A 144179-nucleotide genomic window follows, 5' to 3' on the forward strand; every position below is an offset into this window, starting at 1 on the left:
TACTTTTCCGTCACTCCAGACTTCCTCATGCAATGCCACAGCTCTTCTCTGGGCACCCTGTCATACGCTTTCTCCAGATCTACAAAGACACAATGCAATTCCTTCTGACCTTCTCTGTACTTCTCTATCAGCATTCTTAAAGCAAACACTGCATCTGTTGTACTCTTTTTTGGCATGAAACTGTACTGCTGCTCACAAATGTTCACTTCTGCTCTTAGTCTTGCTTCAACTATTCTTTCCCAAAGTTTCATTGTATGGCTCATCAACTTTATTCCTCTGCAGTTAGTACAACTCTGCACATCTCCTTTGTTCTTAAAAATGATGATAATAATAATAGTAATAATAATATTAATCATCATCATCATCATCATCATCATCATCATCATCATCATCATCATAACAATAAAACTAATAATCATAATAATAATAGTGGTAATGATAATGATGGTAATGGTAATAATAATGCTAATAATATTAATAATGGTAATGGTAATGGTAATGGTAATGGTAATGGTAATGATGATGATAATAATAATAATAATAATAATAATAATAATAATAATAATAATAATAATAATAATAATAATAATAATAATAATAATAATAATATATTTCACTTATAAGCGCCTTTCAAAACTCTCAAGGACACTTTACAATCACAGGATATTCTTTCTGCGGGTGAGCAGCGGCAGCCACACGCGCCAGCTTTCACTCAACCCGGAATCCAATTTTTTAATGGACACACTGCCATTTTCAATTTTTTTTTTGTACTTAACCCATTGACTGCCAGACGATGTGCAAAAATGTGTCCACTCCAGTGCCAGGGTTTTTGTCATTTTCACTCAAATTCCAGGACCAAAAGAACATGGAGTTTTAGGAATATATAAACATTCAACGCAGCGCTAGAAACCTTAGACTCTCTTCTTTCATCAGAAAAAAAAGTTAATTCCTTAATTATATGGGTCTGGAGTGATATGAGGTTGAAATGAGGGCGTCTGTCAAAAATACAATGCGATACATACATATTGATTTATACAGCACTTTAACAACAGCTAAAACTGGAACAAAGCGCTAACACGGACAAAAGGCAAATGCTGCCCCCTGTGGAAGGGAAAACATTGCCAGAGGTTTGGCCAGCGCTTTATTGGCACCAAAACAAGAAAAAACAAAAACAACCGAACAAATTGCGAATTTGTTCGGTTTTCAATTCCCGAATAAATTCGTAAATGGCAGTGAATGAGTTAAAACCACTACAAGTCAGTGTGAGAATTTCAGAGGTCTGACCAGCACTTTACCGGCACCACCTGCAAGAAAAAAAACACAACCTGAACAAATTTGCAAATGGCGCTCTTTCATATTTTCAATTCTCGAATAAATTTGTGAATAGCAGTGAATGAGTTAAAACCACTTCAAGTCAGTGTGAGAATTTCAGAGGTCTGGCCAGTGCTTTATCGACACCCCGTGCATGGAAAAAAAACAAAACCCGAACAAATTTGGGAATGCCGCTCCACGTCACTCACGTTTTATAATTCCCGAATTACTCGGGAATGGCAGCGAATGAGTTAATGCATATGAATGAATGTAGGTGAAAGCGTGTTTTTGACTCTTCTGTTGTTGTTTTTTTATGCATGCGTCTTTCTCAAACTACTAAAGAAACTACCGTTTGCATTCACGTGCCAAAAGAAAATGGAGCCACCACACTTGCATTGCTTGACGTAACGTAGCCCGGAGCATTCAGGTAATTTTCATAAATGCTGTCGCGATTTGTAAGGTGGCGGTGGACCCCAAAAAGGCAGGCATGAGCGACAAGCAGGGTGTATTTGAGAAATAATATTAAAGGAAAACCGACACCTCTGGACAAGTTGTGTCCATAATTTGTAAAATGACTTCAAATGACTTCTACTGAGCGCATTTTACAAAGATTCCACCGTATAGCTATATTTTACGTTTTAAGACTAGTGCTGAATATTCATGACGATGCCCGAAGTGACGTCAGGAAAACTACATAAAGAACGCGATGGTGAATCATTGTGTGTTGTAGCGAATTGCGGTAAGACACATAAAGAATGTGTAAGTTGACACATATTCCCGGCGGACAAATCAGCCCAATTCCAACGGAGCTTGTGCGCCATCTTGTGCATTTTCTGAGCACTACATTGGAGTCCAGACGGCTCGAATTGATACGGAAGGATTGGATTGGATTGGATTGGATTGGATATGCCTTTATTAGTCTCACAGGGGAGAAATTTACATTTCACAGCAGCAAAGTGATGAAAGGAATGAAAGTAGAAAGGACTTCTTTAATCGTTTGCAAACATTTATGCTTTCCTCTTCAGAACTATTTCAATCATAATCATAACTGGATGAGTAACAAGAAAGCATCTTCTCCGAATCTGAACTCTCTGAAGCCATTGTTTTGATTCTGGAGAAAGGCAGTTCGTGAAGGAGTATCCTGGCGTGACGTCAAGAACAAGGGGGCGGGACTTTCTGAATCTCCCCAGCGCCGAACTCATTTTGTGGCAGTTTTGGGACATTTGAGTCACTACTGCATTCAGAGCTGGGCTTGAAACCTGTACAGATCACTGACAGTCTTCATCTTCAATGGATTTTTCTATTTGTTTGTCTTCATCTATTTTTAAAAAACATTCACACCGGTTCTATTAGCGCACCGCCAATCCATTTTTCGAGCAGGTCAACTATCGTTACCCGTGAGTACTTGGCGCCCTCCGTTTGAACCGCCTGCTCGCTTCTAATTGAAGCTCGCGTGTGACGGCACATGAAAGAGCCTTCAGCCGCCAACGCTAATGACTGAATGTGTTCACAAAGGGATATATCGAACTCACTAATCAATTATTCACTCAGCTGCTCATCCATGAATGAGGCTGTTGCATTAAAGACGAAGTACCCATGTTGTTGGAACAAACGATGGCTTTCCATGATGCTTCAAAGCAGGTCGCAGTTTGTCATAGGAAAGCTATATGTAGGGATGTGACAAAAAATGTTCAATAATAATTAATCATACATTTTCTAATACCATATTAAAGTGCATTTAAATAGGTTTCAAATTATGTATAGATTATTTTTCGATGAAAAATAAGAAAATACAGTGGGGCCTTGGCTTACGAACTTAATTGGTTCCCAGACAGAGTGTGTAAGGCGAAAAGTGTGTATCATAGGAACCATAGGAAACCATTAAAATGAGAATAATCCGTTCCCAGGTCTCCATAAAATATAATTTTCAACTAAATAAGCTTTAAAACTACACACAACATATCTTATTCTATGTATAATAAATGTGCTATTGTATTGTAATGAAAGAAATACAATGCATTGTATCATAAAGTCACTTTATTTACATTTGTGATGGTCGTTGATGGCTCTTAATTGACACCTGTTGCTTTCTGACTTGTAAGGTCTTACGAAACTGAGGCATCACATTATCATTCATCATGTTTAGGATTCTCATAGCCACAGTCCTTTCTGTATGGAACTGTTCAATAAAAGCCTGCACATCACAAATTCTTCCATGCTGCTTTCAAGGATCGAAGGGTAACATCATGACAAGCCTTTTCTATCAGCTAATCAGGCGGCAGAGACGTAGGTGTTGGCAGATGATTCCACGGACCCAACAAAAGAAGGCGGGCGGGGGCGATCCGTCCAGCCTATCAAGCTAGGCAAAATAAAATGGCACACGGGAGGGGAAGCATGCGATCCCGGAAAGCAACAAATTTACGCGATTGCGGCTAACAATCACCTCAGGCGAAGCAAACTCTTGTGATGGCAAGTCCAAGACACTGGCGAGGGGGCGTAATCATGTCACTGGTGAGGTGACAGCGACTCGTTGAAACGTCCCAGTATCGGTGATCAGGGAATTGACATCAGCTGGTGGAGGTCGGGAGCGGCGGCCCCGCTCCAGCTGTCAACTCGCACGTGACAATTTCAGTGTCATTGGTCACGTGAAAGCATCAACTAAATAACGGCTTTGTGTAAAGCTTTTAGGCGAAGGATGGTAGCAATGGTGGACTTAGCATAAACCTCTGTATTTGTACAATGGTAGTAGAAAGTTACACTCAGGGAAGTGACACACAACGTGGGAAATTTGTCAGGTTGATATTCACATGTAAGCCGCGGTGTGCACCTTTGACGCCGCAAACGCGCACCTCGTTCGTGTTTCTCAATGATTTCTTTCTTCTCCTCGACTGTAATTTTGTTTTGTGTCTTCTTCGGCTGAACACGAGCCTGCGGTGGGGTCTTTTTCGGTCCCATAACGGCAAAAGTATCGTTGAAGAAGATCGACGTGTGCACTCATAGAAAGGGGGTGTGAAAAGGTAGGCCGGCAGTCGTGTGCTTTGGTGTTCTTCCACCGAAGATTACTCCGCCAGCCGTGGTGGGGGGTGTGTATCGCGAAAATAGTGCTTAATCTAAGGTTTAATTTTCATAAATGTAACGTTCGTAAACCGAAAAGTTCGTACGGCAAGGTGTTCGTAAACCGAGGCCCCACTCTAGTGGAATTTTGAATTTTCGAAACATGATGGGATTTTCTGCCTGTAATTACAGTTAAAATAATGAAAATCTGTGACCGAGTTCTTTATTTATTACAGTTTAAACTATCATAACGTTCCTAATCATTGGCAGATCTTAACGAGTAAGGTACCATTGGAAAGCTTTTGAAATTCTAAACAAGAACAGAAAACACAAGAAAAGATTCAAAATATAAATGAGCAAATATCAACGATCAAATGCAGGCAGATTTTCGTTAGAAATCAAAAATGGCTGTTACTGAATACTAGGAAAGAAAATTGTGAGCTCTAGAAATATATAAGCTGCTGCTTCTTTTTGCTTGAAACTTGGCATTTATGGAGATAGATATATATCCTACCACTTCTATGAGTTCTGAAACTACAACTTACTCACCTTTATCAACTGTAGTGTTAGCAAGAACTTCATTTTTTTTCCTGTTTCTCGTTGTTGTATTCAGAAATTTCAAGAACCAGCATGGAGAGAAACGTGTAATACGTCATCATAAGCTGCATAACTTGGAAAATCCCACAGAAAACGATTACGTACTTCACAAAATGCAATGATATACGACTGCGAGTACGGTGCGCACTCGGTTCACTGGACAGAAACAATCGCGGTGGAATATAAGTCACTGTAGTGTACCTACATAGTGCTTTTTCATGGGTACCATTGATGAAAAAAATGGGTAAAATTTTCTCCACTTTGGAGACACTGATGTCAAAAATGCCCTTTATTGTTTTTTTTTTCATAATCACAGCGACCAACACAAAGTCACTTCCTCATTACATGGACTTTATTGTCCTTTTACTCTGGTTGTCGTCCGCAGCCATTGCAGCCTGGCTGAAATAGCAACGCTTCCAATGAACATTGCAAAGACGTGGGCATTTGACTTGAAATCGAACCAAATTGTGAGGCATCAGATGCGTCAAAATGCGCCTGTCACTCGCTGAGTGAGTTTCTCGGTGTCCCGAAGCAAATCTTGCACACAGCAATACTGCCCTCTCGCGGTAAAATATGGTAGTGATGTAAAATAATAATCATTTTTATAATAATAATAATAATAATAATAATAATAATAATAATAATAATAATAATACATTTCATTTCTAAGCGCCTTTCAAAACTCTCAAGGTCACTTTAGAGTCACTGGATGAGTTTTTCTGTGAGTGAGCAGCAGCAGCCACACGCGCCAGCGTTCACTCACTCGGGAAGTAACCATCAGACGACAATCAAAATGTATGCATCTTTTGTTTTATTTCCTTTCCATGAACACAAAAAAATGAGTAAAAGAAGCATTTTTGTAAAACAGCAAAACCATTCACTAAATGGTCAATCGTGGTTTAAAGGACAACCGACGTCTCCGGACAAGTTGTGTCCATAATTTGTAAAATGGCTTCAAGTGACTTCTACTGAGCGTATTTTACAAAGATTCCACCGCATATAGCTATATTTTACGTTTTAAGACTTAAGAGGGTTATTTAGTTATTATTTATTTCATTAATAGTGTTATTTGTTTCCTGACTTTTTTCTGTAAAGAACCTGGAAAGGGTTATTTGGTTGTGTGGCTTTCTGGAAAACAATTTTTTTTAAGCTCCCCTACGATCGTCACACTTTTTCTGTTACAAACTGATACCAGCCCCCCATCACAGAAGGGAAAAGTTATGTGGCCCTCACAGGAAAGTTTTGGGGACCCCTGCTCTAGAATCAAAACAATGGCTTAAGATTGAGAAGAGATGCTTTCTTGTTACTCATCCAGTTATGAATATCATTCAAATAGTTCTGAACAGGGAAGCATAAATGTTTGCAATTGATTAAAGAAGTCCTTCCCGTATCATTTTGAGGCGTCTGGACTCCAATGTAGCTCACCGAAAATGCACAAGATGGCGCCTAAGCTCCGTTGGAAATGGGCTGATTTGTCTGCTGGGAATTTATGTCAACTAGTATCAAATAGTAGTCTTGGTGCAACACAACAATTCACCATGGCGTTATCTATGTGTTTTCCTTCTAATTTCGCCATCAACACGGATCAACACAAAGTCTTCAGACCAAACAAAGTACCCAAAATGCATTGTGTGTCGCTTTCTCGCTCAGGGGTGTTACAGACGTGACGTCACGTCAGGCATCATCATCAACTCGAAAACAAGACTTTCTGAATATTCAGCGTGAGTCTTAAAACGTAAAATATAGCTATATGCCGTGGAATCTTTGTAAAATACGCTCAGTAGAAGTCATTTGAAGTGATTTTACAAATTATGGAAACAACTTGTCCGGAGCGTCGGTTGTCCTTTAAGGTTTAAATTAGACCGTGCTTCTTAGGCCGATACCACATAGGCTTCGTCATGCTAATCATATTTTTAACTCATTCACTGCCAGAACAGTGACTGTCTTGAGCTCCACGTTGCTGCCGTCTTAATAATACCAGACGCGTGGATGTGTCTTTTTTTTTTTATTGCTGCAACACAGTATGGCAGAGGGATAGGTGAAGTCACATGGGTTTCGTCTGGGAAATGACGTGACTTCCCAGGTAGCTCTGCATCAAAGCATTGTACATGACAAAACGTGGGATAGTATAGTGGGTATATACAGAAAAGGAAAATACAATAAATTGGGCAGTCTGGTAGTCGAGTGGTTAGCACGGCGGCTTAACAGTACAGAGATCATATCGCTGGTTTGCGTGCTGCTCCTGCCTCTCTGTGACCATTTATTGTGTAGGCATTGAGCCACATTGTTTTCCATGAGAAAAAAAAACACCAATAGCCCCATTGATGCAAATTCCAAATGGTCGCAGTTTGTCATAGGAATCTATATGTAGGGATGTGACAAAATGTTTCAATAATAATTCATCACACATTTAATACCATATTAAAGTGCATTTAAATAGCTTTAAAATGATGTATACATTATTGTTCTATGACAAATAATGGAATATTTAATTTTCGAAATGTGGGGGGATTTTCTGCCTGTAATTATACAGTTAAAACAATGAAAATCTGTGACCAAGTTCTTTATTACAGTTTAAACTATCATAACTTTCTTAATTTTTGGCAGATCTTAACGAGTAAGGTACCATTTAAAAGCTTTTGAAAGTCTAAACAAGAACGGAAAACACAATAAAATTTTCAAAATATAAAATAACAAATATCAACGAATATGAGGAAAGAAAATTGCGAGCTCTATAAATATATATGCTAATGCTTCTTTTTGCTTGAAACTAGGCAGTAATGGGGAGACATTCTACCACTTCTATGAGTTATAAAAATACAACTTGCTCACCTTTTTAAACTGAGCGTTAGCAAAAAGAGCGTAACTTCAATTATTGTTTTCCCCATTTCTCGTTGTCGTATTCGGAAATTTCAAGAACCAGCATGGACGGAAACATGTGTAATACGTCATCATAATCTGCATACCTTGGAAAATCCCACGAAAAACGATTATGTACTTCACAAAAATGCAATGGTATACGACTGCGAGTACAGAGAGCGCTCGGTTCACTGGACAGAAACAATCGCGATGGAATATACGTAGCTCATTGTAGCGTACCTACTATATGCCATGTAAAATTTGGTTCTTTAGAGATGTAGTTTCGTCGTCTCAGACGTCTCGCTTGCCTTAACGACACCCCACTCTGATCCAACTATTTCAGGAACAGACAAACATCCCAAAGAAGCCCGTGTTCTCTGCACTTCTTGGGCATCCACCTGTAACCGGGATGCTGCGGAGTCATGGCAGCAAGAAATTATGGCATGAGGCAATGTTGCAAATAAAGTCAACCAGGACGCCCAAGACATCGAACGTTTTTTGAGGAAATAGTACTATTTTGTTCATCATTCGCTTCAAATGTCTTTCACTAATCCGGAAAACCGTGTGTAATCTCAATAACGGATTTCACGTCTTTGTATTTCAAGTACATTTTAAAGTAAAATTCGCTTAAATTCACCAGCGGGTGAAAAGGCTCCATGTCTCTTTTCGGTTACCCAGACGACGAACCGGAAGTACATAAACGCGGATTTGAAAAAAAAGCCTGCGAGATCTCGCATTCTTTGCAAGGGAACGCAAATCTTTTCAAGAAAACGCAGTTTTTTCTTCGATGTCCCCTTAGGGCAGGGGTCGGGAACCTTTTTGATTAAGAGAACCATAAAAGTAAAATATTTATAAATGTTTTTCAGTGAGAACGACACACATGCCTTTTCAACAAAATGTCAGAATATATTATGCAAAATAACTTTGTGGTAATATTCACCATTAATATAAATAGTTTTTCGTTCCTCTTGATAGGTTAAAAGCCAGACAAACGATCGGAATGAACGTCAACTTGGCATTCCATAGTTTTTCACACTGCTTTCGGCTGTCTCCCACAGGCGTATATTTATGCTAACGTTGGCATGGGGCTTGTCAAAGTGCTACTGTTATTCAACTGTTTCATTCATGGTATTGTTTTATTGCAAATTAGAATCACAGCAGATTTTTTTCTTCCCAAAGGTGTATCCTTCCGTCCATTGAACCGGAAGTGTAGTCTTTTTTTAACTCGTCAGGCTTACTTTAAAAGGGGCGTTTACCTGTTTCGACATCAATGCCCATTGGTCAGTATCATCCAATCAAAATTGTGCTTTCCACCAACTGCCGCCCAAACAGGAAATGAAAAGCGAAAAGACGAGAATATGTATGTACAGTAAAGTCTCGTTATATCGATAGTACCGCTTATTACGATACTATTTCTATGAACGCAAGGAGAGAATTACATGCACGCAGGATCGGATATATCGATAGTCCGGTTATATCGATATTTTTTTGGACTCCCGAGAACATCGATATAACGAGACTTTACTGTATTTAGTTTTATCAGCGAGCCAGATGCAATCATCAAAAGAGCCCTAGGTTCCCGCCACCTGTCTTCGGGGCTCCGGACTATGAACTTTAAAGGACAACCGACACCATTTTTTATTTCCTAACTGACATCAGAAAAACGTTTTATATCATCTAAAATAACCAAAACACGCATGTTGATATTTTTAGTGAAATGCAAAACACCAATGAAAATGACTTAAAGTGTCCCAAAACTGCCACAAAAAGAGCTCGGAACTGGGCAGATTCAGAAAGTCCCGCCCCCTTGTTCGTGACGGCACTATGGGTCACACATTGCCTTGCTCCAGAATCAAAACAATTATAATAATACATTCCATTTATAAGAATCAGTTTTTTTTGTGGGTGAGCAGCGGCAGCCACACGCACCAGCGTTCACTCAACCCGGAAGTAACTCAAATAAATACAATGGCTTCAGAGTTCAGATTCGGAGAAGATGCTTTCTTGTTACTCATCCAGTTATGAATATGATTCAAATGGTCGTGAAGAGGAAAGCATGTTTGCAATCGATTAAAGAAGTCCTTCCGTATCAATTCGAGCTGTTTGGACTCCAATGTAGCACCCAGAAAATGCACAAGATGGCACACAAGCTCCATTGGAAATGGGCTGATTTTTCCGCTGGGAATTTGTGTAAACTTACATCTTCTTTATGCGTGTTACCGCAATTGGCTGAGACACACAATCATTCACCATCACGTTATTCATGTAGTTTTCCTTCTAATTTCGCAATCAACACGGTGTTTTCAGATGAAAAAAAGTACCCAAAATGCATTGTGTCGTTTTCTCGGTCAGGGGTGTTCCCTCCGTGACGTCAGGGCATCGTCATCAACTCGAATACAAGACTTCCTGAATATTCAGCGCGAGTCTTAAAACGTAAAATATAGCTATATGCGGTGTAATCTTTGTAAAATGCGCTCAGTAGAAGTCATTTGAAGTGATTTTACAAATTATGGACCTAACTTGTCCGAAGGTGTCGGTTATCCTTTAAAAATCATCGCATGTCACGTATCCGGCAAGAGTGTGTTGAAAATGGCCAAGAGAGATGCAGGTGTGATCCAAAATGTTTAATTGACTTGAAACAAATACTTGATTAGGTACTGTGCTGCGGATAAATGAAAGCTTTTCACGTGGGGCTCAAGAGTCGGCGGGGGGTTGTAGCCATTTTGTTTCAGACGATTCATCCATCCAGAGGATATGGCTTTCCTTTTGCCTACTTAGAAAAGTATTAAAAACATCATTATGTACACGCAAACAATCATATTTACATTTGTTGTGAGATCTGACGCTGAATTCTTGATTCAACTAGGTTTGCTATGTCCGACGTGCCTCAAAGACAAGAAACGTGAATGTCCTTTGACCGTAGTTTGGCGAGAGTCTGAAGCCGGGGCCGGAAATACAAACGGCGGAAGGGGATAGCGCCGTTGTCGTTCTCGATAGGGATTTTCAGTGGCGACGAATGGTCACTTGCGCTTGGAAGGGAAGCACACTAGGATGAGCTTTTATCATTGACTGCGCTCTTTTCTTTCTCCTTGGACATCTCATCACGTTTGTTATTTTTATCTTCTCGCTTTTCCCTGGTTCTGCTGGTCTCTTGGCGGTCTCTGCCGCGGTCTCTTTCACGGTCTTTGTCTCGGTCTCTGTCTTTTTCCTTTTCTCGGCCGCGGTCTTTGTCCTTCTCCCGATCTCGGGGTCTGTCTTTATCTCGGCCTCGATCTTTGTCTTTTTCTCTGTCTTTGTCTCGGCTTCTGTCTTTCTCTCCGTCCCTATCTTTTTCTCTATCTGTGTCTTTGTCTCTCTCCTTTTCTCCATCTCTGTCTCTATCTTTGTCTCTGCCTCTGTCTTTATCCCGATCTTTTTCTCTGTCCTTGTCTCTATCCCTGTCGCGGTCTTTGTCCCTTTCCTTGTCTCTGTCAGTGTCCTTTTCTCTTTCTCTCTCTCGAGCTCTGTCTTTCCCCCGGTCACGGTCTCGGTCACGGTCTCGGTCTCTGCTCCTGTCTCGTCTTTTGTCTCGCTCCCGTTCTCGGTCTTTATCGCGGATCCTCCCTCTTTCGCGATCGTAGTCCCTTCTCTCGGACTCCCTGTCCTTGACTCTGTCCTTTTCTCTTTCTCTGTCACGGTCCCTCCTCTTGTCTGCGTCTTCGTCCCTGTGTCGCTCCGCCTCTGGTTCCTTGTGTTTCTCGGGCTCTTTCCCTTTGCTGCGTTCCCGCTCTCGGCTGGATTCGCCGTCGGTGTCGCGATCTCGGCTTCGGTCGCGATCTCGGCTTCGGTCGCGATCTCGGCTTCGGTCGCGATCTCGGTTTCGGTCCCAGTCCCGCTCCCTGCTCCAGCGATTGCCCTGAGCGCGCTCCCACATGGATCTTGCAGCCAGTAGAGGGAGGTCCCGGTCTCTTCTGCTCTCGCCGGAGAGCTCCTTCAGTCTCTCTTCCAACGACTGTGAGGGAGTGGAAACTTTTTCTCGGAGGCCAACGTCAAAGTGAGCAAAGAGCTCAGAAGAGCTTTGCGGTTCCGAGCCTTCCCGGTTGGTGGTGGTTCTTCTGGCGGCTTCAGGGGAATGCCGGCGCCAGTAGTCCTCTCGCCATTGATCCGGACTGGCACCCCCCAGGCGACCAGGTGGAGCGACGGGGGCCTCGGGGGCTTTCGGTAGCAGCGGGGCAGCGTGACGGAGGGGTCTCGCCTCCTCAGAAAATAGATCAAAGCGGTAGCGCTCAGCACCACCAAAGGGCTGAGTCTGATCTCGGATGGCCCTGGTTTCCTGCTGAGTGGCGAGCGCCAGGTGATCGTTCAAAGCCCCTCGGTGTGGCGGCGAGTGCTGCCTGGGAAGGCCGAAATTGTTTCGATTCTCCAGAAGAGGCATGCGGTCCTCCAAAGCTCCTCGATGGGGCGTCGGCGAGCGAGGCCTGGCCCCCCCAAAATTTGGCATGCGGATTCACGAGTTGGCTGCTCACGTCCTTGCTCAAAGGCGGTCCCCTCGATTCATCAAAGCGGCTCGGCGGAGGAACCCGGAAAGGTGGCGCTGGCCCGTCTTTGAAAAGATTGGGGGGGTGACTTGAATGTTGCTCCGCACGTGCAAATGGACGGCCGTCATTGGCAAATTGGTCCCTGGGGTCTGACATTTGGGCCTGGACTGGCATCGGACTTGGACGGTCCCCGTACTGAGGGGGAAGGGGGCCCCTTGGCCCTGAAAAGTGGGGGAGTGCGGGGGGCCTGGTCTCAAAATGTCCCAGTGATGGGTTCGGCGGGGGTGCGGTGAAGGCCGGGGGAGGACCTCTGTTTCCTGGGAAGCTAAATGGTGGAGGTGGCCCGGCAAATCGCGGTGGAGGCAGCTGATTCTGTCCTTCGAACGTGGGAGGGAGGGGGAAGCCCGGATGGGGGCCTTGCTGTCCGCCGTGTTGGGGGGGAATGATGGGCGGCGGACCTCTCTGGCCAATCGGTGGGTATGGCGGCGGAATGAGGTTCTGAGGAGGTGGTCGCGATAGCGGCGGCAGCTGTGGGGGAGGCGGGGCGCGCGTCCATTGGTTTTGGTACGGGGGGAATGGAGACGGGGACAGGCCATACGGACGCCCGCTCTCCGCTTGAATGGGGGGACAGAGGACCGAGGGGGGGCCGTGCATCGCCGGCGGGGGTCCTGGCATGGACTGCGGCGCAGAAATACTTTGCATGGGAGGCGGGAGCGACATTGGTGGGGGGGGCCTCATCATGGTATTCTGGCCATGCCTCGGTTGAGGGGCGAGGAAACTCGACGGCGGGGGGATATCGCCCGTCGCCCGATAATCCTCGTCAAAGTCGGGCGTTGTCCTGTGATGTCGCAAATGATGAGAATGGGTGTCGCCGAGGACCGGGATGGCCGAAGTAACCGCGGAGGAGCGCGGCGGCTCGTTATAGGAGCCGCCTGTGTTTGCGTCACGGCTATCGTGGTTGTATTCTGACTGCTCACTGCTTTTTAAAATACTCGCCGCGTTTGGCCAAACGCTGTACTTGTCCATCTCGATTTCGGTCTGGACCCTCTCAGGAGTTTGCGCTTCTTCTTCTTTTTCTCCCACGTAGTCGTAATCCGGATCGGGTTCCAAAGTCTCCCCCAATAAAGGAATCGAGACCTCTTCCATTGCGGGCTCCAGGAAGGGCAGCGCGTCCGATTTAGCTTCCTCCGCTAGCAACGGCTTCTCAGGGTCTCGTGAGGAGCCTGCACACAACTGTGGTGGAGAAGACCTATCGGATGACGACTCTTCTGTAGCATCAGGCGGTGCGTCCAATGTTTTTGTTGCGCAATCGGCCGGCTGGCGAGCTTCGCGGCTCTGGCGGGGATCCCTCCGCTGGTTGATGATGGGAGGGGCCGCCGAAGCTTTCACAAGCTCTTCCACTTTTTTACCGAGTTGCATTAGCTGACAACTGGCCAGGAGGGTAGGCGGGGCCTGCAAAGCCTCGGTGGGGGGAGGGGACTCGTCGTCTTCCTTTTGCTGATTTGCTTTCTGGTCGAGGGTCTTTTCTGAATCTGTTATACCCTCACACGTGGATGCTACGGTTTCATCCGAAACGGTCGTTTTCACCTCTTCAAAGATGGAGTCGTCTTCGGGATCGTACGCCACGTCATCACCTTCACTGGGTTCCGCTTCAGGTTTCTGGACGACATCCACGGGTTTATTTAGCACTCCGTAACCCATGGCGGGGTCATACTCTTCCTCTGGGTCGTAAGGTCGGTCATCTTCATCCTCTTCCAAGTGTTTCTCTTTGGAAATCTGCGCAAACTGCTGCACAATTGGGTCGAGCATTGTCGACTGGGCCATGGAAGTTTCTGCAGCCTGCTCGGACGGAGAGCTGGAAGCTTCCGAGTCGTGCTTCTTCTTCCCAAAAAGAGTGTTGAGGATGGTCTGGAGAGGAGTGGCGGCAGGGGCGGAGGCGGGGGGAGCGGCGGACGGCGATGGAGATTCCAAACCTGTGACGACGACGGAGGACGGGACGGGCGCTTTAACGGACGACAAAATGGAAAAGACAGAGGAGGGAGGCGCGGCAACATTCGGGGGCTTGGAGGAGCTGGCGGGAGGGGACCCCGGAGGAGTCGTACTGATGGGAATTTCCAAACTTTGGCGCGCACCGCGCTCCGCTTTGACTGGAAGTGGCAACTTCGAGAGGGCGGCGTCATCCGTTTCTTTAAGTTGCAGCTTGGATCGTTTGTCATCGCTTTCCAAGGCAACGCCGGGGCGCTTTCTGTCCTTCTGGCAGATCAGGAGCCCAAGGAGAAGATTGGGGCGGGCCGGCTCAAGACCTGAAAGAGAACAAACGCATCTGACTCCAAACTCCAGTAAGGATGAACCTCGATGTTTGCATTTCTTTGCGCAAAGTGGTAGCTGTGTTTCCCGTAGGTGGCTGATACAGGGTGAGGGGGTTTGGAGGGGGGTGGGCGTCTTTTTATAATTATAATTATAATTATAACAATAATAACAATAACAATAATAATAATAAAAAATACTACTAATAAAAACACGACGAATGATTTTATTAAAAATACAAAAAATAAAAATAATAATAATAAAATAATTATACTAATACAAATAATTACAAAATAATGAAAAATAATAAATATAATAATAAAAAATAAATAATAATAATACATTAAAATAAATAATATTAATAATAGTAATAATAATAATAAAGAGAATACATATTTAGATTTATAATTATAATAATAACAACAATAACAATAATAATAAAAATACTACTAATAAAAAATACTACTAATAAAAATAATAATAAAAATATGACAAATGATAATACTAAAAATACAAAAAAATAAAAATAAAAATAATAACAATAATAATAATACAATAATTATACTAATACAAATAATTAGAAAATAATGAAATATAATAAATATAATAATAATAATTTAAAAAAAATAATAATAGAGAATACATATTTAGATTTATCTGGTCATTTTGGTCTGAAAAAGTCGGAAATCTGCCAATCGCCGGAAAATTCTCATCCCTGTACATAACGTTGCTTCAAAAACAACTTGAAAATGGGATCTTCATAATAATAATAATAATAAATTTCATTTATCAGCGCCTTTCAAAACTCTCAAGGTCACTTTACAGTCACAGGATCAGTTTTTCTGTGAGTGAGCAGCGGAAGCCACACGTTCACTCAACCGGGAATAACTGGATAGATAACCGGGAAAAGATAGCTAGCTAGGTAGCCAGCAACGGTGACCCTGTTCAACCGGGAATAACTCAAATAGATCAAGTTAGCTAATTAGCTAATAGATAATTAATCGCTAGCTACCTAGCTAGTTAGACAGCTAATAGATAGCAAATAGATAGCTAGCCAGGGAGCCAGCAACGGTGACCCCGTTCAACTGGGAATAACTCAAATAGATCAAGTTAGCTAACTAGCTAATAGATAATTAATCGCTAGCTACCTAGCTAGTTAGACAGCTAATAGATAGCAAGCTAGGTAGCCAGCAACGGTGACCCCGTTCAACCGGGAATAACTCAAATAGATTAAGTTAGATAGCTAGCTAATAGATAGCATGCTAGCCAGCTAATAGATAGCAAATAGATATCTAGCAAAATAGCTAGCTAGGTAGCCAGCAACGGTGACGCCGTTCAACCGTGAATAACTTCAGATGATTCTGATTCTGAATAGATCAAGTTAGCTAACTAGCTAATAGATAACTAATAGCTAACTAGCTAGCTAGTTAGACAGCTAATAGATAGCTAGCTAGGTAGCCAGCAACGGTGACCCCGTCCAACTGGGAATAACTCAAATAGATCAAGTTAGCTAGCTAGCTAATAGATGACTAATAGATAGCGAGCTAGCTAGTTAGACAGCTAATAGATAGCTAGCTAGGTAGCCAGCAACAGTGACCCCGTTCAACTGGGAATAACTCAAATAGATCAAGTTAGCTAGCTCGCTAATAGATAACTAATAGATAGCTACCTAGGTAGTTAGACAGCTAATAGATAGTAAATAGATAGCTAGCTAGGTAGCCAGCAACGGTGACCCCGTTCAACCGGGAATAACTCAAATAGATCTAGTGAGCTAGCTCGCTAGCTAATAGATGACTAATAGATAGCTTGCTAGCCAGCTAATAGATAGCAAATAGATATCTAGCTAAATAGCCAGCAACAGTGACCCCGTTCAACAGGGAATGACTCAAATAGATCAAGTTAGCTAACAGAAAACTAATAGCCAGCCAGACAGCCAACAGATAGCAAAGCCCTTGCATTTTTAATATTTGTATGAATCCTGTCAAGAAGCCGAGGCATAAACAAGCTGTCGGTGGAGCAACCCTTGAGTAGTATACCTGGTCCATCAAACGGTAAAAGTTTGGCCGGCAGTGGGTCCTTTGAACTCAAAGGGATTAGGTAGAGGTCTTTAATCCGCCGGTTGCTGTTCGCGACCACCCCAAATCTTTTCCTGCTGCTGAAGTAACAGAAGAGAGAGACATAAGCCACTTCCTCTTCCTCTGTGGCCGGCTGGAATCGGATCAGGCACAGCTCCTGTGAGCAGCAAGAGTGAAAACATCAATTCGGGGGTAGAAAAAATAAATGAATAAAAACATTTGTGACAATTCGTCTGTGTAAGCTCTCAGTCGCACAGGAGTGGTCCATCGATGAGAGTTTCTTCAGCCGTCATCTGTACTTCTTTGAAGGTGTCGGATGTTTCGCTTTTTAGCCAAGAGGCTTCGTCAGCGAACTAAAATTTGCTGGTATTTTGGCCCTATATATATATAAACAGTGAGACTTCAATTTACGAACACCTTATCTTAGAAACATTTCGTCTAACGAACGTCAAATTTATGAAAATTAAACCTTATAATAAGCACTATTTTCATAATACAATCCCACCACGGCTGGTGGAGTAATCTTCGGCGGAAGAACACCAAAGCACACGACCTTCGGATCTGGCGGAGTGATCTTCGGCGGAGGCACACGACGGAACAGCGCTCCAGCCGCCGCTACTTTCCACACCCCCTCTCATTGAATGCACACGTCGATCGCCTACTTGGAGCTTTTTGCTGATAATTTTACTATGATGGGACCTAAAAAACCCACCACAGGCTCGTGTTCAGCCCAAGAAGACACACAATAAAATCACCGTCGCTGAGAAGAAGGAGATAATTAAAAAACACGAACGAGGTGTGTGTTTGTGTGATTTAGTGGCCGAGCACGACTATGCTAAGTCAACCATTGCTACCATTCTCCGAAACAGAGAAGCCATCAAAGGTGCGTCTGTTGCAAAAGGTTTTTCCGTGCTCTCAAAGCGACGGTCACGGGCAATCGAAGAAGTTGAAAAACTTCTGTTAATTTGGATTCCCGAAAAGCAGCTATCCGGCGACAGCGTGAGTAAAGCTATTTTATGCGAGAAAGCACGGCTAATGCACGCCGATATCGGCATGCGCCAACCTGGAAGTTCGGCGCTTATTGAGGAGCCAGCAACTTATTTAAAGCCAGCAACGGATGGTTCGAGAAGATCTGAGGGCGAGGAGGAGGTGGGTGCAGTATCAAGTGAGCTCATAAAGGCAATGTTGGCAAAGTGGAATGATGTGCAGGCTTTTAGCGAACAGTTCCATCCAGAAAAGGCTGTGGCGATGACAATCGTCAACATGATGAACGATAATGTGATGCCTCAGCTTCGTAAGACCTTACAAATCAGAAAGCAACAGGTGTCAACTAAGAGGTTTTTAATCAGCAAAAATGATGAGGAGTCTCCAAAGAAGCAAAGAAGAGAAGCCACACCAGAGGTTAAGTTACCAACAGTCCTTACGGAAGGTGACTCTCCTTCCATAAGCCATCAACGACCATCAAAAAGGTAAATAAAACGTTATTTTACAGCACAGTTTACTTCTTTAATTACAGTCCTCATGTAATGTGCCTCTCTTTCCAAGCACCAATTCCATATACAGTAAAGTCTCGTTATATCGATATCGGATATATCGATAGTCCCGGTTATATCAATACTATTTGTATGCACGCACGGAGAAAGTTACATGCAAATAGGGTCGGATATATCGATAGTCCCGGTTATATCGATATTTTTTCGGACTCCCTTGAATATCGATATAACGAGACTTTACTGTATATATATATATAACTACTGTCCAGACGTGGCGGTGACAAACTCTCCTATGATGGGTCCCTGCTCTCAAGTTGAGGGAGCAGAGGATTATTCCCTGAGACTACACTGATTACTTCTATTGTCCTGCCTGATTATGGGGTCTATGACTGGCCTGATTGCCCCATAGCATAATTGAGCCTATGTGGTCTCAGAAGTCTGTTGTAAGAACAATGTAGTTTTTATGAAAATAGCTTCTTTTACTCCCCTTCTTAAACCATCTATTTTCTTTCACGAAGATTTTAACCTCACTGTCGTCAAATATGTGGTTGCTACCTCTTAGGTGCATATGTACTGCAGGTTGAGGCCCTCTGCAGTACATATGGTGATACCAGAGCAAATGGGGAAATCAGGCCAGTCGTAGACCATATAATCAGGCAGGACAATAAAAGTAATCAGTGTAGTCTCAGGGAATAGTCCTCTGCTCCCCCCAACCTGAGAGAAGGGACCTATCATAGCAGAGTCTGGCACTGCCACGTCTGGACAGTAGGGATATATATATATATATATATACACAGGGCCAAAACTACCAGCAAATTTTACTTCGCTGATGAAGCCTCTTGGATAAGAAGCGAAACGTCCGACACCTTCAAAGAAGTACAGATGACGGCTGAAGAAATCTTCTCATCGATTTGTGACAATTCGCCGTTTGCACAAACCTTGGACAAAGAGGTTTTTAACTTGCCAACGTAGTCCCACACCGTGTTTGGAGAGATGCGTCCTCCAACGTGAATGGTGTCAGGCAAATCCTGCGGAGACAAGAGGAAATGTCATTTTACCCCCCCACCCGACACACGCAGCAAACAAGGCGAGCCGATTCAGAATTTGACTGACCTCTTTTAGATACTCAAACGAGCCTGAGACCAGGTAAGCTTTGGTGACAAACTTTGCCACGGACTGCATGTTAATGAAGCCTTTCCAAACCCTTTCTTGACCGTGGAGGAAGATTGCAGTCTCCCCCTCCGGAGGAGGCTCAGAAGTACTGTGGGGGGCGGGGGGGAGAGACAGCATCTTATTAAACTATTCCGGGTTGAGTGAACGCTGGCGCGTGTGGCTGCCGCTGCTCACCCACAGAAAAACTGAACCTGTGATTGTAAAGTGACCTTGAGAGCTTTGAAAGGCGCTTAAAAATGAAATGTATTATTATTATTATTATTATTTCCGCGTTTGTTCAAAAGAAGGTAGCCTCAGTTTCTGAGATGAGACACTCAATTACGGATAAGGTTGCAAATACCACCTCCCTTCGAACGATTTCATTTCAACTCAACATGGCAGGCTACATGACATCACATTACCGAAACCGGTGCAGCGACGGCGAACCAAATTCCCTCACCTGCAATGTTGTGTTCGTACATCGCTCGATGCGATTAAAAACGGAATGGACCATATTTTCGGGGCGATACGGTGCATTGAAAAGCCTTTAATTTTTTTCAAAAGTTCCTGATTTATTTATCTAGCTATCCAGCTATCTCACTCACTAGCTATCTATTTGCTATCTAGCTCCCTGGCAAGCTATGTATTGGCTATATAGCTATGTGGCTGGCTTGCTATCCATCTATCTTGTGAGTTTTGAGAGACGCTTATAAATGAAAAGTATTATTATTATTATTATTATTATTATTATTATTATTATAATAAAGACGCCCACACCCCTCACAACCTCCTCACATGAACTTGATCTATATCAATTATTCCCGGTTGAACGGGGTCACCGTTGCTGGCTACCTAGCTAGCTATCTATTTGCTATCTACTAGCTGTCTAACTATCTAGCTAGCTAGCTATTAGTCATCTATTAGCTAGCTAGCAAGCTAGCATTAATTTGATCTATTTGACGTCTGAGTAAGCTCTCAGTCGTACAAGAGTGGTCTATCGATGAAAAGGTTTCTTCAGCCGTCATCTGTACTTCTTTGAAGGTGTTGGACGTTTCGCTTCTTATCCAAGAAACTTCATCAGCAAACAACAAACTGGGTCAAAGTGGGGCAATCAGGCCAGTCGTTAGTCAGAACGACAGGAACTATCAGTGGAGCTGCTTCAGGGAGTAGTCCTCTGCTCCCCCCAACCTGAGAGCAGGGACCTATCATAGCAGAGTCCGGCACCGCCATGTCTGGACAGTAGGTGTGTATATATATATATATATATATATATATATATATATATATATATATATATATATATATATATATATCGTTATATCGATAGTCCCGGTTATATCGATATATTTATATACGCACGGAGAAAATTACAGATAGATAGATATATAGATAGATAGATAGATAGATAGATAGATAGATAGATATATAGATATATATATATATATATATATATATATATATATATATATATATATATATATATATATATATATATATAGGGCCTAAACTACCAGTAAGACTAGAGTTTGCTGACGAAGTTTCTTGGATAAGAAGTGAAACGTCCGACACCTTCAAAGAAGTACAGATGACGGCTGAAGAAACCTTTTCATCGATTGATCTATTTGAGTTATTCCCGGTTGAACAGGGTCACCGTTGTTGCCTAAATAGCTAGCTATCTATTTGCTATGTATTAGCTGTGTAACTAGCTAGCTAGCTATGTATTAGTTATCTATTATCTAGCTAGCTAACTTCATCAATTTGAGTTATTCACGGTTGAGTGAACGCTGGAATATTTGGCTGACGCTACTCACCCACAGAAAGACGGATGCTGTGACTGTAAAGTGACCTTGAGAGTTTTGAAAGGTGCTTAGAATTGAAATGTATTATTATTATTATTATTATTATAAAAAGACGCCCACACCACTACCAACCTCCTCACCCTAACTTGATCTATATGAGTTATTACCAGTTGAACGGGGTCACTGTTGCTGGCTACCTAGCTAGCTATCTATTAGCTGTGTAACTAGCTAGCTAGCTATCTATTAGTCATCTATTAGCTCGCTAGCTAACGTGATCTATTTGAGTTATACCCGGTTGAACGGGGTCAGCGTTGGTGGCTACCTAGCTAGCTATCTATTTGCTATCTATTAACTGTCTAACTAGCTAGTTAGCTATTAGTTATCTATTAGCTAGCTAGCTAACTTTTGAGTCATTCTCGGTTGAGTGAACGCTGGTGCATTTTGAATGGCACTTATAAATGAAATGTATTATTATTGTTATTCATTTTTTCTCAAAAGAGCGCAGAAAGTCGATACACATGACAGCGAATACGTTTTTGAAACAAGCTCTTGCCACGAGCTGAGGTGAATAAAACATCCCGTTATAAGCCCAGGTACCTTATTTGCGCTGGTTTGGACAAAGCCAGTGAGGGCGGAGGAGCAGGCGGCATGGGAAGGGAAGCCTTGGCTCCAGCGTCCAAAGGAGCCACGACCGGAAGCGGGAGCACCTCCGCTGCGGGTTTTTCCGGAGATGCGTGCGCAACGCCGACGCCGTGCCTGGCCATGCGTGGATCTCTGCGTGTGATGCTGACGGAGGACACGGCGGGCGCCACAGCCGGCAAGGATTGCATGGGTGGAGTCTTCTTTGGGTCTTCTTGGTAAAGTTGCGCCTGCGACTCCAGGATAGCTGGCTCGGTGACAAACTGGTACGGCAGAGGCATGAGCTGCTGCTGCTGGTATGCCGCCGCGGCCATTTGCGGTTGGCCGATAACGCCGCCGGCAGCCAGCTCGGGTGTCTTCGGAAGTTTATTTTTTTTCGATGCCAGCTCCTCTTCCGTCTTCTGACCTAAATCAGGGATGAGAATGACAAATGAGAAAGACGTCAGAAAAAAAAGGGGGGGGGGGGGCACACACACACACACACACACACACACACACACACACACACACACACACACACACACACACACACACACACACACACACACACGCGTATACATATATCCTGTGACTGCAAAGTGACCTTGAGTTTTGAAAGGTGCTTATAAATGAATTGTATTATTGTTATTATTATTATTATTATTATTAGCTATCTATTAGCTAGCTAGCGAGCTTTCTATCTATTTGAGTTACTTCCGGGTTGAGTGAACGCTGGCGCGTGTGGCGAACGCTGCTCACCCACAGAAAAACATATCCTGTAAAGTGACCTCGAGAGTTTTGAAAGGCGCTTAGAAATCTAATGTATTATTGTTCTTAATTACCATTAGCTATCTATTAGCTAGCTAGATAGCTATCTATTAGCAATCTAGCTAGCTATTTGGTTATCTAGCTAGCTATCTAACGTATCCTGTGAATTTAAACAGCTTCTTCCCCCAAGCCATTAACTCTTTGAACTCTTTCAACAGTAGCCCAAATGGAACTGTATAGTGCCACTTAGCAATTCTTTGATGATGATACTAGTGCAGCGTGTTCTACCCTAAACAAATTCCTTGTGTGTTCTACATACTTGGCAATAAAGATAAAGATGAAGATGATGATTCTGTAAAGTCACTTTGACAGTTTAAAGAATCAGAATCAGAATCAGAATCATCTTTATTGCCAAGTATGTAGAACACACAAGGAAACACACAAGGCGCTTATAAATCAAATGTATTATTATTATGAATACAATTTCTTCTTATTATTATTATTATTATTGGTTGATGAAAGAGCACATGCATTTTCAAGTGAAAATGTCCAACTTTTGGACTCCAACCCTGGTCATTCAATTATAGTCAAACCTGGGTCTTCGAGTGTCTTGGTTCTCAATCAATTTGGTTTTTGACCAAAAATTTCGAGTTTTTTATGCAACTGAAAATGGGTTATCAACCAAACTGAGCACACATGAATGAACTTGACTCCCTCCACTTCACTTCCTGGTGTCATGTCTCATAGTGACCGCTGCATTAGAATAATAATAATAATAATAATAATAATAATCATCATCAATTTCATTTATAAGCGCCTTTCAAAACTCTCAAGGTCACTTTACAGTCACAGGATACGTTTTTCTGTGGGTGAGCAGCGGCAGCCACACGCGCCAGCGTTCACTCTATCCGGAATAACTCAAATACAGTGAGACCTCAACTTACGAACTTAATTGGTTCCCAGACAGAGTGTGCAAGGAGAAAAGTGTGTATCAAAAAAAAATTCCATAGGAAACCATTAAAATGGGAATAATCCGTGGGAACACCGTTTGCAACAGACGCACCTTTGATGGCTTCTGTGTTCCGGAGAATGGGAGCAATGGTTGACTTAGCATAGCCGTGGTCGGCCACTAAATCACACAAAAGCACACGTCGTTCGTGTTTTTCAATTATCTCCTTCTTCTCAGCGACGGTGATTTTATTTTGTGTCTTCCTGCGCTGAATACGAGCCTGTGGTGGGTTTTTTTTTTCGGTCCCATAATAGTAAAATTATCAGCAAAAAGCTCCAAGTAGGCGATCGACGTGTGCATTCAATGAGAGGGGGTGTGCAAAGTAGCGCCGGCTGGAGCGCTGTTCGGTCGTGTGCTTCCGCCGAAGATCACTCCGCCAGCCGTGGTGGGTGTGTATTATGAAAATAGTGCTTATTATAAGGTTTAATTTTGTTGAAAAGTTTGTAAGATAAGGTGTTTGTAAGTTGAGGTCTCAATGTAGATAGAAAGCTACCTAGCTAATAGATAGTTAATAGCTGGCTAGCAACAGCTGAAGCTGTTACAAAGTGCTAACATGGACAAAAGGCAAATGCTGCCCCCTCGTGGAAAGGAAAAAACATTGCCAGAGGTCTGACCAGCACTTTACTGGCACCCAAGCATGAAAACACAAAACTCGAACAAATTCGGGAATGGCGCTCTACGTCATATTTTCAATTCTCAAAAATTTTTGAATGGCAGTGAGTGGCTAATTGGTGTGGTTTTTGTGGAATCATATGTGAATTGTGGTAATTTCGATTTGTATGACATTTTTATTTAATCACTTAACTCATTCACTGCCACGTAGTGTTCCATTGTGAGCAAGCGTGTATGTATTGTTCAATATCGATAAAAAAAAAGCAGACATGGATGACATTGATTATAATGGGCAATGTTTCAGTTTTCAAACAAATTGGTTTCCCAACAGGTTTCTAGAACGGATTATGGTAGAAAACCCACCTTTGACTGTATGTCAAAAATTGTGACGCATGGCAACACAAGTAGTCGCTAATTCTCAACAGCAAACGTGGTGCAACGGGGCGACCTAAGCGCCCCCCCCCCCCCACCCTCCCCGCCCGACCCCGTTTGGTTACCTGTGCAGATTTTACAGTTGAGGTCAAAGAGATGAGTCTTGTGTTCTGATGTGGTGTCTTTGAGCATGCTACTGAAAACATCCGGCATGCTGCCGCTGCCCTCAAAAGCAGATGGCTGTGGCGGCCCAGCTGAAGCGGTGAGGTTGGGCTCATCTTGGTCCTGAGGAAATCACAACAGATCCAGGTCAAAACCCACAAAAAAAACTTCAAGTCCCTGGACACCCGCCACTCAATGCAAAGTAGTTTCAGGAGGAAGAGTACAGATTTCAAGAGCTGCATTGCCGAGGCAACCGTTGCACAAAGTGTTGAAAGGAGCTTAGAGAGGCAGTGCGCCAGCACTTACGACAGAAGAAGCCACGCGAGAAGATGACGCTGTGGCAGGGATACATACATCTGCATCTGATGGGGGCGGGGCATCGTCTGCATCCGCGCTATGAGAGTCGCGCCGGTTGCTAATTTTGGAATGAGACGAATGGGCCCTGGCACCTGAGGACTGGGCCTGCGAATGAATAATAATAATAATAATAATAATAATAATACATTTCATTTTAAGCGCCTTTCAACGCTCTCAAGGACACATTACAGTCACAGACAAGCATAGGTACAATAATAAATAAAATCTAATCACAAATAGAATACAATAAATAAATTCCAGTTATAAATAGAAACAAGAGAAAGAGCTGCACAGAAAATGCGATTTTAAATAGGGGGGTTTTGAGATGGGGTTTGAAGGTGGGAAGAGAATAAATGTGACGAATGTTGGGAGGAAGTGAGTTCCAGAGTTTGGGGGCAGAGCAGCTGAAAGCCCTGTCCCCCATCATGCTGAGACGGGGGGGGGGGGGGGGGGGGCATACAGAGGTGGAGGGAGGAAGAGAATATGAGGGAACGAGAGGGAATAGAAATTTGAAGAAGGTCAGATAGGTAAGGGGATTGGACGTGTCATGTTCAAGAATGGCTGTCACCAAAACCCTTTTCCTTGAAGGAGAAGAAAGAATCACCTTGGGTGGATCGGGCTTCTTCCACTCCGACATCTCCTTGGAAATCATGTCTTCGGCGCTCAGTCGGACCAGTCGGAAAGGGCTCACCTCGCCGCCAATCACCCTGTAGAACAGGCCCTAAAGCAGGGGTGGGAGAACATTTTCACTCACAGGCCACAATGGGTTCTAAAATTTGACAGAGGGCATTTGGAGGGAAGTGTTAGGGCCAGATGTACTAAACCTAAAGCATCAAAGGACTGACACCATTTTCTTGTTTCCTGACATCAGAAAAACGTTTTATAGCATCTAAAATACCCAAAACACAGGCAACTATGGATGGGCAGGCAATTTTTTGTCATGAGTTTCAGACACTGTTTTTACTATCATTTTCATGTTTGGCGGGCCGCATTAAAAGCCGAACGGGCCCGTATGTGGCCCATAGTTTGCCCATGTTCCCTCAACACACACATCATTTCGTCTCTCCTCAAAATGGCAACGGTTTTCTGAGCACAGCCTCTCACCTTGTTTTTAGGGTCCTTGAGGTTGAACATGAGCAAGCGGTACTTGTTTTTGTACTTGCTGTCGGTGCTAAGGCAAAGGTTGAACATCTCTTTCTCGATGGCAGCCGCCAGCCTGGCAACTTCGCTCTCCGTCATTTTCAAATCGTCGCTGTCGCTCACCCTGGCAGGAAGGAGAGAGAAGCAACGGCGTTGACCTCCAACAAACGTGCTTTGAGAAGAAAGCTTTTTGGCGAGTCTCACCTCTTGAAGAGGATGTCAGTCAGAGAGCGACGGATGTTCTGTCTCATCTGGTGGTTGGGGGCCGACGGTCCGGTGGAAGCGGAGGCCGCCGCTGAGGACGCCGCCGCTGAGGACGCCGCCGCATGGTGCGAGCGGTGGGAGGACGAGTGACTAGCCGAAGACGCCGGAGACGCCGGGACTCTGGAGGACGACGACGACTGACGATGGGACGGAGAGTCCTTTTGCTGAGGCTGCTTCTTTGGAATGGTAAAGTTGGTCTTGGTGACCCTCAGTGCTCCCGTGACGTGGATTGGCCCTGGAGGATAAGAGGACGCCGATGGGGTTGTCGACAGGGTCGTCGATGAGGTCGTTGATGAGGTCGTTGACGAGGTCGTCGTCCGCGCCTTCTTGGCCTTCGCTGCAGATTTACTTGGAGGAGTGGCAGACCGCTTAGATGCTTTGGAGCTGCTGGACTGAGAGGATGACTTCTTGCTCTTCGGAGACACCCTGGATGACCTGGTGGTCATGGTCTTCTTCCTCTTGGTAGGTGTCTTGGAGTCAGAGGAAGGTTTCACGCGAGCAGGAATCTGCTTCTTTGTCTTCTTCTCTTGTTTGGGCGGGGCTGCGAGACAAAAGAAAAAACGCCAAACAAATTGACAATTTGCCACCAAAATCCAGCAGACATTTAAACAGCTTCTTCCCCCGATAAATTAAACTCTTTAAACAGTAATCCAAATAGAACTGTATAGTGCCTCTTTGCAATTTTTTTATGATACTAGTGCAGCGTGTTCTACCAGAAACAAATTCCTTGTGTGTTCTACATACTTGGCAATAAAGATGATTCTGAACACAACATGAGTCAATGAAGACTGCAGACTCGTTCACTTTGTGGACTCAAAACACCTTGTGTAGTTGGATACAGCAGCGAACAACCCTCATCATTTTAATGAGGCGAGATTTGCAGCGACAGCATCCATCCTGGACATAGACGAGCTTCAATCTGAGACGGAGCAATGTTGTTGCATCTTGTCATCCAAACTGACTTTTTTAAGTAAGTTTGCGATGAGTCATCAATTAGGTATTAGCACTGTGATTGGCTGGCTAACGGTTCAGGGTGCCCCTCACCAACTGTCCGAAGACGGGTAACATAGGCTCCGGCAAACCCATCCCCACCCCCTAGCAAATGGCAGGACAGACGCAGCAGATCGGAAACTGGTTGAATAGCTAGCTATAGCATTCACCACTTTGACTGTGTTGACATTTTTTCCGCGAGCTGGCGTTCCAATTCCCAAACTCTGCAAAATGACATAAAAATTAAGAAATCCAAATTCTCACAACCTTCCCATTATGTCGGCAATCAATCCTCGGAGAGTTTGACATGTTAACAGGGACAAGCTATACATGCAGACTCACTCACTGCAATGATACCAAATGCCAAGTCAAGCAGTGGTCACATTTTACAAACACGTACGCGACATCCGCACTGACTTGTCTGTCTCCTGCGAAAGACAAACGAGGAACCACGCTGACTTTTCAAAGGGCCCCAAATGGTCATGTGGTCAATCGAAATTGGCCCCTGGGCACCATCAAACAGAACATGTAAGCATCCACATGGAAGGTGTGAAGGGACGCTGGTCGCATGGCATGTCTGCTTCATTCACTCTTGTGCAGGTACATCGCCGCTTCCTTCTTTCAGCGTGACCTTTGACCTCTTCCTCCTTTTCTCCAGTCAGGATAGGATTTGCTTCACCCGCTTGCCATCCGGGACACGGTCTGGACCATCTCGGCGTACGCCGCCTTTTTTGTCGCACCTGACGTAATCGTTTATGTCGTCGACTTCCAAAGAGATCCAAATCACAAGCCAACACTGCTCAGAATAATCAATCAATGAAGGCATCCAAAAATCTGTCTGGTCACATCATTTTTTATTTTAAGGCAGTTTTTCCCACTAGAAAGGTTGCATTGGAACGAATGACCTCGCGACGACTTCAAACATAGCGGCTCCCCACTCTCTCTCCCGGCAAATTGGCATTTGTGTTTGTTTGTTATTCATTATAAGTGCCTTTTTCATCTGTGCTGTATGTCATGCATATTAGTATATTTGACAATAAAGCTGACTTTGATAACAAACAAAAGTCACCACATGAGCTCAGGGGTCACTTTTGTGGCGTTACCAGTGGGGTTCGTTCGTCCCACGATAAGCTCGCAGGGCGGGTTTACAAAGCAGTACAAAGGCATACCTGCCGGTGAAATTATCTGCTGTGATGGACCCATGGAGAGGAGCGGTAAACAGACCACACACACACAGCCATTTTTTCCAAAACAACCTGGCCGTGACCTAAATACTAAAATTGAAATCTGGCCATCTGATTGGACACTAAAATTGAAATCTGGCATTTGAAATTTCAGGTAGAAAGTGACGACGCAGAGGCCAGGTGGTTTATCTAAGGACCAGATTGAGAGATCCGTCAAAGCCCAAAGGGCAATTTGGCAAGGCACTTTAGTGTCACCGCCCCAGGCCATCAAAGGACTCCCCCTATTCATACTAGCCGGGGACACATTTTGCAAAGTTGGCAATTTCTTAGAAGCTTCTGACATGCCTCAGCAAGTCAATTGGTTGTTGAGAATGCCTCCCCAAGTGCTGTTTTATATTCACCCAAAAGTCAGACCACAGGCTTACCTTTTCAGCAGCTGCCACTCTCCTATCCAGAGCCCCCCGTCATATCAAAATCACACAAATCATGATTACGTCTAACACAGAAAAGGTGACAAAGTTTCCCGTTTCAGGTTACGCTAGCGTGAAAAAAACGGCTACGGGGAAAACAAACATTGATTTGAACAAAAAGACCCTCAAAGAGATACATACACTTTTTGTTTAACACTGTGGTTGATATGGGTGGAGTCTTTTCTTGTGGTAGGGCCATAATGTAATTATGGTCGCTGCACCAGGACGCCGTGGTAGGGGGCGGCGGCTGCTCCACGGCATGCGCGTCTTCGTCATCCTCATCAGGGTCGTAGTCGTGATCTCCAATGTCGCTCTCCGGGTCCTCCCCGCTGTCCCTCCGGGACCTCGTCCGACTGCCGGCTGACGTCTGAACGGATCAAACAGGTGCGCATAATGTCACTTTCTTTGCCATTTTGAAATTTGCCAAACTTCGCCGGACCGGATGGATTGCATCCGACGGTTGTTGCCCGTTTGCACAGCAGTGTGCCAAAACATTTTCAGGTACGGCGGATACGGGACAAATGTCCATCCATTATACAGACGGACAGCTTCTTCTCATAAGGACGGCGGGCGTGCCGTAGCCTAGCCACTTTTCATAACTAATTGTTGTGTTACAAAAGAAACTTGCTTGTAGTATTATTTCAATATGGACAAACTGTCCACAACCATAATAAAAGTTTATGTGACTTCCGGGCGCGTGTGGATGCCGTTGCTCACCCACAGAAAAAATATCATGTAAAGTCACCTTGAGAGTTTCTAAAGGCGCTGATAAAGGAAATGTATTATTATTATTATTATTATTATTAAAAGACGCCCACACCCCTCCCAACCTCCTGACCCTAACTTTATCTATTTGAGTTATTCCCGGTTGAACGGGGTCACCGTTGCTGGCTACCTAGCCAGCTATCTATTTGCTATATATTAGCTGTCTAACTAACTAGCGATCTAGCTATCTTTTAGTCATCCATTAGCTAGCCTGCTAACTTGATCTATTTGAGTTATTCCCAGTTGAACAGGGTCACCGTTGCTGGCTACCTAGCTAGCTAGCTATTTGCTATTTATAAGCTGTCTAACTAACTAGCTAGTTAGCTATCTATTAGTTATCTATTAGCTAGCTAACTTGATCTATTCGAGTTATTCTCGGTTGAGTGAACGCTGGCGCATGTGGCTGCCGCTGCTCACCCACAGAAAAATGGATCCTGTGACTGTAAAGTGACCTTAAGAACTTTGAAAAGCGCTTATAAATGAAATGTATTATTATTATTATCATCAACTGGTGGCTAGCCAATCGCAGGACAGACACAGGCAAAGAACCGTTCATGCTCACAGTCACACCTTTAAAAGGACAATTTCTAGCCATTCACCAACCAACCATGCAGGTTTTTTGGAATGTAGGAAGAAACTCGAATACCCGGAGAAAATGCGTGCGAGTATGGGGAGAACACACAAAAACAACGCAGGAAGTCCTGAATTGTAACCACGACCGTTGCACTGCGACGGCCATACTAATCAATCGACTGACGTGCGTGTTGCATATGCAAATGGTGTTCATTAGCCTTTAGCCATTGAATCAACAAATAGAAAGCTACATTTGTAACATCAATTTCTCTTCCAACCTTCAAATCCCATCTCAAAACCCACCTATTTAGAATAGCAATTTCTGTGTAGCTCTTTCTGTCGTTTATATTTATAACTGTATTTTATTTATTGTATTCCATTTGTGATTGTATTTTTATATATGAGGAAATTATTTTTATTATAGTACCGATGCTTGTCTGTGACTGTAAAGTGTCATTGAGAGATTTGAAAGGCGCTTAAAATGAAATGTATTATTATTAATAATACATTGTATTTATAAGCGCCTTTCAAAACTCTCAAGGTCACTTTATAGTCCAGGAATATTTTTTTTCTGTGGGTGAGCAGCGGCAGCCACACGCGCCAGCGTTCACTCAACCCGTGAGTAACTCAAATGGATAGAAAGCTAGCTAGCTAATATACAGCTCATAGATAGCGAATAGATGGCTAATAGCTAGCTAGCTAGTTGTGTTAAGTTCATTCTGTCTCCTTGTTATCTGTTACAAATCAGTTCGAGAGCTACATAGCTAATAGATAGCGGGCTAGACGGATAGATTGCAAATAGCTAGCTGGATATGTTACAATTCCACAGACTCAAGGGCACTTTACAGGCACAGGATAATAGGCACTTCAAGGCTGAATACTTTCCATTGTCATTTAATTTGACATTTTATAAAGAAAATCAATGTTATTGCATATGTAAGAAGACTAAAATATTCAAGTAGCGACATTTCATTTTTTATTATTATTATTTTGTTATTATTGATTTAAATGCTGACCCGCCGACCCTCCCCTACATTAACCCGTACAGTGCACACAAAGCTCAAATCCACTTCAAACATTTAGATGACAGATTACCATTCCGTTTGAACAAAACAAAACGCGCATTTGCGGTGTGAACGGTGATGATGAAAGCGCATTAATCATCATAAAGTGTTCATGCTCAAAGCTTTCTTTGTCATACACGGACAATTTGAAACAATACCAAAACAGGACAACAATGACTGGATAGAGAGAAAAGTGCACCCGGATGAGTCAAGCTTGTAAAAAAAAAAAAATAATTTGTCGTTCACGTACACCATTAAATGTAAATGTGTCAGTCGAATTGGGCACGGGATAAAAAGCTGCCATCGCTTTGAACACTTGTTGGGCAACACGAAGGCGCACGACAATTGTAACACTTTTACTTGCACGGTTTCACAACTTCAAGTTGTCCAAATTACCTTTGATGCCGAAGTGGGTGTCTGAGCTTTGCTCTTAGGGTCTTTGACATCGGCGAACGACTTCATAGTCGCGGCAGCGTGGCGCAGGATGCAGTCGTTGCCGCAGTAGACCGAATCCGGTTGGGCGCTGCTCTCGCAGCCGGGACCAATGCATTTGGGAAGTGACGCGGCCGCCGCCGCCGCGGACTTTCCGGCCTCCGCCGTCTCGGTTGTGTTCACCTCCACGTTTGAAGCCACCTTCTCCTGCTCCATCTCCGCTGTGGAACACGCTGGCTTTTGCGACACAGGCGCCCCCTTCTGTTTTGTGTTGGGTGGTGCAGCGTGCTGGATCGTCTGCTCCAAACCAGTACAGAGCGGTTAACCATGAGCAAGGACGGCCATTTACGGGCCGCAACTGGACAGTATTATCATTCTCATTATGATACATCCCATCAGCATTTCATCTTTGGAGAGCAGTGAATATGAACAACAAGACAGAATGCGGGTACTTTTCGAATTTAGCCATTTTAATTAGTTGTCTTCCCCTGAAACGATAGATTTGTAACGACCTCTCAATGTGAAGAAGTTTCCCAAGTACTAACTTATGTCATGTGAAGGAGTTTCCCCAAGTCTTAACTTTTGTCCAAGGCCAGATCTCCTACATGAAGATGACAGGTTAACACGCTGTATCTGTTTACCTCAGATTGATCCCAAGTTTCTCTGTGCTTCAATTGTGTATTCTAGTCACACATGTTCACTCAGCATATAACAACATGAAACTTTTAAATATGATAACTTCTAATCTCTATCAGGCTGTGTCCACCTCAGATTGACCCCAGGTTTTCTGTGCTTTCATTGTGGGCTTTGTGTTGAAACATCTAACATGGATAGCAAGACGTGTTGTGCTCGCCCTCCCACGCATGTCACGTTGACATTATCTGTCGAAATGTCAGAAAAGGAAATTCAGCTTGTTTACAAGGACCTACCGGCTGAAAGATCTTGATCTTCTTTTTTCCTGTGGGATTTGTGGCTTTTTCAATCCTGCCTTTGATCCCGATGTCCTCCCCTTTCTCCTCAGGGTTAGCAGATACCGGGGAGTGTTGTGCCGGTGCAGCCAAGCACACCGCGGGACCCGTGTCGGCAATAGCGCCCCCAATAGACGGTGGAGGCTGAGCGCCTGCGATGCTTTTGCCCTTCGCGATGTCCGTGCTCAGAGACAGCGTGGAGGTGGCAGCAGGCCTGATCACCTGGCTTTTTTTAGCGGTACAGTTGGGGCAGACGTAATCCTCGCCGTTTCTCTCCATCAAACGTCCACGGGCCTCCGTTATGCCCACGCAGTCCCCGTGGAACCACTCCTCGCAGCGATCACAGCAGATCATGAACCTAGCGGGCAACAACATTTGTCATGGCAATCTAGTGGGATTCCATCCTGCTTCATATACACAGATTGTGTAACTTGGACTTTCGCATGTAGCAGGTAGATAGCTATCTAGATAGTTGGGTAGAAAGATGGTTATATAGCTAATGGATAACTAGCTGGATGGCTGTCGAGATATCTAGCTAGAAGGATGGCTATATAGCTAGGTGTACTTGCTGGTTCTTAGCGTTAGCACCCTCAGTTTACTGCGAGCGCCAATCCTGTGGAGAGCGACGACACACGCGTGGGTATCACGAAGAACGACCGCGATCACATGACCGGATTCGTTTTTTCCCTGGGAAAAAACATTTGTTTGGCTGGCTGGCTAACTATCTAGCTAACTTTCTATTGGCGATCTACTAGCTAGCTAGCTTTCTATCTATTTCCGTTACTTCCGGGTTGAGTGAACGCTGGTGCGTGCGACTGCCGCTGCTCACGCGCAGAAAAAATATCCTGTGACTGTAAAGTGTCCTTGAGAGATTTAAAAGGCGTTTATAAATGAAATATATTATTACTGTATCTATTAGCTAGCTAGCTCGCTTTCTATCTGAGTTACGTCCGGGTTGAGTGAACGACGGCGCGCGTGGCTGCCGCTGCTCACCCGCTGAATTTTTTTTTTCCTGTGACGGTAAAGTGAACTTAAGAGTTTTGAAAGGCGCTTATAAATGAAATCTATAATTATATTATAATAAATTGCATGCATACCTCCTCCCAAAGGATAAAACCATCATACTGTACTTCTTGTAGGATTAGATTTTGTTACCCAGTTCATGTTTGGAAATGCTCACGGGCTAGGCGTAGAAACATTGGCATTCATTAAAGTGCTTCAGACCCCCTGCCCTTTTTTTGGTTGACCTGCAGGGTGGGAGCTTGTTATCAAAACAGTCTGGCAGAATTCCCGTGCCCCCTCCCAAAAAAAGTTTGTTGATCAACCAATATGGCATCGTCAAGTCGAGTAAAACATTAACATTGACATCAACACTTGGAATTGATCAATAACTTGTAAAACGCTGCTTGGCTGGAGTTCTATTTGCTATCTATTAGCTAGCTACCTAGCCGGCTACCTGGCTGGCTATCTATTAGCACATGTAGCTGGCTATTTATTAGCTATATGGCTATGGCTAGTTGGCTACTGTCTATTGGCTATCTGTCTGGCTAGCTAGCTATGTAGCTGGCTATTTAATAATAATACATTTCATTTCTAACCGCCTTTCAAAACTCTCCAGGTCACTTTACAGTCACAGGATCGTTTTTTCTGCAGGTGAGAAGCGGCAGCAACATGCACCAGCGCTCACTCTACCCGGAAGTAACTCAAATAGATAGAAAGCTAGCTAACATTTATTAGCTATATGGCTAACTAGTTAGTTAGCTAACTGTCTTGTTGGCTATCTATTAGCTATCTGTTAGCTAGCTGGCTTGCTTTCTATGTATTTGAGTTACTTCCGGGTTGAGTGAACGCTGGCGCATGTGGCTGCCAATTCTCACCCGCAGAAAAACCGATCCTGTGACTGTGAAGTGACCACGAGTTTTGAAAGGCGCTTTAATTGAAATGTATTATGATTATTATTATAAAAGGAGATACCACAGGGAACAAATAAAAAAAAAAGCCCCATAGAAATGAGCAAGGCTTTCAGCAATAAATTAAAAAACAAGACAATTGCAAATTATGAAAGATTGGCCTGGCTGGGACGTGTACCCGAGGAAGGATTGCGTAGAGGAAACAAGCTCACAAACTCCCTCCATGTCATCACGGGATTAAATTCCTTTCTGACCAACTTGGCCTGCCATTTGTGGCCCTTTCACAGGTGGATTTATTTGGCGTGTCCACCATCTTAATTCTATTCCTTTAGCCAGCGACCCCGTTGTTGATTTAAAGGACAACTGACACCTTAGGACAAGTTGCGTCCATAATTTGGGAAATCACTTCAAATTATTTCTACTAAGCGCATTTGACAAATATTCCACCGCATATAGCTATATTTTGCGTTTTAAGACTCGTGCTGAATATTCAGGAAGTCTTGTTTTCGAGTTGATGACAATGCCCTCAGACATCACGGAGGGAACGCCCCTGACCGAGAAAGCGACACCCAATGCATTTTGGGTACTTTTTTCGCCTGAAAACACAGTGTTAATCGCTAATTTAGAAGGAAAATTATATAAATAACGTGATGGTGAATCGTTCTGTGTCGCAAGCCAATTGCGGTAACACGCATAAAGAAGGTGTAAGTTTACACAAATTCCCAGCGCACAAATCAGCCCATTTTCAACGGAGCTTGTGCGCCATCTTGTGCATTTTCTGGGCGCTACATTGGAGTCCAGACGGCTCGAATTGATATGGAAGGACTTCTTTAATCGATTGCAAACATTTATGCTTTCCTCTTCAGAACTATTTGAATCATATTCATAACTGGATGAGTAACAAGAAAGCGTCTTCTTCGAATCTGAACTCTCTGAAGCCATTGTTTTGATTCTGGAGAAAGACAGTTTGTGAAGGAGTATTCTGGCGTGACATCACGAACAAGGGGGCGGGACTTTCTGAATATCCCCAGTTCCAAGCTTATTTTGTGGCAGTTTTGGGAAGTCATTTTTATTGGTGATTTGCATTTGACTAAAAATATCAGCCTGCGTGTTTTGAGTATTTTAGATGTTTTAAAACGTTTTTCTGATGTCAGTTAGGAAACAAAAAAATGATGTCGGTTGTCTTTTAATGTCGAAAAGCGCGTTCAAATCATCGCCCAGCTAAGCATTCCAAAACAAACCTTTTGTTGTGTTTCTGCCGACAGATGCAATAAAGTGCATTGGGGTCGTATCCTTCGTCGGACTCGCTGCTTGACGAAGACGAGGAAGTGCCATCGTCCTCGTCGTCGTCGTCGCTGTCGTCCTCGTGCAGAGGCTCGCCGATGACCTGCGCGGGAACGGACGCCTTGCCGGACCCGCTGTTCGCATTTGCCGCCCGTTTTTTATTAATGTACGTTCGGATGGGGCCGCGCTTAACCACCAATGTGGGATCTGGTGTGGAATGCTCGTCGTTGCTGTTGTCCTCCTCAGCTGCCGCTTTCACGTTGGGCTTCTTTGGCTCCTGCTGCGAGTCCCTTTGTTCCTTGGCGGTGCGCCCCTCGTCTCCTTTCGAGGCGACGCTGCCTTTTCCCAATTTCTCTTGGCCTTTGTCTTGCATCTCGGCGCCATCGCCGCTGTCCTCGTTCTCGGAGCTTCCTTCGTCTTTGGCGGCGGGCGTTTTGCGTTGCCACCTCCCGCGCTGAGTTGCCCTCCGGGTCTGCTCCCTGGTGCTGCTTCGAGTTCTCCTTTCGGACGGCTCGGGCTTGTCCTCCGCTGCCTTGGTGTCAGCGTTGCCATCAAAGCTCGCCTCAGAGGCGGTTTCGGCATCGGTGGGCGTTTGCGAAGGGGGATCGCCGCTTTCCAGGGTTGGAGGGGCGCTCTTTCTGAGGACCCTTTTGGTCGTGGAGAGGAATTCCTCCAGCTTGTCGGTGCGCTTCGACTGTCTGCTACTACGGCGCACAGGATAGCGGCTCTCTGGGTTGTCGGGCGCGGCTTCCACCGGCATCTCTCGTTGAACAACGGCGGAGCGACGGAATGCCCACGTTTTCTTTGATTCGCAGTCGGCTTTGGAAGCTTTGTCTGCTTTATCGCATCCTCGGCCACCTTTTCACTTTGTGCTGGGAACGTTGGCTTTTGCCCGCCGGGCTGCTCTTCTCCATCACCTGGAGAAACACCACACAAGGTAAAATTAATGACGCAGCTAACGACCGAATTCGACACAACAAGTTGAGAGAAACAAATCTACTTTTCATAAATTTTCATCAAGTCTACTTTTCATCGATTCTCTTCCCACCTTCAAGTCCCATCTCAAAACCCACCTATTTAAAATTGCATTTTCTGTGTAGCTCTCTCTCGTTTCTCTCGACGCATTAACTTGATAATGTGCTTGATGCTCATACAACTAATGACAATTTGGAATTGCCCAGGGTCAAATGAGCAGATATGGAGAGAAAGTGAAAAAATAGGGCTTCCAAAATCACCAAACAGCGTAAACCTACCTAAAAATAAGAATTTCAAGGACTTTTAAATTGAACTTGATCAACTTCCCAATGCTTCCAAAGTCTCATTTTATCCAAAAGTTGCTCGAGGCCATCAATTACATGCATCTGCTCTTAATTTTATCCCAAGTAAAGTATACCTATGGTTTTTGTCAGTATGTTATTTTTTAATCCAAATATATACATTTGACACCATTTCCAGAAATATCACATCAGTGATCGTGCGTTACCAGTTTGACGAGAGAGACGTTTTTTTTATGAGACAGACATAAATAAGACATTTTAATTACTGCAGAGGCCTTGTTTTTAAATACGGCGATCAACACTTAAAGTTATGCAGAAACGCTGACAATTTAAAAATAAGTGGCTAAATACAGTAAAGTCTCGTTATATCGATATTCAAGGGAGTCCGAAAAAATATCGATATAACCGGGACTATCGATATATCCGACCCTGTTTGCATGTAATTTTCTCCGTGCGTGCATAGAAATAGTATCGATAAAACCAGGACTATCGATATATCCGATATCGATATAACGAGACTTTACTGTAATTACTATCAGGTTAAAATGAGAAATGTGTAAATAAGGGGAGTTAAGACTGACTGGACCTCCATGTCTGGGAAATGGGTTTGTCACCCGGGTTGGATGCAAGGCCAGGTTTTTGTTCAGCACATCTTTTATGTGCACTGCCTGATGCAATAATTTCAAGTAGTACCAAGAATGGGAACAAGTAAAATCTTTAAAAGAGAATGTAACAGTGTGTTTCATTTGCTTTTGGAATAAACAGCGCCCCTAAACAGAATACTACACCATTATGCTTTCACAGCCGTCCAAGTCTGAAGAAAGACTGACATTACAAAAATGGTAAATTCTTCAACAAAAGATGTCAAAACTGATATACACAGCCCCACACACACACACACAATGTGCTATGTGTCAAACACCGTGAGAGTCAAATATCAAACATTTTCCAAGTGCGGGACTTGATTACATGTTATTCGAGTCCTGTGAATTCAATGGTGTTCCGTCGTCCAGCAGCAATCCATGAAATAACTAGCACAAAGGTTCTTATGCAGGCACAGTGTATTCTCGTGCAGCGGTTTCCCCCACTCTACAGTAATCCCTCGTTTTTCGCGGTTAATAGGGACCAACACCACCCATGATAGACTAAAATCCGCAAAGTAGAGTTATATAATAATAACCCATGTGGTAAAACAGGGGGCTGAGAAGATGCACAGCCAATCCATATGGCTGTAAATCATGAGATATCGTGCTGTCATTGGGTGACTTAAGCGCTGGGAAACAAGCTACATGCATATAGAAAATATGAGTCATTGTTTAAAATTCTGAAGGTCTTTTCCTCCTGAAAAAAAAAATCCGCGATGCACTGAAACCGCGATAAGTGAACCGCTTAGTAGCACAAAACCGCGCGAGGTTGATCAAACTGCACCGAAATTGCGCCTGAAGCGTGCGCTCCCACGTGACTGGGTGTGATCGGCACAAAATGGGAGGACGGGCAGGAATGGAATCCGGTTCTGCACAACGGATGCATCATCCCAACGGGCAGGCGGACGGAGGAAGCGTGCCAGTGACAACCTTTCATCGTGTAAACATGTCGAGAAAGCGGCGAAGAGCGGTGCCATGCTCGCTGATGACGTTACGCGATACAGGCGAGAACGGGGCTAACTACGCGCGGCCTTAAACAAACACGACCCGGGGCCTGTAAATGTCTCACCACAGCAAGGAGGGCCACATAAACCTTGACTCTCGAATGCAATGCAGCCCTTGCTCATATCGGCCCAACAGGGTCACGCGAAATGCTTTCGATCCACTTGTAATGGCCGCCAAGCCTCCTTTGCTAATCGTGTTAGCTAGAACGACGTTTTGACGCAAACACGAACCGGATCGCCGTGAATTAACCGTGAGACTCTATTTTTAAGTCCATCCGATCGCCGTTACAAAGCTAGTATTGTAAGGAAATGATCAATTTCAACAAATCTTTGTGAAAGCGACCGCCCACCACGAGCCTTAGCTACCTCGCTAGCGAGTTCAACATTTTTCGTCTTTTGCATGGGCACCAAATATTTTATGGCAATATGGCGCTCGTTTTCGATCAACGCGGATGCCAATAAAGTTGTTTAATGCGAATTATTGATAATAAAGAAGCACGTATAACCTTGCGTGGCGTGTTCCAGCACCTTGGGGCGACTTGGAAAAAAATATAATCCCGCGACAAGTGAGTTAGCGCAGGAAGCGAACGCCTCTCATAAAAACTCTCAAACAGCAAGTCGGATAAAAGCCACAATCTTCTACCCACCTACACGGCAGAGTTACGGATGTGCCTTCGCTCGTTCTTCGGTCGTGCCTCCATTTTCCCAAATCCTGCAGAAGCTAGCTGACTGCGCCAGATGGCTGACCTCACCGCCCGCAGGACACGCGTCCCGGGACTCGCTATCGCCCCTGCTGGTCTGGAGTGGGAGGAAGGGCTGAGGAAATGTTTTGCAACAAGCATCCCGTGTGTTTATTTTTAGTTTGACAGTACGTATTTAATGACACGACTGCTGCAAGAATACAATACATACAATGATCAAACCTCTAAAGATGGAGGACACTGATTTGCTGTGGCGACCCCTTAAAGGGAAAAGCCGAAAGGAAAAGAAGAGGAGAAGATCAATATAACGCGAAAAATATTGCACCAAGTTTCCTTTTGAAAACCAACTCATGGGTTTTAATTATTATTATTCATTCAAAAGTAGAAAAACAGTAGAAAAAGTCGTTTAAAGGACAACCAACACCTTGCGACAAGTTGTGTCCATAATTTGTAAAATCACTTCAAATGACTTCTACTGAGCACATTTTACAAAGATTCCACCGCATATAGCTATGAATATTTTGCTATAGCTGAATATTCAGGAAGTCTTGTTTTCGAGTTGATGACGATCCCCTAAGTGATGTCGCCCGTGACCGAGAAAGCGACACACAATGCATTTTGGGTACTTTGTTTGGTCTGAAAACATTGTGTTGATGGCAAAATTAGAAGGAAAACTACATAAATAACGCAATGTTGATCGTTGTGTGTCGCAGCCAATTGCAGTAACACGCATAAACAAGGTGTTACACAAATTCTCAGCGGACAAATCAGCCCATTTCCAACAGAGCTTGTGCGCCATCTTGTGCATTTTCTGTGCCCTACATTGGAGTCCACATGGCTCGAATTGATACGGACGGACTTCTTTAATCGATTGCAAACATTTACGCTTTCCTCTTCAGAACTATTTGAATCATATTCATAACTGGATGAGTAACAAGAAAGCATCTTCTCCGAATCTGAACTCTCTGAAGCCATTGTTTTGATTCTGGAGCAAGGCAGTGTGTGACCAATAGTGACGTCACGAACAAGGGAGCGGGGCTTTCTGAATATTCCCAATTCCGAGCTCATTTTGTGGCAGTTTTGGGGGACTTTAAGTCATTTTTATTGGTGTTTTGCATTTGACAAAAAATATTAGCCTGCGTGTTTTGGATATTTTAGATTCTATAAAATGTTTTTCTGATGTCAGTTACGAAACTAAAAAAATGGTGTCGGTTGTCCTTTAAGCAAAAGTGTGTCCACCTTTTCTCCCGCTTCAGCACAATTAATGAGAATAATGGATCTATAACATGGTTATCTATAAGGGGAGCTGGACTGGACAGTGGTCAATATTTGGTGGGGCAGAATTTCTTGGGGCAGATGCTGTACTATTTATTTTTTTTCCAACATTGTGTCTCAAGGGATATTCTTTCCATCATTTCTTTACAAGACACCCCTAACCCTAACCTAACACTGACGCACCCAACTCGCATATTCAATCAGATTTTTTCTGCATTGGACGCACCATTCATAACAAAAAAGAAGAGAACATCCCCTGTCAGATCTCTCCAAAAAAGGTACAAATTACAATAACCAGTGCGAATATACAGGTAATATCAGACTTACGACCGGGTTCCATTCCGACAAAATGGTCGCAAGTCAAACGGTCGTAAGTCAACCGACGTGAGGTTTATATGACAGGATAGTACAGGAATGGGCAAACTTCGGCCCGCGGGCCACATACGGCCCGTTAGGCTTTTTAATCCGGCCCGCCGAACTTGCACAAATTATAGTACAAACAGTGTCTAAAACTCACAAAAAGTTAGCGAACAACAGGGCAGATAACTGAAAAGTTGCCTGCCCCATTTTTCACAACTTGAAGCACAATGAAACAACTAATCACATTAAAAAAAACATTGTAACAAAGTATAATGTTTTTTTTAATCAAGAATGGACCTACTACAAATGCTACCTTGCTTAATTTACGGTAAATGTGCATGGCTGTAGATTTTGCTGCAGTAGTCGATTGTCATTGTGGTGCACAATGCAACGTTTGCATTGCTTCCTACGAGCCACTAAGCCCCTTTCATAAGTCTCACGTACACTTTACAGTCACGGTTTAATGTAAATTTACGTTTTGTAGCGTCACATATGTTGTTAGCTTCTTTTGAATCTTTCTTCTGGGCTGAGGTTCTGTGCATCTATTTTGGAAAATGACATGCAATTGCACGACTTTATAACGCTTGCGAAAGTCCGGAAGAAAGAAGCAGGCTTCTGATTGGCTGCCGTGAGGAGTATGCAAAATTCAACTGCAGGTAGTCTATGTTTGTGTGCTCGGAGACGGTACACGTGTATTGTTTGCGCGTGAAGGCGAGGGTGTCAGTGAGGAGTTTGTTGAGCGCGCGTTCAGGACAAACCATCTATGATTTGGCGGAATTTAACACAAGTAGGTATTATTGCGCTTGAATATTTCGTTGTGTAATAATATGTTTTGAATTTTGAAAGTGATTCCATTTTTCAATAAATGTTGATTTCTTTAACTTTGCCCCTTCGATGGAAATTAAAAACACGCAATCTTGATAAATCACAGTGCATGTTATTTTAATCTATTTCCATTTCCTCCTCCAAGTATCTGCGAAATAGTATGTAAACGCCATATTCCTTGAGACAAATTTATTAACTCAGGGATATTTTTCACATTTGAAAGACAGTTAATAAATTGGGTTGTAGTGTTCTTACTGTGCTATGAGGTTTGTACATACTACATTTAAAGGACAACCGGCACCATTTTTTGTTTTTGTTATCCCACTGACATCAGAAAAACGTTTTATAGCATCTAAAATACCCAAAACAGGCAGGCTGATATTTTTAATTAAATGAAAAACACCAATAAAAATGACTTCAAAATGAATCCGGAAATGGTCAGTTTTAGAAGGTCCCACCCCACTGTTCGTGACGTCACGCCAAGACGTCTTGCCTTTGATCGAGAATCAAAACAATGGCTTCAGATTGGAGAAGATGTTTTCTTGTTACTCATCCAGTTATGAATATGATTCAAATAGTTCTAAAGAGGAAAGCATAAATGTTTGCAATTGATTCAAGGAGTCCTCCCATATCAATTCCAGCCGTCAATGACAGCAATGTAGCACCCAGAAAATGCAGAAGATTGCGCCCAAGCTCCGTTGCAAATGGGCTGATTTGTCAGCTGGAAATTTGTGTCAGTGAATATCAAATAGTTTTGGTGCAACACACAACGATTCACCATGGCGTTATTTATGTGTTTTCCTTCTAATTTCGCCATCAACACGGATCAACACGAAGTTTTCAGACCAAACAAAGTACCCAAAATGCATTGTATGTCGCTTTCTCGGTCAGGGGCGGTCCAAACGTGACGTCACATGGGGCTCGTCATCAACTCGAAAACAAGACTTCATGAATATTCAGCGCAAGTCTTAAAACGTAAACTATAGCTATATGCTGTGGAATCTTTGTAAAATACGCTCAGTCGAAGTCATTTGAAGTGATTTTATAAATTATGGACATAACTTGTTCAGAGTATTTCCGGCCCAAACACTCCCTCCAAATGCTCCTGGCCCGGCAAATGCAAATTTTAGAACCCAATGCGGCCCGCGAGTCAAAAAGTTTGCCCATCCCTGGGATAGTATATGATGTGAATTTGTTGTTTTTAAGCAACATTTTCAATTGAATAATATTATATACCAAAATGTTGACAGTTCATTTATAAATCTTATAACTTTGTGTCATTTTTATCATTTATATTTCGTATTATCGATTTTTATTACTGTGTCGTGGACACGCTTCCTGCTGACCCAAATACGCACGGCTTCCCATGCATGCGAGCTGTTGAAAAATCACTCTCCCTGCTAACGGAGAAGCCAGAAGAGATCACCCAACACACACGTTCGGACTCAGGCGGACGCCAAAGGAAAAAAGTTCTACCAGTTACCCCGCACCGACGTGTGGTCCGACCCAAGTGCCGTCTGCAACACCGACTTGCCCAACCCGCCACCTCGCCGCAAAGCAGAATGAACTGTCTCAAAGAGCCGGTGGCGCCGACCGTGAGTCCGACGCGGCATTTGCGACGCGGCATTTGCGACGCGGCATTTGCGACGCGGCATTTGCAACGCGGCAATCTCACCCGCTCGAGCGAGAAGTGAGAATTCTGCCATCTCTATTTTATTTTCTTCATTGGCCCTAATCCTCTTCCATGCATTATGACCCCATATAATCCATGGCAGAATTTTAATCACGCTCTCTGTCATGACATTTATTATCCACATGATGCCGCAGTAGAGCAATTGAGGCCGCATGATGCATTGCCCAAAATGAACCATTTGGGTAGAAAGCCTCATTGCTTCATGATGCCTCACTTTCCCATCATCAAATGGTGAGTATAGTTTTTGCTTTTTTGAATGTTGCTGTGATGATGACCATTTTGTGTTTGGGAGCCTTTTACTGAGTGAGTTGCTTATTCTGTAGCCACAAAGGGACACAAGTCTTCTTGTGCCGGTCCCAAGCCCGGATAAATACAGAGGGTTGTGTCAGGAAGGGCATCCGATGTAAAAGCTTGGCGAAAACAAACATGCGGATCAAACCTCTAAAGATGGAGGACACTTATTTGCTGTGGCGAACCATTGAAGTTTTGGCTGGCGTGATGGCGGCACCAAAGTTTTGTGGCACAAGTTTTTCAGGGCAGCTTGCCAGTTTGTCAATTCAAGGAATTTATAATGGATTTTCTTTTATTCTCATCTTTCCTTTGTCCGGAGACGTCGGTTGTCCTTTAAAGGAAAACCGACACCCCCGATCCCACCCGCTGAAGAGTTTTTGGGTGAGAGATTTTCCCCCAATGTTGCCTCAAAGTGGCAGAAATAAATTATTTAATCGATTGCAAACATGTATGCTTTCCTCTTCAGAACTATTTGAATCATATTCATCACTGGATGTGGAACAAGAAAGCATATTCTACGAATCTGAAGCCATTGTTTTGATTCACTAGCAATGCAAGACGTCTTGGCGTGACGTCACGAACTGGGGGCGGGACTTTCTGAAAATGCCCAATTCGCAGCTCAATTTTTTTGCAGATTTTGAACTAAAAATATCATACTGCATGTTTTGGGTATTTTAGATGCTATAAAACGTTTTTCTGATGTCAGTTAAAAAACAAAAAAGTGACGTTGGTTGTCCTTTAAATTGCATCTCTGGCCGCTCCTTCAACCTCAATCTCAACCTCAGAGTATAGAACCCTCCCCCAAGTGTCACTCCTCAGTGTTCCTCCTCATCCAAAGCCATCATCTTATCCCTACCCAGTCATCTATTCGCTCCCCTTCATCACAACATCTCTCCTCCAATTGTATTTGCCTGTATTGTTGATTTTCCCCAGTAAATGTATGTAAACACCCCCTTGAACCCCCGTCTCTTCATACCTATGCTGTGACGGGCACACCATCTGGTCTACAGTTAGCCCCCTAACGAATCAGCTCCTATCGCGTCCCCTACAACAACTTTTGGAGTATGTTTGCTTGGGTTTCTCCCCATGTTGTGACTAAATCCTCCACACTTCAGTTTTTCAGACAGCCTGTGGAATGGAATTGGGCTTTGCTGACTTGTGGTTGACAGTGAATCATTTCCCCTCTCCTTCACTTCTTTTTATCTCTGAGATCAAATTCTGACTGGGTCGAGATCAATGGTGGTACCTGCAAATTCGCGCAGACTGTGGGTGCTTTTTAATAACCTTACAAAGGGGAAACGGAACACGCCTTTGGGGCGTGCAGCGGGCAGCCCTCGTATTACATTTCGGACCTCCAGCTGCAAGAAAAAGGGTGTGAATCCTTTTGAATGACCCTGACTTTACGGATGAATTGTGCATACGGTGAGATTCGATCTCAACACCCCAACAAACAACTAACCGCACAAAAACAAAGTGATACGCTCCTTTGTTATTGTTGGAAAGAGGTAAGCAATGCGTCCGGGGCGAGATGTGGAGAAGGATGAGAGCCGGTCCTGAAATGAAGACAACTGCGGGGAGAGAGACTGAAGATTTGACCTGTTGCTGGAAGATTGCTACTCACCGATGGATGAACGAGCAGCTGATGGGAAACTGCAGTAGTTGGTGTGCATTCAAAAGTTAGCTGACAGCAAGGGCTAGTGATGCTGTCATGACAGCTGCCAATGCAGGATTACAATTTCAACATTTCTGTGCCGTTATATCTGGTCAGTTGAGACTTCGAGTCAGGCTCCGGTGATTGATCGTTAACTTCACACACGTCAGACTGCAAGGGAATAAAATTTTGGACCTGGATTGTTTCAAATGCGTATGCAAAAGGAAACTCTGGTCATATGGTGTCTTCGGAAAAGTATATTTGTTATTAGACTTACATGATTGTAATTTTACCTATCTGTCTGTTTGACTGGCTGGCGAGCTAGCTACGGATCAAACTAGCTAGTAGCTAGCTATCGAGCTAGCTAGCTATATAGTCAGCGATCGATAGTTTCAACTTTAAACCTAATATTTTATTACATTTAAAATTCACACAATATACACCGTTCATAATACGCTATACACTTCGACAAAGCCAAGTACACGATCCGAAAAGACTGACCTGTCGCTCTTTAGTAGTGATGTGTCGTTCGCGAACGAGCCGGTTCTTAACGCCGGATGTCTGAAGTGAACGAAGAGAGCCGATATCTAACAAGGAGCCGCAAATTGGAGCCGACTTTTTTTGTCCTCTATTCCCCGCCCCCAGTCTTCGGTTAAAGCCGCACGTGATTGGTCAATATCCGTGGTAGAGGAAGGAGGGATGAATTAGAGACACATGCAGCAGTGAGGAGAAGGAGGGAGGGGGGACGCTTGGGTAGACAGGAGGACAAATGTTATCATATTATGCTGTTATTATTATTGAATTATTATATGTTTTACTAGTTGGTATGATAGCATTATTAATATGAAAAGCAAATGAGTGGCAGCTGATCATCTGACCAGAGTAACCACAGGGAAAGGGAAAGTTAGTGGATGCTCTCTGAGCACATATAAATCGAGCCATATAAATACTATTATTTTATATAGTGTGTTTTCTACATCAGTAATTCGTTTTTCACATACTTGTACATGATTTTTGGTAGTTAATTAATTTAAGCAAAACAAAACAAACGGAGGCGCCATTTGGGAGCGCGAATAGCCGAATCTTTTTAGTGAGGCGATCCAAAAGAACCGGTTCTCTGAAAAGAGCCGGAATTCTCTTCACGAGTGTTTAGTGTCATGTGACTATTACGACATTGCATTACGCGGAAGGCGTTGTGTCAACATGGCGGCCCCCTTGGCGGGTGTGTTTTGACTGCAGTGTCAAACTTGAGGCGGTCCTCTTATTGCCGGTTTATGAGGCGAACGGTAGCAATCATTGAAAGCGCATCATGGAGAGACAGGAGTTCATCGCATCCCTTGTGGTATGCGTTCGACTTTTCTTTCTGACACCATTCACTTTGTCATGACTTGACCGGCCATACTATCACACTATTGAACCGAATTTTATTGCAGAACTAGTAGAAGTTTCAACTACCGAAACAACGCGGTTCTTTGGAGCTCGTTGCATATAACAATAATTTTAGCGCCTATAATTGTATCAGTTAAGATTGTTTTGGGATATAATCATATTTACGCCGGATCAAGAACGACCAATTGCGAACCGGCATTAAAAACAGATTCAGACATGTTGAAATTACAATCCTGTTTCATGCGAACGCAAAAGACACTCCTTTCCCCGAGGCACCGCATTGCAAGTGCAAGAGCAAGGTAAAGCGTATCTTGGGGAAAAAAAGTTTTTCTTGCTGTGCACACGTGAGCCCCTTTTAAAGCGAATAATGCCAATACAGTGATACCTTGGCTTACGAACTTAATTGGTTCCCAGACAGAGTGTGTAAGGCGAAAAGTGTGTATCCCAAAAATTAATTTCCCATAGAAAACCATTAAAATGAGAATAATCATTCCCAGGTCCCCATAAAACCTAATTTTCTACTTTCTAATTTTCTAAGCCTTACAACTACACAAAATATACCTTATTTTATGTATAATAAATGTGCTATGGTATTATAATTAGAGAAATAAACTGTACTTTATAATAAAGTCATTTTATTTACCTTTGTGATGGTCGTTGATGGCTTGATGGAATAGAGTGGCCAGTTTCATCAGCATTAAACACTTGATGAGGAACATAACCTTCTTCTTTCACCATCTTGAGGAATGATCCCTTGTAGGTGCTTTCTCTGTGATAATTTTATCGAGTTCCTCATCAATTGTGTTCTGTTTAGCTGGGTTGATAGCTTTTTCCATCAAGTGTACAGTTGGCTTGTGCTGGTTGTTTTTGGAGCCTGATCGATGGGATATTTTAACCTTGTAGTCTACACTCTGCCTTTGATATCAAAGTTGAAACTCTCTCACAGTCGTCTGCCTGCCTCTTTAATGTTTAAACCACCTCCCCTCACTGCTGCGTTCTTGACCAATCAAATGGCCTTAACCAAAGACTTGGGGCGGGGAATAGAGGATAAAAACAGTCAGCTGCAATTTTGTTGTTAGAAGAACGGGCTCGTTCGCGAACGACACAACACTCATTGAGGCAGCTCTGTGTATGAAAAAAAGTTTGTATGCCAAGGTAAAGTTCGTATGCCAAGGTAAAATCTTCATAAATTTAAGAAACTGAAAAGTTCGTAAGCCAAGGGGTTCGTAAACCGAGGTATCAAAGTCAAAAGTCAAAGTCAGCTTTATTGTCAAATATGCTAATATGCATGACATACAGCACAGATGAAATTAACGTCTTCTCAGACCCAGCATGCAAGGCACTTATAACGTGGCGAAAAAGACATACAATTGACAACGGACAATACATGTAATTTCTGAATGTAAAGTGAGGTAGTGATGTATGTAAAGTGAGGTAGTGACATATGTAAAGTGAGGAAGTGACGTATATAAAGTGACATAATGTAGTAATGCAAAAACAAACAACAAGAAAGGGTTGAAGTAAGGTCTTGCAGAAAAAATGAGAAAGAACAAAAAAATAGAGTTCAGCATGATAGTACAGCATGTAGCGTGTCCTCAGAGTTCGGTGAGTGTGGCAGTGGGAAGGGGCAGGATGGGCAGGGCTGGTAGGGAGTTGAGTCTCCGGACTGCCTGGTGACAGAAACTGTCCTTGAGCCTGCTGGTCTTGGCTCGGAGACTCCGCAGTCTCCTACCCGATGGCAGCAGGCTGAAGAGGCTGTGGGAGGTGTGGGTGGGATCGCCAGCGATCCTGACGGCTCTGCAGGTGAGGCGGGTGTTGTAAATGTCCTGAAGGGTGGGGGAGAGAGACACGATGATCTTCTCAGCTGTCCTCACGATGCACTGCAGAGTCTTACGGCAGGACACGGTGCAGGCGCCATACCACACGGTGATACAGCTGGTCAGGATGCTCTCGATGGTACCGCGGTAGAAGGGGGTCGTGATGGGGGTCGGGGCTCCAACTCTTTTGAGCTTGCGGAGGAAGTACAGGCGCTGGTAGGATCTCTTGGCCAGTGATGCCGTGTTGCTGCTGCAGGACAGGTCTTCGAATATGTGCACTCCCAGGAACTTGGTACTAGTCACTCTCTCCACTGCAGCACCGTCAATGGTTAGTGTAGCATGCTGGGGGCGCACTCTCCTGAAGTCCACAACCATCTCCTTCGTCTTCTCCACATTCAGACGGAGATTGTTGTCCTTGCACCACGTGGCCAGGCGGCTGACCTCGTCCCTGTAGGCTGTCTCCTCATCGTTGTTGATGAGGCCCACCACAGTTGTGTCATCCGCAAACTTTATGAAGAGGGTGGAGCTGGGTGATGTTGGTAAGCAGTCATGCGTGAGCAGAGTGAAGAGGAGGGGGCTCAGCACACCCCTGCGGGGCCCCTGTGTTCAGCGTGATGGTGCTGGAAGTGTTGTTTCCAACTCTGACTGCCTGTGGTCTCCAAGTCAGGATGTCCAGCAGCCAGTTGCACAGGGAGGTGCTGATCCCCAGTTTGCTCAGTTTGTCGGTGAGCTGTTGGGGGATGATTGTGTTGAATGCTGAGCTGAAGTCGATGAACAGCATTCTGTAATATCACTGTAATATCAACTCTTTGTGGCCCTTGTACGCCCTGCCACAAATACCGTGATGGACAATGCGGCAAAACGTGAAAATGGAGGGAAAATGGTTAAAATCCCACAGAGCTGAGTGTTGTGTTGTATGTATTATGTTGTCATTTTCTAGTCAGTGTTCTTTTGGTGGCGGCACGGGCACCCACAGTGGTTCCTCTTGTCATTTGTTGTCTGATTGCGACGGAAGAAATTTAATCTATGCTGTATGTTGCATTTAGAGCACATTTGACAATAAAGTTACACTTCACTTGTCAAACGCGGCTATGTCTGCTGATAAAGTGCTTCTGCCACGCAGGCTGGAGGGTGCGCGGGGATGTGCGTGGATCTGACCCTTTTCCCACTGGACACCATGAAGACCAGACTACAGAGCCAGCAAGGCTTCTACAGGGCCGGGGGTTTCCGAGGCATCTATGCGGGTGTCCCTTCTGCCGCACTCGGCTCCTTTCCGAGTGGTAAGACAGCAATGGTGTTTGCAAAGTGTACCATAAATGTTCTGCTGACAGCTTTGCTGGTTTTCAGCGGCTGCCTTCTTTGTCACCTACGACTGGGCCAAGTCTCTCCTGAGTTCCGGCAGAGTGCTCAAAGAACCGTCAATGGCTTCAGTCTCACACATGCTGTCGGCCTCCTTGGGTGAAATGGTCAGTGTGACTCTGCTGCCTATTGTCTCCCTGTTGTCGTGATTTTCTCTGCGGGTGTGAAATTGTGTGGCTCAAAGCGTCCGGGTCAAAGCGTTCCGGTCCAGCCGGGTGAGTGGCCCAGGCTCCTTTTGGGCCATCCTGGTATTTACTTCAGCTGAAAAAGGCGCGTCACAACAACATCCGTGACACTCTGACGAAGGCGGAAGTATACGCCGAAACATGTAAGGTAATTGAACACCTAAAAAAGCCACTCTATGTCAGAAAAGAATCTGTTGTAAATTAGATAACAAGTAGACAGGATGAACTTCACACAACTATATACATTTGCCTTATTTTATTGTGTGATGGTCCTCGTTTCAGCCCTAGAAGGAAAAGTGGGTTGTGCCAGACTGGCTGTCACTTCACCTTGTTTGGGCACCCATTGGAAATATAATTTGTGTCCTCCCTCAGCAGTCTGGAAGTGAAAAGGATAACATTTTACGTTGTGAAAATATCATCAAACAAGAGTCTAAAATACAGGTGTCAAAGTCAAGGCCCGGGGGCCAAATCTGGCCCGCCAAATCATATTATTCGGCCCGCTAAAGGAAATCACATTTTTGATATTCCATGATGCTTGCTAAAGTCCCAACTAAAATGTCAAATTGTCTTATGTAAACCACAATAACAGTCATTATTTTGGACTTCCATTTTGAAAACTCGTTATTCATTATACTCGTTATTCCGCGCTGTAGCAAAAAAATGACTGACACCCCTGGTCTAAAATGATGGAATGTTCTGCCACGTCAGTGTACTTCTCTGCCTTGGGTACTGTAGATGAAAATTGATCTGTTACTTGTGCGTCATGAATCATCATTTTCAGCTCACTAAAAGTTAAATTGGACAATTATCCGCCATACATGCCGCCGTGCACCATTACTTACTTGTTTAGCATAGGGATAAACTAATACCAACAAGCGTCGAAGGTAGAGAAAAGGAGTCAAAACATGCCAGGAGAGCACTCACAAACTGTGGTTACCCACAGTGGTCTTTTAGCAAATGTCAAAAGAAAAGAATGGGCAATGAAACCAAAAATTCTGAAGCTACTAAAAGGAGAGGAGTAGCAGTACCTTACATTGCAGGGGTCCTTTGGCAACACAAAATTCCTACTTATTCCAAACCGATAAACACTTTAAGGCAAACATTAGTGCAACCAAAAGATATGATGCCAAATGAAAAACAAAGTCATGTAGTTCATTCTATACATTGTAAAAATGAAAATTGTAAAGAGCAAACTGCAATAAAAAAAAAGCAATAAGAGCAAATAATTGGGGAGACGAAACAAATTCTCAAAAAAGACTTTATCAACATCACAGGGATAATACTAGTGGGCCTCAATCGGTGGTACATATCCCCCTAAAAGCTAGCAAACACACATTTGACGACAGTGAGGTTAAAATCTTAGCGAAAGAAAATAGATGCTTTGAAAGGCGAGTAAAAGAAGCTATTTTCATAAAACAGCCAAACCCTTCACTAAATCTCCTTGGTGGGGTGAGGCTTAGTTTGGATCACTTGTACAACAGACTTCTTAGACCACATAGGCTTAGTTATGCTGATGAGGTGATACCAGCGCAAATGGGGCAATCAGGCCAGTCGTAGACCCCATAATCAGGCAGGACAATAGAAGTAATCAGTCTAGCCTCAGGGAATAGTCCTCTGCTCCCCCCAACCTGAGAGCAGGGACCTATCATAGCAGAGTCTGGCACAGCCACGTCTGGACAGTAGGGATATATATATATATATATGGCCAAAACTACCAGCAAATTTTAGTTCGCTGACGAAGCCTCTTAGATAAGAAGCGAAACGTCCGATACCTTCAAAGAAGTACAGATGACAGCTGAAGAAACCTTCTCATCGATGGACCACTCCTGTTCGACTGAGAGCTTACACAGACGTATTACTTGTCTGTAATTTGAAAATTGTCAGCCTCACCTTTTTTTCTGTGGCTCATCAGTGTCATTTCCTTCATTTGCATTTGTTGCCTGTGATTTAAGGTTGTTTTTAGTAAGTGGCAAGATTTTAAAAAGTGTCTCGTCTATTTGATGTCATCCTTTGCCCCTTATCCAAATTCGTCAGTCACGACTTGCTGGGACCCTTAATTTCTCTTAAAGGACAACCGACAACTCCGTACAAGTTGTGTCCATAATGTGTAAAATCACTTCAAATGACTACTATTGACAGCATTTTACAAAGATTCCACGGCATATAGCTATATTTTTTTTACCTTTTAGGACTTGCGCTGAATATTCATGAAGTCTTGTTTTCTTGGCCTCTGACCAAGAAAGCGACACACAATGCATTTTGGGTACTTTTTTCGTCTGAAAACACTGTTGATCACGAAATTAGAAGGAAAACTACAAGAATAATGCGATGGTGAATCGTTCTGTGTCACAGCCAATTGCGATAACAAGCATAAAGAAGTTGTAAGTTTACACAAATTCCCAGCGGACAAATCAGCCCATTTCCAACGGAGGTTGTGCGCCATCTTGTGCATTTTCTGGCTGCTACATTAATGTCCAGGCGGCTCGAATTGATACGGAAGGACTTATTTAATAGATTTCAAACATTTATGCCTTCCTCTTCAGAACTATTAGAATCATATTCATAACTGAATGAGTAACAAGAAATCATCTTCTCCGAATCTGAACCCTCTGAAGCCATTGTTTTGATTCTGGAGCAAGGCAGTTTGTGAAGGAGTATCCTGGCGTGACGCCACGAACAAGGGGGCGGGACTTTCTGAATCTCACCATTTCCGAGTGCATTTTGTGGCAGTTTTGGGACACTTTAAGTCATCTTTGTTGGTGTTTTGCATTTGACAAAAACTATCAGCCTGCATGTTTTGGGTATTTTAGATGCTATTAAACGTTTTTCTGATGTCAGTTAGGAACCAAAAAAATAGTGTCTGTTGTCCTTTAAGCCTTCTTACTTTGATATTTTGGCGACAAGTTAGACAATATATAATATATATATATAACAAATGACTACTGGACCAAAGTGAGGAGGAGACCAAATGAGATGAATGCCACGGCGTGGCTCCCTCATGCGATGGTGTCCTTGGTCCACAGTGAAAAGAGTCACCAGCCCAATTGTGCGCATTTCCCAACCAATTCAAGAACGACATTCCCATTTGAGACCGTTGTGACGCAACAGCTGTTCAAGTCTTGCCTTTCCTCTCCTCGAATCTCTTCTTCTATCTTGTAGGTGGCATGTCTGATCCGGGTGCCCACTGAGGTGGTGAAGCAAAGGACGCAAGCAACTCCTTCATCCGGCACGTACCAAGTACTCGTGGTGGCCCTTAGACAAGAGGTACAACCACTGAGGCACTTTGATTTGTGCAGGTTTTGCTCAGCCCGCACATCTGTTCCATCTATCCGATAATTCGAAAGCTGGCCAAGATGTCCAAGAAAATGCTGAACTATCCATAAGGGCATATTTGTCAATTGTAAAATGTTGTTCCGGAAATGGAGCCATTGTCTTGCGCTTGAACTCAACCCAACCTGTACGTACCTGTACCTGTACGTGGAATTTTATTCCAGAGTGATTCAAAACGTCGTTTCCCAACCATTTCTTTTCTGTTTGATTGAACAGGGAGTCCCGGGCTTATATAGAGGATTTGGCAGTACCGTTCTCAGAGAGGTAGGATGACTTCGCTTTATCATTCTAAATGTTTACATCACATGTGTCAAAGTTAAAGGACAACCGACACCTTTTTTTGTTTCCTAACTGTCATCAGAAAAATGTTTTATAGCATCTAAAATACCCAAAAACGCGGGCTGATATTTTTAATCAAATGCAAAACACCAATAAAAATGACTTAAAGTGTCCCAAAACTGCCACAAAATGAGCTCGGAACTGGGGAGATTCAGAAAGTCCTGCCCCCTTGTTCGTGACGTCACGCCGGGATACTCCTTCACAAACTGCCTTGCTCCAGAATCAAAACAATGGGTTCAGATTGTTCAGATTGAGAAGATTCTTTCTTGTTACTCATCCAGTGATGAATATGATTCAAATAGTTCTGAAGAGGAAAGCGTTAATGTTTGCAATCGATTAAAGAAGTCCTTCCGTATCAATTCGAGCCATCTGGACTCCAATGTAGCGCCCAGAAAATGCACAAGACGGTGCACAAGCTCCATTGGAAATGATAATATTAATAATAATAATAATACATTTAATTTCTAAGTGCCTTTCAAAACTTTCAAGGACACTTTACAGTCACTGGATTTTTTTTTTTTTTTTTTTTTTTTTTTTGTGCAGGTGAGCAGCAGCAGCCATTCACACCAGCGTTCACTCTACCCGGAAGTAACACAGCAGCAAAGTTATGAAAGGAAATGGGCTGATTTGTCTGCTAGGAATTTGTGTAAACTTACACCTTCTTTATGCGTGTTACCGCAATTGGCTACGACACACAACGATTCACCATCGCGTTATGTATGTAGTTTTCCTTCTAATTTCACGATCAACACGGTGTTTTCAGATGAAAAAAAGTACTCAAAATGCATTGTGTGTCACTTTCTCTGTCAGGGGCGTCACTTAGGGGATCGTCATCAACTCGAAAACAAGACTTCCTGAATATTCAGCGCAAGTCTTAAAACGTAACATATATATGCGGTGAAATCTTTGTCAAATGCGCTCAGTAGAAGTCATTTGAAGTGATTTTACAAATTATGGACGCAACTTGTCCGGAGTTGTGTTGGTTGTCCTTGAAGGCCCAGAGGCCACATCCCGTCCGCCACGTCACTTTATGTGGCCCACGTGAGCAAATCATGTGTGACAATTTTCATGATCCTTGCTGAAATCTGTAACAAAATGTCAACTTGTCATGGCTAATAAATAACGTTAAGGTTTTTCATCGACCCTCCAAGAGAAGTTGTAACTCTAAAGCTGCCCGGAACAAAAACTGAGTTTGACACCTCAGCTTTGCGTTGAGGAAAAATGTTTTGCACCGTCAGCGCTATCATCTTTCCTGATTTCTTCCTCGCTTTTTACTTTGGTGGGAAATCACATCCAATTTTTGTCACATTTGGTTTAGCATAGGTCAAGCGTTGTAGTTCTACGATCCCTGTTCCCTTTTTAAAAAGTCTCCTAAATAAATGCGTCGGTATGAAAATAAGTTTTAAAAACAACAAAAATAGCATCAACCGAAAATGATCTCACAACAGAACAGCCGCAGTTACAAGGTGAACAAAAAAGCTGTGCTTGTGGGGGAGCGCTTTTGGAACGAGCATACTAATTTCAGTTTTAATAAGCATAAATCATCATTGGATTGGAAGGAAGAATAACAACAAATACAGCTTACGAACGCTTTAGCTAACAAACGTTTCGCCTTACAAACATTACATTCGTGAGAATATAATCTTGGCATGCAAACTATTTTTCGGGAAACAAACGGAAGCCACACAGTGATGTGTCGTTCGCGAACGAGCCGGTTCTCTTCGTGGTAGAGGAAGAAGGGGACACACGCAGCAGCACACAAGCAGCAATGAGCGATGGAAGGGTTTACAGAAACTGAAACACACACACGAAAGGGAGACGACAGAGCCTGAAATGAAAAAAAAAACAAGTGAAAAAAAAGTGAAATAATGACAAAATGTATAGAAAACAGTGAAATTTGGACTTGTTTCAACTTCATTGATAGTTCAAAGGCAGAGTGTAGACTTCTTTTCCTTTCGGCTTTTCCGTTCAGGGGTCGCCACAGCGAATCAATATCCTCCATCTATCCCGGTTTTGTGCATCCTCTTCTCTCACACCAGCTACTTTCATGTCCTCTTTCACCACATAAACCTTCTCTTCGGTCTTCCTCTCGGTCTCCTGCCTGGCAGTTCAAGATTCAGCATCCTTCTCCCGATATAGTCGTTCTCTCTCCTCTGTACATGTCCAAACCTTCTCAGTCTGGCCTCTCTGACTTTCTCTCCAAAGCCTCTAATATGAGTTGTCCCTCTAATGTACTCATTCCTGATCCTATCCAACCTGGTCACTCCCAAAGAAAACCTCAACATCTTCAGCTCTGTTACCTCCAGCTCTGCTTCCTGTCTTTTCTTCAGTGGCCCTGACTCCAGTCCAAACATCATGGCTGGTCTGACCACTGTTTTATACACTTTTCCTTTCATCCTAGCTGAAACCCTTCTATCACACATCACACCTGACATTTTTCTCCAGCCGCTCCAGCCTGCCTGGCCACACTTCTTCACCTCTTTTCCACACTCTCCATTGCTCTGGACAGTTGACCCCAAGTACTTAAAATCCTCCACCTTCTTTATCTCTTCTCCCTGTAGCATCACGCTTGCACTTGGATCCCTCTCTTTCACACACATATATTCCGTCTTGCTGCGACTGATCTTCATTCCTCTCCTTTCCAGGGCATATCTCCACACCTCTTGTTTCACCGCCACCTGTTCCCTGTTCTCGCTACAGATCACAATGTCATCTGCAAACATCATGGTCCAAGGAGATTCTTGTCTAATATCGTCTGTCAGCCTGTCCATCACCATAGCAAACAAGAAGGGGCTTAGAGCTGACCCTTGGTGGAGTCCCACCTCCACCTTGAATTCCTCAGTCATACCGACAGCACACCTCACGACTGTCTTACAGTCATGATACATGTCTTGTACCGCTCTAACATACTTTTCCGTCACTCCAGACTTCCTCATGCAATACCACAGCTCTTCTCTGGGCACCCTGTCGTACGCTTTCTCCAGATCTACAAAGTCACAATGCAATTACTTCTGACCTTCTCTGTACTTCTCTATTAGCATTCTTAAAGCAAACACTGCATCTGTCGTACTCTTTTTTTTTTTGGCATGAAGATGTACTGCTGCTCACAAATGTTCGCTTCTGCTCTTAGTCTAGCTTCAACTACTCTTTCCCAGAGTTTCATTGTATGGCTCATCAACTTTATTCCTCTGGAGTTAGTACAACTCTGCACATCTCCTTTTTTCTTAAAAATGGGCACGAGTACACTTCGTCTCCATTCTTCAGGCATCTGCTCACCATCTAAAATCTTGTTGAATAACCCAGTCAGGAACACCACCGCCACCTCTCCAAGACATTTCCATACCTCCATTGGTAAATCATCAGGCCCGAGTGCCTTTCCCCCCTTCATCCTCTTCAGCGCCCTCCTCACTTCATCCTTGCTAATGTTTGCTACATCTTGGTCCACAACAGTCACGTCTTCTACTCTTTGTTACTTCTCATTTTCCTCATTCATCAATTCTTCAAAGTACCCTTTCCGTCTTGCCATCACACTACTGGCACCTGTTAATACATTGCCATCTCTATCCTTAATCACCCGAACCTTCTGCAGGTCGTTACCATCTTTGTCTCTCTGTCTCGCAAGCCTGTAAAGATCAGTCTCGCCTTCCTTGCTGTCCAGCCGAGCATACAAGTCATCATAGGCCTCTTGTTTGGCCTTTGCCACCTTTACTTTAACTGTGCACTGCATCTCCTGGTACTGCTGTCAACTCTCGTCCGTCCTCTCAGTGTCCCACCTCTTCTTTGCAAACCTCTTTTTCTGTATACACTCCTGCACCTCCCCATTCCACCACCGAGTCTCCTTATCTACCTTTCTTCCACTCGATACACCAAGTACTTTCCGACCTGTGTCTCTGATTATGTTCGCTGTAGTTTGCCAGTCATCTGGAAGGACCTCTCTCCCACCCAGTGCTTGTCTTACCTCCTTCCTTAATGTCATGCAACACTCTTCCTTTTTCAACTTCCACCATTTTGTCCTCACTTCAGCCTTTGGATTCTTCATCTTCCTCAATGCCAGCGTCATCCTACACACCACCAACCTATTCTGTCTGGCTACACTCTCACCAACCACTACTTTGTAGTCTACCTGTGTACTTCTGCCTCCACTCTTGTAGGTCACCCTATGTTCCTCTCTCTTCTGAAAGAAAGTATTCACAATAGCCATTTCCATTCTCAGCAAAGTCAACCACCATCTGTCCTTCAGCGTTCCTCATCTGGAGTCCAAACCTGCCCATCACCTCCTCATGATCTTTGTTTTCCTGCCCCAACATGTTCATTGAATTACAACCCTCTCACTTCTCGGGATGTTCTGTATGACTTCATCAAAGTCCAACCAAAATTTCTCCTTCTCCGCCAGCTCACATCCTACTTGTGGGGCATACCCACAAACAACATTTTACATCACGCCTTCAATTTCTAGCTTCAGACTCATCATTCTATCTGATACTCTTTTTACTTCTAAGACATTCCTAACAAACTCCTCTTTTAAGATAATCCCAACTCCATTTCTCTTTTTGTCTTCACCACGATAGAACAACTTAAACCCTGACCCTAAGCTTCTCGCCTTGCTCCCTTTTCACCTGGTCTCCTGGACACACAGTATTTCTACCTTCCTTCTCTGCATCATGTCAACCAGCTCTCTACCTTTACCTGTCATTGTCCCTACATTCAGAGTTCCTACTCTTAGTTCTATACTCTTGGCGTTCCATTTCTCTCTTTTCCTCCGGGCACACCTCCCTCCTCTCCTTCTTCGACCAACAGTAGTCAATTTTCCACTGGCACCCTGAAGGTCAACAGTACCAATGGCGGCCGATCCGGTATGGGATTCAGAGGTTTGATTTGCATATTTGTTTTGGCAATTTTTTTTTACGTCGGATGCCCTTCCTGATACAACCCTCTGTATTTATCCGGGCTTGGGACCGGCACAACAAGACACTGGCTTGTGCCCCCTTGTGGCTACATTACTGACTAGACTAGACTGACTAGACTGCGATATTAAAATATCCCATCAATCAGGCTCTACAAATAACCCGCACAAGCCATCTGTACAATTTGAAGAGAACATACAAGCAAAGGAACCAGTTATTAATGAAGTTTCTAGTGTGTCTTACTGCATCTGTTGCTGTTACAAAATCACAACTTCTAAGATGTACAACCCAGTGCTCCTTGAGACACTATGCAAAAAGCTATCCATTCCATCAAGCCTTCAGCAACCATCACAATGGTAAAATAAACAACTTTATTATACCGTACAGTTTATTTCTTTAATTACAATACCATGACACATTTATTACACATAAAATATGGTATATTCTGTGTAGTTTTAAGGCTTATTGTCAGAGATATTCGATCGGACACTGTGGATGAAGGCTCGGACCCAGAAAGATTGTTTTTACAGCCGGCATTCATAACAGATGCCTGAATTTTACAGCCCTCCGCCGAGCTATTTATTCAGAGTATATACAAATTTAAGTGATACATTAGTAAAACATAGTTTTCTTGATTAGAATACCACGCCCCTGGAACGTTCTGAGTGCGAACAGCTCTAAGTAATAAAACATTGTCTTTTCCATGAACTGATGAATTTGTAACCTAGCTAATGAGCTCTTCCTGTGAAGTAGTTTTAAGTCGTAAATTACTTTGGTGATAAAGGAGTATCCCAAGTCCTAAATTATGTCCAAGGCCAGATCTCCTAGATGAAGATGACAGTTTAACTTGCTCTGTCTGTTGACCTGATTGACCTCAGGTTGTCTGTGCTTCAATTGTGTATTCGAGTCACACATGTTGACTAGGCATATAACAGCATGACACTTTAAAATATGATAACTTCTTATTCCCTATCATTTATTTAGTTGAAAATTATGTTTTATTGGGACCTGCGAATGGATCATTCTCATTTTACTGGTTTCCTATAGGAAATTAATATTTGGAACACACTTTTCACATTATACACACTTTCTGGGAACCAATTCAGTTCGTAAGCTGTCATGACAAATCATTTGAACCAACCAGGATTGTAGTTTGATCCATAAAATCTCTTTCAAATGGATTTTCCCTCCAGCTTTATAAATAAGGAAGGCTTCTGACACATAAAGTACGTAAAGGTAACACTTGTTCTGTCTTTCTCAGTCGGCGGGCATTGGAAGGTGGTGGCATCATCCAGGGAGCTCCTTTGCTTGGGCCTGTACTTATTTTCTACTTCACTAAACTGATGTTATTTACACAATTTCGATCTGGGCAGCTGAAGGGGTGGTGGGGGGCAACAAGACACTGTGATTTCTCACAGGGACTCCAAATAAATGAAAACATTAGTAGGCCGGTGCATGACCTGCGCGCATACTAACACGAGCAGATGAATCGCAGTGGTGGGATCTCGGCGCAGAAACGGCAGAGGCCCCTTCCTGCCCATGCGCCGTTTGGCTTTGATGCTTGTCGTGGAGGTAATCAATTTTCTCTCTGCCCCCTTTGGAAAGCCGCCCCCCACACCTCCCTCTCCCTTTGCCAACCGTCGAGAGAAGTTTGTTGATGCGTGGAGAGCAAAAGAGGAAACAAGAAACGAAAATGAACAACCGAAACGGAAGATGAATGGAGAAATGGCGATGCCGCTTTACGAAATAATTCTAACCGTGGATCAAAATTTGCCGATTGTTATCAATTGAAGAAAGTGAAAATGAATCCATCAATCAAGAAATCTATCAGCCTTCTACTCTGTTCCGCCACCATGTTTTGTGAAGATTGCTGGATGACCAATAGTTTTTGTAAATTTCGCCTTCAAAACAAACCAACCAACTAGGAAAATAAAAATATAAAATTATTTGATTGACGCGTTCGGCACGATGAGTGAATTACAGTGGTACCTCCGTTTATGTATCCCTTGGCTTACGAACCTTTCGTTTTACGAACATTAAATTTATGAACATTTTACCTTGGCATACGAACTATTTTCGGTTAAAGCCACATGATTGGTCAAGAACGCAGAAGTGAGGGGAGGTGGTTTCAACATTAAAGAGACAGGCAGACGACAGTGAGAGAGTTTCAACTTTGAAGGCAGAGTGTAGACTGCAAGGTTAAAATATCCCATCAATCAGGCTCCACAAACAACCCGCACAAGCCATCTGTACACTTGATGCAAAGAACACAATTGATGAGGAACAAGGTAAAATTATCGCAGAGAAAGCACCTACAAGGGATCATTCCTCAAGATGGTGAAAGAAGAAGGCTACGTTCTGCATCAAGTGTTTAATGCTGATGAAACCGCCCCCTCCATTCCATCAAGCCATCAACGACCATCACAAAGGTCAAGAAAACGACTTTATTATACTGTACAGTTTATTTCTTTAATTATAATACCATAGCATCGTTATTATTTATAAAATAAGGTATGTTTTGTGTAGTTTTAAGGTTTAAAAGATTAGAAAGTAGAAAATTATGTTTTATGGGGACCTATGAACGGATTATTCTCATTTTAATGGTTTCCGATGGGAAATTAAAGTTAGGGATACAGACTTTACACACTCTGTATGGGAACCAATTAAGTTCGTAAGCCAAGGTATCACTGTATTGGTTTTACTTTATTTGAATGTTATGGTGCCGATGACCATTTTATATTTGAGTTACTTCCGGGTTGAGTGAACAGTGGTGCGTCAAGCTGCTGCTGATCACCTGCAGAAAAAAAGTTCTTATTCTGTGACTGTAAAGTGTCCATGGGAATTTTGAAAGGTGTTCATGAATAAAATTTATTATTATTATGTTATGCGGCGAGCCAGCAAGCAGGTGGAAAGATGATAAACGTTCACTCAGCCCGAACCAGGAAGGATATTTTGAGTTTTCTTTATTTGCAGTCGCAATGGATGTCGGTTTTCGGCAGACCACAGATAACACTGCTCTCCAGGCTGTCCTTTCTCCCTCTTCTTCCTGCTCGAAGTGACTGGCTCAGTCTGGTTTTAAAGGTGCTTCACCTGAGCTTCTGGCCAATCAGGTCCCAGCAGCAATTGGCCAATCCCAGGTGGTTGCAATCACCTTCTCAGAGACAATTAGCGGTTGCCCGACTCTACTACTCCCATCCAAAATGCGGAAAACACGAAATTATTTAACATTTCTTTTGGCATCATGGCATATTATTATTATTATTATTATTATTATTATTATTATTATTATTACTATTATTATAAAGGAGCATCAGCGCCGATGCGTATATGGAACTGTCGCCGCTTGGAATTGAAGCGGATTTATGTGGGACAGGAGATGTAAGACAATCTCTTTTCGTCAAAGAAATGCGATAGCTTCGTGTTGGCTTTCAACATTCAGCTTGTAGTATATGTCCCTGATCCACTGCTGAAAAGGAGGCTTTGATCCTCTCTTTCATCTAGAACTGCTTCATGTCACAAAGAGGTACAGCAAGTGCTGAACAATGAATGACTTGTCTTTGTGTTGTCACATTTGTGATTTACTTTTTTTTGTTTGCTTTCTTTCCTCTTCCTTTCATAACCTTGCTGCTTTGTTACTTCTGGGTAGAGTGAACGCTGGCGCGAATGGCTGCCGCTGCTCACCCGCACAAAAAAATCCCTTGACTCTAAAGTGTCCTCGAGAGTTTGAATGGCGCTTAGAAATTAAATGTATTATTATTACTATTATCACTATTATTACTACTTTCATTATTCTTATTATTAATTTTTAATATTATTTCTTAGTATTATTTATTATTATTACCGTGTTGTGCCACGAGGGGGCACGCGAAGCTCAGTGTTTCTTGGCGTTATGCTTCTGGACGCCCTCATCTCTAGCCCCGTAAACCGGCGTTGAATTTGTTTGGAAACGGCGCCATTTGAAACGGCAGATTAGCTATTAGGGCCTTTATTTGGCATCGTGGCGATCCTGCACTGTGGCTCACAGTGAAATTGATAGTCTGAGGCACCTTCAGCGCCAGTTCATTGACTTTTCCCACAATCCAGTTGGCAAAAACAGTGTTGGCAAGCACAGTGTTCATAATAATAATAGCACTATTATTATTATTATTAATAATAATAATAATACAGTAAAGTCTCGTTATATGGATATTCTCGGGAGTCAGAAAAAATGTAGATATAACCGTACTATCGATATATCCGTCCTGCGTCGAACTGCATTAAAGGGGGTGGGGGGGCAATACGTAAATGGGGGATCTTTGATATGGCATGTGATTTTATCATTGGGTTCATGCATTGCGTATCGAGCATGCTTTTTGTACAGTAGTGAAGTGAAAAATAAACTTATGCATAAAATAAAAACGTCTTTACACTGTTTTAATGACTATTTTCTTTCAAAAATGCAAAATCCTCACATTCTATACACACGAAACCACGAACGCCAGCATGTACAAACATATGAAAAACAGTGATTGTTGCAAGCGATAAAGATATCTGAGTACAACACAATTAAATACATGTATGGAAAACGAAAACATTTACATTACTTAAGTTGATGAAGTATTCTGCGGCACGTCGAACTCTTTCGCGATGGAGTATTTGGTCCTTGTTGGATTCTCATCGACAGCCACTATTGCCTTGTACTTCGTTCCGAGGTCACAATTCTTACGTTTCCCCATGGTTTAAATTGGTGTTGAACAACAGTACTGTATATAAGCTCTGCTACGCCTTTTTTATTGTGCTCGCGTATGACAGTTCAAAACACTGAAGCTGGTAGAAAATGGCGTCTGCTACACTGCGCAAGGCACGGGAGCTGGTCACGTGACCAGTCACCAGTGACCAGTCCCGTGACCAAGCCACGTGACCAACGGCGCCCGATACAGATTTCGATAATGGTGGTACTGTATAGAAACCCCTAAGCAAATATCGATTCACCTTAAGTATCTTTTGTATCGATATAAACATAGCAAAATAGCCGGCGGGAGATGAAAAAGAGCACCGTAGTAACCGGATTATCGTAATAACCATGAATCGTACTAAATGGAACTAATTCTACATAAAATGACTAGAAATGTGCATGGGAAATTAAAATAGTATCGTAATAAGCAGTATTATCAATATAACCGATATCGATATAACGAGACTTTACTGTAATAATAATAATAACAACAACAATACATTACATTTTAAGCGCCTTTCAAAGCTCTCAAGGACACAGTCACAGACAAGCATAGGTACTATAATAAATAAAATACAATCACAAATAGAATGCAATAAATAAAATACAATTATAAATAGAAACAAGAGAGAGAGCTACACAGAAAATGCAATTTTAAACATGTTAGTTTTGAGATGGGATTTGAAGGTGGGAAGAGAATCAATTGTTGGGAGGAAGTGAGTTCCAGAGTTTGGGGGCAGAGCAGCTGAAGGCTCTGTCACCCATCGTGCTGAGACGGGCACACAGAGGTGGAGGGAGGAAGAGGATCTGAGGGAATGAGAGGGAATACAAATTTAAAGAAGGTCAGATAGGTATGGGGGGCAAGGTTATGGATAGCTTTAAATGTATAAAGAATAATTTTAAAGTTGATTCCATATTTGACCGGGAGCCAGTGGAGCTCTTGGAGGACGGGGGTGATGTGGTGAAAGGATGCGGTTCTGGTGATGATCCGGGCTGAAGAATTCTGGACAAGTTGAAGTTTGTGGAGAAGTTTCTGAGGGACACCAAAGAGAAGTGAATTGCAATAGTCAATCAGGGAGGTGACAAAACTATGAACGAGGATTGCAGTGGTGTGAGGGGTGAGAGACGGGCGAAGACGATTGATATTGCGTAGGTGGAAGTACGCAGATCAGGTTAGTTCTTGGCCAGATTCCCATTACAGGGAGATGGGGACAAAAAAAACAAGAAAACTTTCAGTTGGTCCCCCAGGCAGTGATTGGCGAGATGAACCGATTGTTTGTAGGCAGTGTCACACTTTTGCCGCACGTCCGCGAAATACCTTGTGAGAGACGTCGCCCAACTTCTATTAAAATCCACTGAGGGACAGAAACGCTGTTTTGCATGTACGGTTGAAATTCAAAATATTGGAAATCTTTGACAGGAACAAGCGCTTTTGGATTTCTGGTTTGACCCGTTTTGCACTGGTGCGAACGGGATACACCCTTTGTAAATTGCCGCTGCCTTCAACGTTCAAGTCGTTTCAATATCTGTGGGTTGATTAGAGTCTCTGTCGACGCACTTTGCTCAACTTGCGCTCAGCGATCCATGCTGGGTTTTTTTTTTTTTTTTGCTTCTGAAGAACGACGGCTGGTCAATTGGGCACAAACAGTCAAATCATGAGTCTCAGCCAAAGCTTCAATGGTGTGATTGAGGCCTTGTGTTTCAATGTGTTCATCAGGTTCTATCGCCTTTAACAGTGTCTGAAACTCATGACAAAAAGTTAGCGGACACCAGGGCAGACAACTCTGAAAAGTTGCCTGCCCCATTTTTCACAACTTGAAACACAATAAGACGACTAATCGCAAAAAAAATGTTGCAAAGTATTAAGGATTGGTTTTATTAAGGATGTACCTACCACAAATGCTCCCTTTCTTAATTTATCGTAAATATCCCTTGGTGATGGTTTTGCTCCTGTTCGTCATTTTGCACACATTGCGTCATCTGCTACAAGCCACGTGAACTTCTGTTTCCACCATGCTTTTAATGTGCGTTCAATTTCTAGCACCTTTCAAAACTCTCAAGTACACTTTATAGTCACGGGATAATGTACGTTTAGGTTTTGTAGTGTCATAAATTTTGTTAGCTTCTTTTGAAGCTTTCTTCTGGCGCTGAGGTTCTGTTCACCTGGCTTATAGCAGTTTGCTTTGTGTTTGCTTTATTGAATAAAGCAAACGTTTGATTTGAGTTTTTTTTTTTTTCTTGAAGAAGTTGTCGGCCTCCCGAGCTGAGATGTTTTGAAAGTTGTACGCCTAACGTAAAAGTTGTACGCCCTGGGCCTCCGGGCAGACGTTATTTCAAACACTGGTAGACCATAATCAGGACAATAGAATCAATCTGTGTAGGCTCAGGGAATGGTCCTCTGCTCCCCCCAACCTTAGGGGAGGGACCTATCATAGAGGTCCGGCACCGCCACCTCTGGACAGTAGGGATATATATATATCGGGCCAGAGCTACCAGCAAATTTTAGTTAGCTGACGAAGCCTCTTGGATAAGAAGCAAAACGTCCGACACCTTCAAAGAAGTACAGATGACGGCTAAAGAAACCTGTTCATTGATGGACCACTCCTGTACGACTGAGAGCTTACACAGACGTTCTATCGCCTTTGATCATGAATGGATTCACAAATATCCACATCCGAAGATCTCAACCCCCAGGCGAGCAAAGGGAAAAAAACAGATGGAGGCCAAATGGGTAATATTTCTTTCACTCCTTTGTGGTGTTTTCAGGTGAGACCAAAAGTGTCACCAACACAGCGTACGCATTCTCCAATCTTTTCCCCATGATTGACGGCATCACTATTCGCCAGCATACTGTTTGGAACGCTCCCCCCGCCTCTTCTCCTTATTTTAATGAGATCTCCCGTCACCTGGTTTGCTGCACAACAAGTCCTAGTTTGTCGTGAGTCAGATTAGTTGGGCAGGGGGTGGGGGGTGGATTTGTGTGGAGGAAGTAGCCTGGAGGCCATTTGATCGGCTTGATGTGCAGCCTTTGGCATTGGAGACTGTCAGGTGGAATTCTTGGCCAAGGAGCCCACGCAGTCAAACACGTTTGAGTTTATACACCTGGACGGGCTCCCGTGAGTGATTGCCAATCGCTGAAGGCTCAACGCAGCTCACAGAAGCGCCCCTCGATCATTCTGTTGCGAAGCATGAGCAGGATAAATTTGCTTCTGCAGAAAGCATGCACTTTTTTTCAGATGCCTTGAGTAATTATAATAATAATACATGAGCAGAAGGAGAAAGACATTCCTTAACCTACAGTGCTATCGACATATTTTATTTTCATTTCCTTTTATCGAGCATCTTCGTCTTTATTAAAAGACAACCGACACCTCCGGATAAGTTGCGTCCATAATTTGTAAAATCACTTCAAATGACTTCTACTGAGCGCATTTGACAAAAATTCCACCGCATATAGCTATATTTTACGTTTTAAGACTCCCACTGAATATTCAAGAGGTCTTGTTTTCGAGTTGATGACGATGCCCTAAGTGACGTCACGGAGGGACCGCCCCTGACCGAGAAAGCGACACACAATGCATTTTGGGTACTTTATTTCATCTGAAAACACCATGTTGATGGTGAAATTAGAAGGAAAACACAAATAATGTGATGGTGAATCGTTGTGTGTTGCACCAAGACTACTATTTGATACTATTTGACACAAATTCTCAGCATACAAATCAGCCCATTCCAACGGAGCGTGTGCGCCATCTTATGCGTTTTCTGGGCGCTATATTGGAGTCCAGAGAGCTCGACTGTCTGGACAGACTTCTTTAATCGATTGCAAACATTCATGCTTTCCTCTTCAGAAATATTTGAATCATATTCAGAACTGGATGAGTAACAAGAAAGCATCTTCTCCAAATCTGAACTCTCTGAAGCCATTGTTTTGATTCTGGAGCAAGGCAGTTTGTGAAGGAGTATCCTGGCGTGGTGTTTTGCATTTGACTTGCATTTTGGGTATTTTAGATGCTATAAAACATTTTTCTGATGTCACTGTCGGCTGTCCTTTAAGTTCATAGAGTTGCTTGTTCTGTAGCCACAATGGGACACAGGCCAGTGTCTTATTGTGCCGGTCCCAAGCCAGGATAAATACAGAAGGTTGTGTCAGGAAGGTCATCCGATGTAAAAGCTGGGTCAAAACAAACTTGTGAATCAAACCTCTGAAGATGGAGGACACTGATTCGCTGTGGTGACCCCTGAATGGAAAAGCTGAAAGGAAAAGTAGGAGGAGAAACTGTCGTTTCTCAAATGCCTGCTCTCCACCGCCTGACGTGTTGGTTTCGACTTGCTTTTCCGACATTTAAAGGCATTTAAAGATGCATTTAAAGGACAACCGACGCCTCCGGACAAGTTGTGTCCAGAATTTGTAAAATAACTTCAAATGAGTTCTACTGAGTGTATTTCACGCAGATTCCACCGCATATAGCTATATTTTACGTTTTAAGACTCACGCTGAATATTCAGAAAGTCTTGTTTTCGAGTTGATGATGATGCCTGACGTGACGTCACGTCTGGAACGCCCCTGACCGAGAAAGCGACACACAATGCATTTTGGGTACTTTGTTTGGTCTGAAGACTTTGTGTTGATCCATGTTGATGGCGAAATTAGAAGGAAAACACTTAAATAACGCGATGGTGAATCGTTGTGTGTTACACCAAGACTACTATTTGATACTAGTTGACACAAATTCCCAGCAGACAAATCAGCCCATTTCCAAGGGAGCTTTGGCGCCATCTTGTGCATTTTCTGGGACGCTACATTGCAGTCCTGACGGCTCGAATTGATTTGGGAGGACTTCTTTAATCGATTGCAAACATTTCTGCTTTCCTCTTCAGAACTATTTGAATCATATTAATAACTGGATGAGTAACAAGAAGCATCTTCTCCGAATCTGAAGCCATTGTTTTGATTCTCGAGCAAGGCAAAAAGTCCTGCCGTGACGTCACGAACAAGTTTAACTCATTTTTATCGGTGTTTTGCATTTGACTAAAAATATCAGCCTACGTGTTTTGGGTATTTTAGATGCTATAAAACATTTTTCTGATGTCAGTTAGGAAACCAAAAAATTATCGGTTTTCCTTTAAAGATGCAAAATGTATTTTGCGGCACTTTGGCATGATTGATGGATATAAACTTAGACCATCACTTTCCTCATCCACTTGCATGAGCAAACCATTTTTTGAGAGACTTGCAAATATCCAGTAAATCAGGCCCAAAGGGGTCCTCCAACCTTTTTGCAGGGCTGATGTTCCATCCTCTCATCATCTAAACCACAGGTGTCAAAGTCAATGCCCGGGACCAAATCAGGCCCGCCACATCATTTCATTCGGCCCGCGAAAGCAAATAATGCTTGTCAAACGCCAGGATACTTGCTAAAGTCCCAATCAAAGTTTACTTTTTTTCGTGGCTGTCGTTCTTCTTTCAAGCGGGATGGACAAAACAAGTGAATAATTTTTGAGAACAAGAAACTTCTTTGTGCCGTCACGTGTATTGTCACTCGCTTTAGCACGTCTACCTGAACATGCGGGTGTCCATAACCTGTCTGTTCTGTTGTTGACTGTGTCACTTTTCATCATATCCCAAATCTGTTTGTTACTAAACAGTCGTTCCATTGGCGTACTTTTCTGATACACCACAGAAGCTAAGTGCTTCCATGGGTGTGCCTGCTGCTATCGATCGTGTTGTTTCAGCAGACAATGAATGCAAATGTCAGTGTTTGAAACTCATGACAAAAAGTTAGCGGACACCAGGGCAGACAACTCCGAAAAGTTGCCTGACCGAGCATAAAGTTGCCTGCCCCATTTTTCACAACTTGAAACACAATAAGACGACTAATCGCAAAAAAAAAAAAAAAACATTGTTGTGAAGTATAAAGGACTTTCTTAAATTAAGGAAGTACCTACCACAAATGCTCCCTTGCTTAATTTATGGTAAATAATATTTACTATACCATATTTACTAAATATCCCTTGCTGAAGATTTTTCTCCTGTTGTCGTTTGTCGTCCTAGTGCACAATGCAATGTTTGCGTCGCGTTGTCTGCTAAAAGCCACGTGGCCTCCTCTTTCTAAGCGGCTTTCAAAACTCTCAAGTACACTTTTCAGTCACGTATAGTCCGAAGCACGAAACAAGCTTCTGATTGACTGCCGTGCCGAGTACGCAAATTGCCAAACGAGCACAAAACAGGCTTCTGATTAACTGCCGTGCCGAGTATGTAAATTGCCAAACACACGTCCGTTTGGCAATTTGCATACTCGTCACGGCAGCCAATCAGAAGCCTGTTTCGTGCTTCGTGCCGAGATGTTTTGAAAGTTGTACGCCCGACGTAAAATTTATTTCAAACACTGCAAAATCTGAATTTGGGAAAGCCATTGGAATATTTCATCCCCTCCTTATATTACTTATGAATGAATAACTAGTTTTTACATTTGAAGTAAAGAATAATAATTGTTATTGTAGTTTACGTACGAAAATTTAATATTTTGGTTCGGACTTTAGCAAGCATCATGGAATTTCATAAGTTTGATTTACTTTCGCTGGCCGAATAAAATGATGCGGACATCTGTGATTTACACGTTGCCTTGTCCGAATTCTCAGACGTTGCAAATCCCTGTGTGGAAAAGTTGGCTGGAGCTCCAGTTTGAAAAATGTTGAGCATGATGCAATCGCGCAAGGACTTCTCACACCTTCATTCCCAATCAGCACGAGATTATTTTTCAATCCATTTTTAGAAAAATAATTTGAAATAGTTTGTGTCCAAAAGCAACGGCTTTGGGACATTTTGACAGACGGCTTTGCAGTGGTCAGAGGGTATCAAGTGCTAAGACGGATCCAGCTGCATTCTCCCTGCACTTCATGAATCATTTGCTCCACATCTGGCGGTGGTGTGGAAGAGGCTCAGCTCAGCACATTCTTGTTTGTCATCTGTTTTCAAGCTTAGACTTTCTTTGCTCGGCGACAGGTGGTGGGGGCAATGTCCTCTAGCCCCTGTGTCAATTTTTGGGTGCCCCGATTGGGTAATTTGGCCTGTTCATCAAGGGTAATAGCACCGGTGATGTGTATAACTATATTTCGCGCTAACTGTGGTTCGTTTGATTGTGTATTTGGTGCTGTAGTGTATGTGTAGGTTGACGCTACGGGAAAATAGCGTAGCCCAGCGCGGTTTCACTGGGGTTTGCTTTTGCCCAAAGAGATACTCACCTTTATTATTTTCCGGTCACACACCCTCTTACCCACATAACCCTATACAATACTATATACAAAATACTACAGGTAACATCCGACTTACGACCGGGTTCCATTCCGACCAAACGGTCGTAAGTCAAAATGGTTGTAAGTCAAAATCCATTCAAAATGTTGAATAGCGACTTGGTGCTAAATGAATTGCAAACGATCTGATTCGGACGCCACTGGGGCGGGAGTATGTGGGTCTGGGTTGCCAGTGTTCTACCCGTTGCCCTCTCCCCGGCCTTACCCCGCCTGACCCAGCGGCTGTCTGCGGTGCCGACGCGCCCAACCCGCCACCTCGCCGTGAAGCAGAATGAACTGTCTCAAAAAGGGGGCGGGATCCCGCGCACCCGAACGCCCGCGGCCGAATCGACTCTAGTCCTGGCCGGTACTGCGGCCGGCGTCGGGGGACCATCGCCCCGTTATCGTCGCAGCAGTCTCTCTTGCCCGAGCACTGCCGCGGTTCTCGTACTGGCCGCACAACGGTCGGCGTTGGTGGACATGCCCCACATCCGGTGCTATCACACGGTTGATTGCTGTGTGAGATGCTGGCTGGTTGGCCACAATTGTCGTACACGTTGCAGGGCTGCTATCGCGTTGCGGTGCCAGGCATAGAATTAAAAAAAAAAAAAAAAAAAAAAAAAAGGTCTGGCAGTCATGGTCGTAAGTCGCGCCGGTCGTAAGTCGGAGGTTACCTGTATTTCCCAGGGAGTAGAGTGGCAATAGATGAACTACAGTGATACCTTGGCTTATGAACTTAATTGGTTCCCAGACAGAGTGTGTAAGGCGAAAAGTGTGTATCCCAAACATTAATTTCCCATAGGAAACCATTAAAATGAGAATTATCCGTTCCCAGGTCCCCATAAAACATAATGTTCTACTTTCTAATTTTCTCAGCTTTAAAACTACACAAAATATACCTTATTTTATGTATAGTAAATGTGATACGGTATTATAATTAAAGAAATAAACTGTACTATATAATAAAGTCATTTTATTGACCTTTGTGATGGTCGTTGATGGCTTGATGGAATGGAGTGGCCGGTTTTATCAGCATTAAACACTTGATGAGGAACGTAGCCTTCTTTCACCATCTTGAGGAATGATCCCTTGTAGGTGCTTTCTCTGCGATAATTTTACCTAGTTCCTCATCAATTGTGTTCTGTTTAGCTGGGTTGATAGCTTTTTGCATAAAGTGTACAGATGGCTTGTGTCGGCTGCCATTTTGTTGTTTGCAGAACGGCCTCACTCTCTGTTTAATGTTTGCAGCTCTGTGTTTCTGTTACCCCCAGCCCCTCACTGCTGCGTTCTTGACCAATCACGTGACTTTAACCGAAGACTGGGGGCGGGGAATAGAGGACAAAAATGAGTACGCTGCCATTTTCCTGTTAGAACGACACATCACTCATTGTGGCGCTCCGTGTGTATCCCGATAAATAGTTTGTATGCCAAAGTAAAATTTTCATAAATTTAACGTTCGTAAACCAAAAGTTTTTTTTGTAAGCCAAGGGGTTCATAAACCGAGGTATCACTGTATTAGTCTGAGACACCTCGGAGCAGGCATTACATTCCGTATTGACGCTTTATATGAGGTCAACTCACCTCGGACCGAGTGTTCAATGAGCTCATTAAATGGGATAGTGGTGTCCTCTGAAACAAATTGGAAGGAGAGGGGGCTGATGGCTGATTGATAGCCTTGTTACCGCAATGGAACAATAATTGCATCAAATCAAAACTATTTTCTCTCTCTTGCCTAATTAAAAAAAATGTGTTTCCCTCGACAATACTCCAGCCCCAGCGCCTCTTCAAAGATATAGCTCTCGGATCTTAAAGGACAACGGACAAGTTGTGTCCATAATTTGTAAAATCACTTCAAATGACTTCTACTGAGCGCATTTGACAAAGATTCCACCGCATATAGCTATATTTTATGTTTTAAGACTCGCGCTGAATATTCATGAAGTTTTCGAGTTGATGACGATGCCCTAAGTGACGTCACGTCACGAACGCCCCTAACCGAGAAAGCGACACACAATGCATTTTGGGTATTTTTTTTTCATCTGAAAGCACCGTGTTGATCTCGAAATTAAAAGGAAAACTACATAAATAACGCAATGGTGAATCGTTGTGTGTCACAGCCAATTGCGGTAATACGCATAAAGAAGGTGGAAGTTTACCCAAATTCCCAGCGGACAAATCAGCCCATTTCCAACTGAGCTTGTGCGCCATCTTGTACATTTTGTGGGCGCTACATTGGAGTCCAGACGGCTCGAATTGATTCGGTAGGACTTCTTTAATCGATTGCAAACATTTATGCTTTCCTCTTCAGAACGATTGTAATCATATTCATAACTGGATGAGTAACAAGAAAGCATCTTCTCCGAATCTGAACCCTCTGAAGCCATTGTTTTGATTCTGGAGCAAGGCAGTTTGTGATGGAGTATCCTGGTGTGACGTCACGAACAAGGACTTTCTGAATCCCCCCTACTTACGAGCTCATTTTGTGGCAGTTTTGGGACACTTTAAGCCATTTTTATTGGTGTTTTGCATTTCACTAAAAATATCAGCCTGCATGTTTAGATGCTATAAAATGTTTTTCTGATGTCCGCTGGAAAACCAAAAAAATGGTGTTGGTTGTCCTTTAAATATTACTGCACATCAGTGGTGCAGCGTCAAGACCTGCAAAATATCTGAATTACAGACTAACATTAATATTTTGTCCATGAATTCTTATGAAATAATTCCAAATTATCTGACAGCTTCCTTTCATTGCTTTTATTCCCCTTGTTGTGATGCTTCCATCCAGGTGTGTTTTCATATTTAACCTTTGAACCAATCACATTTTGGCCATTATTTGTGACCAGGGTCCGAAATGGACCTGGACGCCTTCACCAACCCTCTGGGGGCCCTCTCGCATTAAAAAAGGTTTTATTTGCTGGCTAACGCTACCTTCTACTGAACTTATAGACAATCATACCAGACTTTTTAGATGAGTCACAGCTGTAGCTGCAGTCAAGGTTATATCGTCACCAAATAGTTATTTGGGGTTGGTTTGATTCAGATGTAGGCCTACGTGTCAAATGCAAGACTGGCCACTGCTGCACATGTGAAAGATTCCACTTCTGTGTTTTCCAGATTCCTTTCTCCCTGGTGCAGTTTCCTCTTTGGGAATATTTAAAGGTACGTCTGACGTCCTTGCTTCGCCCTCCCACCAGCGTGATTGAAGCCACATTTCTCACGCTCCTTCATTTCCCATAACGATGCCCAATGATTAATATACGGCTGTGACGTCATACGTCTGCATACTCTCAATGCGGTGAACCCACACGCAGTGTCTGAAACTCATAACAAAGAGTTACCGGACACCAGACAACTCTGAAAAGTTGCCTGCCTCACTTTTCACAACAAACACAAGTTGGACTAATCGCAAAATAAAAACATGTTTGCAAATTATTAAGGATTGATAGTCAAAATATATAACACAACAACACTTTAAAATGTACCTACCACAAATGCTCCCTTGCTTAATTGATGGTAAATATCCCTTGGTCATGAGTTTGCTCCAGTTGTCGTTTGTCCATACACTGTTCGGCATGTTGCACAATGTAATGTTTGCCTTGCGTCGTCTGCTACAAGCCACATGAACTCTTCTTTCCTCAATGCCTTTAATGTACGTTTACGTTTTGTAGCGTCATACATTTTGTTAGCTTCTTTTGTATCTTTCTTCTGAGGCTATGATGCTCGGAAAAGTCCGGAAGCAGGAAGTTATTCGATGCAGGCTTCTGATTGGCTGCTGAGTATGCAAATTGCTGAAATATTTTATTTTTTATTTTTTTCTTGAAAAGTTGTCGGCCACCCAGGCGGAGACATTTTGTAGGTTGTACGCCCGACGTAAAAATTGCACGCCCTGAGCGTCCGGGCAAACGTTATTTCAGACACTGCAAAAGATGGATTGTTCGGTCCCGGTTTTATGGGTTTCTCGCCTTCTCAATCCATGTGTGCCCCCGGCTTTTTTGTGAAGCTCAATTTTAGTATTTTAGTTCATGTGCTATCTCTCTCACCCGTGCGGTGCCTCCCATCCCTCCCCTTTGATGGCGTTGCCCCGAACGCATTAAAAGCGGCTTCTCTTTTTAAAAAAATGGCCTTTTGTTGGCTGTGACATCATGTCTCAAGGGGCACCAGAGGCGGACACTTAAACATTCCCTCAACGTTCGGGGCTAATGGCTCAGCTAATTTGCACCACCCACATATCTTGATTTCCACCGGTTGGATTTTGCTCTCTTTCTGGGGGCATCTGACCCCGCAGCTGCAAGCTCTCCTGTATGTGTGACTGGAGTCGAGATGGTTTGCAAAGACATCCATCGACTCTACAGCACAGGGGCTATTTACAGACCAACATGCATTTTTCTGCAGCCCACAACATGACCCCCACCCTTTCCACGATTATTCACGCATGCGAGACAGAGCGCAACTGAAGCATCAGCCGCTCGTGGAGGTCGCAACTCGTTTTTATTCACATGCTTTGTCTTTTCCGCCGTCCGTCTCTTTGGCTGTGGTTCTTTATCACACATTCGTTCTAATTGGTCTCCTCCCACCCTGCTCTCCTTTGCAGACTCGCTGGTCAAAGAGAAGAGGCGACACGCTCCACTCTTGGCAGGCTGCGCTTTGCGGAGCCTTTTCAGGTGTTTAGGATTATGGCCGCGAGGGAGGCGGGGTGGTGCATGGCTTTCTTTCTGCATTTTTAACTGAGAAGATATTGCGGTGAACAAAGTACAGTGATACCTTGGCTTACGAACGCCTTGGCTAACGAACGTTTCGGCTTACAAACGTTAAATTCACGAGAATTTAACCTTGGCATACGAACTATTTTTCTGGATACCCACGGAGCGCCCCAATGAGTGATGTGTCGTTCCCAAACGAGCCCGTTCTCCTAACAAGGAAATGGTAGCTGACTTTTTTTGTCCTCTATTCCCCGCCCCCAGTCTTCGGTTAAAGCCGCACATGATTGGTCAAGAATGCAGCAGTGAGGGGTGGGATTACAGAAACACAGAGCTGCAAATTAAAATAGATAGGCAGATGACAGAAAGAGAGTGAGAAAATGGATAGAAAACACAGTGAAATTTGGACTTGTTTCAACTTTACTGATAGTTCAAAGGCAGAGTGTAGACTGTAAGGTTAAAATATCCAACAAATAACCCGCACAAGCCATCTGTACACTTGATGCAAAAAGCTATCAACCCAGCTAAACAAAACATAATTGATGAGAAACTAGGTAAAATTATCGCAGAGAAAGCACGGCAACTTCACTCGGATATCGTCAAGGCAACCTGGAAGTTCGTTATCCCCGTTATCCGCCCCCAGTTCGTGACGTTGCTGGAGAATCAAAATGATGGCTTCAGATTCGGAGAATATGCTTTCTTGTTACACATCCAATTATGAATATGATTCAAAGAGTTCTGAAGAAGAAAGCATACATGTTTGCAATCGATTAAAGAATTTATTCCGTGTCATTTTGAGGCTTCAGGGGTGGGAAATGTCGCACCCAAGGGAGGCAGAAAATGGCGACAAAGCCGTGTAGGGAATTAGTTAGCCCGTTTGGTCGCCCTCTTCTGGCCGCTTTTTGGTGCAACACGAGGTTTTCAGACCAAACAAGTGCAGCAAAATACATTGGACTGCTACAATGTGTCTTTTTTTCGCTCAGGGGCGTTCTTTCAGTGATGTCACGTACGGACTCGTTACCAACTCAAAAACAAGACTTAATGAATATTCAGCGTGAGTCTTAAAACGTAAAATATAGCTATATGCGGTGGAATCTTTGTAAATTACGCTCAGTAGAAGTCATTTGAAGCCATTTTACAAATTATAGACACAACTTGTCCGGAGACGTCGGTTGTCCTTTAAGCGTCATACAGGGATTCATAGTGTCATTCATCATGGTGAGGCAGCCAGTTCTGACGATAAAGCTGCCAAAGATTACAAGGAAACATTCCTCAAGATGGTGAAAGAAGAAGGTTACGTTCCTCATCAAGTGTTTAATGCTGATGAAACCGGCCACTCCATTCTATCAAGCCATCAACGACCATCACAAAGGTAAATAAAATGATTTTATTATACAGTGTAGTTTATTTCTTTAATTACAGTACCCTAGCACATTTATTGTACATAAAATAAGGTATATTTTGTGTAGTTTTAAGGCTTAGAAAATTAGAAGGTACAAAATTATGTTTTATGGGGACCTGGGAACGGATTATCTTAAATTTAATGGTTTCCGATGGGAAATTAATGTTTGGGATACACACTTTTCGCCTTACACACTTTGTCTGGGAATCAATTAAGTTGGTAAGCCAAGGTATCACTGTATTCTCACACCAAAGTTCAAGATTCTCTGAAACACAACAATTTGGCCCTTAATGGCGAGCCTGCAGAGGGGCCATTTTGCACGTTCCCATTCACCCGCATCCCATTCTGCAGGGGTCCTGTCGTAGAGAAGGGGAGGGGGCAACAAAGGTCCAGGTACGTCGCGTTGTGTCCAGAAAGTCAGAAAGCGCATTGCGTATGGCCCGTCTCAGATGGTCACGGGATGACGAGGGGGTATTGCTCAAGGGAGGGATGAGTCAGTTGGATCCAAAGTGTGTCTGTTTTTTTGTTGCCCAACACGGGGGCTCCCAGATGGACAATAATACCCGCCGAGGGACACCCTGGCGACGCTTGGCCCTTGGTGGCCACTTGAATATATCGCTGTGACGGTGTGCTGAGTAACGCTTGCCTCTCGCTGCAGGTGCGGTGGCTGCCCTCGTTACCACTCCTCTGGATGTCGCAAAGACCAGGATTATGCTGGCACAGGTACGCGAGGCTCCTTGGCCGGGCATCCTCTCCCCTCCGACACCTTGACTCGTAGCTTCCTCAGGGATGAGAATTTTCCGCCGATCGGCGGATTTACAACTTTTTCAGACCAAAATGACCAGATAAAACTAAATATGTATTCTCGTTTTTTTGCTGTTCATTTCTTGTTTCGGCTTGTGTTGGCGGAAAGCACCATTTTGATTGGGTGATACTGACGCCGGTTGGCGGAAAGCACCATTTTGATTGGATGATCTTGACTTAGGTGCCGTTGATGTCGAAACAGGTAAACGCCCCCTTTTGAATAAGCGGACGAGTAAAAAAAAAAAAACAATCAAGTTGATTCGCCTTTGTGGAGAGAAGAGGTTCTAATTTGATAGATTCTAATTTGCAATGAAACGATACCATTGATGAAACAGTCGAATGTCAGTGGCACTATGACAAGTCTCATGCTAACGTTAGCATCAATATACTTCTGTGAGAGGCAGCAGAACGCAAGCGTGCAAGCTAATGAGCCGTGTGCAGCTAGCAGTAAACTTGCGTGTGTACCCGGCAAATTTACTTTTATTCTGATAGTTTGGCTGGATTTTTACCAATCATGAGGAACAGAAAACCATTCATGTTCATGGTATTATCACAATGTTATTTTAAATAATACATTCTGACATTTTGGTTGAAATCATATCACATACAGTGAGACCTTGGCTGATGAACTTAATTGGTTCCCAGACAGAGTGTGTAAGGCGAAAAGTGTGTATCCCCCAAAAATTTTTCCCATAGGAAACCATTAAAATGGGAATAATCCGTTCCCGGGTTTCCATGAAATATACTTTTCAACTAAATAAGCCTTAAAACTACACACAACATAATTTATTCTATGTATAATAAATGTGATATTGTATTGTAACAAATACACTGCATTGTATCATAGTCACTTTATTTACATTTGTGATGGTCATTGATGGCTTGATGGAATGGCGTTGGAGGTCCGAGGTCAAAGGGAATTGCTTTTTGTAAAGAGTCACATTACATAAGGACTGTAATTAAAGAAATAAACTGTGCTATAAAATAAATTCGTTTTATTTACCTTTATGATGGTCGTTGATGGCTTGATGGAATGGTGTTGGAGGTCGAAGGTCAAAGGGAATTGCTGTTTGGAAAGAGATGCACATTACATCCATCCATCCATTTTCCATAGCGCTTATTCCTCATTAGGGTCGCGGGGGATGCTGGAGCCTATCTCAGCTGTCTTTGGGCACAAGGCGGGGGACACCCTGAATTGGTTGCCAGCCAATCACAGGGCACACAAAGACGTACAGCTGTCACTCTCACACTCACACCGAGGGACAATCTGGAGTGGTCAATCTGCCTGCCATGCATGTTTTTGGAGTGTGGGAGGAAACCGGAGGACCCGGAGAAAACCTACGCGGGCCCAGTGAGGACATGCAAACTCCACACAGAGAGGCCGGACCGGGACGCGAACCGGCGACCTCTGCACTGTGAAGCCGGTGTGCTAACCACTCAACTACCGGGCCGCCCTGCACATTACATGAGGACTGTAATTAAAGAAATAAACTGTGCTGTAAAATAAAGTTTTATTCATTTATGGAAGGTGACTCTCATTCCATAAGCCATCAACGACCATCAAAAAGGTAAATAAAACTTTATTTTACAGCACAGTTTATTTCTTTAATTACAGTCCTCATGTAATGTGCCTCTTTCCAAACAGCAATTCCCTTTGACCTTCGACCTCCAATGCCATGCCATCAATGACCATCACAAATGTAAATAAAGTGACTTTATGATACAATGCAGTGTATTTCTTTCGTTACAATACTTCTTCTTTTCCTTTCGGCTTTTCCTCTCAGGGGTCACCACAGCGAATCAATGTCCTCCATCTATCCCGGTTTTGTGCATCCTCTTCTCTCACACCAGCTACCTTCATGTCCTCTTTGACCACATCCATAAACCTCCTCTTCGGTCTTCCTCTCGGTCTCCTGCCTGGCAGTTCAAGACTCAGCATTCTTCTCCCGATATAGTCACTCTCTCTCCTCTGGACATGTCCAAACCATCTCAGTCTGGCCTCTCTGACTTTTTCTCCAAAGCCTCTAATATGAGTTGTCCCTCTAATGTATTCATTCCTGATCCTATCCAACCTGGTCACTCCCAAAGAAAACCTCAACATCTTCAGCTCTGCTACCTCCAGCTCTGCTTCCTGTCTTTTCTTCAGTGGCACTGTCTCCAGTCCAAACATCATGGCTAGTCTGACCACGGTTTTATACACTTTTCCTTTCATCCTAGCTGAAACCCTTCTATCACACATCACACCTGACATTTTTCTCCAGCCGCTCCAGCCTGCCTGGACACGCTTCTTCACCTCTTTTCCACACTCTCCATTGCTCTGGACAGTTGACCCCAAGTACTTAAAATCCTCCACCTTCTTTATCTCTTCTCCCTGTAGCATCACTCTTGCACTTGGATCCCTCTCATTCACACACATATATTCCGTCTTGCTGTGACTGATCTTCATTCCTCTCCTTTCCAGGGCATATCTCCACATCTGTAGTTTCTCCACCACCTGTTCCCCGTTCTCGCTACAGACCACGATGTCATCTGCAAACATCATGGTCCAAGGAGATTCTTGTCTAACAGCGTCTGTCAGCCTGTCCATCGCCATAGCAAACAAGAAGGGGCTCAGAGCTGACCCCTGGTGGAGTCCCACCCCCACCTTGAATTCCTCAGTCATACCGACAGCACACCTCACGACTGTCTTACAGTCATGATACATGTCTTGTACCGCTCTGACATACTTTTCCGTCACTCCAGACTTCCTCATGCAATGCCACAGCTCTTCTCTGGGCACCCTGTCATACGCTTTCTCCAGATCTATAAAGATACAATGCAATTCCTTCTGACCTTCTCTGTACTTCTCTATCAGCATTCTTAAAGCAAACACTGCATCTGTTGTACTCTTTTTTGGCATGAATCCATACTGCTGCTCACAAATGTTCACTTCTGCTCTTAGTCTAGCTTCAACTACTCTTTCCCAGAGTTTCATTGTATGGCTCATCAACTTTATTCCTCTGTAATTAGTACAACTCTGCACATCTCCTTTGTTCTTAAAAATGGGCACGAGTACACTTCGTCTCCATTCTTCAGGCATCTGTTCACCATCTAAGATCTTGTTGAATAACCCAGTCAGGAACACCACCGCCACCTCTCCAAGACATTTCCATACCTCGATTGGTAAATCATCAGGCCTGAGTGCCTTTCCCCCCTTCATCCTCTTCAGCGCCCTCCTCACTTCATCCTTGCTAATGCTTGCTACGTCTTGGTCCACAACAGTCACGTCTTCTACTCTTTGTTCCTTCTCATTTTCGTCATTCATCAATTCTTCAAAGTAGTCTTTCCATCTTGCCATCACACTACTGGCACCTGTTAATACATTGCCATCTCTATCCTTAATCACCCGAACCTGCTGCAGGTCCTTACCATCTTTGTCTCTCTGTCTCGTCAGCCTGTGAAGATCAGTCTCACCTTCCTTGCTGTCCAGCCGAGCATACAAGTCATCATAGGCCTCTTGTTTGGCCTTTGCCACCTTTACTTTAACCGTGCGCTGCATCTCCTTGTACTGCTGTCTACTCTTGTCCGTCCTCTCAGTGTCCCACTTCTTCTTTGCTAACCTCTTTCTCTGTATACACTCCTGCACCTGCCCATTCCACCACCAAGTCTCCTTATCTACATTTCTTCCACTCGATACACCAAGTACTTTCCGACCAATGTCTCTGATTATGTTCGCTGTAGTTTGCCAGTCATCTGGAAGGACCTCTTGCCAACCCAGTGCTTGTCCCACCTCCTTCCTAAATGTCATGCAACACTCTTCCTTTTTCAACTTCCACCATTTTGTCCTCACTTCAGCCTTTGGTTTCTTCATCTTCTTCACTGCCAGCGTCATCTTACACACCACCAACCTATGCTGTCTGGCTACACTCTCACCAACCACTACTTTTCAGTCACTGATTTCCTTTAGATGGCGCCGTTGACACAAAATGTAGTCTACCTGTGTACTTCTGCCTCCACTCTTATAGGTCACCCTATGTTCCTGTCTCTTCTGAAAGAAAGTATTCACAATAGCCATTTGCATTCTCTTAGCAAAGTCAACCACCATCTGTCCTTCAGCGTTCCTCATCTGGAGTCCAAACCTGCCCATCACCTCCTCATGATCTTTGTTTTCCTGCCCCAACATGTCCATTGAATTACAAACCTCTCACTTCTTGGGATGTTCTGTATGACTTCATCAAAGTCCAACCAAAATTTCTCCTCCGCCGGCTCACATCCTACTTGTGGGGCATACCCACAAACAACATTGAACATCACGCCTTCAATTTCTAACTTCAGACTCATCATTCTATCTGATACTCTTTTTACTTCTAAGATATTCCTAACAAACTCCTCTTTTAAGATAACCCCAACTCCTTTTCTCTTTCTGTCTTCACCACGATAGAACAACCTAAACCCTGACCCTAAGCTTCTAGCCTTGCTCCCTTTCCACCCGGTCTCCTGGACACACAGTATGTCTACCTTCCTTCTATGCATCATGTCAACCAGCTCTCTACCTTTACCTGTCATTGTTCCTACATTCAAAGTTCCTACCCTTAGTTCTATACTCTTGGCGTTCCATTTCTCTCTTTTCCTCCGGGCACACCTCCCTCCTCTCCTTCTTCGACCAACAGTAGTCAATTTTCCACTGACACCCTGAAGGTCAACAGTACCAATGGCGGCCGTTGTTAACCCGGGCCTCGACCGATCCGGTATGGGATTCAGAGGTTTGATTCGCATATTTGTTTTGACAATTTTTTTACGTCGGATGCCCTTCCTGACACAACCCTCTGTATTTATCCGGGCTTGGGACCGGCACAATAAGGCACTGGCTTGTGCCCCCTTGTGGCTACATTATTTCTTTAATTACAATACAATAGCACACACGCCTTCAGTGAAGTCCTACTTCGTCCAACTTGAACAAATATCCCTCGTAATACCATAATTTATGACAACGGCTGGAGATATCATTTACAAAAGCACACGCACGCAGTACTGGGCGTGGCATCACCTTAATCGTCTACAACACAGGCTATTTTCCGGAGCAATTACACATCAATAAATCTGCATCAGCAATTAGAACTTGTCACTATACGTGATACTGCAAACACTTAAAAATAAAAGGAAATTTAAAATCATTTGTCCACAAAGTTTTATTAAGTCCACCAAGAATATGCAATCTTTAACAAGATTTTACGCTAAATTACAAAATGTCAGTTTAATATAAGAAAAACAACAAGACGTTCACAAAACGAACTATTTGTTGAAAATAAATGTAAACAAATCGTTTTCATTTGTTCTTGAGAATAGGCCTACCTACATGCGACAGCCATTGTGGGTTAAAAAAGCGAGTAGATAGACTTGGTTTTTCTACTAAAGTTTCCGGGTCTGATCTGTTGTTGGTTGATTTGAAGAGCGCTGAGGGCTGAGGTAAAGTGAGTATCCAATCACAGGACGCGTACGTCATGTTCAACGCGAGGCCCTCTAGCTGGCCTTACTGTGCCAACTCGTGATCTGATCGCAACTGTATATCAACTACATGTGCCCGTTCATGTACAGCGCACAGACGCCCTCACTGTTGATTCTGAAGGCGTCGGTCAGATTTCATACAGCCTGGCGACACAAACTAACTGAATTCTGATTGGATTAAAAACTCTGACCTAAAACTACAACACTGAAAGGAGCATAACCAAATGGATATAATATAACATCAAGAAAACAGTATGTAGAATAATTATATATATATATTTAGGAAAAATACTTTTTTAGTGAAATTGACTTTTATTATAATTATGATAATGATGTCTGATTATGTTAGGCCAGCAGAGAAGGCCTTGCTGGCCCTGACGGCCCACCACTGATATATATGCATGTGGCAAAACACATGCATGCCTGCCGTAACCCAAATACACCTCTCGGCCACGTGTACTGACTTCACGGCCAGCGGCCACCTTCCTGCGGGTCCCTGCCCATGCCCAGACAGCGACGGATCCCAAACCCCTCCATCCTGTTGTGTAAACAAGAAGCACTAGACTGTACGCTTGCATTTGGCAAAAAGGCCGACCAAACGCTTGTCTGGCTGGCCTCGTGTTGCCGTCGTAACCTCGGTGATGACAGCTGCCCCTGAGAAAAAGGCAGTGGATCGACGCAGCATCGCTCTTGGCAAAATCTCATTTGAGCCGAATGGCAGTGTCTGAAATAACGTCTGCCTGGACGCCCAACTTTTACGACGCAACGGAACGTCTCCGTTCAGGTGGACGACAACTTTTTCAAGTAAAAAAGGTTGTTTTTTTCAAATCAAACGTTTGCTTTATTCCGATTTTGAAAATTTCGTTCAGTTTGGTAATTTTGGAATTTCGGTTCGTTTGGCAATTTGCAGACTCGGCAGCCAATCAGAAGCCTGCATCGAATAACTTCCTGCTTCCAGTACATTTGCATATCATTTTCCAAAGTACACGCACAGAGAACACAAGAAACATGGATAAGTGGTTAGGAATCAAGCCAAAACCTCTGCCCCAGAAGAAAGATTCAAAAGAAGCTAACAAAATTTATGACGCTACAAAAGGTAAACGTACATTAAAAGCATTGTGGCAAGAGGAGTTCGCGTGGCTTGTAGCAAACATTGCAAACATTGCATTGTGCAACATGCCCAACAGTGTATGGACAAACGACAACTGGAGCAAAATCATCAGCGACGGCTATTTACCATAAATTAAAGGACAACCGACAAGTTGCGTCCCTAATTTGTAAAATGACTTCGATTGACAGCATTTTACAAAGATTCCACCGCATATAGCTATATTTTACTTTTTAAAACTCGCCCTGAATATTCATAAAGTCTTGTTTTCGAGTTGATGACGATGCCCTAAGTGACATCACGGAGGGAACGCCCCTGACCGAGAAAGTGACACACAATGCATTTAGGGTACTTTTGTTCGTCTTAAAACACCGTGTTGATCGCAAAATTAGAAGCAAAACTACATAAATAACGTGATGGTGAATCGTTGTGTGGCAGCTAATTGCGGTAACACGCATAAAGAAGGTGTAAGTTGACACAAATTCCCAGCGAACAAATCAGCACATTTCCAACGGAGCTTGAGCGCCATCTTGTGCATTTTCTGGCGCTACATTGGAGTCCAGAAGGCTGGAATTGATCCGGAAGGATTTCTTTAATCGATTGCAAACATTTATGCTTTCCTCTTCATAACTATTTTAATCATATTCATAACTGGAGTAACAAGAAAGCATCTTCTCTGAATCTGACCTCTCTGAAGCCATTGTTTTGATTCTGCAGCAAGGCAGTGTGTGACCCATCGTGACGTCACGAACAAGAGGGCGGGACTTTCTGAATCTGCCCAGTTCCGAGCTCATTTTGAGACACTTTAAATCATATTTATTGGTGTTTTGCATTTGACTAAAAATATCAGCCTGCGTGTTTTGGGTATTTTAGATGCTATAAAACGTTTTTCTAATGTCAGTTAGGAAACAAAAAAGTGATGTCGGTTGTCCTTTAATTTCAAAGTGCTGTTCTGTTATATATTCTGATTATCAATCTTTAATACTTTGCAGCAATGTTTTTTTTTTTTTGCGATTAGTCGTCTTATTGTGTTTCAAGTTGTGAAAAATGGGGCAGGCAACTTTATGGCTAGGCAGGCAACTTTTCAGAGATGTCTGTCCTGGTGTCCTGTAAGTTTTTTTCACGAGTTTCAGACACTGCCAAAAGTCACGTCGCCTCCTCTCCGCGTCTCTCGTAGGCCGGGTCGACGGCAGCAAGCGGCAACATCCCGCTCATTCTATGTGACGTGTGGAAGAGTCGAGGCCTTACTGGGTGAGTGGACGACGGCCTTTTATACTACTACTACTACTACTACTACTACTACTACTACTACTACTACTACTACTACTACTACTGGGTGAGTGGACGATGGGCTTTTATAATACTTATACTAATACTAATAATAAATTTCATTTATAAGCGCCTATCAAAATTCACAAGGTCACTTTTCAGACACAGGATAAGTTTTTCTGTGGGTGAGCCGCGGCAACCACGTGCCAGCGTTCACTCAACCCGGAAGTAACTCATGTAGATAGAAAGCTAGCTAGATAGCTATATAGCTAATAGAAAGCTAGCTAGATAGCTATATAGCTAATACATAGCTAGCTTGATAGCCGGCCAGGGAGCTAGATAGTTAATAGCTAGCTAGCGGGAAGCCAGCTAGATAGCTATCTAGCTAGCTATCTTTTTCTATCTTTTCTAGCTATCTTTTCGCTAGCTAGCTTTCTATCTATTTGGTAATAATAATACATTTCATTTATAAGCGCCTTTCAAAACTCTCGAAGACACTTTGCAGTCACAGGATATGTTTTCTGCAGGTGAGCAGCGGCAGCCACACGCGCCAGCGTTCACTCAAGTAACATAAAGCAAAAAAAAACAAAAAAAAAAACTAAATAACAAATAATATGACAACACAAAGACATATAGTCATTCATTGTTCAGCACTTTCTGTAGAGGGCCAGAACTATGAGCACAAATTTAGTTCACTGATGAAACTTTTCGGACGAGGAGCCAAAAAAAGCCTTTTGACTTCCGGGTTAAGTGAACGCTGGGGTGTGTGGCTGCCTCTGCTCACCCACAGAAAAAACTTCTCCTGTGACTGTACAGTGACCTTGAGAGTTTTGAAAGGCGCTGATAAGTGAAATGTATTATTATTATTATTATTATGAAAGAAGTAGAAAAACAAAATACAGGACCTGCTCTTGGGGCGCCTTTCCAGCAGGTCCTGTATTTTGTTTTTCTACTTCTTTCTTTCCTTTCCATTTCCTTTCATAACTTTGCTGCTGTGTCACTTCCGGGTAGAGTGAACGCTGGCGCGAATGGCTGCCGCTGCTCACCCGCACACAAAAAAAAGTTCCGTGAGAGTTTTGAAAGGCGCTTGAAAATTAAATATATTATTATTATTATTATTATTATTATTATTATTATTATTATTATTATTATTATTATGTGTATTATTATTATTATGTGTATTATTATTATTATTGTTATTGTTATTATTGGATTGGATTGGATTTGCCTTTATTAGTCTCACAGTGGAGAAATTTACTTTTCACAGCAGCAAAGTTATAAAAGGAATGAATTATTACTGTTACTGGTAGTGTTAGTGTTATTATTATTATTATTATTATTAATATAATATCCCTTCTGCCATGACGTGGATACCTCGCGTGAGAAAGTTTCGAAACAGTCGGAGGCTGCTCACTCGAGATCTTTCAAAGCCTCCCCTGGGTCGGAGTGCCAATCTTGAGTAAGTCCTCTTGTCCGACATGACTTTCTGTTGGCAGGCTGTTTGCGGGCAGCATACCGAGGATGACCTTCATCGGCGCCGGCGGCTTCATTTTCTTGGGAGCCTACGAGAAAGTCCGCCGCACTATGCTGTCCTGAGTGTGCAGGTGTCCCCGTCCTGTCAGTGAACCTTTCGCGGCTGCATGGGGCTTCTGCTCAACTGCTGTCAGCAAGAAAGTCCCAATCTGGGGTGGCAGACAGCCGTTTTCCTCTCAACACTGGGAAGGACTCTCCCCCCCCTTTTTTTAATGTGAGAAGCTTGGCAATTTTGTCTTGGCTCCATTTTTTAAATACGTCTTTACAAGATGAATTGATGAGAAGGTCTCTTCAGCCATTATCTGTATTTCTTTGAAGGTGTTGGACGTTTCGCTTCTTATCCAAGTGTCAGCGAACTAAAATATTTTGCTGGTAGTTTTGGCCCTATATATATATATCCCTACTGCCCACATATGGCAGTGCCAAACTCTGCTATGATCCCTGTTCTCAGGTTGGGGGGAGCAGAGGACTACTCCCTGCGGCGACACTGATTACTTCTATTGTCCTGCCTGAGTATGGGGTCTACGACTGGCCTGATTGCCCCATTTGCTCTGGTATCATCTCATCAGCATAACTAAGCCTATGTTGCCTAAGAAGTCGGTTGTAGGAACGATCCAAATTGAACCTCCCCTTCACCATGGTGATTTAGTGAAGGGTTTTGCTGTTTCATGAAAATAGCTTCCTTTACTCCCCTTTCAAACCAACCTATTTTCTTTCGCTAAGATTTTAACCTCATTGTTGTCAATGTCCTGTGACAGTAGGGCCAAAACTACCAGCAAAAGATTTTAGTTCGCTGACTCTTGGATAAGAAGCGAAACGTCCGACACCTTCATAGAAGTACAGATGACGGCTGAAGAAACCTTTTCATCGATGGACCACGCCTGTACGACTGAGAAGCTTACACAGACGTTTTACGAGATGAACTTCATTTGACCCCCCCCCCCCGACTTTCGAATGCGCATCTTGTGCAAACTTTGAATACTTTTTGCGCTGTATGGCCGAAATCACAATGGATGTACACGTATGTTTCACGCTTTATTTAGACCTGATATTTGATGTGAATGTCCTCCTTAGGGGATATAAATCAAATTGAACAAAAAAAGTTGCCAAACGTTAAAGCAATCAACATTTGGAGAAGGTCAAATAAAGCCCCCTTATGAAAATGGTTACGCCTTAGGGGGATTTTGCCCAACAGGTGTTTGTCAAGTTTTATTTATGGAGAGGATTGGAAATGGTCAATGTGGGTTTTTCCCCCGAAAAAAAACACGACCATGGTGAAGCATTTATGTTTTACCAGTGTCTGAAATAACGCCTGCCCGGACACCCGGGGCGTGCAACTTACAAAACGTCTCCGCCTGCGTGGCCGACAACTTCTTCAAAAAAAAGTGTTGTTTTTTTTCAAATCAAATGTTTGCTTTATTCAATAAAGCAAACATCTGAACGAAGATTTCAAAATCTGAATAAATTATCCCGATTTTGAAATCTTCGGCAGGCAATCAGAAGCCTGCTTCGTGCTTCCGGACTTTCCCAAGCGTTATAAGGTCGTGTATTTACATATCATTTTCCAAAGTAGCTGCACAGAACCTCAGCCCAGAAGAAAGATTCAAAAGAAGCTAACAACATATGTGACGCTACAAACGTAAATTTACATGAAGCCGTGACTGTAAACTGTACGTGAGACTTATGAAAGGGGCTTAGAAATTAATGTATTATTAATATTATTATTATTATTATTAAAAGAATCGTGGAAAGAGGAGTTCACATGGCTTGTAGCAGATGACGCAACGCAAACATTGCATTGTGGAAAATGCCGAACAGTGTATGAACAAACGACAACTGGAGCAAAATCAAAGGACAACCGACACCATTTTTTTGTTTATTAACTGACATCAGAAAAACGTTTTACAGCATCTAAAATACCCAAAACAAGCAGGCTGATAGTTTTACTCAAATGAAAAACACCAATAAAAATGTGAAAAATTGTGTGTCCGAAAACGACTTCTAAATGACCCCGGAGATGCTGAAATGCTGATTTTCCCGCCCCCTTGTTCATGACGTCACGCCGGGACGTCATGCCTTGCTCTAGAATCAAAACAATGGCTTCAGATCCGGAGAAGATACTTTCTTGTTACTCATCCAGTTATGAATATGATTCAAATAGTCATCTGGACTGAAATGTAGTGTCCCAGTAAATGCAAAAGATGGCGCCCAAGCTCCATTGGAAATGGGCTGATTTGTCTGCTGGGTAATTGTGTCTGCGAATAGTTGTGTGTGTATATATATATATATATATACAGTAAAGTCTCATTATATCGATATTCAAAGGAGTCCGAAAAAATATCGATATAACCGGGACTATCGATATATCCGACCCTGTTTGCATGTAATTTCCCCCGTGCGTGCATAGAAATAGTATCGATATAACCGGGACTATCGATATATATATATATATATATATACAGCAAAGTCTCGTTATATCGATATCGGATATATCGATAGTCCCGGTTATATCGATATTTTTTTCGGACTCCCTTGAATATCAATATAACGAGACTTTACTGTATATATATATATATATATATATATATATATATATATATATATATATATATGTGTGTGTGTATATATATATATATATATATATATATATATATATATATATGAATATCGCTATAACGAGACTTTACTGTGTATATATATATATATATGAATATCGATATAACGAGACTTTACTGTGTATATATATATATATATATATATATAATACATGTCAAATAGTAGTCTTGGTGCAACACACAACGATTCACCATCGCGTTATTTGTTTTTTTCCTTCTAATTTCGCCATCAACACGGATCAACACAAAGTTTTCAGATCAAACAAATTACCGCAAAATGCATTGTGTGTCACTTTCTCAGTCAGGGGCGTTCCAGACGTGACTTCACGTCAGGCATCATCATCAACTTGAAAACAAGACTTCATGAATATTCAGCGCGAGTCTTAAAACGTAAAATATAGCTATATGCGGTGGAATCTTATTAAAATACGGCCAGTAGAAGTCATTTGAAGTGATTTTACAAATTATGGACACAACTTGTTAGGAGGCGTCGGTTGTCCTTTAAATGTAGTGTCCTTTAAAGGACAACCGATGTCTCCGGACAAGTTTTGTCCATAATTTGTAAAATGGCTTCAAATGACTTCGACTGAGCGCATTTTACAAAGGTTCCACCGCATATAGCTATATTTTACATGTTAAGACTCGCGCTGAATATTCCGGAAGTCTTGTTTTTGAGTTGGTGACGAGTCCTCACCCTACGTCACTGAAGGAACGCCCCTCAGCGAGAAAGGACATACCTTGCATCACCTCAATGCATTTTGCAATACTTTGTTTGGTCTGAAAACTTCGTGTTGATCCGTGTTGATGGCGAAATTAGAAGGAAAACACATCAATAACGTGATGGTGAATCCTTGTGTTGGGCACCGAGCATCTATTTGATATTCACTGACAAAAATTGTAAGGAATTAATCAGCCCGTTTCCACTGAGCTTTTCACGGAGCTTTGTCGCCCTCTTCTGCCTCTTTTCGGTGCTACATTTCCCCCCTCAAAATGACACGGAATAAATTATTTAATCGATTGCAAATATGTATGCTTTCCTCTTCAGAACTATTTGAATCATATTCATAACTGGATGAGTAACAAGAAAGCATCTTCTCCAAATCTGAAGCCATTGTTTTGATTCTCGAGCAAGGCAAGACGTCTTGCCGTGACACCACGAACATTGGATTGGATTGGATTTGCCTTTATTAGTCTCGCAGTGGAGAAATTTACATTTCACAGCAGCAAAGATGAAAGAAATGAAAGTAGAAAAAGCAAAACACAGGAGCTGCTGGAAAGGCAGCCACTCTCGCGGCGCCATCTTGAAGTCAAAAGAACAAAAAAAAAAACTAAATAACAAATAACATGACAACACAAAAACACAGAGTCATCCATTCTTAAGCACTTTCTGTACCCTTTTTGTTACATAAAGCTGAGATGAGAGATGAGAAGAGGAGAGGATCAAAGCGTCTCTTCACCAGTGGATCAGGGACATCATGGTGGAATGTTCATGTCAACTACAAGCTAAATGTTGAAAGCAAACACGCAGCTGTAACATCCATTGACGAAAAGAGATTGTCTCACATCTCCTGTCCCCCATAAATCAGCTTCAATTCCATCCCGCGACAGTTCCATATACGCATCGGCGCTCTGCGCTGACACTCCTTCCTTCTTATCACGGGCTCCTCAAGCCATTTATCCATCCAGCCGCAGACTGTCCAACAGCACCGACCTTCCACTGAACAAAGCGGGGCTGTGAAGATGCTGCCCATTACAGGTGCAAAAAAGTACAATGGCCCCAGAGATGTCCAGGAATGACAGTCAAATGGCACCGACATTCCTCCCATTCAAAAATAGTACTGGCATATTCATGCTGCCGAAAAGGCGCAACCGCTCAGCACAGTATCCTCCTTGATGAATGTCGTGGTCAAAAATGCTGAAAAACAATCCGTATCCGATGGGGGTGGGCTGGACCTTCTGTAACTGGCCACTTCCGGTTTCAAATTGAAGTACTTTTTACACACTTCAAGTCATTTTTATTGGTGTATTGCATTTGACTAAAAATGTCATACTGCGTGTTTTGGGTATTTTACATGCTATAAAACGTTTTTCTGATGGCAGTTAGGAAACAAAAAAAACGACGTCGGGTGTCCTTTAAGCAAGGGAGCATATGTGGTAGGTACAAAAAAAATCCTTAATACTTTGCAACGATGTTTTTTTTTTTTGCGAACAGTTGTCTTGTTGTGTTTCACGTTATAAAAATTGGGGCAGGCAACTTTATGGCCGGGCAGACAACCCTTTAGAGTTGTATGCTCTGGTGTCCGCTAACGTTTTTTTTTTCTCACGAGTTTCAGACACTGGTTTTGCACCTGCCAGTTGCGATGTCGGCACCACGGTAGATGACTGGACTTCTATGTTCATCCCGTGTGTGGATTGCCCGCGTGGCTTTTCTCTGGGTACTCGCGTTCAGCCTGTGTCGAATTTCTCTTCGATCTGAAATGTTACTGACCACCCCCCCAAATGGCCCTGACGTCATGAATAATATTTCAAACAAAAAACAGCTGCTGTCTGGAGTTTTGCAACATATTCCTGTTGCGGGGAAATCCGCAATGTATGCATATGTGTTTGAAAGTCAAGGTCTTTGGTTCCATGTTTGTCCCCCCCTACACACACAGACACACACACCTTGATTCTGTTTAGAACAGGCTCTTTTGATGATTGCATCTGGCTCGCCGATAAAACTAAATACATATTCTCGCTTTTTCGTTGTTCATTTCCTGTTTGGGCGGCATTTGGCGAAAAGCTCCATTTTGATTGGATGATACTGACCTATTGCCGTTGTTGTAGAAACAGGTAAACACCCCCTTTTAAATATGCCTGACGAGTAAATAAAAATGGAGAATTCGCCATTGTGGCGATAAAAACTTCTGCCGTGATTCTAATTTGCCATGAAACAATACCATCAATGAAACAGTATAATAACAGTGGCACTTGGACAAGCCCCATGCTAACTTTAGCATCAATATATTCAGTGTGTGAGCTAATGAGCAGTGTGCATGCGGGCAGTAACTTTGCGGCAAGTTGACTTTCATTCCGATCGTTTGGCTCGATTTTTACCTTTCATGACGATCGGAAAACTGTTCATATTAATGGTGAGTATTATCACAAAGTTATTTTAAATAAAATATTCTCACATTTTGTTGAAATCACATGTGCGTGTTTGCATGCGTTAGTGTGTGTGCGTGTGTGTGTCTCTCACTGAAAAACATTTCTAAATATTTTACTTTGATGGCTCTCTTAGTCAAAAATGTTCCCAACCCCTGGTTTAGAGAAACGAACAGGAAAAAGCCAGCCATTTAAGCCAAATGGGGTTTTATTTGACACTTCAATCGCATTGGCAGATGTGAGCATTTTGAACACTCGGGGGGTTGTCATAAATTACCACTGAGTTGTTTGTCCCCCCCACTACTACCTCAACTGCCACGCTCACGGGTTACTGCCGCCGGGCCGGGCCATTTGTGACTCCTCGATTACGACTTGGTTGTGGCGGTTCAGATCGGGGATGCAACTCGCCCCTGCCTTCAGGCTGTAATACTACACAAAATATACCTTATTTTATGTATAATAAATGTGCTATTGTATGGTAATGAAAGAAATACACTGCACTGTATAATAAATTTATTTCATTTACCTTTGTGATGGTTGATGGCTTGATGGAGGGTGGCCGGTTTCATCAGCATGAAACACTTGATGAGGAACTTAGCCTTCTTCTTTCACCATGTTGAGGAATGATCTGGAGGTGCTTTCTCTGCGATAATTTTACCTAGTTCCTCATCAATGGTGTTCTGTTTAGCTGGGTTGATAGCTTTTTGCATTAAGTGTACAGATGAGTGTCCTTGAGCGTTTTGAAAGGCGCTTAGAAATTAAATGTATTATTATTATTATTGCTTGTGCGGGTTATTTGCGGAGCCTGATTGATGGAAATTTTAACCTTGCAGTCTACACTCTGCCTTTGAACTATCAAAGTTGAAACGAGTCAAAATTTTTGCTCATGTATTTTGTTTTCCTACTTTCATTCCTTTCATCACTTTCTGCTGTGAAATGTAAATTTCCCCACCGCGAGACTAATAGAGGCAAATCCAATCCAATTTGACTGTTTTCTATCCATTTTCTCACTCTCTGTCGCCTGTCTGTCTATTTAATGTTTAACCCCCCATTCCCCCCCTCACTGCTGCATTCTTGACCAATCACGTGGCTTTAACCGAATACTCGGGGCGGGGAATAGAGGACAAAAACAAATCGGCTGCCATTTTCTTGTTTGGAGAATGGCCTCACTCTCTCTCTGGCCATCTATTTAATGTTTGCAGCTCTGTGTTTCTGGAACCACTCCTCCCACACCCCCTTACTGCTGCGTTCTTGACCAATTACGTGGCTTTAACCGAAGACTGGGGGCGGGGAATAGAGGACAAAAACAAGCCGGATGCCATTATCTTGTTTGGAGAACAGCCCACTCTCTCTCTGTCTATCTATTTAATGTTTGCAGCTCTGTGTTTCTGTAAACCCCCCACCACATCACTGCTGCGTTCTTGACCAATCACGTGGCGTTAACCGAAGACTGGAGGCAGGGATTAGAGGACAACAACAAGTCAGCTGCCATTTTCTTGTTTGGAGAACGGGCTCATTCGCGAATGACACATCACTCATCGTGTGTATCCCAAAAAATAGTTTGTATGCGAAGGTTAAATTTTCATAAATTTAACGTTCGTAAACCGAAAAGTTCATAAGCCAAGGGGTTTGTAAACCGATGTATCGCTGTACCATGTTTGCAACGTTTCCCTACTTCCAAACACACAAAACAATCTAAGTAAAATAAAACGGTGAAGGATTTACCGACACCTTTGGTAGAACAGGACTGGGAAAAAAATCCATCCACTGTTGCACAGCATTTCAATCGGATTCAAGTCCTGATTTGACCCCCCCAGCCCCCGCCCAAGCACCAATTTTGATTATTTCAAAGCCATTCAGAAGTTGACCTCTTGCAGAACTTAAGCGGAAACCGATCGGAACTTTAAGATCGGGAACCGATGGCCAAACTTTCTCGATCAGGATGTTTGGATAAAGAGCACCGTTTGTGGTTCAGAGCTCGTGGTCCAGGTCCTGAAGTACAAAAGCACACCATCACACCCACCACCAATGACGTTTCACCATTCATGTTGTGTTTTCCCATTTGCGGCAGATGGACCAAGACATGCGTCCTCCATTTTTAGTTCATCGGTTCAATGTGATATTTGCCCCAGTCTGGGTGACTTTTGCTGATCTCAGACATGAAGTTGCAACATCGGTATGTACGGAAGAGGATTAGGGCCACTGAAGAGCAAAAGAAATATGGATTGCAAGATTCTCATTTTATTCTCAGAATTCTGACTTCTGACTTTTAAGTGAGAATTCTGACTTTATTCTCAGAATTGTCACTTTAAAGTGAGAATTCTGATTTTAAAGTGAGAATTCTGTCAGAATTAAAGTGAGAATTTTCACTTTAAAGTGAGAATTCTGAGAATAAAGTCAGAATTCTCACTTTAAAATCCGAATTCTGATAATAAAATCAGAAATCTCACTTTAAAGTAAAGTGAGAATTCTGACTTTAGTCTAAGAATTCTCACTTTAAACTGAGAATTCTGACTTCATTCTTAGAATTCTGATTTTGAAGTGAGAATTCTGACTTTGAAGTAAGAATTCTGACTTTGAAGTAAGAATTCTGATTTTAAAGTGAACATTCTGACTATTCACAGAATTCTTAATTGAAAGTGAAAATTCTGACTTTATTCTCAGAATTAAAGTGAGAATTCTGAGAATAAAGTCAGAATTTTCACTTTCAATTAAGAATTCTGAGAATAAAGTCAGAATTCTCACTTTAAAGTCAGAATTCTGAGAATAAAGTAAGAATTCTGACTTTAAAATCAGAATTCTGAGAATAAAGTAAGAATCTTGTCAACCATATTTTTTTTCTTCAGTGGCCCTAGAGCAGGGGTGGGCAAACTTTTTGACTGGCGGGCCACAATGGCTTCTAAAATTTGACAGAGGGGCCGGGCCAGGAGCATTTGGAGGAAGTGTTTGGGCCGGATATACTAAAGCATTAAAGGACAACCGACGTCTCCGGACAAGTTGTGTCTATAATTTGTAAAATGGTTTCAAATGACTTCTACAGACCGTATTTTACAAAGATTCCACCGCATATACCTATATTTTACGTTATAAGACTTGCGCTGAATATTCCGGAAGTCTTGTTTTTGAGTTGGTGGCGAGTCCGTACGTGACGTCACTGAAGGAACGCCCCTGACCGAAAAAAAGTACACATTGTAGCAGTCCTTCCATCACGTCAATGCATTTTGCTGTGCTTGTTTGGTCTGAAAACATCATGTTGCACCAAAAAGAGCCAGAAGAGGGTGACCAAGCTCCATATAAGAAATTTATCAGCCTGTGGAAATTTATCAGGCTGATTAATTCCTCACAGGGAGCTTGGTCGGTTTTTCTGATGTCATTTAAGAAACAAAAAAGTGACGTCGGTTGTCCTTTAAATGTAGTGTGTGCAAACCTCATAGCACAGTAAGAACACTACAGCCCAATTTATTAACTGTCTTTCAAACGTGAAAAATAGCCCTCATCAAGTCATAAATTTGTCTCAGGGAATATGCAAGAGATGGCATTTACATACTATTTCGCGGATACCTGGAATATGGGGCAGGCAACTTTTCAGAGTTGTCTGCCCTGGTGTCCGCTAACTTTTTGTCATGAGTTTCAGACACTGTTTTTACTATAATTTGGACAAGTTCGGTGGGCTGGATTAAAAAGCCTAACGGGCTGTATGTGGCCCGCGGGCCGTAGTTTGCCCAGGTCTGCCCTAGAGGACTACTCTTCCGTAGGCATGAACTGAAGAAGGCCAATCCTACTTTTTTTGTTGGACTATTATTTGCTTCAAATGCAAGTCACATTATTTTCAGAGCTGGAAATCGTCCCGGTCACCTCCCAACGGAAGGTTTTTAAAACTATGTACAGCGCATACGCTCAGATGGGACGCCACCCACAAAAGCTCCGTCTTCAAACTCCGGATTGCCCGCCCCCTCCTCAGCGCTCCGACTTGGCGCGAGGCTGGGAAGCGCCTGGCCTCCATATGAGGTAGCAGTTTTTGTTTGTTTTCCCAGTGCAAAGAAAGAAAAGTGGCAAAAAGTCTAGAGTGAGTCCGCCGCAAATCGGCGACTCTCCTCGAGGGGGGCGCCGCGGGTGGGCAAGGGGCTTACGGCATGGCCGTTGAACAGCAGAGTCCGCCTGAGCTCTGGCTCAGAGGCACCGTCGAGGTGTCCTCGGCTCGTCAGCTTCACCGGAGGGTGGAAAGCGTCTTCCCACGCTGCGTACGAAGCCGCCGATCCTCCAGCTCTGTTCCCTGAGAAGGCGGACGACAAGAAGAGGGATGAGAATGACAAATGAGAAAACAAGTCTGAAAAAAAACACGCATATACAGGTAACATCCGACTTATGACCGGCTCGACTTACGACCACCCATACTTACGACCACGACCTCCTGACCCTATTAAAAAAAAAAAAAAAATGCTACGCCTGACATCGCAATGTGCTCGCAGGCCGGCAATGCGTATGACAATTTTGGCCAGCCAGCATCTCACACTCGCACAGCAAACGACCGTCCGATGGCATCAGCGGGGGGAGTTTGCGAGTCATTTAGCCTCCGAGTCTCTAGTCAACATTTTGAATGGATTTTGACTTACGACCATATTGACTTACGACTGTTTGGTCAGAACGGAACTCGGGCGTAAGCCGGATGTTTGTTTGTTTGTTTGTTTGTTTGTTTGTTTGTTTGTTTGTTTGTTACTTACTTACATACATACATACATACATACATACATACATACATACATACATACATACATACATACATACATACATACATACATACATACATACATACATACATACATACATACATACATACATGTATGTTTGTATGTGTGTATGTGTGTGTGTATGTGTGTGTGTGTATGTGTGTGTGTGTATGTGTGTGTGTATGTGTGTGTGTGTATGTATGTGTGTGTATGTATGTATGTATGTATGTATGTATGTATGTATGTATGTATGTATGTATGTGTATGTATGTATGTATGTATGTATGTATGTATGTATGTAATACGTCTGTGTAAGCTCTCAGTCGTACAGGAGTGGTCCATCGATGAAAAGGTTTCTTCAGCCATCATCTGTACTTCTTTGAAGTTGTCGGACGTTTCACTTATTATCCAAGATGCTTCGTCAACAAACTAAAGTCTTACCGGTACTTTCGGCCCTAGATATATATATCCTTACCATCCAGACATGGCAATGCCGGACACTGCTAGATCCCTGCTCTCAGGTTGGGGGGAGCAGACGACTACTCCCTGCGGCTCCACTGATTGTTCCTATTGTCCTAACTAACGACTGGCCTGATTGCCCCACTTGCTCTGGTATCACCTCATCAGCATTACTAATCCTATGTTGCCTAAGCAGGCTGTTGTACGAACGATCCAAATTGAACCTCACACCACCATATCGGTTTAGTGAAGGATTTAGCTGTTTTATGAAAATTGCCTTTTACTCCCCTTTCAAACCATCTACGTTCTTCGCTAAGATTTTAACCTCATTGTCGTCAAATGAGTGATTGCTAGCTTTTGGGTGCATATGTACTGCCGATTGAGGCCCACCAGTATTATCCCTGCGATGTTGATGAAGTATTTTTTTGAGAACTTGTTTAGTGTCCACAATGTATTGTTCTTTACAAGTTTCATTCTTACACTGTATTGAATAAACTACATGACTTTGTTTTTCATTTGGCAGCCTATCTTTTGGATGCACTAATTGTTGCCTTAAAGTGTTTATCGGTTTGAAATAAGTAGGAATTTTGTGTTGCCAAAGGACTCTGTAGTTTTTCAGAAACTCCTGCAATGTAAGGTACTACTACTCCTCTCCCTTTTGTGTCTTCAGAATGTTTGGTTTCATTCCCTATTCTTTCTTTCTGACATTTGTTAAACGACCACTGAGGGTACCCACAGATTGTGAGTGTTCTCCTGATATGTTTTGACTCCTTTTCTCTACCTTCAACGCTTGTTGGTATTAGTTTAGCCCTATGACGGAGGGTTCTGATAACTCCTAGTTTGTGTTGTAGAGGGTGGTTAGAATCGAAGTATTGGTCAGTGTGCGTAGCCTTCCTAAAGACTTCTGTTTTTAGCGCTCTGTCCTCTTTTATAATTACTTTACAATCCAAAAAGGCCAGTTGGTTCTCTTTAATGTCCTTGCGAGTAAATTTAATGTGATTTCAACAAATTGCCAGAATGTATTATTTAAAATAACTGTGATAATACTCATCATTAATATGAATGGTGGTGTCTATTCCTCATGATTGGTAAAATCCAGCCAAACTATTGGAATAAAAGTCAACATTCCAGGTACATAAGCAATGTTACTGCTAGCTAGCCTGCACATTGCTCATACCTTGCACGCTTGCTTTCTGCTGCCTCTCACAGAAGCTAATGTTAGCATGGAGCTTGTCATAGGGCCATTGACATTCGACTGTTTCATCGACGGTATTGTTTCGTTGCAAATTAGAATATATCAAATTAGAACCTGTTCTCTCCACAAAGGCGAATCCTTGGGTCCATTCAAACTGATTTTTTTTTTTATTCGTCCACTTCTTCAAAAAACATCGACGGCACCTAAGTCAAGATCATCTAATCAAAATGACGCTTTCCGCCAACTGGCATCAGTATCATCCAATCAAAATGGCGCTTTCCGCCAACACAAGCCGAAACAGGAAATGACCAGCGAAAAAGCGAGAAAATATATTTAATTTTATATGGCTCTGGAGATTTGCTACCGGAGGCGATCTCGCCGTGCTGCGAGCGGTAGGGCTAGCTGCACGCGGTACGACGCTTAGCTGCGCGTGGTATGGCTCCTGGAACGCTTGCCTAGCAAGTTGGGGCGTGCGATAAAGCGTTTGGCAGCGACGTGTCGTTGCTCGGGGGCATTCGCCGCCAATCAATCAATGCTGACGACTGAAGCCGCGGCATTTGCCCCCACGCGCATTCCCAAATTCCAACGGGCCGATTGAAACATCGTCTTTACCTTCGTGGTCGCACTGACGCGCTTGTGGCACGTCGCCGCCGTTGGAAAATCCTCCAGCCTCTTCGGGGGTAAAGGTTGCCGCCTGATCTAACAGGTGACACTGCGAGTAGGGTGGAGGGGCGGCGGCGCGCTGATGGTACTCGCCAGGCACTGATGGGACAAAGCCGTGCACCTGGTAGTTAGGATCTTTGGAGTAATGCTTGCCACTCTCCAGACAGTTTGTGCACATCGCCGGACCCTTTAAACCTGTCAGGAATTGGAAAACCAATCAGATGGACGTAGTCGTGTGTTGATTTTCAGGTAAAGAGGAGGACATGTCACGGAACCTTGTTTCTTATTATCGTTTTTGGTGGGGTAGGGGGGGCAATGATAACAAGAATACAGTGATACCTTGGCTTACGAACGTAATTGGTTCCCAGAGTGTGTAAGGCGAAAAGTGTGTATCCCAAAAATTAATTTCCCATAGGAAACCATTAAAATGAGAATAATCCATTCCCAAGTCCCCATAAAACAGAATTTTTGACTCAACAAGCCTTAAAACTACACACAATATCCATTATTTTATGTGTAATAAATGTGCTATTGTATTATAATTAAAGAAATAAAGTGTACTGTATAATAAAGTTGTTTTATTTACCTTTGTGACGGTCGTTGATGGCTTGATGGAATGGAGTGACCAGTTTCCTCAGCATTAAACACTTGATTGAGAACGTAGCCTGCTTCTTTCACCATCTTGATCCTTTGGAGGTCCTTTCTCTGCGATAATTTTACCTAGTTCCTCATCAATTGTGTTCTGTTTAGCTGGGTTGATAGCTTTTTGCATCAAGTGTACAGATGGCTTGTGCGGGTTATTTGTGGAGCCTGATTGATGGGATATTTTAACCTTGCAGTTTACACTCTGCCTTTGAAGTTGCCTATCAAAGTTGAAACGAGTCCAAATTTCACTGTTTTCTATCCATTTTCTCATTCTCTCTGTCGTTTACCTGTCTCTTTAACGTTTAACAGCCCCACTCTCTGTCTCTCTGTGTTTGTAACCCCCGCTCACTGCTGCGTTATTGACCAATCACGTGGCTTTAACCGAAGACTGGGGGCGGGGAATACAGGACAAAAACAGTCGGCTGCCATTTTCTTGTTCGGAGAACGAGCTCCATGTGTATGCCGAAAAAAAAGTTTGTATGCCAAGGTAAAATTTTCATAAATTTAACGTTCGTAAACTGAAAAGTTCGTAAGCCAAGGGGTTCGTAAACTGAGGTATCACTGTTATACATTTAATTTCGAAACACATTTCAAAACTCTCAAGGACACTTTACAGTCACGGGATAAGAACTTTTTTTTGTGCGGGTGAGAAGCGGCAGCCATTCGCACTAGCGTTCACTCTACCCGGAAGTAAGACTGCAGCAAAGTTATGAAACGAAGAGGAAAGGAAAGAAAAACAAAATACAGGAGCTGCTGGAAATGCAGCCACTCGCGCTGCGCCATCTTAAAGTAAAAAAAAAATATATATATATATATATATATATAATATGACAACACAGACACTCATTCATTCTTCAGCACTTGCTGTACCCTCTTTGTGACATGAAGCAGTCAATTGTTACACTGCTTTGTTGTGAGCAGCACCAAGTTCCTGGGAGTTGTGCACTCCCAGGAACTTGATCTTCTCTAAAGACCTGTCCTGGCCCCACAACACGGCATCAGCCCTGACACCCTGCCCCTTCCCACTGCCACACTCACCGAACTCTGAGTACACACTACATGCTGTGCTATCATCCTGAACTCTATTTTTTTCATTTTTTTTCTGCAAGACCTCACTTGAACCCTATTTTTTGTTTTTGCATTACTACACTACCTGACTTTACATATGTCACTACCTCACTTTACACGACACTACCTCACTTTACATTCAGAAATTACATGTATTGTCTATCTTTTTTTCACATTATAAGTGCCCCGCACGCTGGGTCCAAGAGGACATTAATTTCATCTGTGCTGTATGTCATGCATATTAGCATATTTGACAATAACGCTGACTGACTTTGACTTGACTTTGTGGACGTGTTTTGGTAATTTACCGCATGCACCTGGTACGGTGTCGGAAATATTGCCCTCATCCAAGATGGAGGCCGGCTACCTGTCGAGTCGACGACGTGTCCGTGGGACGCGGGTCCGTCAGGCGCAGGTCCGCCGGCGGTCTCAATGCAAATGCAAGGGTCCTGGCGCTCCGACAGGGTACCCTGAGAGGAGAGGTAGCTCGGCACGTCGGCGGGGACGACGGTCTCGTCTAGGGAGAAGCAAACCGCATAAGCGCAAGGGGTCGGAGGTCAAAGCCAAACGCCATCGGCCAAGACGGACCGGTGTTGGTGACGCTGCAGTCCTCTGCCCTTTTCCTGCTCTGGTAGATGACGCAGACCCACACCAGCGAGGTGAGCACGATACTGGTCACCACGGCGATGACCACGATGCCAACGGTGACGGTGCTCAGGGCAGGCGGGGGGCTGCAGGGCCCGCGGCGCTCTGTCACCAGCAGCTGGCTGTGGGCGCGCTCGGTGCCCAGCGCGTTGGACATGAGGCAGGTGTAGCGGCCAGCGTCCTCCAGCGTGGCGGCGCCGATGACCAGCAGCCGGTTGCCTGGAGTGAAGTGGTGGCGCTCAGATGGACGCAGCGGCCGCTCGTCGTGGAGCCACGTGATGCGGGGAGTCGGGCTGCCTAGCGCCTTGCACTGCAGCGCCACCGTCTCACCAACCGCCACGTTGCGATCCTCCAGGTTCTGGGCCAGGTGGGGAGTCTCTGCCGGGCCACCACAAAAAAAGGAGGCGTCAAAGTACGGAAGAGCATTAGGGCCAGGTTGCAATATATATTTTTTTCGAGATGGGGTGTTATTCTGAGAAAAAAAGTCACAAAAGGACAACCGACACCATTTTTTTTGTTTCCTAAATGACATCAGATATGTGGAACTGTTGCGGCTTGGAATTGAAGCGAATTTATGTGGGACAGGAGATGTGAGACAATCTGTTTTCGTCAATGGATGCTACAGCTGCGTGTTTGATCCTCTCCTCTTTCATCTAGAACTGCTTCATGTCACAAAGTGGGTACAGAAAGTGCTTAAGAATGAATGACTCTGTGTCTTTGTGTTGTCATATTATTTGTTATTAAGTTTTTTGTGTTCTTTTGACTTCAAAACGGCGCCGCGAGAGTGGCTGCCTTTCCAGCAGATCATGTATTTTGTTTTTCTACTTTCGTTCCTTTCATCACTTTGCTGCTGTGAAATGTAAATTTCTCCATCGCAAGACTAATAAAGGCAAATCCAAATCCAAAATACCCAAAAAACACAGTCTGATATTTTTAGTCAAATGCAAAACACCAATAAAAATAAGTTAAAGTGTCCCAAAACTACTTCAAAATGACCCCGGAAATGGCGAGTTTCAGAAGGTCCCGGCCCCTTGTTCATGACGTCACGCCAGGACGTCTTTGCCTTGCTCGAGAATCAAAGCAAAGGCTTCAGATTCTGAGAAGATGCTTTCTTCTTACTCATCCAGTTATGAATATGGTTGAAATGGTTCTGAAGAGGAAAGCATAAATGTTTGCAATCGATTAAAGAAGTCCTTCCATATAAATTCGAGCCGTCAGGACTCCAATGTAGCGTCCCAGAAAATGCACAAGATGGTGCCCAAGCACTGTTGGAAATGGGCTGATTTGTCTGCTGGGAAATTTGCGAGTTTGAAACTTTTTTCTCAGAATAATACCCCATCTCTAAAAAAATATACATTTCAACCTGACCCAATGCTCTTCCGTATCAAAGCGACATTTGACTTGAGGCCAAATGGGAAAAAAAAACGCCTCGGCTGCAACCGGAACCGGTTTCTCTTCCACCCGCTCGATTTGCAACGTACCGTACGGACCATTCGGGGCCTCGTCCCTTCGCTGAAATCAAAACAAACAGTTCCTCGAATGTGGCGGCGGCGCATTGGCCTTGAAAAATGAAAGACGATCACGCCATTTGTCTGCCAACGAGTTGACGAGGGCTAGCAGCGGTGGGTGTCAAATACAAACACTTTGTCGGCAGTTATTATGTTTCAGTCAAAAAGGGTTCGATGAATGTGCCTACATTCGCAAAGGGCGAGCTGGCCCAAAAACCACTTCCCATCTATTCATTTCACAAGACAAAAAGCCCAATTAGGCAGCGCAGCCAAGAAAGCTGAGCTGTGGTATTTCTTTCATGTCTCGGTGACTTGGTATGTTTTTGTACCCAGACCTGTTAGCGAGTGCTAATGTATTGCTGCCTTGTCGCAGTTTTACCGGCATGTTTTTCTTTACCAGCCCAGTTCCGCCTGTGTTACTACCGTAATGCATGTTGTGTTGCTGCTGCGTAACAGGCACTGTTTTGAAATAAAAGTTAAAGGACAACCGACACCTCCGGACTAGTTGTGTCCACAATTTGTAAAATGACTTCTACTGAGCGCATTTGACAAAGATTCCACCGCATATAGCTATATTTTACGTTTTAGGACTTGCGCTAAATATTCATGAAGTCTTGTTTTCCAGTTGATGACGATCACCTAAGTGATGTCACAGAGGGAACACCCCTGACCGAGAACGCGTCACACAATGCATTTTGGGTACTTTTTTTTCATCTGAAAACACTGTGTTGATCGCGAAGTTAGAAGGAAAACTACATAAATAACGCGATGGTGAATCGTTGTGTGTCGCAGCCAATTGTGGTAACGCGCATTAAGAAGGTGTAAGTTTCCACAAATTCCTAGCGTACAAATCAGCCCATTTCCAACAGAGCGTGTGCGCCATCTTATGCATTTTCTGGGCGCTACATTGGAGCCCAGACGGCTCGAATTGATACGGAAGGACTTCTTTAATCGATTGCAAACATTTATGCTTTGCTCTTCAGAACTATTTGAATCATATTCATAACTGGATGAGTAACAAGAAAGCATCGTCTCCGAATCTGAACTCTCTGAAGCCATTGTTTTGATTCTGGAGCAAGGCAGTTTGTGAAGGAGTATCCTGGCGTGACGTCAAAAACAAGGGGGCAGGACTTTTCTGAATCTGCCCAGTTCCGAGCTCATTTTGTGGCAGTTTTGGGACACTTTAAGTCATTTTTATTTGTGTTTTGCATTTGACTAAAAATATCAGCCTGCGTGTTTTGGGTATTTTAGATGCTATAAAATGTTTTTCTGATGTCAGTTAGGAAACAAAAAAATGGTGTCGGTTGTCCTTTCAGGTATATTATTAAAACTTAGAAAATGTTTTCTCTGTACCGTGTTTCTTTATAAACATGCGGCTTATAGTCGGGTGCGGTTTATGTATGAACAACATGGTTTGTCCTTTAAAAATGTATTGGGTGAGGCTTATAATCAGGTGCGCTTTTTAGTCCGGAAATTACAGTAATTTTTTTTAAAGCCGGCCATTCCATAGCATCTCACGCGAGAGCCGCGTTGTGAACAAGCACCGAGCTGAAGCAGCGGAAAGACGCGTAGCATACCGAGCACCGTGAGCGTGGCGTTGGCAGAAACGGTTCCCGCTGCGTTTCTGGCCGTGCAGCTGTACACGCCCATGTCATCCGGTTTGACGTCCATGATGAAGAAGACGTCATCGTCAGGCATGACGTGCATCCGACGCTCGCGGGCGGCTGGGAAATCCGTGCCCCCGTCCTTCTGCCAGGCGATCTGCGGCGCCGGATGGCCCTCGGCGGCGCACTCCAGCCTGGCCGTGTGGCCCGTTCGGACCATGCTGTCCCGGGGCGTCTTCGCAAAAGACGGCAACACTGCAGACAGGGCGGACATTGAAAAGTTGACGGGGCTTCCATTTGTCGGAATGCACTTGTTAGCTAACGGCGGCCATGTTTTGGCCAAAGAAACTGTCAGAGATATGACAGTCAGACACTTTGGACGAAGACTCGGAACCGGAAAGATTGTCCCTACTGCCGGCAGGAAACGCAGTCATCCATGACATACGTCTGAATTCTGCGGCCCTCTGCCATGCTATTTCTTGAGAGTACATGCAAATTAAAGTGATACATTAGTAAAACATTGTTTTCTTTATTATAATACCACGCCTCTGGACGTTCTGAGCACCAACAGCTGTAAGCAATAAAACATTGTGTTTTCCATAAACTGATAAATTTGTAACTTGGCTAATGACCTCTTCCTGTGAAGGAGTTTGAAGTCCTAAATTACTTGTGTGATAGGGAGTTTCCCAAGTCCTAAATTCTGTGCCAGGCCAGATCTCCTCGATGAAGCTGACAGTTTAACTTGCTGTGTCTGTTGACCTGATTGACCCCAGGTTGTCTGCTTCAATTGTGTATTCGAGTCACAAGTATATATATAACAGCATGAAACTTTTAAATATGAATACTTCTTATTCTGTCTAATCTCTATCAGAAACTTAAAATGTCAGCGACGTACCGTTGACGATGAGACGGGCTTTGCTGGAGTAAGTAGAGCCAAAGTGGTTGGTGATGACGCACTGGTAGCGGCCCTCGTGCGCGAAGGTGATGCGCCGCAGGTGCAGGACGGTGGTGTACTCGGTCACGGCCTGCGGCTGAGCGCGCACGTTGGCGTAGTTCTCCGTCTCGGCGTGGCCCAGAGGCTCTTGGTCCTTGCGCCAAGCGAAGGTCACGGGGGACGAGCTGCTGCTGGCCGCCGTGCAGCTGAGTCGCACGTCGCTGCCCAGGACCGCCGCCCCGCTCTCCGGCTGAACCGTGATTTGGGGTTTGGGAAAGTCGTCTGGCGGGAGGATAAAACCAGGGATGAGAATGACGAAAAAAAAAAGGCGAGGGATGGGGGCACACGCAGATACATCTCATTTTCCGTTCCGCTATTCCTCATTAGGGTCGCGGGGGTTGCTGGAGCCTATCTCAGCTGTCTTCGGGCACGAGGCGGGGGACACCCTGAATTGGTTGCCAGCCAATCGCAGGGCACGCAAAGACATACAACAGTCACTCTTACACTCACAATTTGGAGTGGTCAATCTGCCTGCCATGCATGTTTTTGGAGTGTGGGAGGAAACCGGAGGACCCGGAGAAAACCCACGCGGGTCCGGGGAGAACATGCAAACTCCACACAGGGAGGCCGGACCGGGACGCGACCTCTGCACGCGACCTCTGCACTGTGAAGCCGGTGTGCTAACCACTCGACTACCGGGCCGCCCCACTCATTGTGTGTATCCCGAAAAATAGTTTGTATGCCAAGGTAAAATTTTCACAAATTTAACGCCCGTAAACCTAAACGTTCGTAAGGCAAGGGGTTCGTAAACCGAGGTATCACTGTATTTAGTTTTATCTGGTCATTTTGGTCTGAAAAAGTCGGAAAGTTGCTCCATTTTGCTCCAAATATTGTTTGTTTGACGTCTCCCCGAACCTGGACTGGAGAGGCGGGAAGCGCCGGCGTGGGGCTGCCGCTTATCATTTGGAGCAAAGTCAAACATCCCCGAGCGCGTCTGTGGTTACTAAGCCGAAACAACACAGTGGCGGGCTTACCGCAGACAAAAGCACCGATGGGGGCCAGAAGGAGTGGCATCCCCTTGAGACTCTCGGGGTGGGCGCAGGTGGCGTTGACGCCGCCGCGCACGCGCCGACTCGCTAGCCACTCGGGCAGCCAGCGCAACTGGCAGTCGCACAGGAAGCGGCGGCTCTGGATCAGACTGTGGCGGAGAGACCGCTGTTAGTTTGCCCGCGTCACTCGCGCGGTTGGCGGCGAACGTTACGCGCGGACGAAGTGCTCACAGCGTTTTCAAGTTCCGCATCTTGCCAAAGGCATCTGGCTGGATGGAGCGGATGGCGTTCCCACCCAAGTTCCTGCGGAGGTGCAAAGTCAAATACGGTCAGCCCAGTCGACATTTCGTAAAAATAATAATAATAATGCATTTCATTTATAAGCGCCGTTCAAAACTCTCAAGGTCACTTTACAGTCACAGGATCAGTTCTGTGGGTGAGCAGCAGCAGCAGCCACAAGCGCCATCGTTCACTCAACCCGGAATAACTCAAATAGATAGAATGTTAGCTAGCTAGCTAATAAATAACTCATAGCTAACTAGCTTATAGATAGGAAATATATAGTGAACCCAAAACCATTCAAGTAAATTTAATAATAATATTTATAATAATAATACATTTAATTTCTAAGCACCTTTCAAAACTCTCAAGGACACTTAACAGTCACAGGATCAGTCTTTCTATGGGTGAGCAGCGGTAGCCAGATGCGCCAGCGTTCACTCAACCCGTAATAACTCAAATAGATGGAAAGTTAGCTAGCTAGCTAATAGATAACTAATAGCTAGCTAGCTAGCTTATAGATAGCAAATATATAGCTAACCCAAAACCATTCAAGTAAATTCAATAATAATAATAATAATACATTTAATTTCTATGCGCCTTTCAAAACTCTCAAGGACACTTTACAGTCACGGGATAAGAACTTTTTTTTGTGCGGGTGAACAGCGGCAGCCATTCGCGCCATCGATCACTCTACCTGGAAGAAACACAGCAACAAAGTGTTTTCTACTTCTTTCTTTCCTTTCCTCTTCCTTTCATAACTTTGCTGTTGTGTTACGTCCGGGTAGAGTGAACGCTGGCGCGAATGGCTGCCACTGCTCACCTACACACAAAAAAGTTCTATCCTGGGACTATAAAGTGTCCTCGAGTTTTGAAAGGCGCTTAGAAATTAAATGTATTATTATTATTATTATTATTATTATTATTATTATTATTATTACAGTCCTGCTTATTACGATACTATTTCTATGAACGCAAGGAGAAAATTTACATGCCGCAGGATCGGATATATCGATAGTCCGGTTATATCGATATTTTGTCCGACTCCCGAGAATATTGATATAACGAGACTTTACTGTATTATTATCATAGAAGGAAGACTGTAAAACACTCTATCAAAGACGAAAGGAAAGAAAGTAGAAAAACAAAATACAGGAGCTACTGGAAAGGCAGCCACTCTCACGGCGCCATCTTGAAGTCAAAAAAACTACAAATATATCTATATAATATGATAACACAAAGACATTCATTCATTCTTCAGCACTTGCTGTACCATCTTTGTGACATGAAGCAGTTCTAGATGAACGAGGACAGGTTCAAAGCATCAAGCCCCCCCCAAAAAAAAGGACAAAGTGGAATGCCACCACTGACTCACAAGTGTTCCAGGGTTTCCAGGCCAGCGAAGGCTTTCTTTGCCACGGACTTGATCTTGTTTCCAAACAGAGTTCTGCCATTTGCAGACGCGACAGGTGCGGAAGAAGCAGAGCGCAATTAGAGGGGGGTCATACGAAGAAAAAAAGCGAGAGCGAGGGGGGACGCTCACAGCTTGTTGAGGCTATCCAATCCAGAGAAGGCCCCGTTGGTGTCCTCGATTGTGCCCGAGATGTCGTTATGGTCCAGCTCCCTGCGGACAATGAGAGAAACCAGGTTGGGGAGGGGACGGACGGGGGAAAGCAAGTTTCACAGCGCCCTGCCCTGCCTTCCCAGCAGCATTTCCTTTTCGGGAAAGCAATGTTCGCTTATTCGTCCGCCTTTTCTGATAGCGGCACCTCCAGGAGGCCCAAAAGCCTCGATGGCCCAGCAGACCCCCCCCCCACCCCGGCAATCAAGAAAACTAATTGTTGATTTATATGTGTCCAAGTCAAGGCTAAATCTTGACCGCCACCTCATTTTGGTTGGCCTGCAAAAGCAAATCAAACGAGTGAAATTTTCTGGTCATCTATCAAGCTAGCTCACTCGTGAGCTAGCTGTCTTTCTATTCAGCTAGCTAGCTAATGAACTGGCTATCTATCTATTTCCTGTCTATTACCTAACTATCTAGCTTGCTATATAGCTAGCTATCCATTTGCTGTCTATTAGCTATCTAACTATCTAGCTGGATATCTAGCTAGCTATCCATTTGCTGTCTATTAGCTATCTAACTATCTAGCTGGATATCTAGCTAGCTATCTATTTGCTGTCTATTAGCTATCTAACTAACTAGCTGGCTAGCTCGCTATCTATTTGCTGTCTATTAGCTATCTAACTATCTAGCTAGCTATATATTTGCTGTCTATTAGCTACCTAACTATCTAGCTTGCTATTGAGCTATCTATCTATTTGCTGTCTATTAGCTATCTAACTAACTAGCTGGCTAGCTAGCTAGCTATTTGCTGTCTTTTAGCTATCTAACTAACTAGCTGGCTATATAGCTAGTTATCTAGTTGCTGTTTATTAGCTAACTATCTAGCTTGCTATCTATTTGCTATCTAACTAGCTGTCTATCTAGCTATCTATCTATTAGCTATCTGACTAATTCGCTGCCTATCTAGCTACCTATCTATTCGCTATCTGTCTAGCTAGCTATCTAGACAGCTAGTATTTACTAGCTATTAGCTTGCTAGCTTCCGGGTTGAGTGAACACTGGCGCGTGTGGCTGCCGCTGCTGCTCACCCAGAAAAACTGGTCCTGTGACTGTAAAGTGACCTTGACAGTTTTGAAAGGCGCTGAGAAATGAAATGTATTATTATTATTATCATCAAACCGGAGCTTCCAATTTCCTCCCCTTTCCGGCTGGCTGGATGTAATTGGTCGTGGGGTTGTTAAAGCAAGGCTAGCGGTGGGGGCTAAAGAGCAACAGACACCCCACCCCCAACCATGGCAGAGGTCCCTGCACAGGCTTGTTTGGGGCTTTGACACCCCGCCGTCAGCTTGGCGGTGCCGCTTTGCCAGCTCAGCCGACCGGCAAAGGGGGCCCAATTAAAGCTCCCCCGGCTAAATTTCGGGATCGCTCTCGGGACTTCCACCCCCATCGACCGCCCAACCCCACTGATTAGATTAGGTCTGCCTCAAAGGACGGGACAACAGATCAAGGAAAATAAAAAGGAGAAATGCCGCTAAGCATACTCCAGCCACCACATTGTGTGAAGTCGCCAGGGTTGCGTGCGACGGGGTTTTTTTTTTTTTTTTTTTTTTGGGGGGGGGGGGGGGGGGGGGGGGGGGGGGGGGGGTTTAATGCTTTCAAAGTCATAGAAAGTACATACAGTGATACCTCATCTTATGAACTTAATTGGTTCCCAGAAAGTGTGTGTAAGGCGAAAAGCATGTCTTCCAAACATTAATTTCCCATAGGAAACCATCAAGAATTAGAATAATCCGTTTCCAGATCCCTATAAAACATAATTTTATACTAAATAAGCCTTAAAACTACTACACAAAATATAACTTATTTTATGTACAATAAATGTGCTATTGTATTGTCATTAAAGAAATAAACTGTACTATATAATAGTCGTTTTGTTTACCTTTCTGGTCGTTGACGTAGTTGCGTCTTGATGATATCCGAGTGAAGTTGCTGCGCTTTCTCGGTTATATTACCCTCACTCACGCTGTCCCCTGCTAGTTGTTTGTCAACCTCTTCTATTAATAATAATACTACTACTACTACTACTACTAATAATAATAATAATAATAAAATAAAATAATAATGTCATTTCTAAGCGCTTTTCAAAACTCTCAAGGTCACTTTACAGTCACAGGATCAGTTTTTCTGCGGATGAGCAGCGGCAGACACACGCGCAGCTGCATTCACTAAACCCGGAATAACTCAAATAGATAGAAAGTTAGCTAGCTAGCTGATAACCAATAGCTAGCTAGATAGAGCCAGCGATCACTGTAACCGTTGCTTAGACAACACAGAAACATCATTAGTCACACATAGCAATGGTCGACTTAGCAAACTGGTACGGGGATGCGACGTTTCACAAACGTACATGACGTTCGTGTTTCTCCATGATCTCCTTCTTCTGCTCGACCATAATTTCTTTTTGCCTGAACACGAGCCTGGAGTGGGGTCTTTTTCAGTCCCAAAAAAGCTCAAGTATCCACTCGATAGCACTCAGAGAAAGTGGGTGTGGAAAAGTAGTCCGGCAGCCATAGTGGCGCTGTTCGGCCATGTGGTTTGGTGTTCTTCCGCCGAAAACTAGTCCGCCAGCCATTGTGGCGCTCTGTGTATTTCCCAAAAACTAATTTGTTTGCCAAGACGATATTCTCACGAATTTAATGTTCGAAAAGTTCGTTAGCTAAAGCGTTCGTAAGCCGAGGTATTACTGTATTATAATAAATAATAATCCATTTCATTTACAAGCGCCTTTCAAAACTCTCAAGGTCACTTTACAGTGAGAGGATCAGTTTTTCTGGGGGTGAGCAGCGGCAGCCACACTCGCTAGTGTTCCCTCAACCCGGAAGTAACTCAAATAGATAGAAAGTCAGCAAGCTAGCCAATCGATAGCCAACAGATACCTAGATAGATAGTATTGAAGGAGGAAACTGTCCAGTAATTACAATGGCAGGCAAACAAGTGACATTGAGACCAAAACGAAACAAAGACAGCCAGAAAGACTTGAACCTTGTTGCCACGGAAACCAGGATGAAAAGGAGCCCGGAATTACCTCGTCTAAACAAATAAAACCTTGAATGCAAATACGATCAAACTTTGAATACGCAAACAAGTCAGCCCTTTTAATGTCAGCCGGAGGGTGCTGGAGAAACATGAAGAGGGTTCATCCTTTGCCGCCCATCCCCACAACTCCTGCGGCAAGGGCGCAGGTTATCGCCAACAAACAAATTTTGCCCGGCGGACTTACAGGGTGCGAACGGTCCTGAGGCCTCTGAAGGCTCCCTCGGCGATGTGGCTGATGGAGTTGTGCCCCAGCCGCAGCGTCTGAAGCTCCCCCAGCACGGACAGGCTGCCCTCATCCAAACGAGTCAGGTTGTTATATGACAGATTCCTGGATGGGTCGGGGTGGGGGGGGAACAGTACATAGACGAGTTGAACACGAAAGGGGGGCTGGCAAGAATGTTACGAAGCGGATGGAACACAGTTGGTCTTTTGCAGCAGTGTCCAAGTCCAGGTCCGGGGGCCAAATCTGGCCCAACACATGACTTTATTCGGCCCACCAAAGCAAATCCAACTCGTGAACGGTTATGATGCTGGCTATAGTCTGAAGCAAAATTTCATATTGTCCCATGTCAATCACAATAACAGTCATTATTTTTGACTCGGGATTTGAAAATTCATTAATTGGTTGTGTCAGTGTTTGAAATAACGTCTGCCCGAAGACCCGGGGCGTGCAACTTTTACGTCGGGCGTACAACTTTTACGTCGGGCGTACAACTTTCAAAACGTCTCGGCCTGGGTGGCCGACAACTTCTTCAAGAAAAAAAAACATTGTTTTTTTTTTTTCACACGCAAACACGCACGCAAACACGCACGCGCGGCCACTTTTCAACTAAATGTCAGAATGTATTATTTAAAATAACTTTGCGATAGTACTCACCGTTAACATGAATGGTTTTCTGTTCCTCGTGATTGGTAAAAATCCAGGCAAACGATCGGAATGAAATTCAACTTGCCGGTCCAGAGGCGAAGTTACTGCTAGCTAGCCTGCACACGGCTCATAAGCTTCCACACTTGCTATCTGCAATATACTTCTCGCATAAGTATGTTTATGCTAAAGTTAACATGGGGCTTGTTAAAATGCAGTGGCGGTCCATGCATTTCACACCTAGGCCTTCAGTGAAGTCCTGCTTAGTCCGACTTGAACAAATATCCCTCGTAATACCATAATTTATGACACAACGGCTGGAGATATCATTTACAACTCTCTCATCGTGAGTCGTGCGCAAGCTCATTGGGCAACCGGCGGCAAATTTGGCGTCGGCACTCACAGTTCTCGCAGCTTCTGGCAGAACTTCCATCCGTCAGGATTGATTCGGGCAATGGAGTTGTGACCCAGGAAGAGCTGCTGAAGAGAAGTCAGGCCGTACAGGGAGCCGCTGTTCACCTCGCTCAGGCTGTTGTGCTCCAGGTTGCTGCAGGATGGCGAAAAGAGCTGATGAGGAACGTCTGGAGGACCCGCCGGGAGATCCAATCGGCTGCTTTCAGCCGCAAAGAGTTAACGTTGCTTCCTGGGTCCTCTCGCGGAAACGTACAGGACTTTCATCTTGGCCAGGTCCCAGAAGGCCCCGTCCGTCAGCTTGCCAATGGCGTTCCTTTGGAGCTTCAGCGTCTCCAAGATGGAAAGACCCTGGAAAGTCAAGCCCTCCACCTGACGGATACGATTCCGGCTGAGATCGCTGCGGATGCCCACAATCACAAAACACGGCGGGAGATTGTGAATTCCGCCCCACGCACAGACGGATAACATCAAATTCCACAAGGGGAAATCCAAAACTGACTCACAGCTGGGTGAGCATGGGTAGCTGGAAGGCCCTGACGGGAATCTGAGCCATTCGGTTTCGGCCCAGTCGCAGGACGTGCAGCGTGGAGCCCAGGTGGTCCAGCGCGCCCGGCTCCAACGTCGCTATCTTGTTGCTGCTGAGGTACCTGCGGAACACGGCTGCACGCTCACGACGCAAAAACTGGATGTGTTCTGCTTGTGAAAACCGGCGGTATCCGATTAGGCTTGCCAAGAGGAGCACAGAGAGCAGCTTGAAAAACAGGCTACGCTACGTTAGTGCTGCGCTAAATAGGACTCCAATGTCCCAAAAACACGGCCCCCCAAAACGTTTCTTCCCTTTCCCTTCGTTGATCACTATCGTTTCCAATATAATAATCCATTTCATTTCTAAGCGCCTTTCAAAACTTTCAAGGTCACTTTACAATCATGGGATTAGTTTTTCTGTGGGGATCAGTGGCAGCCACACGCGCCAGCGTTCACTCAACCCAGAAGTAACTCAAATAGATAGAAAGCTAGCTAGCTAGTAGATAGTCAATAAATAGCAAAAAGCCACCTAGACACCCAGCTACACAGCTAATAGATAGCCAGATAGATAGCTAGCTAGCCAGCCAGATAGCTAAGCCATCTAGATAGGTAGCTAGATAGCTAATAGATAGCCAGCTAGATAGCCAGATTTAATACTCAAAACCCCAATGGACATGGGTCAATCAGATATCAATAATTGTTATTTAGTTTTTTTTGTTCTTTTGACTTCAAGACAGCGCCGCGAGAGTGGCTGCCTTTCCAGCAGCTCATGTATTTTGTTTTTCTACTTTCATTCCTTTCATCACTTTGCTGCTGTGAAATGTAAATTTCTCCACTGTAAGACTAATAAAGGCAAATCGAATCCAATCCAATATCCAATATTGTTGAATAGAAAGTGTACAATAGGTCCTTCCTGGTCTTTTTACACGAACTGCCTGTAACGGACCATTTCCTCGTCTCATTTAACATTCCCATCACACTCTCTCTCCCCCCAAGCCACTGCGCATCATCACTTATCGGAACATCCAACACATTGACACTGTCACCCTCACTGCAATGGCTGCCAAACTCAATCCGGACTACAACTCCCCCCCTGATGAACTTGTTTCCCAATACAACACGGACCTTGCAAACATGCTCAACACCCTTGCTCCTGTAAAATCCCGGTCAGTCCAATTCACTCGATCCGCCCCTTGGTTCACCGCCCAACTCCGCTCCACCAAGGCGAAAACTCGGCAGCTGGAAAGACTTTACAGAAAGACCGGCCTCACTACCCACCAGGACATGTACACAGCTCACCTCACCCACCGCAAAATCAGAATACTATTCTGGACTGATTGATGCTAACAGTGGGAATCCACGGACTCTGTTTTCCCTATACAACAAAATCATTCAACCCCCTATCTCTCTCCCCCCACACTTTCACTCCTCAGACACCTGCAACGCACTACTTCTGTTTTTCACTGAAAAGATCAACAAGATCCACCAGCACCTCGGCTCCTCTGTACCCCCCCCCTCCCCCAACCTTCCTACTCCCTATCAACTGCTGTCGTCTTTTGAACTCCCTCATCCCTCCTTACTTTCTGACCTCATCACCAAGTCCAAGAATTCCACCTGTCAACTTGACCCCCTCCCTACTGTCCTCATCAAATCTTGTCTACCCGCTCTCCTCCCTTTTATTTCAGCTATTATTCACTCCTCACTGTCCACTGGAATTGTTCCTGTCCCTCTCAAAACCGCAGCTGTAATGCCAATCCTGAAAAAACTTGGTTCAGATCCCAATGATTTCAATAACCTACGTCCAATTTCGCATCTTCCATTTATCGCTAAAATTCTCGAAAAAACCGTCGTCTGTCAACTCCACTCTCACCTCACTTACAATAACCTCTACGAACAATTCCAGTCTGGTTTCCGCCCCCGCCACAGCACTGAATCAGCCCTCATAAAAATCACGAACGACCTTCTCATAGCAGCAGATACCGGCTCCCTCTCTATTCTCATCCTTCTTGATCTATCTGCGGCCTTTGACACCATTCTCACCCCATCCTGCTCAACCGACTCTCCACGCTAGGCGTGACACACACCCCACTTAGTTGGTTTCACTCCTACCTCACTGGCCGCTCACAGTTTATCCAAATTACCTCATTCACTTCACGGTCCTCCCCTGTGTCTTCTGGTGTGCCCCAAGGTTCTGTCCTGGGGCCCCTTCTCTTTATTATATACCTTCTTCCCCTTGGTGATATCTTCCGCAAATTTGGAATTCATTTTCACTGCTTCGCGGATGACACCCAGCTCTACCTCTCCAGTAAACCCGACGCCTCTCTTCCACCTGCATCCCTTACACTTTGCCTCTCAGAAATCAAATCCTGCTTTTCTCATAACTTTCTCAAACGAAACAGCGAAAAAAATGAACTTCTCCTTGTCGGTACAAAATCCACCCTTAACAAAGCAAACAGTGTATCTCTCACCATTGACAGTTCTACCGTGTCCCCCGCCCTTCAGGTTAAGAGCCTGGGTGTCATCCTTGATAGCACACTATCTTTTCACTCCCACATAAATAACATAACCCGGTCTGCATATTTTCACCTCCGCAATATCAATCGTCTCTGTCCCTCTCTCACCCCTCCTCACACCACTGCTATCCTCGTCCACAGTCTCGTCACCTCCCGTATCGATTATTGTAATTCACTTCTTTTCGGGGTCAATCAAAAATGTCTCCATAAACTCCAACTAGTCCAAAATTCCTCAGCCCGGATCATCACAAAAACCCCCTCATTTCACCACATCACTCCTGTCCTCCAACAGCTCCACTGGCTCCCTGTTAAACTCCGTATTGAATTCAAGATACTTCTGTTTATATTTAAAGCCATCCATAACCTTGCCCCCCCTTATCTGTCTGACCTAATTCAAATCTCCGTTCCTTCTCGGGCCCTCAGATTCTCTTCCTCCCTCCACCTCTACACGCCCTCTGCCCGTCTCACAACGATGGGGTGCAGAGCTTTCAGCCGCTCCGCTACTAAACTCTGGAACTCACTTCCACCCAACATCCGCAACATTGACTCCCTTCCTACTTTCAAATCTCACCTGAAAACCCACCTGTTTAAACTTGCTTTCATGGTCTAATTTATTATGCTGTTTTATTATTTATTGTTTTATGCATGATTTTACTGTTTTGTGTGTTGTCTTTGTTGTAAAGTGTCCTTGAGTGTTCAGAAAGGCGCTTGTAAATTAAATGTATTATTATTATTATTATTATTACATTATGTTGCTCACTTGAGCTATCTAGCTATCTAGCTAGATCGCTATCTGGCTATCTAGCTAGCGACCTAGCTGGCTACCTAGCTAGCTATCTATTTGCTATCTATAAGCTATTTGTAGTGTTTTTTTCTTGCCTTAAACTGTCGTTGTTATCAATTTTGCTCATATGCTACCTAGCTAGCTATTTGCTATCTATTTTCTATTATTTCCGTTTCTGAGCTTGCAACGTATTTCGCGGACACTCGAGAGGAAGAATATCAAACGAATACTTACAAATCTCTAATGCGGAGTCCCGCATGGAAGGAGTGACCTCGTAGTTCGGTGATGTCATTATTGCTCAGGTCCAAGGTTTCCAAGGAAACCAAGCTCGCCAATCGTATGCCCTTGATAGCGCCGATCTTGTTATGGTTTCTGGGGATTGGAAAAAAGAGAGCAAAGCTGACACCCTCGCAGTACAAACTTAAAGGACAACCGACACCTCCAGACAAGTTGCGTCCATAATTTGTAAAATCACTTCAAATTACTTCTACTGACCGCATTTTACAAAGATATCACCGCATATATCTATATTTTACCTTTTAAAACTCCCGCTGAATATTCATGAAGTCTTGTTTTCAAGTTGATGACGATGCCTGACGTGAGGTCACGTCTGGAACGCCCCTGACCAAGAAAGCGACACACAATGCATTTTGGGTACTTTGTTTGGTCTGAAAACTTTGTGTTGATCCGTGTTGATGGCGAATTAGAAGGAAAACACATAAATAACGAGATGGTGAATCGTTGTGTGTTGCACCAAGACTACTATTTGATACTAGTTGACACAAATTCTTAGCAGACAAATCAGCCCATTTCCAAAGGAGCTTGGGCGCCATCTTGTGCATTTTCTGGGCGCTACATTGGAGTCCAGACGGCTCGGATTGATACAGAAGGATTTCTTTCATCGATTGCAAACATTTATGCTTTCCTCTGCAGAACTATTCGAAACATATTCATAACCGGATGAGTAACAAGAAAGCATAATCTCAGAATCTGAACTCTATGAAGCCATTGTTTAGATTCTGGAGCAAGGCAGTTTGTGAAGGAGTATCCTGGTGAGATGTCACGAACAAGGGGACGGGACTTTCTGAATGTGCCTCGTTCCAAGCTCATTTTGTGGCAGTTTTTGGACACTTTAAGTCATTTTTATTGGTGTTTTGCATTTGACGAAAAATATCAGCCAGCATGTTTTGGATATTTTAGATGCTATAAAACGTTTTTCTGATGTCAGAAAACAAAAAACAATGGTGTCGGTTGTCCTTTAATGATCACCTGTAACCCCCCCCCCCCCCATCCACCAGGCACTGTGCTCAAGGTGGCCACTGTGTGTGAGTCTCTCCGACTTGCATACGTGCTTTGTTGTTTGTGCGTTCGCACGGTTGGTCTCGAACTATTTTCTGGCCGTGTTTATTCAGGTGGGCACCGTGCCGTGACTTGCCCCCACCCTCTCACAAAATGGACCGCGTATGTCCATCTGCTGGCCGAAGGCTAGAGAGGAAGGGTGGGAGCGGGGGGCGGGGGGGTTGTTTGGACAGGGTTTGGCCAGTGGAGCCCCTGCTCTTTCAACACATGCGACCCGGCTGCAAAGTGCCAAAACGAGTTGCTGCACATTGCCAAGGCTTGAGCGACAACGAGGACAGGATTTCATTCACGGCATTCGTGCCGTGAAGGCCTTGATGAAAAAAAGTACCCAAAATTCATTGTGAGTCGCTTTCTCGCGGTCAGGGGCGTTCTCTCCGTGACGTCACTTAGGGCATCATCATAATCAACTCGAAAACAAGACTTCCTGAATATTCAGCGCGAGTCTACAACATATAATATAGCTATATGCGGTGGAATATTTGTAAAATGCGCTCAGTAGAAGTCATTTGAAGTGATTTTACAAATAATGGACACAACTTGTCCAGAAGTGTTGGTTGTCCTTTAAGAAGTGATGTAGGGGGTCAACAGCTGATGACCTCGGCTGGGAAAAACAGATCAACGCTGGATCAGCGGAAGAGAGCGAGTGACCTCTGGCACTGTTTCCGGTTCTCATTCCTGCACCCGGGCACCGGAGCTCGCTCCCTCCCACGGTCGAGAATCCAGCTGCGTGTTTGAAGGCGGGGGCGTGTGGGGGTTGGTTGGGACACAATAGCAGCAGTTGAGGAGGCGAAAATTCCCAAGCAGCCAACTAGGAGGCCAATAAGGAGGCGCTTGAACCATCATGTTCCCTTTTTTTTCTCATCCCATGCCTGTGAAGTGTCCTTGAGAGCTTTGAAAGGTGCTTGGAAATTAATTGTATTCTATCTATATATATATATATATATATATATATATATATATATGTGTGTGTGTGTGTGTGTGTGTGTGTGTGTGTGTGTGTGTGTGTGTGTGTGTGTGTGTGTGATTTCAACAAAATGGCAGAATGTGTTATTTAAAATAACCTTGAGATAATACCATTAATATGAATGGTTTTCTATTCCTCACGATTGGTAAAAATCCAGCCAAAATATCGGAATAAAAGTCAACTTGCCGGGTACATGCGCAAGGTTACTCCTAGCTAGCCTCTATAATGCTCATTAGCTTGCTTGCTTGCTTTCTGCTGCCTCTCACAGAAGTATATTGATGCTAACCTTAGCATGGAGCTTGTCATAGTGCCACTGATATTCGACTGTTTCATCGATTGTATCGTTTCATTGCAAATTAGAATCTATCAAATTAGAACCTGCCCTCTCCACAAAGGCGAATCCTTCGGTCCATTCAAGCTGATTTTTTTAATTCAAAAGCGGACGTTTACCTGTTTCGACATCAACGGCACCTGAATTAAGATCATCCAATCAAAATGGCACTTTCCGCCAACCGGCGTCAGTATCATCCAATCAAAATTGCGCTTGCTGCCAACACAAGCCGAAACAGGAAATGAACAGCGAAAAAGCGAGAATACATATTTAGTTTGATCTGGTCAAGTTGGAAATCCATCGATCGGCGGAAAATTCTCATCCCTGATCAATGTTGGACATGACTTGACTGGAATTGCTGGGGTGGGGGGGACGCAGGAGGTCTTTCCATGTGACGCCATCAACTTTCATTTCTCCTTTCTAACTTCCGTTTCAGCGTTTCCGGTGGCTCCCACCCTTCTCTTGCGCAAAGCGGGTGACGCGGCGTTGATCCGACACATGGCCACCCTTGGACTCACCATCACCCGTTTTTACCGTAAGCTACGTGACAGACAGCTGCAGCTGGGGGCGCCTTGGCTTCAGCTCTGCAGCTCAGTAAATATTCCGCCCTCCTCGTGGCCTCTTCTTCCGTCATCGCCCCCGGGGACCCTTCCCTAGCAACAGGCTTCCAGTCCAGACCAAAAAAAGACCCCTTGCTTATTGAGGGGGGCAGAGGTGGCATTGATCCGACGGTTGGGAACAGAAAGAAAGGTTTTCTGTTGTGAGGATGTGCGGTCCGCGGAACGGCTGAATATTTTGCGTCAAAAGGCCAAGGGGCCTCAAATGACCCCACCCCCCTCCAGAAAGGTGTCAAGAGAAGGACAAGTGCGGCTCGTGGTTGGCGAAAGACTTGGCGGAACGAATGAGCTCGTTTTGGGGCGACAACTGACTGCTTCATGTCACAAAGAGGGTACAGCAAGTGCGGAAGAATGAATGACTATATCTTTCTGTTGTCATATTATTCGTTATTTAGTTTAGTTTTTTTTTTTTTTACTTCAAGATGCCGCCCCGAGAGTGGCTGCCTTTCCAGCAGCTCCTGTATTTTGTTTTTCTACTTCTTACTTTCCTTCCTTTCCTCATCATTTCATAACTTGCTGCTGTGAAATGTAAATTTCTCCACTGCGAGACGTATAAAGGTACAGTGATACCTTGGTTTACGAGCCCCTTGGCTTTCGGTTTCGGTTTATGAACGTTAAATTTATGAACATTTTACCTTGGCATACAAACTTTTTTTCAAGATACACACGGAGCGCCACAATGAATGATGTGTCCTTCACGAACGAGCCCGTCCTCATAACACAATGGCAGACGACTGCTTTTGTCCTCTATTCCCTGCCCCCAGTCTTTGGTTAAAGCCATGTGATTGGTCAAGAATGCAGCAGTGAGGGAGTGGAGGTTACAGACAGAGAGAGACAGAGAGAGAGAATGAGGCCGTTAAATATTAAAGAGACAGGCAGACGACAGAGAGAGAATGAGACGATGGATAGAAAAATGTGAAACTTGGACTCGTTTGAACTTTGATAGTTCAAAGGCAGAGGGTAGGCTGCAAGGTTAAAATATCTCATCAATCAGGCTCCACAAATAACCCGCACAAGCCATCTGTACACTTGATGCAAAAAGCTATCAACCCAGCTAAACAGAACACAATTGATGAGGAACAAGGTAAAATTATCGCAGAGAAAGCACCTCCAAGGGATCATTCCTCAAGATGGTGAAAGAAGGCTACGTTCATCATCAAGTGTTTAATGCTGATGAAACCGGCCACTCCACTCCATTAAGCCATCAACGACCCTCACAAACGTCAATAAAACCACTTTATTATATTGTACAGTTTATTTCTTTCATTATAACACCATAGCACATTTATTATACATAAAATAAGGTATATTTTATGTCGTTTTAAGGCTTAGGAAATTAGAACGTTGAACAGTTTGTTTTAAGGGGACCTGGGAACGGATTATTCTCATTTTAATGGTTTCCTGTGGGAAATGAATTTTTAGGATACACACTTTTTGCCTTACTCTGTCTGGGAACCAATTAAATTCGTAAGCCAAGTTATCACTGTACATCCAATCCAATCCTTTGCACCCTTGACAGACGTCAGGAGATTATTTCAAGAGCCCTTCAAAGAGGTCGGCCAGTGGCCTTAGAAGAAGAAGATTGGGGTGGTGGGGCATACTCACAGGTAGAGCGCCGCAATCTTGGAAGCCGCCTGTCCCAAATCCGGGATGGAGGTCAGCTCGTTGTGGTCCAGCCGCCTGAAAAGTCACAAAGGCGATGGTCAGTGTTCAGCGGAGAAGACACGGCAAAAGCAATTGGGTATTGTTTTTAGGATGCCCCCGCCTTAACCGCGATGATTAGGTTGTGCTTTGTTACTTACAAGTCTCGTAAATGTGTCAGGTTGACAAACACTTCTCTGCTGATTTCAGTCAGCTTGCTGTGGCCAAGATTTCTGGGAGAGAAATAAAATCAGGAATTTGCACATGGGGTGTGTAAGTAAGTAAGTAAACTTTATTTACATAGCACTTATCATAGGTAAAAGCACAAAGTGCTTCACAAAATTTAAAACAGTCATAATAAAAACAATACGCAAAAAAGTGCATGTGGAAAATTATGCAAGCAGAAAACATAGTTAGTCAAACACCTGTTTAAATAAAAAAGTCTTCAAAGGACAACCGACTCCATTTTTTGTTTCCTAACTGACAACGTTTTATAGCATCTAAAATAGCCAAAACACGCAGGCTGATATTTTTAGTCAAATGCAAAACACCAATAAAAAAAACGTAGTGTCCCAAAACTACTTCAAAATGACCCTGGAAATGGCGAGTTACAGAAGGTCAGAATCACAATACCTTTATTCGTTCCACAATGGGGAAATTTGCAGTCCACAGAAGCAATTCGAAAGGGGGTGGGGGTGGGTGATAAAAAAACAAGATATTCGAAGCATAGCAAAATAAAAATGTCAACTGTATACTGTAAATGTGCAAAACCATTTCATAAAAAACGGTCCCGCCTCCTTGTTCGTGACGTCACGCCAGGATACTCCTTCACAAACTGCCTTGCTCCAGAATCAAAACAATGGCTTTAGAGAGTTCAGATTCGGAGAAGATGCTTTCTTGTTACTCATCCAGTTATATATATATATATATGATTCAAATAGTTCTGAAGAGGAAAGCATAAATGTTTGCAATCGTTTAAAGAAGTCCCTTTGGATCAATTCGAGCCGTCAGGACTCCAATGTAGCGTCCCATAAAATGCACAAGATGGCGCCCAACCTCCGTTGGAAATGGGCTGATTTGTCTGCTGGGAATTTGTGTCAACTAGTATCAAATAGTAGTCTTGGTGCAACACACAACGATTCACTGTCGCGTTATTTATGTTTTTTCCTTCTAATTTGGCCATCAACACGGATCAACACGATGTTTTCAGACAAAACAAAGTACCCAAAATGCATTGTGTGTCACTTTCTCGGTCAGGGGCGTTCCAGATGTGACGTCACGTCAGGCATCGTCTTCTTCTTCTTTTCCTTTCGGTTTTCCTTTGAAGGGGTCGCCGCAGCAAATCAGTGTCCTCCATCTTCAGAGGATTGATTCGCATGTTTGTTTTGCCGAAGCTTTTACGTCGGATGCCCTTCCTGTCTTGGGAAGACTTCCTGAATATTCAGCGCAAGTCTTAAAACGTAAAATATAGCTATATGTCGTGGAATCTTTGTAAAATACGCTCAGTAGAAGAAATTTGAAGTGATTTTACAAATTAGGGACATAAATTGTACAGAGGAGTCGGTTGTCCTTTAAGAGTATTGCAGCAGAGTTCTGGACAACCTGGAGACGCGCCATATCCTTCTTGTTAAAACACGTAAAAAGGCTGTTACAATCATCTCGGCGAGATGAGATAAAAGCATGGATAATCATTTCTAGTTAAGGGTGCATTGATTTGCTTTCTTCATTCTCTTCATTCTCAGTGGGCACAGCAAGGAGCAACATGAACTAAAACTAACGTGGCCTCGTGTGCCAAGGATGTTCCCCCAAAGTGTCAAATCATCTCATGCAATCCAAGCGGGGCAAAAATCAATCGCCTCAGAGGGAGTCAACTCGCTTTCTGCACTCATTCTGCAAACAAAACACACCCATTTGTCTCCACAATTAATTTGCGGAGCAAACCTTTACATTTCCAAGTCAAGCTTCGAGTTCACAGGTGTCAAAGTCAAGGCCCAGGGGCCAAATCAGCCCCACCACCTCATTTTATTCAGTCTGCAAAAGCAAATCAAGCATGTCATGTGCCATAAATGTGAAAGCTGGTTAATTTATTTGCCGCTTGGTCTACATCTGTGTAAGCTCTCAGTCGTACAGGAGTGGTCCATCGATGAGAAGGTTTCTTCAGCCGTCATCTGTACAAATGTGAACATTTGTACAGATGACGGCAGAAGACGCTTGGTCTACATTTATTATTTTGTTTGCTGGTCGCCAGATGCGTCAGGAACCGATATGCCAAATGCATCTCTACTGTTATTGGATTAGCCTATATTAGGGGGGAATTGTAGCTAGCAATCTGTTGGCTATCTATTAGCTATCTACTAGCTGTCTAGCTATCTTTCTTATCTGTGTATTTAATACGGTCAAACATAGAATGAACTTTAAAATTCTTCTTTATACATTTAAAGCTAACCATAACCTTACCCCCCATACCTATCTGACCTTCTTCAAATTTCTATTCCCTCTCGTTTCCTCAGATCCTCTTCCTCCCTCCACCTCTGTGTGCCCGTCCGTCCCTGCCCGTCTCAGCACGATGGGGGACAGGGCTTTCAGCTGCTCTGCCCCCAAACTCTGGAACTCACTTCCTCCCAACATTTGTAACATGGATTCTCTTCCCACCTTCAAATCCCATCTCAAAAGCCACCTGTTTAAAATCACATTTTCAGTGTAGCTCTTTCTCGTTTCTATTTATGATTGTATTTTATTTCTTGTGTTCTATTTGTGATTGTATTTTAGTTATTATAGTACCTATGCTTGTCTGTGACTGTAGTGTCCTGGAGCGCTTTGAAGGGGGCTTAAAATGAAATGTATTATTATTATTAATAGTGACTTTCAGTGTATTAGCCAACTACCTATCTAGCTCCCTAGTTAGCTATTCTCTATAGAGCTATCTAGGTGACTACCTATCTAACTAGCTATCTGTTGGCTAGCTATTAGCTGGCTAGCCAGCTTTCTATCTATTAACTTCCGGGTTGAGTGAACGCTGGTGCGTGTGGCTGCCTCTGCTCACCCATAGAAAAACTTATCCTGTGACTGTAAATAATAATAATAATAATGATGCATTTCATTTCTAAGCGCCTTTCAAGGTCACTTGACAGTCACATGATCAGCTTTTCAGCGGGTGAGCAGCGGCAGCCAAACGCGCCAGCGTTCATTCAACCAAGTTCAAGTAACTCAAATAGATAGAAAGCTAGCTAACAGTTAGCTAATAGATAGCCAGCTAGACAGTTAGCTAATTAGCTAGATAGCCATATAGCTGATAGCCAGCTACATAGCTAGCTAGCGAGCCAGCCAAATACCTAATAGATAGCAAATAGATAGAAAAGGGATAGCAAATAGATAGCCAGCTAGGTAACTAGCTAATAGATAGCAAATGGATTGGAACTACAGTAAAGTCTCGTTATATCGATATCGGTTATATTGATAATACTGCTTATTACGATACTATTTTCATTTCCCGTGCACATTTCTCGTCTTTTTATGTATAATTAGTTCCGTTTAGTACGATTCATGGTTATTACGATAATCCGGTTACTACAGTGCTCTTTTTCATCTCCCGCCGGCCATTTTGCTATGTTTATATTGATACAAATTATACTTAAGGTGAATCGATATTTGCTTAGAGGTTTCTATACAGTACCACCATTATCGAAATCTGTATCGGTCGCGCCGTTGGTCACGTAGCTTGGTTACGTAGCTTGGTTACGTGACTGGTCACGTGGTAGAAAATGGCGTCTGCTGCACTGCGCAAGCTTCCGTGTTTTGAACTGTCATACGGGAGCACAATAAAAAAGGCGTAGCAGAGTTTATGTACAGTATTGTTGTTCAACACCAATTTAAACCATGGGGAAACGTAAGAATTGTGACCTCGGAACGAAGTACAAGGCAATAGTGGCTGTTGAGTAGAATCCAACAAGGAGCAAATCCTCCATCGCGAAAGAGTTCGACGTGCCGCAGAATACTTCATCAACGTAAGTAATGTAAACGTTGCAGTTTTTATTTTCCATTCATGTATTTAATTGTGTTGTATTCAGATATCTTTATCGCTTGCAACAGTCACTGTTTTTCATATGTTTGTACATGCTGGCGTTCGTGGTTTCGTGTGTGTAGAACAACGTGAGGATTTTGCATTGGTTGCATTTTTGAAAGGAAATACGTAGCAATTAAAAAGGTGTTAAGACGTTTTTATTTTATGCATAAGTTTATTTTTCACTTCACTACTGTACAAAAAGCATGCTAGATACGCAATCCATGAACCCAATGATAAAATTACATGCCATATCAAAATGCCATTTACATATTGCCCCCCCCCCCTCTTAATGCAGTTCGGCGCAGGACGGATATATTGATAGTATGGTTATATCGAAGTTTTTCTGACTCCCGAGAATATCGATATAACGAGACTTTACTGTAGATACCTTGAGAGTTTTGAAAGGTGCTTATAAATGAAATGTACTATTATTATTATTATGATGATTCGGGATTCCACGCAACGCTGGCGACTATTTTTTCCAGAAAATAGGCCGCATCTGTGATGCGAGCCATCGTCCCGACAAAAGTCTTTCCTTCCTTCCTTTCCATCCCCTTTCCGCTCTTGAATGCAAAGTCAGCATTTGTGTTTTTCTTGCTTCGGTGCCTTCAGGGCTTGATTACACATTATCAGCACTCCCTTTTTTTTGAGAGGGTGACGAGGTTAGAGAAGAGCGCGCAAGAGCCGACAGTGGCAGATGTTCAAGTCAAGGGGGGGAGCCTTGGCGCAAAAAGGACATTGCGCTGCATTTGTCCAATGTGGCGTCACACATGGAAGCTTTCAACTGGAAACCGAAGCAACTTTCCACAACGATGGGGATCAATCCAAAATAAAAACTTATGTCACGTTTAGGAAATACAGCCCCACAGATCAAAATCAAGGAATCACACTTGCTATCAATTGAATACCTGTGGCGTTAAAAGCTTCAAGTCTGCTAAATTGAAATTATTGCCGGTGACTCATATCAGTTGCAGCGGCGCTTGGTTACGATCCGCCTCATCTCGGCGTATCACAATTTGTCATTTTAAGTGGCCCAAGTGCTGGAAGTAAACGCGGCTAATAGAAAACATTAGTGTCAAACTTGCCCGCTGACAAATTCGGCATGAGAGGCATGATCCCCCACCTGGTCTGCTCCCTCCACTTTGTGGTCAAATACAACATCCAATTCGAATCGCAACGAATGACATTCATTTGCCCACGAAGATCACAGAAGTGGAGACAATCATTCATGTCTCTCCGCCCCTCCAATAGCTGTACTATCAACAGGGAATACAGCGATACCTTGGCTTACGAACTTAATTGGTTCCCACAGTGTGTAAGGCAAAAAGTGTGTATCCCAAAAATTAATTTCCCATAGGAAATCAATGTGAGCATAATCCGTTCCCACGTCCCCATAAAACATAACTTTCGCCTTTCTAATTTTCTAAGCCTTAAAACTACACAAAATATACCTTATTTTATGTATAATAAATGTGCTATGGTATTATAATTAAAGAAATAAACTGTACTAAATAATAAAGTTGTTTTATTTACCTTTGTGATGGTCGTTGATGGCTTGATGGAATGGAGTGGCCGGTTTCCTCAGCATTAAACACTTGATGAGGAACATATCCTTCTTATTTCACCATCCTGAGGACTGATCCCTTGTAAGTGCTTTCTCTGTGATAATTTTATCTAGTTCCTCATCAATTGTGTTCTGTTTAGCTGGGTTGATAGCTTTTTGCATCAAGTGTACAGATGGCTTGTGCGGGTTGTTTGTGGAGCCTGATTGATGGGATGTTTTAACCTTGCAGTCTACACTCTGCCTTTGAACTATCAAAGTTGAAACTCTCTCACTGTCGTCTGCCTGTCTCTTTAATGTGTAACCCCCCCGCCCCCCACTGCTGTGTTCTTGTCCAATCACGTGGCTTTAACCGAAGACTGGGGGCGGGGAATAGAGGACAAAAACAGTGGGCTTTGTTGCTAGAACGGGCTCGTTAGCGAACGACACATAACTCATTGAGGCAGCTCCATGTATGAAAAAAGTTCGTATGCCAAGGTAAAGGTCGTGTGCCTCGGTAACATTTTCATAAATTTAACGTTCGTAAACCGAAAAGTTCTTAAGCCAAGGGGTTCGTAAACTGAGGTATCACTGTATATAATTGAGCCAATTGCAGTAAACGTAATTTAGCCTGTCCTGCATATCTTCACACACACACACACACATGTATTTAATCTTATGAAAAAAATATGAAAGTGCCAAAAACCGGCATGTCATCTTTTCACTTCACTGTCATTAACATTCAGTGGAGGCTTTTACTTTTGAAAAGCAGATTTTTGGGAGCCGTGGTCAGACGCGAGTTGATTTTCGGCAGCCTGTAAAACAGCATCGCAAGATGATGCAACGCATCCACAGCCAGCAGTGCTAAATATGGTCCGACGTGCGCCCGCCCGCCTGGGCCTCATGCGAAACGCCGATGAAACCGAAGAGAATCATCATCGTCATCTTGGCACATCGCAAGGCAACAGCAGCCTGATGGCTGATGACGGTGGTGGCCGACAGGTGTTTTGCCGAAGGTGAAACCCGAACCCAACCGTGCAAACTGAGCGCCAACAAATGAAATGGAAAGCTTTTCCAGCAGACGGACAGTTGAAATCAAAGTTGGACTCAAATCTTTCGAGGGGGAGTGACGTCGCTCAGAAAAAAGAACCAAGTGAGTCGCTTACAAGGAAACGGTCCCGGCAGGCAGATATCCGGGCGGCGCCGGTCGCTCCAGTTGACTGCAGTCCACCCAGTCCCCGTTGCAGGTACAGTTGTGGGCACACTGCGGCTCTGAAGTCAATCCGTGACACTTCAAAAGTCGGAGTGAAAAACACAAGTAGAAAAGGCAGCGGAAAGCATGCCCAAATGGTCCCGGAGACGCCGCCATTTTGTATCCAGCTTTCAAGAACCCGCAAACGGGAATGTTAGTGCAGCTCAGGGGCGATCGGTTGCACTTTAAAGCATGTTGCTGTTTGAATGCCGCTCGATGGCGAAGGCGCAAGTGGCTTGATGCAAAAAAGTCATACGGGACGATGGTCCAACTTTCGCCTCGACGTCCGACGCGCGTTTCCAATCAAAGGTGATTCACAGTTTGGACAAGGGCGAAAAATCAACAAACAACATTGCACTAGCGATTTGATTCAACGCGTTTTCGGGGTTTAACGCTACATGTTCGGTGTGCCCGCCAACTCCCACAAAAATACGTTTAAAGGGCATACACTGCCAGGCTGACTGGAAACGTTTTATCAAGCAAACAGGTCGGGAAGCGAACGTCGCTTAACAGCCACCAGCGTGCAAGTATCTTCGTGTCCACCTCGCAGTCAAAGTCGAGCCCCAAACTTTTTTTCCACGGTAAAACGACTCCAGCGTTGATCTCTAGGCGAGCGAAGCACCGCGTTGAAATCTCACTCCGGACTGTTTCAATCCAACTTTGAAAGGTCCCCCTCCAAAGTTTCCGATAGAGAATCCGATCGGCGGGTTGTCTTCTGTCGGATGTAGTCAGAAAACGAAACAATCCTATATTAGCAGGCAAAAAAGACCCCCCCCCCTACTTTTGACCGCGGAGCGTTCGCCACCAAGAGTTTTGTCCTCTGGCTTCGGCACCCCCCTACCCCCTCGAGTCAGTTAGTGGAGTCCCACGTTGGAAGCACGACAGTGATTCCAGGAACCGCCTTTGCCTCGCTGTAATTGGCTGCTGGCAAATAACATAACTGCAGCGTCTTACTCATTGGTTTGTTTGGGTTGTCCGTGAACGGCAAGCCGCTGTCAGTCAGTGGTGTCAAGGTCCGCCCATCTTTCCCACCACAGGGTGTGAAACCTCAAACACCCCCCCCCCCCTCGGCTGCCACGCCACACCCCCCACCCCCTCACTCGATCACTCACTCGCTTTCGCTCTTTCTTAAAGGGGCCGCGAGTTTCAAAGGCAGCCCAGCTAATCGCTTTACAACAAGCCATAATCACAAAACCGGTTTAATATATCATTATGCTTTGAAGCGACCGTAAAATATATACATCTTCAAATTCACAGCATCCAGTGCATAAAATGAGGACGATTGCTTTGGCTGTTATTATAATACGTTGACTGATAATAATAATAATAATAATAATAATAATAATAATAATAATAATAATAATAATAATAATAATCAGATTCAGATTCAGAAAACCTTTATTTTTCCCACAATGGGGAAATGTGCAGTGTACAGCAGCAATTTGAAAGTGGATGGTTGGGGGGAGTGAAAGGATATAAAACAAGATATTCTAAGCATAGCAAAATAAAAATGTCAACTGTATACTGTAATTGTGGAATAATAATAATAATAATAATAATAATAATAATACATTTTTTCAAACGCCTTTCAAAGCTCTTAAGGACACTTTACAGCCACAGACAAGCATAGAAAAAACAGATACAATAATAATAATGATAAATACAAATACTAATACTACTACTAATAATAATACATTTCATTTTCAGCGCATTTCAAAGCTCTCAAGGACACGTTACAGTCACAGACAAGCATAGGTACGATAATAAATTAAATACAATAACAAACAGAATACAATAAATAAAATACAGTTATAAATAGAAACAAGAGAAAACCTACACAGAAAATGCAATTTTAAATAGGTGGGGTTTGAGATGGGATTTGAAGGTGGGAAGAGAATCAATGTTACGAATGTTGGGAGGAAGTGAGTTCCAGGGTTTGGGGGCAGAGCGGCTGAAAGCTCTGTCCCCCATCATGCTGAGACGGGTAGAGGGCACACATAGGTGGAGGGAGGAAGAGGATCTGAGGGAACGAGAGGGAATATAAATTTGAAGAAAGTCAGATAGGTAGGGGGGGTAGCAAGGTTATGGATAGCTTTAAATGTGTAAAGAAGAATTTGAAAGTTGCTTCTATATTTGACCGGGAGCCAGTGGAGCTCTTGGAGGACGTGGGTGATGTGGTGAAACGATGAGACTCTGGTGGTGATCCGGGCTGAAGAATTCTGGACTCGTTGAAGTTTGTGGAGAAGTTTCTGAAGGACACCAATGAGAAGTTAATTGCAATCATCAATTCGGGAGGTGAAAAGGCTATGAACAAGGATAGCAGTGGAGTGAGGGGTGAGAGACGTGCAAAGACGATTGATATTGTGTAAGTGGAAGTACGCAGATCGGGTTAAGTTATTTATATGGGAGTGGAAGGATAGTGTGCTGTCAAGGATGACACGCAGGCTCTTGACCTGATGGGAGGGAGAAACGGTCAAACTGTCTATAGTGAGAGAGAAACCGATAGCTTTGCGTCAGGTGGATTTGGTACCAACAAGGAGAATTTCATTTTTTTCACTGTTAAGTTTGAGGAAGTTATGGGTAAACCAGGATTTAATTTCAGAGAGGCAGAGTGAAAGGGAAAAAGGTGGAAGAGAGGCGTTGGGTTTGCTGGAGAGATAGAGCTGGGTGTCATCCGCAAAGCAATCAAAGTGTATACCAAATTTATGGAAAATATTACCAAGGGGAAGAGGGTAAGTAATAAAGAGGAGGGGTCCCAAGACAGAGCCTTGGGGCACACCAGAAGATACAGGTGAAAACTGTGAACTGAAGGAGTTAATTTGGATGAACTGAGAGCGGCCAGAGAGAATAGAGCGGATCCAGCCTAGGGTCGTGTCGATGATCCCTATGGAGGAATGTCTGTCAAGGAGGATGGGGTGAGAAATTGTGTCAAAAGCTGTGGTGAGGTCAAGAAGGACAAGGATGGAGAGTAAACTGGCGTCAGCTGACAAAAGATCATTTGTGACTTTTAAGAGAGCCGATTCTGTACTGTGGTGGGGGCGGAAACCAGATTGGAATGGTTCGTATAGATCGTTCTGGGAGAGGTGAGAGTGTAGCTTGGAGGAAACAACTTTTTCAAGAATTTTGGAAATAAAAGGTGAGAAATGGGGTGAAGCTGATTGAAGTCATTGGGATCGGATCCAGGCTTTTTAAGAATTGGTGTGACAGCTGCAGTTTTGAGGGTGACAGGGACGATTCCTGTGGATAGGGAGGAGTGAATAATGGCTGAAATCAATGGAAGGAGAGATGGTCAGCAGGATTTGACCAGAATTGCAGGGAGGAGATCTAAGTGACAATAAGAATTCTTGGATTTAGTTATGAGGTCCAAAATTATCGAGGGATGAGTGAGTTCAAAAGAAGATAATCAGAATCAGAAAACGTTTAATTGTCTCACAATGGGGAAATTTGAAGTGCACAGCAAGCTATTTGAAAGGAGATGGGGTTGGGGGGGTGAAAGGGTTAAAAAACAAGATATTATAAGCCTAGTAAAAATGGGAGAAGACTGAGATGTATACTGTAAATGTGCAAAAATGTTTCACAAAAAAACTGTACATCGTGCAAGTATCAAAGAAAGGGCATATTGATATATGTAGCTGTATTGCATCAACACATATTTACAGTACAAGAGGCCAATTCTTTTCCCCATATGTGATTATTGAGAAGACTGACAGCAGTCTGTAGGAATGAGCAGTGATACCTCTCCTTCTTGCAGTGCAGGTGTAATAGACTCTGGCCGAAGGAGCTACCCAGTGCTGTCATGGTTTGCAGGAGGGGGTACGAGGGGCTGTCCATCATAGCTTTTAGTTTAGCAAGCGTCCGTCTGTTGCCCACCTCTTCCAGAGAGTCCAGCGAGCAGCCCAGGACAGAACTGGCCCTCTTGACAAGGCGCTCCAGTCTTTTCCTGTCCCGGGTGGTGATGCTGTCTGACCAGCAGACAATTCCATGGTGGATGGCTGAAGTCACCACAGAGTCATAGAAAGTCTTTAGGAGTGACCCCTGAAATCCAAAAGACCTCAGATTCCTGAGTAAGAAGATGCGACTCTCTCCATTTTTGATTAGGGCATCCGTGTTTGCAGTCCAGTCCAGTTTATTGTTGAAAGTAACAATCTTGTAGGAGGTCGGGGGGTAGGAAGGTTGGGCGAGGGTGCGGGTACAGAGGAGCCAAGATGCTGGTGGGCCACAACCTATATGTTACAAATCAAATCGGTTTGGCAGAGAAATATTTTGCAGTAGCGTTTTACCAGGCATCGACATGTCACCCTGGTCGGCTGACAGCACAAAGGAGCGACCGACACGCTGTATGTCTCAACCCGTTCATTTATTTCAAGACGGTGTGGGAACAAATGGTGACCGATGCATTTCGTTTTAGTATGAAAGGAATCATCCATCCGTCCTTTTTACAATCCGCAGAAAAGCCACGCGGACACGGGGGCAAACATGCAAACGGCACATGGTTTGGAAACCATCTAATTTATGGACCTCTCCGGTGATTCCACGTGGCCTGCGTTGACGCCCCTGACCCCAGCTGTCCCACGTTTACTCAACATGGTATTTTGACGAGCCACTGCAACGGATGGATCGGGTGCTCTGGGATCTATTTTGAGGCGACGGTTAGTTGGGCGACTCGACTTCCATGGAAAATAACTGGACAGATCCACTGGCCCCAAGCACAGCAAAGCCCAATCGTCTGCAAAATTGCCATTTGGAGTTGAAATCAGTCACCCAATACGGTAGCGCCGTGGACCTGTTTGGCGACATTGCACACGCCGCCGTCTTGAAGTGATTGCTCCCCATGCGTAACCTTGGCGAGCTCTGCAAATAATTGACATGGAAAGGAATGCATGAACCACATCTGCTACCCCAACTTGAACCTGCTGTGCCTTTTTTTTGCTATGTGAATTTGTGAACGATGAGACTTCCACGACGGTTCCCTGTAAAAATGCCAAGGACTGCACCGGAGGACACCCTTGTCGGTTTTTTCTTTGTGGACACCGGTTGTCGTGGTGTTTTCATCGATGGATGAGACAAAACCGTTCTTCAACATTCTTCAACATCTCTGGTGAAATGTCAAAGGCTTTGTGCCACTCCTGTGCACATTTCTTGGCGGGGTTAGACATCACGTAGTCGGTCGGGTTGATGGATGCGCCAGACCTCAGGGGGAGGATTCTTTCCACAATTTTCAAGGATAACAAACTACCCACTGTAAAATTGGAGAGGCGTGAAAGCCCATCAACTTGCCATCGTGTGGACCGACAGCTAGCAGCTCTAGCGGGCGCGTGGAGATGCTTCGCTAATGGGAAACAGAAAGGTTTTCCATCAATCGCACACCTGCTAAGTTTGAAAAACGATTTGGTCGAAAACTAAAACATTTCCCATTATAATCAATGTCTACAAACACGCCTGCTCCCAATGGGACACGACATGAGGACAATGTGCCGGTCACAATAAGACGCGACACGAGGAAGTGACCTAGAAGGAAGCGGATGGGAGTCCAGTGTTGCATTCAGCTGGGCTCAGATTGGTCAATAACCCATTTTTGTTGTAACCGAGGTATAAAATACCCAAAATCTTATGTTGAAAACCCAATTAGTTGCGTTCGAAAACCGAGGTTTGACTGGAAAAACTTAACTCAACAACACTAATACGTTGTTCACAATGCGACACAAGAAGTGACTGATGAAGAAGTGGAGGGGAGTTGAGTGGTGCATTCAGGTGCGCTCAGTTTGGTCCAGAAACAATTTTTGGTTGTAAACTGAGTCTTAAAAGAAGCCCCACAATATTTGGTTTAAAACAGAATTGGTCGAGACCCTAAACATTTCCCATTATAATCAATGTAATCAATTTTTTATCGTGATTGCACAATACAAACACGCCTGCTCCCAATGGAACGCTAAACGAGGATAATGCGTTGATCTCAATGAGACGCGACACGAGGTAGTGACGTAGAGGGAAGTGGAGGGGAATCCAGTGGTGCACACGGGTGCGCTCAGTTTGGTTGAGAACCCATTTTTGGTTGTAAATTTAAGCATAAAAAACACAAAATCTTTGGTTGAAAACCCAATTGGTTACGTTCAAAAACCGAGGTCTGAACCGAATTGGTGAAAAACTAAACATTTCCCCATTATAATAAATGTAATCATTGTCTGCTTTTTTATCATGATTGAAGAATACAAACCGCCTGCTCACAATGGAATGCTACACAAGGATAATGTATTGGTCATCCAGTGACATCCAGTGATACCTCAGTTTACACACCCCTTGGCTTACGAACTTTTCGGTTTACGAATGTTAAATTTATGAAAATTTTACCTTGGCATACAAACTATTTTTCGGGATGCGCACGGAGCGCCACAATGAGTGATGTGTCATTCGTGAACGAGCCTGTTCTCCTAACAAGAAAATGGCAGACGACTTGTTTTGTCCTCTATTCCCCACCCCCAGTCTTCGGTTAAAGGCACATGATTGGTCAAGAACACAGCAGTGAGGGGGGGTTAAACATTAAAGAGACAGGCTGATGACAGAGAGGGAGAGAAAATGGATAGAAAACAGTAAAAGTTGGACTTGTTTCAACTTTGATAGTTCAAAGGCAGAGTGTAGACTGCAAGGTTAAAATATACCATCAATCAGGCTCCATTAACAACCTGCACAAGCCATCTGTACACTTGATGCAAAAAGCTATCAACCTAGCTTAACTGTCACGTCAGCTCGAGGAATGGTGACAGAACTCGAGGGACGATGGAAGGTAGTTAAGGTCGGATCCAAAATACTCAGTGGAGACATCGATGAGAAGGTTTCTTCAGCCGTCATCTGTACAAAAGTGAAGGTTTCGGACGTTTCGCCTCCTATCCAAGAGGCTTTGTCAGCGAACTAAAGTCTGACTGGTCGTATCGGCCCCATTTATATATCCCTAATGTCCAGACCTGGTGGCGCCGGACACAGCTATGATAGGTCCCTACTCTCAGGTTGGGGGAGGCGCGGGACCCCCCCCTGTGGCCCCACTGATTGTTCCTACATTCCTGACTAACGATTGGCCTATTACACCCACTCCCCCCGGTATCACCTCATCAGCATAACGACCCTCATCAGCATTGCGAAAGTTGCCTAGCCTGTTTTGCCTGAGCAGGCTATTGTATGAACGATCCAAATTGAACCTCACACCACCAGACCGGTTTAATGAAGGATTTTGTTGTTTTATAAGAATCGCCTCTTTTACCCCCCTTTCAAACCATCTATGTTCTTTCGCTAAGATTTTAACCTCATTGTCGTCAAACGAGTGGTTAGTAGCTTTTAGGTGCAAATGTACTGCCGATTGAGGCCCACTAGTATTATCCCTGCGATGTTGATAAAGTCTTTTTTTGAGAATTTGTTGAGTCTCCCCAATGTACTGCTCTTTACAATTTTCATTCTTACAATGTATGGAATAAACTACATTACTTTGTTTTTCATTTGGTAGCCTATCTTTTGGATGCACTAATTTTTGCCTTAACGTGTTTATCGGTTTGAAATAAGTAGGAATTTTATGTTGCCAAAGGACTCTTTGTAATTTTTCAGAAACTCCTGCAATGTACGGTACTGCTACTCCTCTCCTTTTAGAATCTTGAGAATTATTGGTTTCGTTCGCTATTCTTTCTTTCTGACATTTGTTGAATGACCACTGAGGGTACCCACAGTTAGTGAGTGCTCTCCTGATATGTTTTGACTCCTTTTCTCTACCTTCAGTGCTAGTTGGTATTAGTTTAGCCCTATGCTGGAGGGTTCTGATAACTCCTAGTTTATGTTGTAAAGGGTGGTTAGAGTCAAAAAGTAAGTATTGGTCAGTGTGCGTAGCCTTCCTAAAGACTTCTGTTTTTAGCGCTCTGTCCTCTTTTATAATTACTTTACAATCCAAGAAGGCTAGTTGGTTCTCTTGAATGTCCTCACGAGTAAATTTAATGTTGAAGTCTACAGAGTTGAGATGATCTGTGAAGGATTGAATTTCTTGTTTCTTAATTATGACAAAAGTATCGTCCACATATCTAAACCAGTGTCTAGGTTTTGTCCCTGGGAAGGATGTGAGGGCCTGTTTCTCCATCTCTTCCATTTACAGATTAGCCACTATGGGTGAAACTGGTGAGCCCATAGCACAACCATGGATTTGTTTATAAAATTTTTCCCGAAATTGAAAATACGTAGTATTAAGGCAGATTTCTAATAATTGGCAGATGTGATCCGGTTTCAGTTTGGTTCTTTCATGCAGAGAAACATCCGCCAGCAGCCTCGTCCTCACCACTGAGACTGCTGCTGGGGTTGGGACAGATGTAAAGAGAGAAGTCACATCGTAAGATGCCAAAGTTTCCTCAGGTTCCAATATGAGGTCTTTGATCCTCTCTACAAACCCTGTGGTGTTCTCTACGTGGTATTCTGTGTTACCAACCAACGGAGCTAAAATAGTTTTTAAATATTTGGCTACATTGTATGTAGAGGAGTCAATGCTACAAACAATGGGTCGGAGGGGGAACCCTTCTTTATGTATTTTTGGCAGGCCAGTGGAGACAGTGATTCCAATAAAGAGTCTTTACTGAGACACATGTATCAAACAAAACAGAAAGTCAAGCAAGGTAGGAGGGCAACGGCAAAACAGACCTGCGTGCGGAAGGGTGACGGGGGAGCAGAGGAGGAGGAGACAAGAGGGGAGGAGCACGCTCCTGGCGTCGACGAGGATAAGACATTAACAGAACACAATTGATGAGGAACTAGGTAAAATTATCGCAGAGAAAACACCGACAAGAGATCATTCCTCAAGATGGTGAAAGAAGAAGGCTATGTTCCTTATCAAGTGATGAAGCTGACCACTCCATTCCATCAAGTCATCAACGACCATCACAAAGGTACATAAAATGACTTTATTATATAGTACATCTGTGTAAGCTCTCAGTCGTACAGGAGTGGTCCATCGATGAAGGTTTCTTCAGCCGTCATCTGTACAAATTTTAAGGTTTCTAAGAGGCTTCGTCAGCGAACTAAAGTCTGACTGGTCGTATCGGCCCTATTTATATATCCCTAATGTCCAGACATGGTGGCGCCGGACACAGCTATGATAGGTCCATACTCTCAGGTTTATTATATAGTACAATTTATTTCTTTAATTATAATACCATAGCACATTTGTTATACATAAAATAAGATATATATTGTGTAGTTTTAAGGCTTAGAAAATTATGTTTTATGGGGACCTGGGAACAGATTATTCTCATGTTGATGGTTTCCTACGGGAAATTATTTTTTGGGATACGTACTTGCGGAGCAAAGTCGAGTAGTGTGTTCAGGTGCGCTCAGTTTGGTCCAGAACTGATTTTCTGTTGTAAACCCAGAAATTAAATCCCCCGAAATGTTGGGTCGAAAACCACATTGGTCGAGAAGGGTTTGAAAACCCTGGTTTGACTGTACACAACAGTAATTCTTAACCTGGGTTCAATCGAACCCTAGGGGTTCGGTAAGTCGGTCTCAGGGGTTCGGTGGATCCCCTCCGCCACAGAGGTCCATTCTTAAGTCTAGACTGCAGTTAGTAGGCACAGTCATTGAAACAAGGGTTCGGTGAATGAGCATATGAAACTAGTGGGTTTCAGTGCCTCCAACAAGATTAAGAACCACTGGTATAGAAGGATGAGAACTATTGTTGTGGCTGTTTGACAGCCTGCATTTCCTGGCTTCTCTTATCCCGGGGATGACTCGATTGAGTCCTTCCCGACCGGAAGCGCAAGCTCGGAGGCCGCCATCTTCTCAGTCGTGCATCAAGCTGTTCGGTGTGCCCGCCAACTCCCACAAAAATACGTTTAAAGGGCATACACTGCCAGGCTGACTGGAAACGTTTTATCAAGCAAACAGGTCGGGAAGCGAACGTCGCTTAACAGCCACCAGCGTGCAAGTATCTTCGTGTCCACCTCGCAGTCAAAGTCGAGCCCCAAACTTTTTTTCCACGGTAAAACGACTCCAGCGTTGATCTCTAGGCGAGCGAAGCACCGCGTTGAAATCTCACTCCGGACTGTTTCAATCCAACTTTGAAAGGTCCCCCTCCAAAGTTTCCGATAGAGAATCCGATCGGCGGGTTGTCTTCTGTCGGATGTAGTCAGAAAACGAAACAATCCTATATTAGCAGGCAAAAAAGACCCCCCCCCCCTACTTTTGACCGCGGAGCGTTCGCCACCAAGAGTTTTGTCCTCTGGCTTCGGCACCCCCCTACCCCCTCGAGTCAGTTAGTGGAGTCCCACGTTGGAAGCACGACAGTGATTCCAGGAACCGCCTTTGCCTCGCTGTAATTGGCTGCTGGCAAATAACATAACTGCAGCGTCTTACTCATTGGTTTGTTTGGGTTGTCCGTGAACGGCAAGCCGCTGTCAGTCAGTGGTGTCAAGGTCCGCCCATCTTTCCCACCACAGGGTGTGAAACCTCAAACACCCCCCCCCCCCCCCCCCCTCGGCTGCCACGCCACACCCCCCACCCCCTCACTCGATCACTCACTCGCTTTCGCTCTTTCTTAAAGGGGCCGCGAGTTTCAAAGGCAGCCCAGCTAATCGCTTTACAACAAGCCATAATCACAAAACCGGTTTAATATATCATTATGCTTTGAAGCGACCGTAAAATATATACATCTTCAAATTCACAGCATCCAGTGCATAAAATGAGGACGATTGCTTTGGCTGTTATTATAATACGTTGACTGATAATAATAATAATAATAATAATAATAATAATAATAATAATAATAATAATAATAATAATAATAATAATAATAATAATAATAATAATAATCAGATTCAGATTCAGAAAACCTTTATTTTTCCCACAATGGGGAAATGTGCAGTGTACAGCAGCAATTTGAAAGTGGATGGTTGGGGGGAGTGAAAGGATATAAAACAAGATATTCTAAGCATAGCAAAATAAAAATGTCAACTGTATACTGTAATTGTGGAATAATAATAATAATAATAATAATAATACATTTTTTCAAACGCCTTTCAAAGCTCTTAAGGACACTTTACAGCCACAGACAAGCATAGAAAAAACAGATACAATAATAATAATGATAAATACAAATACTAATACTACTACTAATAATAATACATTTCATTTTCAGCGCATTTCAAAGCTCTCAAGGACACGTTACAGTCACAGACAAGCATAGGTACGATAATAAATTAAATACAATAACAAACAGAATACAATAAATAAAATACAGTTATAAATAGAAACAAGAGAAAACCTACACAGAAAATGCAATTTTAAATAGGTGGGGTTTGAGATGGGATTTGAAGGTGGGAAGAGAATCAATGTTACGAATGTTGGGAGGAAGTGAGTTCCAGGGTTTGGGGGCAGAGCGGCTGAAAGCTCTGTCCCCCATCATGCTGAGACGGGTAGAGGGCACACATAGGTGGAGGGAGGAAGAGGATCTGAGGGAACGAGAGGGAATATAAATTTGAAGAAAGTCAGATAGGTAGGGGGGGTAGCAAGGTTATGGATAGCTTTAAATGTGTAAAGAAGAATTTGAAAGTTGCTTCTATATTTGACCGGGAGCCAGTGGAGCTCTTGGAGGACGTGGGTGATGTGGTGAAACGATGAGACTCTGGTGGTGATCCGGGCTGAAGAATTCTGGACTCGTTGAAGTTTGTGGAGAAGTTTCTGAAGGACACCAATGAGAAGTTAATTGCAATCATCAATTCGGGAGGTGAAAAGGCTATGAACAAGGATAGCAGTGGAGTGAGGGGTGAGAGACGTGCAAAGACGATTGATATTGTGTAAGTGGAAGTACGCAGATCGGGTTAAGTTATTTATATGGGAGTGGAAGGATAGTGTGCTGTCAAGGATGACACGCAGGCTCTTGACCTGATGGGAGGGAGAAACGGTCAAACTGTCTATAGTGAGAGAGAAACCGATAGCTTTGCGTCAGGTGGATTTGGTACCAACAAGGAGAATTTCATTTTTTTCACTGTTAAGTTTGAGGAAGTTATGGGTAAACCAGGATTTAATTTCAGAGAGGCAGAGTGAAAGGGAAAAAGGTGGAAGAGAGGCGTTGGGTTTGCTGGAGAGATAGAGCTGGGTGTCATCCGCAAAGCAATCAAAGTGTATACCAAATTTATGGAAAATATTACCAAGGGGAAGAGGGTAAGTAATAAAGAGGAGGGGTCCCAAGACAGAGCCTTGGGGCACACCAGAAGATACAGGTGAGTGATTTTTTATCGTGATTGCACAATACAAACACGCCTGCTCCCAATGGAACGCTAAACGAGGATAATGCGTTGATCTCAATGAGACGCGACACGAGGTAGTGACGTAGAGGGAAGTGGAGGGGAATCCAGTGGTGCACACGGGTGCGCTCAGTTTGGTTGAGAACCCATTTTTGGTTGTAAATTTAAGCATAAAAAACACAAAATCTTTGGTTGAAAACCCAATTGGTTACGTTCAAAAACCGAGGTCTGAACCGAATTGGTGAAAAACTAAACATTTCCCCATTATAATAAATGTAATCATTGTCTGCTTTTTTATCATGATTGAAGAATACAAACCGCCTGCTCACAATGGAATGCTACACAAGGATAATGTATTGGTCATCCAGTGACATCCAGTGATACCTCAGTTTACACACCCCTTGGCTTACGAACTTTTCGGTTTACGAATGTTAAATTTATGAAAATTTTACCTTGGCATACAAACTATTTTTCGGGATGCGCACGGAGCGCCACAATGAGTGATGTGTCATTCGTGAACGAGCCTGTTCTCCTAACAAGAAAATGGCAGACGACTTGTTTTGTCCTCTATTCCCCACCCCCAGTCTTCGGTTAAAGGCACATGATTGGTCAAGAACACAGCAGTGAGGGGGGGTTAAACATTAAAGAGACAGGCTGATGACAGAGAGGGAGAGAAAATGGATAGAAAACAGTAAAAGTTGGACTTGTTTCAACTTTGATAGTTCAAAGGCAGAGTGTAGACTGCAAGGTTAAAATATACCATCAATCAGGCTCCATTAACAACCTGCACAAGCCATCTGTACACTTGATGCAAAAAGCTATCAACCTAGCTTAACTGTCACGTCAGCTCGAGGAATGGTGACAGAACTCGAGGGACGATGGAAGGTAGTTAAGGTCGGATCCAAAATACTCAGTGGAGACATCGATGAGAAGGTTTCTTCAGCCGTCATCTGTACAAAAGTGAAGGTTTCGGACGTTTCGCCTCCTATCCAAGAGGCTTTGTCAGCGAACTAAAGTCTGACTGGTCGTATCGGCCCCATTTATATATCCCTAATGTCCAGACCTGGTGGCGCCGGACACAGCTATGATAGGTCCCTACTCTCAGGTTGGGGGAGGCGCGGGACCCCCCCCTGTGGCCCCACTGATTGTTCCTACATTCCTGACTAACGATTGGCCTATTACACCCACTCCCCCCGGTATCACCTCATCAGCATAACGACCCTCATCAGCATTGCGAAAGTTGCCTAGCCTGTTTTGCCTGAGCAGGCTATTGTATGAACGATCCAAATTGAACCTCACACCACCAGACCGGTTTAATGAAGGATTTTGTTGTTTTATAAGAATCGCCTCTTTTACCCCCCTTTCAAACCATCTATGTTCTTTCGCTAAGATTTTAACCTCATTGTCGTCAAACGAGTGGTTAGTAGCTTTTAGGTGCAAATGTACTGCCGATTGAGGCCCACTAGTATTATCCCTGCGATGTTGATAAAGTCTTTTTTTGAGAATTTGTTGAGTCTCCCCAATGTACTGCTCTTTACAATTTTCATTCTTACAATGTATGGAATAAACTACATTACTTTGTTTTTCATTTGGTAGCCTATCTTTTGGATGCACTAATTTTTGCCTTAACGTGTTTATCGGTTTGAAATAAGTAGGAATTTTATGTTGCCAAAGGACTCTTTGTAATTTTTCAGAAACTCCTGCAATGTACGGTACTGCTACTCCTCTCCTTTTAGAATCTTGAGAATTATTGGTTTCGTTCGCTATTCTTTCTTTCTGACATTTGTTGAATGACCACTGAGGGTACCCACAGTTAGTGAGTGCTCTCCTGATATGTTTTGACTCCTTTTCTCTACCTTCAGTGCTAGTTGGTATTAGTTTAGCCCTATGCTGGAGGGTTCTGATAACTCCTAGTTTATGTTGTAAAGGGTGGTTAGAGTCAAAAAGTAAGTATTGGTCAGTGTGCGTAGCCTTCCTAAAGACTTCTGTTTTTAGCGCTCTGTCCTCTTTTATAATTACTTTACAATCCAAGAAGGCTAGTTGGTTCTCTTGAATGTCCTCACGAGTAAATTTAATGTTGAAGTCTACAGAGTTGAGATGATCTGTGAAGGATTGAATTTCTTGTTTCTTAATTATGACAAAAGTATCGTCCACATATCTAAACCAGTGTCTAGGTTTTGTCCCTGGGAAGGATGTGAGGGCCTGTTTCTCCATCTCTTCCATTTACAGATTAGCCACTATGGGTGAAACTGGTGAGCCCATAGCACAACCATGGATTTGTTTATAAAATTTTTCCCGAAATTGAAAATACGTAGTATTAAGGCAGATTTCTAATAATTGGCAGATGTGATCCGGTTTCAGTTTGGTTCTTTCATGCAGAGAAACATCCGCCAGCAGCCTCG

At 43.6% G+C, this 144179-nt stretch overlaps 5 protein-coding genes across 11 annotated transcripts; 1 reads left to right on the forward strand and 4 right to left on the reverse strand.

Annotated features, from left to right (window-relative positions):
• Positions 1–10430: 10430 nt before the first annotated feature.
• On the reverse strand, positions 10431–46335 carry LOC148890841 (uncharacterized). Its single transcript, XM_089009609.1, is given in 17 exon segments — positions 10431–12292; positions 12294–14641; positions 16682–16877; positions 19152–19241; positions 19327–19474; positions 21762–22209; positions 24669–24828; positions 25012–25167; positions 25667–25783; positions 26167–26326; positions 26407–27007; positions 29252–29477; positions 31909–32241; positions 32874–33270; positions 36064–37023; positions 39679–39829; positions 45798–46335. Coding segments are annotated over 15 exon segments (7608 nt in total). The 5' UTR covers positions 36867–37023; positions 39679–39829; positions 45798–46335; the 3' UTR covers positions 10431–10867.
• A 687-nt stretch (positions 46336–47022) lies between these two features.
• Positions 47023–87806, forward strand: slc25a26 (solute carrier family 25 member 26). Of its 7 annotated transcripts, XR_016116604.1 has the most exons (12): positions 47023–47169; positions 50157–50313; positions 50381–50499; positions 53737–53841; positions 54124–54171; positions 54790–54892; positions 74272–74316; positions 75749–75818; positions 77915–77979; positions 80522–82802; positions 85830–85903; positions 87418–87452. XR_016116604.1 is itself a non-coding variant. In XM_089009952.1 (11 exons), exons 1-10 carry the CDS (start codon positions 47137–47139, stop codon positions 85874–85876), a joined length of 792 nt encoding a protein of 263 aa, XP_088866078.1. In that variant the 5' UTR covers positions 47023–47136; the 3' UTR covers positions 85877–85903; positions 87418–87558. The 7 variants fall into 7 exon arrangements, 6 of the variants coding, with proteins under 6 accessions (XP_088866078.1, XP_088866077.1, XP_088866082.1 ...); XM_089009952.1 differs by lacking the exon at positions 80522–82802 and having other exon boundaries at positions 87418–87558; XM_089009951.1 differs by lacking the exons at positions 54790–54892; positions 80522–82802 and having other exon boundaries at positions 87418–87806.
• Positions 87807–95977: 8171 nt separating this feature from the next.
• lrig1 (leucine-rich repeats and immunoglobulin-like domains 1) lies at positions 95978–130402 on the reverse strand. The gene is made up of 18 exons (XM_089009993.1): positions 129432–130402; positions 122824–122895; positions 122627–122701; positions 117985–118122; positions 114432–114575; positions 114182–114325; positions 113918–114061; positions 112834–112977; positions 109533–109613; positions 109365–109436; positions 107942–108013; positions 107696–107859; positions 106623–106943; positions 105701–105982; positions 102559–102993; positions 102338–102487; positions 100207–100452; positions 95978–97486 (listed from the first exon to the last, which is right to left on the reverse strand). Exons 1-18 carry the CDS (start codon positions 129632–129634, stop codon positions 97275–97277), a joined length of 3099 nt encoding a protein of 1032 aa, XP_088866119.1. The 5' UTR covers positions 129635–130402; the 3' UTR covers positions 95978–97274.
• An 811-nt stretch (positions 130403–131213) lies between these two features.
• Positions 131214–137800, reverse strand: LOC148890844 (uncharacterized). The gene is made up of 2 exons (XM_089011100.1): positions 133254–137800; positions 131214–131766 (listed from the first exon to the last, which is right to left on the reverse strand). The coding sequence occupies exon 1, from the start codon at positions 137634–137636 to the stop codon at positions 136515–136517; it is 1122 nt and encodes a 373-aa protein (XP_088867226.1). The 5' UTR covers positions 137637–137800; the 3' UTR covers positions 131214–131766; positions 133254–136514.
• A 4024-nt stretch (positions 137801–141824) lies between these two features.
• Positions 141825–144164, reverse strand: LOC148890845 (uncharacterized). Its single transcript, XM_089010289.1, has one exon. It carries the CDS (start codon positions 143998–144000, stop codon positions 142879–142881), a length of 1122 nt encoding a protein of 373 aa, XP_088866415.1. The 5' UTR covers positions 144001–144164; the 3' UTR covers positions 141825–142878.
• Positions 144165–144179: the final 15 nt, after the last annotated feature.

The sequence above is a fragment of the Hippocampus bargibanti genome, linkage group LG12, assembly GCF_051943395.1.
Source record: "Hippocampus bargibanti isolate YZ-2025 linkage group LG12, ASM5194339v1, whole genome shotgun sequence".
Taxonomy (NCBI): Eukaryota; Metazoa; Chordata; class Actinopteri; order Syngnathiformes; family Syngnathidae; genus Hippocampus; species Hippocampus bargibanti.

Coding starts and splice junctions, on each gene's coding strand:
- slc25a26 (XM_089009951.1), top strand. CDS start 47,137: ATGGAGAGACAGGAGTTCATCGCATCCCTTGTG. Junction 47,170..50,156: donor AGTTCATCGCATCCCTTGTG/GTATGCGTTCGA, acceptor TCTGCCACGCAG/GCTGGAGGGTGCGCGGGGAT. Junction 50,314..50,380: donor ACTCGGCTCCTTTCCGAGTG/GTAAGACAGCAA, acceptor GCTGGTTTTCAG/CGGCTGCCTTCTTTGTCACC.
- lrig1 (XM_089009993.1), bottom strand. CDS start 129,634: ATGGCGGCGTCTCCGGGACCATTTGGGCATGCTTTCCGCTGCCTTTTC. Junction 109,437..109,532: donor TTGGATAGCCTCAACAAGCT/GTGAGCGTCCCC, acceptor TGCAAATGGCAG/AACTCTGTTTGGAAACAAGA. Junction 108,014..109,364: donor CTGGAAACCCTGGAACACTT/GTGAGTCAGTGG, acceptor GCACCTCCGCAG/GAACTTGGGTGGGAACGCCA.
- LOC148890844 (XM_089011100.1), bottom strand. CDS start 137,636: ATGGAAGAGATGGAGAAACAGGCCCTCACATCCTTCCCAGGGACAAAA.
- LOC148890845 (XM_089010289.1), bottom strand. CDS start 144,000: ATGGAAGAGATGGAGAAACAGGCCCTCACATCCTTCCCAGGGACAAAA.